Source organism: Typha latifolia, chromosome 14, assembly GCF_019914945.1.
Source record: "Typha latifolia isolate L0001 chromosome 14, TyphaL0001v2, whole genome shotgun sequence".
Taxonomy (NCBI): Eukaryota; Viridiplantae; Streptophyta; class Magnoliopsida; order Poales; family Typhaceae; genus Typha; species Typha latifolia.
In genome coordinates this window covers 266-135742 of record NC_133099.1, presented here as the reverse complement: position 1 = coordinate 135742, position 135477 = coordinate 266, and the positions used below count along the sequence as shown (strand labels likewise).

Below are 135477 nucleotides of genomic sequence, written 5' to 3'. Positions count from 1 at the left end.
TTCCAGCACGACCTGAGCCGAGGTAATTGTGTTTTTTATATTATGAGAACGGGAGTTAATTTAGTATTTTTTTTGTACCATTAATTATCTTCTTGAAGATTGGGGGTTATAGTGCAGAAAGACCAAAAAAAAGGGGTTTGTATAAAGGAATAAGTTGGGGATGGTGGATAAGTGAAAAGGAGTGGGAATTCAAATGGGTAAAAATTGAAGGTTATTAACTGGGTGTTTTATTTTCTCCCTTCTTTATCATACCCTCTAGTCTTGTGTTGGGTGTATGTATATAAGCGAAGGTTCAACCTTTGGAATGGGGTATACATGTGATATTTGTGGGAACAAATATGTGACCTTTTAAGGCTCTTCTTATGTATGAAATTTATTTCCTATGGTACTTTACTACTCTTATCTCGCTTGCCTGGTAATATTCTACGAAATGACGCCTACGGAGTTCTTTCTTTAGGCTTTCCGAATCTGCCGAAACTTATGAACGATGGCTTTATGCTCTTTTGGTTTAATTCTTTTGCTTTTGTGCAAACGTAGATATTGCAGCTATAGAAAGAATGATTTTTATATGAAATATCCATATTATTATTATTATTTTAAAAATCTTTCCTTGTATAATGTCAACCCTTTTCGTGTCTTTTTAAAAAAAAAATATTTCCTATGGTCCGACTGTTATTTGTTTAACAGTCGGACCCAAGGAGCGCTAATTACTGCCCACTAACAAGGCCTAATTAGCCTGAAAGGCCTTTGTAGTGAAACAAATAAAAAGTGACGAGGATCCATGGCCATGGGAGGGACACACTCATTTATCGACCCGCGAATAAGATCCAAAGCAAGCGTTGATGTGCCACTTGGATCCTCTACTCGGTCCACCTGTAATCCCTTCTCAGTTGCTTCAGCTCCTCGAGAAACGTGTCCATAGGCACTGTTCACAGCGGCATAAGTAATTGTAATAATAAATCCATCACGTAATACATAAGTAATTGTAATAATAAATTCGGTCGAGTTGGAGACCGCTCTCTCGATATCATTTCCCACCGCGCCACATAATTAACTCCCATCCATCCCCATTTCCCCCCTCCCTCTCTCTCTCTCTCTCTCTCTCGTTAGGTCATTCCCCAAGAACTCTACTCTACGACCATTTCCGATTAGAGAGAGTAGTAGCGCTACACCTACAGTCTTTCGTCAGATTGAGATCGTCGTATCGCACGCAGGCCGCGTAAAGGTAACGGAGGCCCAGATCTCCTCTCGAAGCCCAGTACAGTACCAGGTATCACGCACGCATCCTAGTAAGATGAACGGTTCCAAATCCTACGGTACGATTCGAGGACGTACCAAAAATGCTGAATCGACTTATCATTTCCCGCAAAAATAATAAATAAATCTAGAAAAACGAAAATAATTTTCTCTCGAATAGATTTTTATCCCTATTCGTCATTTATTTATTTATTTATTAGTATCCCGCTCAGATGTGCGGTGCGGTGCCTGCCTTTAAAGCTAAGGGATCTCATCTCATCTCATCCAAATATATATAATAGTTTTTTAAACTTTCTTCTTCTTTCTTTTTTTCTTTTGTCCCTTTCGCTTTTGACCCTCGTAAGAAAGTAAATATTCGAATTTCCGTCGACTATCCGTCCCCTAAAACCTTCTCTTCTCCTTCCTCATGAGCTGAACTTGATATTTGGTGGTGTTTCTATTTATCTTTTTGGTCCTTCTATTAACTGGATTGAGGTCTAGTGCAAGAATACTGTTACACTGGTGGGATGTCATTGTCGAGCTTGTTGTAGTAGCTATCGGAGAGGTGAGTAGAGTATTTTTTCTTTTCTATTTCTTCTCGGCGATTCTATTTTAGTGTTGTCCTCCGTGTCGTTGTTGCCCGCTTCAATGATTTGATTTCCTTGCTTGTCGTTGCTTGTAGCCGACAAATTCTTGGTAGATTTTGGTGGCCTCTCAAGCACTAGTATATTATAGCATCCGGGTTCCAGTATAGCAGGGCCGCACCAATGGCCGATCGGTTTTAGCGAATGCTGCATCTCGTCTAGGTTCCTCCAGCTCTGCATCATTCGAATTGGGTAATCTTCGAAACACCTTGGTTCAAGTTTCTTCTTGTTCTCCTGGTCGAATTTCGAATAATGGGGGAACACTTGAATATTTTGTAGAGTAAAGGAAGATATTTTTGCTTTAGTTCTGAAAAATCATCTCATCCTTGCTCGTACTTCCAAATGTAATCGCCGCAGTTCAAAAGATTGGGAAAAGATAGGAACTTGGTTATTCCGTTGTAGATTTAATAAGGCTTGCATCAGTGCGTAGTCATCAAAATGTTGTCGGTGGATCAGTTTAAAGTCAACGTATCTGAATTCTTGTAATGGATTGTCATCATCATCATTATTCATTATCTTGTTGTTTGTTTTTTCTTTTATGTTGTTCAGGCAGATGTACAGCTGAACCTTGTCATTGGATGGACAGGAGAATTCTTGTTCATCTATCCCTCATTTATTCTGTATGCTTTTCCTTTCAACTATTGGTAACATCTTCTTTCTTGGCGATATACTGGCATATGATAATACCATCTAGGTCAAAGACCAATTAAGAATTTTAAAGATTTGACTTTTAGGCATTAGTTGTGCTATGCATGTATCAGAAGGTAAACTAGTTGTCGGTGGACAGCAAGATTACAAGGAATTTAGTTCCCTTGCCTTGTTTCTTTCCTGAGACTTTGTTTCCCCATTTTAGTTATACTTATTCTGATAAACGAAAACTGGAAAACCAAGTCTAGATCTTCTTTTGTCCTAAATGGTAAGCATTTGCTTAACTTTTCTAGCTTGGTTTCTAGAATATTCTTTCTTATGAAATCAATTGAGTTATATGCTTCTGGTTGATCTTAGAGCCCTGTAATAATTTCATTTTACTTAATGGATGAAGGCAATTGCACATTAGATAAGTTCTTCTAATTCGACAAGCATATTCTGATTACTGATAGATAATTTGTGTCAAATCTGTTTATTGCTGATTGTCTGAATCTGTTGTATTTTGCTTTCAAGGGGGCTGTCATTGAACGGAAGCTAAGGTCTCTGATGTTTCTACCTTTTTGGTTCCTGGAGTAGTGCCAATGGAGCTACATTTGGAATTTATCATAACTTTCGTCTGTGTGATTCTCTGTTTGGAGTTTGTCTCCTGTGGTTAGTATTATAAATTTTAGTGAATTTTGATGATGATGCCACCTATATAATTATTCTCTCCACATGCAGAACGCTGGAGCTGTCTATGAAAAGAAAATTCAGTATCAATAGTTCTTTCCCATGTCTTTTGAGTAGATACAATGCCATTTCTGACAAGACAATGTTACCTTCATTCTTTGCAGAGGAGTCTCTGAATGGACCTGATACACTAAATTGGACGTGTACATGTGCTGCTGATTCCCTAGGAGCACAGAATTGCTCTACATCCTGTCATTGCACTCCTGGTATAGATGTGGATTGTTGTCTTCAAATCTTCAATCACATGTCTTTCTTGCTAAGATAGCACTCTCCAAGAAGTAGAAAATTTTCTTTTTTTATCTCGTTAAACACAATTCTGAGCCTTGTAAATCTCATCACCATTGTAAGATAACATGAGTTTGACTTTTGTGGCAGATGCAACAGAGGGACGGGAAGGAGCATGGAATTGCTTGTGCACATCACAACAAACACCTCAAGCACCAGGAAATATTCACGATGTTAATTGTTTTACTGCCTGCAATTGCACATCTGGTAACTTCTCAAATCCTTTCAAAGCATTTTCAGTAGCATTATAGCAGACTTAGCAGTAAATACTAAATAAGACTATAAATAAGAGCAAAACATAAGATATGTACTCGATAGTCCAATATACAGGTCAGAGTGTCTTCTCGATTATGGAAAGCTGATAGCATGCAAAAAGAAATAATTCCATTGTGCATTGAGTGGCACATAATGGATGTTCCATTATTTGGGGTTCTTTTTTTCTGTATCTGACATGATGGCATGTGATTGTTGTATATGGTAGTACTGTTTTGATTACTAGTTCTGAACTTGTCCAGGTTCTACAGGATCATCCAAGACGGCAAAGAACCATGTCTCCAAGAAAGCGGTTGTAGTCATACTCTTACTCTGTGTTGTTCTCACCACCATTGCTTTTCTTACATCCGTTGCCTGCTACTTCTATCACAAGGACAAACTCCCTTTGCAATCACAAATTTATTCTTTTGAAAAATACACAAGCTGGACAAGCAGATCTAACTTACTCAGCCATCGATCAGCTTCATGTCCAGAGCCTCAAGCAGAAGGTTTCAATGGACTCAAAGGTGAGATGCTCATTAATTGCTAAACATCTGGTTTCTATGTAAATCACCCGTGGGAAGCTACAACCTATGACAGGTTTTGATGTAGATGCTGAGTTATATACCAGAATTCCATCAATTTGTGGAGCTAGATGTAGCTAATACACTTGCATCTTTGTTATCGATCTAAATGGAGCACTGCTCCTTGCTACTACTACAGATATAAGTCTCAGATGTCTATGTGTTTTATGCACTTTACCTATGTGATGACAACAAAAACAACTATCATCCTGCAGTCCCAACTCTCAAGTATTTGGGGTTGCTGTATGGATTCCTTTTGCTTTTTTCCTGTAGGGCTACTGGATCTATGTACGTCTTCACCCTTCTGCACACTTGACATCTTGATCTCTCTGTCTTGGAACCTCCGTTGATATAGCATTTGAGAACCTGTTCCTCAACTTTAAAGAAATTGTTTCAATTGCTTTCAGTCTAGCTTGGTTGAGCTGAAGGATATATACTGATGCATTGGTAATGGCTGAAGGATAAATACTGATGCATTGATAATGTATTGACTACTGGTAATTGTTAAAATGCCATGTTAAGGAAGATATGTAAACTGTCAGAGTTCTGGCTATGTACACACAATGCACTATCCTCTGCATTTCTCTGATCGTAATATAGACATAAATATAGCAAGGCAGTTGTCAAAAGAGTATGATGCATTTCTTACTAACTATTTGAGCTGAAGGGTATATACTGATGCATTGGTAATGGCTGAAGGATATATACTGATGCATTGATAATGTATTGACTACTTGTAATTGTTAATGTCCCATGTTAAGGAAGATATGTAAGCTGTCAGAGTTCTGGCTATGTACACACAATGCACTATCCTCTGCATTTCTCTGATTGTAATATAGAATTGTAGACATAAACATAGCTAGGCAGTTGTCAAAAGAGTATGATGCATTTCTTACTAATTATTTGAATGCTTACTTTGGCATCCAAATGCTGGTTTAACTGACTAATATCTTGTTTCTGCTTCAGGATTTATATGGAGGCTTTCTCTCCTTTTCAGAAGTGAAAGAGGAACTCTACCTGGAGTAATTACACAATTTTCATATACTGAATTAGAACAAGCAGCTGACAAATTTTCAAATGCTAATCTAATAGGGGTGGGGGGAAGCAGCAATGTGTACCGTGGCCAGCTGAGTGACGGAAGAGTAGTTGCAATAAAGAAACTTAGGCCACTTGGACGGGCAGAGGCAGATTATGAATTTTTGTCTGAGGTATGCTACAGCTATATAATATAAGATATATAATACATATAAGTGTACATATTTATATTTATATACTTCCTTTTGTCTTACAGATCAAGTGACTCATCGTCTCATTTTGATTGAGTAAAATCCAATATATCTTCAGTCTAGCCTTGGGCTGAAGTACTAGCAATCTTAGCATTTTTTTATGTCCTGCAATTATAATCCACATAAATTTCTCAAATATGCATTTAGTTTTTTTATTTCCATATTAAGTAGACTTCCCATAATCCCTGGATTTCTTGCAGTCTCTGGTATGTCATTGTGGCAGTGACCACTTATCCTATTCATACATTTACTGTAGACAATATTGACAAAATTACTCTGTCGTTCTTTATCTCAGCAATTTTCCTTTCTAGTCAACTGCTTATCTTCTGAAAGAACAGTAAACCGGTGAAATTTTGAAGAAAGCGAGTTGTAAAGAAGTTGTGGAAATTTGTATTTATAATTGTCTGGGGTTTTAATTACTAATTCAAAAATAACCTCATCCTCTTCGTATATATAAATAATGCACCTCTTCTTCCACAGATCGAATTAATATCAAGACTGAACCATTGTCACGTGGTACCTTTGATTGGATATTGCTCAGAGAACCAAGGCAGGCAATCAGATAGGCTTTTGGTCTTTGAGTACATGTCCAATGGTAATTTGAGAGAATGTCTGGATTTAAAACAAGGGAAACAACCAATGGACTGGGAAACACGTGTAAATATTGCACTAGGAGTTGCAAAGGGATTGGAATATCTACATGAAGCAGCTGCTCCTAGGATTTTGCATCGAGACATTAAATCAAGTAACATTCTTTTGGATGAAAAGTACAGAGCTAAGGTGAGCATCGTGTATTTGAGGCTCCTAAAACTCAGTTTTACTTCTTCTTTTTTTCTAACTAATACCTCGCATTTCCCAGTGCACATAATTCTGCTCTTACTACAACGTGGACATAGTTGTTCTTGATAATAGTGATTTTAGTGATTCTGTGAGGGTCTGGCTCCTTGGGAGCAACTGCTTGTTGATAGGACTAGGATTAAGGCAACCACCTAACTGGCTGGAGGGCCATTATGCAGTAGCTAAAGGCATGATGGTTTGCCTCTCATGATTCAGTCGTTGAAGTCCTAACTCTTAGGAATTGTATTGACTATTGATGACCTTAGTTACCTATGTTACCTTGATCTGTCACTTAAATTTGGGTGTGAGCTGTAGTTGACAATAGCACAGAGCTCTACGAGCTTCAGTCCAACATTTGTATAGCTGTTAAAAAATATTCTCCTTATGAACTTGAAGTCAATTGAATCATAATTATACAGTGTTGTTCTCATTCTGTTTGTCCATCATGGGAAAAGATGACATGCTTGAGTAGGGCTTGAGCTTTCCCATCCACCAACTCACTACGTAACCTCTTGGACTTGAGATATGGTAAGACAGCTACATTGTCAGATAGATAGATATGGATGACCTTATTTGTTCTTAGGACATGCACAGAAAATATATGTTCATTTTTGGCTACCAAGCTGATGTTAGGCTAGTTTGGAGAAAGTTTCAGGTCCAAGATTATCTACATATTCCAAGGCAAATAGGAAACCGCATTTCTAACTAATTTTTTTATAACTACGATTTAGCAATCTTTTTGGTGGTGTAGCTTCTCTTTTTCTCCCAATGTAACTGATAAGTAGAGCATGATAGCTAAAATTTTTCAATTATGTACTGTGGCATGCAGATAACTGATCTTGGTATGGCAAAATGTCTGGCGGCCGATGATCCTGTGAGTTGCTCCAGTTCTCCAGCAAGAATGTTGGGGACTTTTGGATATTTCGCACCAGAGTATGCTATTGTGGGAAAGGCTTCACAAAAATCAGATGTTTTCAGTTTTGGAGTGGTTATTCTGGAGTTGATAACTGGCCGCCAACCCATCCAGAAATCATCAAATAGAGGAGATGAGAGCCTCGTGATATGGGTAACCTATTTCAAGCATATTTTATCTTTTGAATTTCTAGAGAAGGCAAATGCAGTTCAAGGGCAATTTTCATTACATAAGGAGATATTTCGTATAACGGTTAATAGAAGTCTACCACCACCAAGAACATGAACTATGTCGTTTGGGTTACAGTATGAATGAATTTTGGAGTTCTGAAATAAAAAATGCCTCTTCAATTTATAGTAAATTGTTCTGCTAATTCTGTCCAGGTTTTGACACAACTAATGATCTGATGAGAGTGAAAGACTTCTCACTACTATCAAACTGAGTATAATATAGGGTGTGCTTAAAATTTGTAGGCTACGGCTCGATTGCGTGACAGTAAGCTAGTTGTCTCAGAATTACCTGATCCTCTTCTAAAAGGTAAGTTCCCAGAAGAAGACATGCAAATAATTGCTCATTTGGCAAGAGAATGTTTGCAGTGGGATCCAGATTCCAGACCAACCATGAGTGAAGTCGTTCAGATTCTCTCAGTTATTGCTCCTGATAAGTCTAAGAGGCAAAATTTACCTACCAGTATTTTCACGGTAAGTGTTCATCTCATTTGTCCTTCTGAGTTCTTCTTGTGGAGTATGTTTTCTGGTTCTCCTTGCTGCTAATTTTTGCTAAAGAACTCTTTCAAAATAGAGATCGCAAACATATATAACATATTCTTAAGCGTTTGCCCTTTCTACTCCAAAGAACAGCATTTCTTCTGATGGATCTGGAATTCGACAAAAAAAATAATTCATTTATGGTCTCTTCACTAGAACTTTACTTCTAGTCGTTAAACTTCAACTATTTTAAAGGGTTTTGGTCGAGTAAAGGCACATGATAAAGAGCTTTTTGAACGTAATGGTAGTTATTACGTGCATTTCTTTGTTCTGTACAGAGCTCTTCACTCAGCAAAAGGGCCATTACTGACATCGAGAGAGCAGATGATTCAACTAGAAGAGATCTGAGGCAAGCAGCTTCAAAAGGATGGCATGCTCAGTTCTCATCACAAATAGAACTTGACCATAGCTTCTGCAAAGATGCTCTGAAGAGCACTGAAACTGTTTCGCCAGCTGAGCACATGGAGAGACTGATTCTGCTGAGTTCAAATGGCCGGAGTTTACGATCCTCAGATGACGATACAGTTGACCTGACGGAACCACGGTTCGAGTCATTCACGCAGGCAAATGTATTCAAGCCAGCCGCAGGAAGACTCTCTTAAAAGGGAAGAACTCAAATACAGTTTGCCAAAGACTGATACAAGCGGGAAAAGTAGAAAAGTGGTAGCCTAGCGGTAGCCTCTCCCATTTAATTGAGGCTGTGGAGAACTGGAGATTGTGTTTGCCTTTTGTACAGACTACAGAATGATCCGTTGGAAGATGTTGCCTTAACTTAATCTGAACTTTGGGACTCTAAAGATCTTAAAACATTTATGAATTGTAATAATAAGATCAAATGTTAGCCTTTTAGCTGAAGGCTTATAGATGAAAAAGAAGACCTCAATTTGAAGTAATTCTAGTTTCAGATTATGCAGGATAAAACATGACGAAACTGAACTTTGTAGACCATACCAAACAGTAAAATTACTAACCCATCATGAGACGCAAGGGTGTACAAGTAGTCATCGTAGACCTGAATATCCGAGGAATTCTGATCACTGACTGTGACAGTTCATCAATTCATCACAAGGTTCGGCGATATTTGGGTCGTGGAGGGAGGTTCATCAATACAAGTTTAAGTTGCCCAAGTAGAGTTTGTAGCAAAAACAAATAGAAGAGTTTTGCAAATCGAAGTAAAAAAACCTTTGATCACCGTAACAAGAACAAAATTATCACAGCAGACAACATCCATAACTTCAAGAGCAACATGACCAACTGGTCATTTATGTCTCATTATCCACTACCGAATTAGACAAGAAAGAAAGAAAAAGAAGAGAAGGGTAAAACGAGGAGAGGATATAACTAACCAACTCCCAAATATTTCAGTATGCATCCCTTGCAACCAATTTGCCCTTCTTTGGAGTTAGGGGTGCCTTCCCTGCCAAAATCCTAGATAATATGTCAGCTTGCTTTGTGTTCCCTTCAGCATTAAGGCTATTGATCAAAGCATCGCATCCCTTCTTGTCCACAACACCTCCTTTTGCTTTGATCTTACAAAGTATAGAATATGCCGGCAATGTCTTCCCTTCTGTGTAGAGGGCATCGAGCACTCTGTCGTAGCTTGAAAAGCTGATATCATAGTCCCTCTCCAATCCGAAATCCACAAGATTTTGAGCCTCCATTGCCCTACCATTCTCACAGAGAGTAGCCAGCAATTTGTCAAAATCCGGGAAGCAGTCATTGTTCGTCATCAGATTAATGCGGCCCAGCGCTTCCTCCACATGACCCCTCATGAAGAGAGCTTCTAGGATCTTGTGAACCATGTCCATGTTCTCCTTCACCCCCTTCTCTATCATGCTCTTCATTACTCGACTAGCTGTTTGGACACGACCATCATCAAACAATGCCACCATCACCGACCGGAATAGAGACGAGCTTGGTATGTGGCCTTGTTCCATCATGCTATCCAATGCAGTCCTTGCGTCAGCAGGCTCTCCTTTCTTCAGGTAGCAGGTGACAAGCAATTCATAGCAATCTGCGTCGGTTGGAACCCCCCGACGATTCATGATGTTCAGGATCTCCAATGCAGACTCCGGCAACCCTTCCTTTGCATGTCCACGGATCAGGTTGTTGAACGCGACCTTGTCGTCAACCCCTTTCTTCATTAACTGCCTGAAGAAAGTTTCAGCCTTCTTGGTATCACCACTGCTGGACAAGTACTCGATCATCGGATTATATGCTGATGCCTCTAGAGGAGGACTCTGAGGAAGCAACATTGTCCCCTTCTCAAGAAGTTCATCAAGCATCTGCACAGCACTGTCATACTTCTTTCCCCGGCACAGGCTTTCAATTAAAACACCATACTGCATCGGATCCACCACAACATGTTTGAACTGAGCCATCTTCTTGTGCACCTCGACAGCTCCATCCAAGTCATCTGACTTGCACAGCGCAGACACCAACCTCAAGAAGACGGACTTATCCTTTGGAGTGAGCCGCCGCTCAGCCATCTCACTCAAAATCTTCTTAGCCTCCAGTGTCCTCCCAACGTCATCGCAGAGCCCTGGCATCAGTGCTGCAAAAGTCTTCTCACTAAGCCGGAGTCCTTTCTGACCCATTTCGCCAAACAGCCGCAAAGCGTCTTCCACCTTCCCCTCAGAGACGTAACCTTTTATCATAATATTGTATGTTATAGAATTCGGCTCAAAACCGGACGCAGCCATTTCGTCAAACATCTTCTCGGCGTCCTCCATCTTCTTTGCTCGAGCCCAACCATTGAGCAGAGTATTGTAGGTAACAACGTCCGGTGCGATTCCTCTCTCCTTCATGTCGGCAAAGAAGCGGCTAGCTGACTCCATCTTAATAGAAAGGCAGAAGCCCCAGATGAGGGCGTTATAAGTGGACAGCTCCGGGGTGACACCCTCCCGGAGCATCGAATTGAACACCCTCTTGGCCATGGGTACCCGGCCGCCACGGAGAATAGCCTTGAAGAACGCGTCATAGGACCGCACTGTGCGTTCGACGCCGAGCTCAGGCATGCGGCGGAAAAGCTTGACGACTTCCTGCGGAATCCCAGCGCGGCCGTAGGCGTCGAGGAGGGCGACGAGCATCGCTTCGTCGCGTTCGACGAGGCGCTTGGGCATGTCGTCGAGGACGATGCATCGGGCGTGGTTGATCATGGAGTTGCGGGTGAGAACCCCGACGATCTCACCGTAGGTGGACTGGTCGTGGCGGAATCCCGTCTTCTCTACCCACCGGAAGAAGCGGAGGGCGTGGTCGGGATCCCGTGCGCCGCGGAGGACGCCGAGGACGAGGGATTGGTCGAAGTGTGGGGCCAAGGAGCGGATCGAGTTCTGGAGACGGGTCGTCCATGGGCGGCGGGACATCATGTAGCATATCGTCTCGTGGAGGGGCTCCGGGTCGGAGCTGCTGCGTTCGCGACGGTGAGGGCGTTTGGGTGGAGAAGGACCGGGATTGGATCCGGCGGGATCCGAGGGGGAGGTGGACTCGGATTCGGATTCGGGCGGAGAAGGGTCCGAGATAGGGGTCGTGGTTGTAGTGGAAAATGCATGGAAGAGGACGGAAGTGGAGCTTGGGATGAGTTTTAGGGTTTTGGAGGCGGAAGTGGCTGCAGAACGGGAGAAAGAAGAAGAGAGGTGGTGTGCCATATATTTTTTTTTTTTTTTCTTTTCTTTAGCTCCACTATACTACCTTCGTCCTTCTTTAGGGGCTTTTCAAGGGTTTTTCCTGGGGTTTTGCATTGCTTTGGGGTTTGGGGCCCCCACTAAATTTTAGGCCCAGAATGAGACCAGTAAGTAAGAACTAAGAATAGAGATTCATTGCCGGAACCGGAAGTTTAGTCCCACATCGCTTCGTGAGAGCATAGCAATATAAGGCCTGGAAGACGCAACCGTCAGATTCACGCAGCTGCGTGGTGGGAGCAAAGCGAACTATTCTTTCGCCTTTTACTAAAGAATACCGTGCGCCCGCCACCTTAAGCAGCATACGCTTATTTTTTTATAGAGGGCTGTTCCTTTTAGGAACGGCCTTTCAAGTCAATCAGAACTCTATATAATTTTCTCTCCATAGATAGGGATTCTATGCTTGAATAGAGATTTCGAAATATTAATTTTGGTTCTATTCTCTTGAGTCATATTATCTCTTCCGACTTGGATCACGAAGACGACTTGAAACGCGCGTACGCATCCTTGTTTTCTGTTACAGCTCTTCCGACGAAAGAAAATAGTACCAGTCCCTGAATCATGCCACCGATCTCTGTAATGTTCTCTTCTTTTTTCTTTTTTTTTTTGGTGCTTTTAATATAATTTCAAGTGTTCTTCCCAGATAAATGCCAGTGAATAGTTGAAAGAATAGGTTTTTATTTTTATTTTTTTATTCTTGGGTTCATCCTTGCGACAGAACGTTTCGTTTTTGCAGCATCTGTGCCATGATTTATCTTGCTGTGGTTCCGTTTGCTTGAGATTTCCTTTGCGTCAATACTCATTATTGGATATCTGATCTGTTCTAATAGTAGGTTTTGTTTGTTTAGCTGTAATTAGACTGTTTCAGTTTCATAAAGTGATTTCTCAAGTACATAAATGAATTTGCTTCTGATTGAATATTTCTTTAAAGAAGCTTTATATTGTGTTGTGTTAGCACTTTTTCCTTGTGTAACTTTCCAATCAGGTTATGTGGAGGATGACTTGAAACTGTTAATCTTGGATTCCTATTCCACTCGCATTTCTGGTAGACCTAATTATTATAGGCACTGCACTAGAAAGAACTTCTAAGATAAGAACAGAGAAGAAAGGAATTTATGTTAATCATCTGAAGCGAGAAGAAAGGACCTTATTCAGTGATGTGGTTGATTGTGTTTAAAACTGATGCACCTCTGACGGAACTAGCTTTTTGGGCATTCTTAATGAACTTAGTGAATTTGGATTTAGTGAAGCAAGGCTACAGTGTGACAGCCTGCAGAAATGCTTTGGAGTTCTGAAAAACTTGAACACCCTGACGCATGGTTTACATCTTTACACATGATAGATCACAAAAAGAAGATGCAATAATAATTTTTAAGTTGCCTATTGAGCAACTTCTACTATCTTAGGAACGTGTGGGGCTTTCAAGTTTCAAACAGGGTGGATGGATGTGCAAATTAATGGAGTTCTGAAGCTTGATCTAAGTTGTGCTGAACCGTGAATGATGATTATGAAGCTATATGTCTTTTGGATATGGTCAGAAATGCAATTGAGGAACTGATTTGTAGGTTAACAGAGATTATATATTTTGGAAAGAAACCAATCACAGAGCACAGGGTACTTTTTATGGAATATCATATCCTCGCAAGAATGCATATTATCCATTGATGTGTCGCAATCCGATCTTCCTACATACCCAAGATCGACCATCCAACAAAAAGAAGCATTTAGAAAACAAGGTCATAAAACTTGCCTTTTTTCATGAACAATTGGCCTCCCCAAAATGTTACATGTTTGCAAGGTGGAGAAAACATTTATAAGACCACTGATCTTCCCTTCACCTAAGGGAAATCCTCCTCTTCTCCAAGTAGACAACCCAATATCTTAAATGACAACACAAGTTCTTATACTTTTGGAATGGGAAGCCCAAGTAAAGCTTCTAGCATAAGAAAGACCCTATTGCACAAACTACGAACTTATAGCGAGTCAAAGACTATGAAGAAGAAAAAAATTAGTGCAATTCCCAGTATCTATATATATGTTTCCTAATCTGTTATTATGTATTGCATTTTTGCTGAATAATGGGATTGCACAGTTCCGCGAAAAAAGATTAATGGCAAGGGTTATTTTTAAATCTTACAGTTGAATCATCGGTACGCATAGAAATGAGCTCTATCCCTTTCATGTTAAAACATTCAACGGATATATTTGGGGTCAACATATTTGTAGAGATGGCAGATCTGAGTTGTAAGAAAGAGTACTCACTATGTTAAAACATTCAATGGATATATTTGGGGTCAACATATTTGTAGAGATGGCAGATCTGAGTTGTAAGAAAGAGTACTCACTAGGTAACGAAGAATCCCTGCAAATTGGATTATACTTTTGTAATGTTTCTAAGTGATGCCATAACATACAAGAAGAAGGAATATAGAGATTGAACATAACTGGTGGAAATACTGAATTTGAGGTGAATCAGAAACGCTTAAAACATGCCTTTCTTGTATTAGTTGTGCCAACCAATAGCGAAGTAGGCCTGAGAAATAAAATTTGATCTAGTACCATGCTCACCTGAGTATTACAATTTCTTTTTTAGGTGTTGGATGGCTCATGATTCTATTGCATCCAGTCGACATATCCAATTCCTACACCATTCTGATAATGAAGCAAGACAAGCAGATGGTGCATTTGATGATGATAGCCCCTAGAAAATTTATACTCTAGGAGCTTTTAATCCTACTTATTCTTTTCCAAACAAGTATCTTAATTACTCCTCTTGACAAGGAGTAAAATTGATGGAAAGCAGCTTCTGATCTTAGTACTTTTTCCATGGGAAAGAAAGCCGCCATTGGTTGGGAAGAAAGGACATGAGAGGCTTTTGCATCTTACTGCATTTTACCTCAGCAAGGGGAGGAAAGGTCACAGAGGAGTAGTAGACATATTGATCAGGAGAAAAGCTTGTATACCACAATAAAGAGAGACAAGATCAGTGTCAGATAAGACCATCAAGCAATCCAGTCTTCCACAATCTTTCAGAGGGAGCTAAGGATGCATCCAATGCCCTTGTCCTTGTAGAGGCAATAAAAAGTTGATTGAACATAGTAGTTGAGGACCAATTTGATTATGAACATTACTTTGAGAATATGTGAAAAAGCATAATAACAAGAAAGAGTTCTACTATTCTTGTCTACCTTACAGTAGAATGATTTAATTAGATTGCAAGCTGTCGTTGCATTTTATCTTCCTTCAGGGGTTAACAAGATAGTCATGATAGCATCTTTTTCCCCATTATTTCAGTGATAAAACCAAGAGCAAAAAATTCCGAAGAGTTCTGTACAAAGCACTTGATGTTCACTTTAGCACCATATGACATACTAATTTAGTAATCTTAATCCAATGCACGGTTGAATATTAGGCTAATTAATATTGGACGAAAAGCTAACATTAGATGATGTTATTTGTCACCTGAGAAGTGAGTGAGTCCACACAAGATGTCATTATTAAAAAAAAAAAAAGAGTAATATAAGAAGGCATCAGTAGAGACACAACTTAGATTGACTAAATGACTTGCCTTCATCTTTCTGCTGTGTTTGAATGGACAGTGTAATGTTTTGTAAATAAGCAAGCATATACAAATTTGAGCCTCGCATTGATTCCTTTGGTATGATGATAGCATGGCGGAAAGAAAAACATCGATCAGTGAAGCTGGCTGCAAAGGCCACAAACAAATATGATGATATTTCGGCTGGAAGTTGGGATAGTTAGTAATATCTATCTTTTGTTTCCTTGAATTCTGTAGGGACTTGACCATCTTGGAGATGGTCATCATGGGTGGAGCACTGGACGTATTCTTTCTTTCTTTCTTGCATAGCAAAGTACACTTTGAAAGTGGAAACGGGCACGGATAGTTGCTACATTGGCAAGACACAACCAACCAACCAACCAACCCATGTTGAGATGATAACATCTCTGTGGGTAATGAGTCAGCTAAGCACATGGCTCTTCTTAGACCAGCATCATCAAGCTACTTACCATTTGAAGGCCAAGCATGTCCACTCGGCTGAAAAGCATGTGGCACCCTTAGGAGGGGACACATAATTCATCACTACCAGGCACCAGGTATTACTAAATTTATTTATTTATTTATTTATTTATTTTTACCCCTTCTCTTCTCTTCTCTTCCCTTTCCTTGATGTGATGATGATGATAAGGAGCAGGACTATAAGCTTGGAGTAGAGTGGAGTGGAATCGAGTGGAGTGGAGTGGAGCATATGAAATGATGATTAGATTAACTTGATGTGGCCTCACTGGCCCGCACTCTAGAAAGCAACCAAAACTCGTCCCATTGAGGCCGAGGCCCCCACCCCACCGTGTTTTGGTGCCACCATGTGAAGAGTAACGACAATGGCTAGCAACCCAAATTATACAACATCACCCACCCACACACACACTAAACTATAACTATACTATAACTATATTATACTTTGTATTACTTCTTAGAGTAAACAGTGATACACGATCATTTGCTACACAGCAGCTATACCTATATGACTGTAGTAACTCATGTATTTTTTTATAGATCATCGAACACTGGATCACCTGTTATAATCTCTGTTTTGTGTATTTATGTCCTTTGGATGTAGGATAGGTTGGTGATAAAGAATAGAAAAGACAACAGATTTGAGATATTATGCCCTCCTACTTAAATTTTTCATATAATTTCTTTGATTTTTCTGTAAAAGGTGAGCTCTGGATTAACCTTGGCCCCTCATCACTGCACCTTCCGACCCTGACAAGAATCTCCAAACCGCTTTTGACCAAATGTCCTGACTGTAAACTCTTATAGTTTTGATTTATGTAAAATCGTTAAAAAAATTTAATCCAAATTTAACAACAAAAAAAAGGTATAAATTACTATAATACACATATAATACTGATAATCATATTCTTTGAGCAAATATGAATTTTCTATTAATATTTTTAATTCTATGAAGCATATACTTTAAAAGGATGTACACTGTGATAGTTAGACAATAATAAAATAATTTATAATCTAAGATAAGAAAACGATAAGAGATGTTGAAACTGAATTTTATTTTAAATTTGAAGAATAAAATATAAGGAACAAATTTTCTATAATAAAATTTTAATTTTAATTTTTTGTATTTTCTTTCTTAATAAGTTTAGATAAAAAAAAATTTAATATAAATCACAAGAGGATAAAGTGATACAAATGAATTTTTATGAGTAATTTAATTTTAGACAAGCCACAGGTAATATATCCTTTCTGTATTGAAGCAAGACACTGTTTGAGTAGACTAACACATTATTTGATGACCAAAAGATAGCTGACGATATTAGATTTTCAAACACGGCTATAGGTTCTTATTTTTCTTTTTCCTAGTGAGTTATACAAAGTACGCATATCTTGATTGATTTCATGTGTTTGACAACAGTAGCTCGGGTTGCCATTGGTCCTATGCAATCATGGACCATGCCAGCAGTTACAGGATACAGGATGAGAAATTTGCATCAAGAATACGATCCTAGATTGACGTATGGGTTTGACAGGTGATGCTTACGACGTTCCTAACATTTATTCAAACACTTGTGCGAGACCGAGACGCTGGTTCCATCTCTTCTTGTTGCATGCTTGCTGGTACGATCTACCAAGTTATGGGCCTATAGTATACCCTCAAGGAAAGGGAGGGCCACCACCACCAGCATTGAGGTCGGGGGTTGGCATGGCCAAATGGATCTTTCAATGGATTGATGACATTTGAAACGACAAAGGTGCTCAAAGATACAACCCTCTCATAAAAAAGAAAAGAAAAGAAAAGAAAAGAAAAAAAAAGAAATCTACTTAAGATGGAACATCCTTATTAGATAAAGAGAACCACGACCACTACTAAATATTTGTTCGAGGAATCAAGAATAAACCGAAAGAAAGGCCTGAATGCTACATTATTTGTTTCTGATTGAAGCTTGTAATAATTCTTTCTTGCACACAAATGCCCTTGTCATCATGTGGGATGATCTAATTTATGGCAGCAAAGCAATTGTTGGTTAGTGGAGATCTCTTGTTCTGTTCTGGAGTACTTGGCCTATCGACTTTATATATATATGATCTTAACACTAGCCAACAGAGCTCAACTGGAGCCACTGTATGATATAATGCTTGATGGTAAGCATATGTATTTAAACCTCTTCATAAGGCTTTAATTAAGTGGATCTGGGAAAGTTGATGGAAAGGTTAGTAGGAGGAGATAAGTGTTCTGGGGATCCCCGAACGTACAAGAGTGGATTAGAGTATACAAAAGTGGGGATCTCTATAGAGGAATATTCAATTATGGGACAAGAGGCTATGTATAATTTGTTATTATGCTCATCTGACCTGTATGGGAATTAGAGAGGGAGGAATGATGGGGGGGGAAGGAGAGGCAAGGCAATCAGTGGAAGGGATGGGGATGGCAATGGCATAGATGGAGGAGGAGAGCATGCTTGGTCTGTCTGGTGGGATCGATGCATGGGGGAATGGGGTTGGCGTGGTGAATAAAAATTTCAGTGTTCCCTCTGTGTGCAGCAAGGATGTCTAGGAAGGAAGGATGGTCAAGAATGCAACCCCAATATAAGAAGCCCTTTATTAATATATATATATATATATATTATTCAGACGTTGAGATGATCATTCATTTGTTTTCTACTTGTCATTTGTTTACTATCCTATCGGAGTATGGGAGTAGGGATTGGAGTGCATCCTATCACCTTCCTCTCCGTGTTTGTATATATGTATTATTAATTAACTCCGGTGGCCCTTCTCTCTTATCTATGACAAATACACGCATACAGAGGTACACACACACACACACACACACACACACCACCGCCCAGACAAACAAGGCATACCTTTTCTGTGATAAAAAGAGCAAATAAAAACATAGCAACTAAGCTAAAAGTAATCAAAGGTGTGCAGGTAGCTAGGAAATGGTTTACAGAGTTAATTATTGAATTTCTTGTTGTACTTAAGTCTTGGTACCGCCGTAACATCCATGAGGAGTTCTTTTTACGAGTTTCCATGCTATTAACATAATCATTATTATGGTAATAAATAATTCCTCTTTCTGCGCTAAGCCATTTTGGACGACGGCATGCAGGTTCTTTCAAGTGTGGCCTTTGGCTGTAAAGATAAAACTCTTTTTGTTGGTCTTTCAGTTGCATTTACTAGAAACTTTCAGAGTATATACGTGTCTTTTGGAGTAAACGATAGCATCCAACTTTTTTCTATTACTTTAGCTTAGTTGGACAATCCTCAAGTTCTATTTACATGCAATCTTTGGTTCCAAAGCACAAGGAGGCAGCTGAGAACACAAAAGCTGGAGCAAATATTAGTAACTTTTCTAGCATTCCCAGCTCGTGTTATAGACATCCGGTTGCAATCGAGAGCAGTGATTAACCAGTAAAGGAGGGAACAGCTGGGCCCCTCCTTTTGGAGCCCAATGCCAACCATTTAATATGCACCCATTCCAGTGATGCGTGTGTGGTCGTTAGCACGTGCGCGTTCGCTTTTTGTATATAGGGAAGGCGGAGGGCGCACTAAAAAGTGGTCAAGGCATTGTGGATGTTTGTGTTGGACCAATGTCACTTGTGTAAGTGCAAGGAGAACAGAGACAGGGAGAGTAGGAGGAAGGGGAATAGAGAGTGTTCTTCTCAGATGGAGGGGGAGCAGGAGGTGGGACAATCCAGGTTCAAAAGGATATGTGTGTTCTGCGGCAGTAGCCAAGGGAAGAAGAGAAGCTACCAAGAAGCTGCAGTGGAGCTTGGCAAGGAATTGGTATGATTTTTATTTTTATTTTTTTGCATTTTACCATCCTTTTCCTTCTTTGCTCTTCTGAAGAGTTTTTCTTATATGAGTCTTCATTAAAAATCCTACCTTTAGATGCTTAGGTAGGTCATCAGCTGTTGTGAGTTATAGTGAGTGCTTTTCTCTGATGAGGTTTCTTATCCTTGTTGTCCTTTCTCTATTTAATTTGATATAATTTGTCACACGTTCTGCTCTTTCTACTTCTTGGAATCTCTCTCTCTTTCTCTCTCTAATATCTTAGGGGGAGTAACATGTGTCTAGCTAAATGTAATTTCTAAAAACTAGTAGCTGATCATCATAAGTGAGACAATCCTGATGCCTCCGTATGGTTTTTTTATATAGTACTACTAGAATTTGGATATTCCGTCTGATCTGTGAACACCTTGAGTTACTAGTCGTTAGGTTTTTCATTTCAACCTGCTGTTATTAGTCTCCATGTTATGATAGGACAGCAGAACTGCTCTTTTATCTTTCTATCCTTTCCTCAATTTTCAGTTTCACAATTTCTACATGTTCTCCGAATTCTGAACTGACATTAATCCTGGCCCATGTCAGCTACAAAAACTATTATAACACAGTGGCCTGGTTTTAACTTTCTATCTGCAAAACCATATAAAATAATTCATGTGGCTCATTTAAGGATTCTGCTTCTCTGGTATTCTATAAGATGACCAGAAGCAATGCACCTTTGTGACTGTTCATGACTCAGAACACGTCAACTGAACCATTTCAGACTTTTTATTTTTATGATGTATTTTCATGCTGCTTCCTTAATGCTGAATGGCTCATCTTGTGTCAGGTGTCAAGCAACATTGATCTAGTGTATGGAGGGGGAAGTGTAGGTTTGATGGGTCTGGTTTCCCAAGCTGTTCATGAAGGTGGAAGGCATGTCATTGGGTATGCAATATGTAGTATGTTATTTCTTTTGTATATGGCTATCTATTGTCTTTCTGTCGAAAAGGAAAGACCAGCGGTAGCGAGTTAAATATTGTGCTGTTGTTCAGCAGCTAATTTTGTCACGTTACTGTTGCTTGATGCAGTGTTATTCCCAAAACTCTGATGCCTCGAGAGGTACGTCTGCTATAACTAAGTTTTCTTTTTCTTTTTCGTTTTCATGTTACACCCAAAAAAAAAAAAAAATCTTTTTTCAATTTTTTTTTTTCATTTTATTCTCTTTCAGTTCATTAGTTTTCGCCCAAATTCTCATGTTGAATATAACCATTTTCTTGGAACTTCAAAGTAGCTTCCTTTCCTCTCTTTTTTCTCTCTGTGCACTAAAATTATATAACAGGAGTTTCCATGGGAAATTTGCTAGCTTCTGCATCCATGATTGAGATGCTTGAGTACGTTACTTGGTTTCCTCGGAGTTTTCAGTGATCCATTTTCTTCTTGTAGCACAAGAGTCTTTGGGTTTTCAAATATAATAGGGAGAGAAGAATCTATTTATCTTTTCTATTTGACTTACTCTTTTAAAGCAATGTGTTTCCTATCCTACATATGTGTCATTTACATCTCTTATTAACCTAAAACATAGACTAGTGAATAGGTCTTTTCTTGCCCTATCGCCCGTCATTGCATCTCAGTACGTTCCCTTTTATGATTGTATGTTTGCACAGGTTGCAACCAATAGGATTCTCATGCATTATACCATACAACCAAACAGGCACCAGGGTACTTCTTGCAATGGTCTTTAATGTTTTGGGTCTCTCTTGGTTCTCATATTGCAGATAACTGGAGAGACCGTAGGAGAAGTTAAGGCAGTCGCAGATATGCACCAAAGGAAGGCAGAAATGGCCAGACGTTCAGATGCCTTTATTGCCTTGCCTGGTTAGTGTACGACCTGCAGATTTTTGTTGCCTATCACTTTCGTTCCTAGGCAAATCAGAGAAAAAAGAATGCGAATCCTCCCTAACAGAGTAGATTTCAGATATCCTTCTTTCCTTTTATCAGAATATAGTTAAGAAGACCAGTATACTCATGATTGAGCATCTCAGATTGCTGTTCTGAAATCAAAATTGGGAGGGGACCAATTATTACTATTGTTGACTCAGATTTACTGTCCCTTGGATTTCTTAACTCAGTTTTATACTATTGACCACAATTAGACATCTGACTTGCAGTCCTTGTAAAATCCAAGGAAAAAGATACACTTCTTTAGTTTTCAAAGAATGCAAATATTTCCAGTCAAAAGGAACAGAGCAACTGATGCTCTGCTAAAAATAAAATCAAGACCTCAGAGCTTATTGGAGAAACCATTTTTCTCTTCATATATATAATAGCATTTTTTTTTTCATTTCGCAACTCATGGAGATTCTTAATCAGGAGGATATGGGACACTTGAAGAGCTGCTTGAAGTGATAACATGGGCTCAACTAGGCATTCATGATAAGCCGGTAACAACCTGCTTTATCTCATTTCAGTTCATGATGCCATCATTTATTATCATTACTGTCGCATTAAAATCATTGAATTACTACTAATTTATATGTCAGAACTGCAATTGAAAAGCATAATGTATTCTTTCAAGTAGATTGTGCAATTATGGGCAGATAAATTCGATATAGTAGAGAAACTTATCTTGGTCTTAAATGCTCTTAGATTGTGTATGTGAGGTTGATTGTACTTTGTGCAAGATGAATTCCACTTCCAGAGTTCCAGGATGGAATGTTTTCCCTTTCAATTCGATAACCAGTTCCTGTCCATCAATTCGTTACTATTGCTAGGCCTAGTTGACTGATTCATATTACCTCACAACCGCATGAGACACCAAAAGAATTAAAATCGATTCTAATCTATCTGCCTTGATCTGATACTCTTTTCATTTTTCAATTTCTTTTCTTTATTTTGATGGAGCATTTTACAACTTCCTTTTTTTCAATTTACGTTACATTATATATTTAAGTAAGCAAATTTGGCTTTGTAAAAACATGATTAAATATTTGAGTCCTACTTTTCTTGTGTTATGGGCAATCAACCTTGCACGAATGCTAAACGTTCATTAACTGATATGTTTTGAGACTTGAATTTCAAATTAGGCAGCACAATGAACGAATCTCTGATATTTATGAGTTTACAGGTTGGATTGCTAAATGTTGATGGATACTACAACTCATTGCTATCTTTCATCGACAAAGCTGTAGAGGAAGGTTTCATTAGTCCTAGTTCCCGCCATATCATTGTGTCTGCTCCAACAGCAAAGGAATTGGTGAAGAAATTAGAGGTAGTTACATAACTCACAACATACTTTTATGCAGTCCAAACAAACTGAGAAACTCTCCATCTTCTTCATTGCAAAAAAATTGTAAACACCCATTCAACTGCACTGACATCTTGTTTATATATTTAGGAGTATTTTCCTCGCCATGAAAGAGTTGCTTCGAAGCTCAACTGGGAGATGGAGCAGCTAGGATACTCCTCCAAAATTGAGATCTCTAGGTAGTGGGTAAGAGTGGTATACTCAGGGTTTAGGAGGCACAGGTAGTTGAAGTACATGTTGGCAAAGTGGGAGGTCCAGTTGAAAGGCCAGAGCTCTCTTCTACGAGGAAATGCTTCGGGTTCTAAGTTTTGTAAATTATCACAAAGGGCCTAATTGTGTAAATCTCCATCTACTCTTTCTTGAGATCAATGGGTTGGTCATCTGTTTTCTGATAGCAGAGGCCTAAAACTAACTTGTGAAGGAATAGTAGACAATTCCTTTTCATAGTTCTTACATGTGTTAAAAGTGTGATCTCATACCGTTGTTTGATTGCACTTTCCATTGCCATTATAAAAGTTATTTGTTACCACATTTCTCTTCCCTCTAAATGGTCTTCCATGATGTGCTAATTAAACCCAACCAGGCTTCAAACACGGGATTGACAAAAAGAATTAACTGGGTCATCCAACACAATTCTCTTACAGCAAAACTTGCCCCGAGAACACATCTTAATCTCAAATTTAATTTTCCAATGATCAACTTTTCCTTACACATTTTCTCAAGGTCAAATGCCCAAACTACCTTCATCCTTACTGTTGTCTGAGAGTCGAAGATTTCTACTAACTTGCTTGATTTCTAAGCTCTTCCATCATAATTACGTACATAATTACTGTGGTTATAACCCCTTGATAAAGAAAGGAATAGAAAAAAAAGCTTTTTGGTGATGCAGACTAAGCACCTTTAGAGTATATATATATATATATATATATATATATATATATATTTTTTTTTTTTTTTTTTTTTTTTTTTTTTTTTTTCCTATCTATCTATATTAAGAGATACTACTCTAAATTTATAATCAATCCTCAAATTATTCATGCTCAAGACTAGAAACACTATTCAGATTTATTGTACCTCCCTAGTACAGAGTAGGGTAATTTAATGTTTAGTTATAAAATTAAGATAAAAATACAAAAGAGATCTGTAAATTAACTAGGTACATTTATTTTAATATATAAATTTAAATTAAAGTGCACTCATTTTTATGAATGACATACTTGGCTTATTTTGAGTGAATAATGAAGATAGGAGAGCCGAAAATTTATAAAAATAATTTTAACTAAATCAAAGGTATAATAATAATTAGACTTAATTTAAATAATATTTTTAATAGATAATTTACTGTTTAATTATAAATTTAAAATAGTATTTCCTTAATCTATTATAATGCAGAACTTAACGGTTAGTTCATGCGGAGGATAAACAGAGAGGAGATACGATGCTCTGCCAATGCCATTGACCATTGTTGTGAAAATTAGCAAGCTTGGGGTTCTATTTATGCTCAAACCGGAGTTTTTTCTACAAAGCTCCGAAATTTATTGACACAAGAATCTAATTTCCATTCCTCCTGACTGACACGTGTACGTTCTACACCTTTCTCTTCTTTTTCCCATCGACTAATTATTATTCTCTAAACAGGGGGAAGGAGAGAGAGAGAGAGGTCACCCCCTCGTTCGTTCCTTTAACGCCAAGCGGCCCCAGACCCTACGGATTCGTCGGCTGGGGAGCTCGTCCCCGTACCTCGGTGGTCTCTTCGATCCCTAACCCATTCCCGAATCGATCGATCCACGAGGCCAGACTGGATCTGATATCTTATTAGGTTAGTTTGATTCCTCTCCCCCAAAGATTTACCTCTCTTGTCGAGATCGGATCTGATCTAGATGCTGTATTATCTAGATCTCACTATGGATTTTTTGTGATGCTGTGATGAGGAAGATGCTACTTGCATCTCGGCGTAGTTAGATAGATGTTCGTTGTTGAGTAGCTGATATCGCATTTCGTTATCTATTATCTGGAAAAGGGATTTGGATATCTAGCTGAAGGTGTTCGATTGGTTGCCCCGATTTGAGATTTTAAGGACGTTGACCTCATTTCCCACCAAGTGATTCAAATTTTGGTTGGCTTTTCTTTGTTTATCTTCCCGAACCGAATGGATCCGAATCTTGCGAAGAATTTTAGTAATTCCTATTATTTTCTTGTTACTCTTTTTAATAAATTTTGCTAGGTCGGGATACATTTTCTATTGGATTGTTGCTGGTATTTCCGCGTTTTTTCCACTAGTGATAGTTTTAGACTGTGCAATTTTGTTGGAAACTGCTGGTTTCTTCTTGTCAGGCCGTGTTGTGGGTGACTTCGACTTCTCACATGTTAATAAGAGGTGTTCCTCGAAGACTACCAATATACACTAAATTTCAGAAGTTTTCTTTTCCGTTTTCAGTAGGTATATGGTATTCAGTTTTCTCTTTATTCTTCATTGCGTTCTCTGTATGATAGAGTTTGCTATTCTGTCATCCAGACAGGGCAGAAATGGCACTTGGAGACATGAAAGTGAAAGGATAATAGCAACTCTGAAACACTTCTTTTTTAACATTTCATCACAAAACGTAACTTATATGTCTCTCTCTCTCTCTCTCTCTCTCTCTCTCTCTCTCTCCTTCCTTGTGTTGTAATGCATGGACCTCTGTTTTCTTTAGCATCTTACTTCAAGTTTGAAGTTTTATTTATGTAGTTCATGCATTAGTTATTTTATCGTCCCACCCTTCCATATAGAATTGTAGATTACACTTTTTTGGCTTTTGTGACTACTTTATGAAGGGTAATAATTGGATATCTTTTTTTTCCTGTATTTATTTGTACTTACTATCTTTATTTAGGTTTTAACCTGGACATACTTAAATATGTTTTTGCACTCTTATTTCCTATGTGGGGAATTCAAGCATCTCAATATGCTCAGTCCTTCTCTTCAGTGTCGACCAATATTTCCTATTGATCTCTCTTCCAGAAGTGGTTGGTAATTGAGCTCTTTCTCAATGATGAAGTAATATATATTCCCCAAAAGAGAAAGTAACAGTAATTGCCTTAGTGGTTTCCCTTTGAATGTGCCTAGTGGGAGGACCTCATAAGGTTGCTCAATGGTATCTGTTGTTGTTTTTTCTCATGAATATGTATATGCGCAGGCCTGTTCCATATTTGTTAAAGAGGTAGTCCTTGAACAGGAGATTGCACGGGTTTGAGAATAATGAAGAAAGCATTTGATCAAACAGTCCGTGACCTGTATGAACTTCTCTCAGATTTATGTTTCTTCTTTCAATGGCAATTGTATATATATATATACATAATAAAATTTTGGTCACGGCATAAGGACCTACTGTAAGTTGTTTCAATGTGATGCAGAAAGAGAGAGGTCAACAAAAAAGTTCTGAAGGTTCCTGGTATAGAGCAGAAGGTATATTGTTTAGCTTTTTTTTCTTTCTTAATTTTAATTTCTGGGTTTCTTTGTTCTATTCCTAGCTGTCAATGTTGCACTCTTTATACTTCTGTGATAATTTTATTAATTGAATGAATGTGGGACAGTGAACTTTTTTTACAATCTTTTTTCTTTTGTGGGTGCTCTCTGTTAGATTCTTGATGCCACAAGCAATGAGCCCTGGGGACCACATGGAGCAATTTTGGCAGACATTGCACAAGCAACTCGGAACTAGTAAACTTACAGCTCATTTTTCTTACCATTACTCACTCTATTATTTGGTATTGATGTATTAAACAAATGTGCAGTCATGAGTACCAGATGATTATGAACGTCATTTGGAAGAGGATAAATGATACTGGCAAAAACTGGCGTCATGTTTACAAGGTGCTGCTTTGAATGCCATTTTGGAATGTTGTATCTTTCATGCAACACTCATTCAAAGTTTATTAACTGATCCTCTTAGGAAGGCCTGTTTCAGCATATTTCTAATTCCTATTGTCACTACGACTGCTATCTGATGATTCATTCTGCCTTCTCTAGGCATTGACTGTTCTGGATTACCTAGTTGCACATGGAACCGAGCGAGTCATTGATGATATCAGGGAGCATGCTTATCAGATATCGGTACCATTGGCTTTCTTTTTGCTTATAATACTCTTTACTATAATTTTATATCTGCATCAATTTGCTAGTGATGTAGGTTACTATGATTGCCATATGTACTTTATGTGACTTGAGATTATGTTGCATTTGCCAGACATTATCTGACTTCCAATACATAGATTCTAGCGGTAGGGATCAGGGGAGCAACGTCAGAAGGAAATCTCAGTCCCTTGTTGGCCTTGTTAATGATAAAGAAAGAGTGCAGGAAATTAGGCAGAAAGCCCTTGCTAATAGAGATAAGTAAGCATCTATTTGGAGTAGAAAGAAATTATTACATAATTTTAGACATAGATAACTATGTTTTTATAGTAATGTTGTGTTGTTCTATAGGTATCGCAGTACTAATTCAACTGGTGGAACAAATAGGCCTAGTTCTTATTCTGGTGCAGGAGGCTATGGTGACCGTTATGATGATGATCGCTACGAAGGTCGTTCTGGTAATAGGGATGATGATAGATATGGAAGGGAAAGAGAGTGGGGATACAAGGATGATGATAGATATGGCAGATATGGAGATTCACATAGTAGAGATGGAGATCGTTATGGTAAGGAGTCTGATGAACGTTATGGAAGAGACAACTATAGAGACGATGAAGCTCGAGGCAACGATGATTATTCATATGGATCCAGAAATAGGAGTTATGATAGAGAGAAGGACCGTTCCTATGATGATGACGACCGGTACTCGTCTCGGTATGTGAACATTCCTGCTACATCTGCAAATTTTCTTTTGTGCCAAAGAAAATCCCTTTATTTCATTACATTATATGTCTTAACTAGATGTTGAAATGCAATTGTAGATCATGAGGCATAGCATTTTATCCCATATTTGGACATTTTACATCATTGTGTTCTTCCTTTTTCTAGTTTAGTAGATACAAATTTATACAATTAAGAACACCTTACAGTATACGTCTTGAAAGAAATTTGCAACTAATCTATTTTCTGAAGTTTACCTAGAAATTTACTGCCCTCTTTGTTGCAGAAGTGGTGGTGGGAGAGTTGATGAGTCTTCTGTGGATGGAAGGTGAAATTCACGATTATTGACCTTCCTTGTTAGCATTAATTGTTTCGTTTCTGAACAAGTCAAAGTTCTTTGTGCACAATTGCAGCTACATCTCTTACTTTGGTTAACACATACAACTCTATTAGCAGGAGACCCGAGCGTAAGCTTTCAGAACAGAATGTAGGTGGCCCACCTAGCTATGAAGAAGCCATACGAGATGCTCAAATTCGCTCACCTGAAGAGAGGTAATACACTATCATCTCCTTGCAGATGCTTGGATCAAGGATTTTGCAAATTGTCTTTTTCTGACAAAATCTTCAATTTTAAGAAATGGAGTGAATGGGTCACCAGCTGCACCAAAGGCCTCTTCACCCACTGCACCTCAATCAAACTCTACTTTGGGTACCACAGTACAAGTCTCAGACAATGTTGTAACTGATATTTCTCAAGATTCTGCACCAAGTCAAAATAGGGAGGTCGATGGTTTTGATGAATTTGATCCACGTGGTTCTTTTTCAGGTATTGCGTAATCTAGTTTTTCCAGCATTTATTTGTTAAGAAATATCTCAGGTTTAGATTTATGTAATTCTGTAGTTTTTTTTTCATCTGTTTTCTTATGAATCTAGGGGATTTGTTCTAAATTGAGATATTGACGTTAAAAGGCATGCCTTAAGGGTCTGCATATCGGCTGACCTGTTGCTTATTATAGTAAGAATTAAAGAAACAATGCTAGGACTAGTCCTAAAATGAGAGTGAGATGAAAACTGTGGCTAGCATATTGCAAAACAACAGCTATAATAAAAGTTTCAGTAATGCACGAGCTGTTTTGAGAAACCTATCATCAAGTGGTCAGTGAGTTGGTGAAGGTTAATGGTGCAGAAAAAGATATTTGAAGACCTTTAGTTCTATGTTTGTAATGTTTGTTGCTACATGCACTTCCTTATTTTTATTTGATTGGGAGTGCTTGAACTATCACTTGCATGTCAGCCCAAGAAAAATCTAAGAACTATGTACAGTAAGGTTGATTGTCTACTTTAATGCAGCACTCATCTTCTGTGCAATAGAATGAAAATCCAACATTCCACTCTGTAAATGTTATAATGTTTGGTCACCACATTCTCAAAAATCTCTGTATTAGTTTTGTTGCGTTGGCTGTCGATTCTTGACTGCTGATAGGCACATGCTTATTGAAATTTGCACAAAATTTCTCTTGGTTATGATATTCATAAATTGATTATCTCCATCTTTGTTTCTTTTACATTGCTCTTGTTTGACTGGTAGTACATACTCACGATGGCTTGTTGAAAAATTCAATTGTTTGCCATCTTAAAGAACTAAACAGGTTCTATATTTTATAATGTGGGTGATACAGTAGTCTAAGTTAGTAATATAATCTGGTAGATAAGTTGACAATGGATGTATGGAACTGGGGAGGATACAAGGCCAAAATAGTATATTGTATGGACCAGAGGAATTGCACCGGTAAGTTTCAGTTACGGAAGCCTGATTTAGAAAGTACACACATGTCCAGCAAATATCATGTGACTATGAAATGCTGCTTGTTATGTATCATAAAACCGAGAGAGGAGGAGGTAATAATGAAGTTTATTTGAATGAAATCTGAAGTCTGTTATATCAAACAAAACCCTTGATGTAAATAATCAGTAAGCTCCCAGAAGGGCTATAATAAGATTGGGAGGACTGATTGATGATTAGCTGGTTAGTGGTAAAAAAGCATCTGATGCATGCATGAATTTGGTTAGTTTAGTAGCCTTGTCAGTCATGCTATTGGTAGCTCTTAAACATAGGAGTCCACTGAATTAATTATGTTTTGCCATCTGGACCAGCTGCCTCCCCTGCTACCAGTAGTTTGGAGATGGACTTATTTGGATCTCTACCATCATCTGATCCAACTAATGCATTGGCTCTGATGCCTGTGACTACTGGCACCACCATTGAGGCTGACCTTCCTGCAAATTCAGGCTTTGAGGCAAACAGTTTTGCGGCTCTGTCATCAACCCCCACCATATTTAGCCAGGTATGGTTGGCCATTCTAGAAAGACATTTATGTGTTTTAGACTTCATTAGAAGTTGTAGGAAAAACAAATTAGATGTTACCCAGGGCTTTATCATTTTTATTAATACATGCCATCCCTATCTAGCAACATTTTTTTTACTTTCCTTCTTATATATATACAAAGGAGAAATTGACTTTCCATTTATATTTCATTGAGAGAGAACCATATTTAACAACATCTTGTTTTTTGGTACTCTTCTCTTGTCAAGCAAGCTTGAATTTTTTCTTTTTGCCTTGCAGTCCAGTGAGAATCCTTTTGGGGATCCTCCTTTTAAAGCCATACCTCAGGAAAATATTCCAGCTCAATCAAATTATGCACCCGTCAGTTCCTTCCCTGGTTCAAGTGGAGGTGCTGAACCTCTTCCACCTTTGGCTCCCAAAATGGAGAATGCAACAAGCTTTGATTTTGGGGATGCCCTTGGTGATCTTACTTATACTCCAGGCATTCCAAGTGCCCAACAAGATTCTTTTGCAAGCCACAAATTTTTGGCCCCAGAGATGCTTGCAGCACAGCCTAGTACTGATATTCCCGCAACACTTCCTCAGGCAGGATCAGCAACCTTCGTTCCTTCTCAGGCAGCTCACCATGCAGTACCTCAAAATTTGCAGACGGTGCAGTCAACCTTTCTTGCTCAGCCAGGGCTACCAGCTCCACTAGCTCCACAAGCAACTCCAGCTGCTTGGCAGGCAGCTCAACCTGCAGTACCTCAAAATTTTCAGACAGTAAATTCAAGCTTTCTTCTTCAGTCAGGGCCACCGGCTCCACTAGCTCCACAAGCAGCTCCAGCTGCTTTGCAGGCAGCTCAACCGGCAGTGCCTCCAAATTTGCTGACAGTGCATTCAAGCTTTCTACCTCAGTCAGGGTTATCGGCTTCACTACCTCCACAAGCAACTCCAGCATCTCTGCAGGCAGCTCAACCTGTTGCCCCAACAAACATGCAGGCATCAAGTCTAAATCTCCTCTCGCAGATGGGGTCATCAGATCCTCCTCTCTCAGAACCAGTTGCTATTTCAGCTCTTCAAGCAGTAAAAACTCATCCAGCGAAGAAGTTTGAGACGAAGTCGACGGTCTGGGCAGATACGTTGAACCGGGGTCTAGTAAATCTAAACATTTCTGGGCGTAAGTGTTCTCTGCTTCTGCTTGCTTGCAATTCTCCTTTTCAGTGTCACTTCTATTGTTTCATTGTCAGTTCCTGGAAATTTTCGCCAAGTTAGTTGGTGAGGCTTCTGTGGCGGTATTGTTACTGACTCTTTGATATTGGCATAATCTACAGCTAAAATCAATCCACATGCTGATATTGGAATTGACTTTGATTCTATCAATCGGAAGGAGAAGAGAGAAGAGAAGAAAAGCTCCGCAACTCCTGTGACATCTACCATTACCATGGGCAAAGCCATGGGTGCTGGATCTGGCATTGGTCGTGCTGGTTCAGGTGGCCTAGCACCTCCTCCAAACCCTATAATCGGTTCTGGCATGGGTATGGGAATGGGGATGGGGATGGGAATGGGGATGGGTGGCGGTCCGGGGATGGGGATGGGGATGGGTGGGGGTGCTGGCATGGGGATGAGTGGCTATGGTGGAAACATGAATCAGCCAATGAGCATGGGTATGGGGATGAACATGGGCATGGGTCAGGGAATGCCTATGAGGCCTTCCATGGGAATGCCCCCTGCTGGACCTGCAATGCCTCCTGGTGTTGGCTACAATCCAATGATGGGCACTGGTTATGGTCCACAGCAGCAGTATGGAGGTGGTTACAGGTGACCTGACCTTCCAAAGAAGAAAAAGTTTATAATAAGAGGAGTAAACCACTATTAGGATTTTGTTTCTGTTCCGATGTGCTTCAGCACATTTCATTTTCAGAATGGTATAGTCTTTCTATCTGATTTGGGCCTGGATGTATCCATCGATATATGAGTCTATTGATCCATTGTAATCCTTCCAAAGCTACAACTTCCATTGTTGTATCAGAAGGCACGCCTGAATTATTCAGGTTTCTGATGAGGTTGTGTATTGGATGAAAGCCAGCTTTAAGCTGTTATTTTTGTGAATGATTTACTTTGTGATTTATTGCAGCATGCTTGCTGGATAGACAATAAAGAAATTTTATATTTTTGTGACGTGGGAGGAAAACCATATTCTCTTATTTTACACGATGTTTGGTTATATATTCTCTTGTTTGACAGGCTATTCGCTAACATGCATTAAGGTAATCTTTTCATCCTTAATAGTCTTTTGCTCAGATGAACGATTAGTGGGATTCCTCTGTGAAATCTGCATCTCTTATTGCTGAATGAATGTTAACAACTCTTATACTTTTTCTTGGTTATGATTCATCTCCGTCATTTCAACAAAACTGCACAGGGTTGTTGCTTCTCAACATATTGATATTGCGTAGTTCCTACTTTTTGTTGGTCTCGACTGTCATGATTGCCTGTGAAATTATGTTTAGCACCCAAAAACAATATGGCTAGTGTGAGCTGCAGGCCATCTGGTTTTAGGCTTCAACTTATCTCAGCCATAGTAAGTGGTCTCGTAGTGCCAGAAAATTTGCCTAAAATGGTGCCTAACTCCAAGGACGGAACTAGATTTGATTACAGAACAGAAGGAAAAAGTTGGGAGGGTAGTGTGTGAACACTAGAGAATTCTACATACATGCAAGTACAACCTAGCTAATAATAAGCAAGAATCGATCTAGAGGTGAGAATCCTCCACCCACATGCTTTGCTTCCTAATGAACTAACTTTAGGTACGCGAGAATCCAAGGGAGATCAACAATTTCCTTCACATTTAATTCACTTAATTGCATGCATGGCTCAGTAGTCGGACTAAAATTAATTAAGATGCAAGCATGTATATAGGCGATGCACATGCTAGTTGCTACCCATCTCTCTCTCCCTCTCTCTCTCTCTCTCTCTCTCTCTCTCTCTCTCTCTCTCATATGTATACATATTACCTTTGATGATATTTACACGTACTAATTAATGGCGAAATGGGCGATAAAGCCATACATTATTGTGTGTCCTGTCTCAAGGTCAAGGTGTTGACTTTTCGATTCGAGGTTGACGAGTATCACGAGAGAGGTAATTAGGTCCTCTCCATTTTGGCCCAACTTGATCACCCTCCGTTCTCAACTTGATCCTAAAAGGAGACCACTTCGTCGTCGGATAAGTTAAACAAGGCCTGGCCTACGTAACGTACGTCAAGAGAGTTGTCACTTACGGCCCTATATATGTATATACAGATTAATTAGGGTTAAATTAAAGCGAGTCACTTATTGACTTAGAATCAATCTGCCAGCTTCGAGATCTGTGGTTTTATCAAAATATATACTTTTACCTTAGTTCGAAATCTCTAACCCTAACTAAAATTTCTAAGGTGGAGACCGGAGCGGATGCAGCTACTGACCAAGCAACCACGAATCTTTTGGTGACTTTTTTTTTTTTAATCACCCGATTTATGTGGGACCCGTTTGTTCAGTGAAAGGTGGGTACACTTGAAGTGCTCGTTATATATTGGCAAAGTTAGGTCAACGTATCATTATATAGCGAGTATTCTACGTGTAAAAATAATGTTAGGCAAAGATCGTCCTAATGCCTCTTCTTTACGCGTTAGTCATTAAAGATTTACTAGCCATAGACTAATGGAATAAAGAAACGACAAATAGCTGTCACAGAATTGCTATTAATTGTTACTTAAACAGAAAGTAAAACGAAGTGGGTCGAAGACTACGGTGTGAAAATTAACAAATGATCAACTCAACTCCAAGTCTAGATCCTTTTTTTTTTAAAAAAAAAATATTATATAAGATTTGGACGTATAATTAAACTAGTCTGCATCCGGGATGCATGGATGCTACTAATAGTAAATCTTTAACTTGAGTTTTGAGTTATCTCCTCTACTAGGTAGCGGAATGACATATATGTGCCTATATGCATGTATCTCTAGATTTACAAATTTAAAACGTGAAGCCTTATTGAACGCTAACTAAGATCGAGCTTTATACTGAATGATATATATGTGCAAGTATAGATTTGGTATAACAATTTGTATTGCACGCTAGCTAAGCTCAAGCTCGATTAATTTAAAAATTAATAACCGATATGATCACCCACTCATGAGACCTAATGGCACGTAATAATATTGGTGCATGGCTGCAGCTACATTGCTGACCTTTTCGGTAGAATGGATTGGATGGGCCCTCCTTACCGAACTTTTGATCAAACCCATTTCATAAACCAATCACCAAGAAAACTAGGAGCCTTTAATTTCTTTTTGGATGTGGATTGCAGTCAATTTCAACACAATATGTGTTGAGTTCTGACACCACTTTGTCTGGCATTGATCCTATCCAATCTACAACTTCAATGGAAAGACACCTAAACTACTAGTTGACCGTAAAGTAGTAATAGCTCCAAGAGGCCTACTTTTCCTGTCTCTTTCCCAAAAAGAAGCCAAACCCAGTTCAAAGTAATCTCCCTCTCTCAAGCAAGCAGAGCCACCACCATTCCCAACTTGCCTACTAAGTTTGGCAAGCCGCATTTTGCCTCACAGAGATGAGAGAGAGAGAGAGAGAGAGAGATGGAGAGCACCAAGAGAGAAATTAAAAGGATTTGTTAATGTTTACTGTGTAACATTGGTTGCAAGTCAAAGATAGCATCTTAAAATTCTAACGATCGATTATTTGATGCACGCACTATTTATATGCCCCTACGAGACTCCACCTCTATTGAACCATTTTCCAGCATTGCAGCACCAAATAAGCTCTCAGATCCATCAATGGCGCTGGTCTTGCGGTTGTAGGTAGATTAGCCTCATTGCTTGCTTTCCTATTCCTACTCCTGTCATCTTTTCTGTATTTTTAAGACACAAAGATACTGCAACCTACTTCTTCTTTTCCTTCTCGTTGGCGAGGAGAGTTGACATTGCCAATTCTTCTTGGAACTTGTGATCTAAGCGTTTCTTGGGATCGGGGTCTTGTCAGGAGCAAGCATCTATAATACGAGCTTTGTGTTGCTTGTGGTAATTATTTACTCCTTTCTCCTGTTGCTGTTTGACTCTATAATCGAATTAATCCATTGTATATTTTATTTACTTAACTGACAATAATGAAAATGCATTCTCGCGTACGTTCAGCAATTATTTTTTAGTAGTTAGCTCTTCCAAAATAAACAATTTACTTATATTTGGAATTCTAGTTCCTTCCAACCTAATATTCTTCAAACGCCAGTACTTTTTTTTTTATGGGGTGGGTAACTCCGATTTCAAGATGAAAAGAGGAAGAAGAAGAAGAAGAAGAAGAAGGCATTTTTTAAAGAAACTTGTGCGAATTATTGGAGTTGAGACAGAAGAGTTGGATTAAATAGAGAGGGAGGGAGAGAGAGAGAGAGAGAGGCACATTACCCAATACGTGAGTAAGAGAGACACAGTAGGGAAGAGGAGGTGCGCGTTAGTCTCTCTCTCTCTCTCTGTGTAATATTTTCCCTATTCCTCGCCTCCAAAAGCGGCTTTTAATGGTGTCGGCCGAGGGCAAATGTATGCGAAGATGTGAAGGTAACGCCTTTGCCCCTCTTGAAAACTCGGAGTTCACCCCATGTGACCGACCCATCTCTACTCGTTTACTCTTCTTTCATGGCCGGCGTTCCCCAAATTTTGTCTACCTTTCTTTTCTTTTCGTTTTTTAAGGACAAAAAAAGAAAAAGAAAAAAGAAAAAAGAAAAGGGAATTCAAATAATATCACTAATCGTGTCCTTGTTTGTGATTTGTGCAAAGAAATTATCTAAAGTTCCCGTAGCTATATAATATGGGGCACACGATCCACTGCACCTTAAGAGCCCCTCTCATTCATATGGGTGGTCTCTTGGTCTTTGAGCTTTGAGCTTTCTTTCTCCATTCCAGCTCATCCATTGTGATCAACTCCTTGTTTACTTTTGAGCTCTTTCACCTTCTGGGTTCGTTTATGTTCTTTGGATATTCTTCCCTCAGTTGGAGGTCTACTTGGCCCCAGGAGAGTAATCTCATCTTGGGTTCTAGCCGTTTATACAGAATCCAGGGGTTTAGTTGGCAGTATTCCGAGTTGGTGAACTGCCCTTTAAATTTGGAGCCCAGATAGAGAGACGTCAACAACACCTACATTTTGTTTAACCAACTTTCCTGGGAATTCAAAAGGATTCTTTTGCCTTTTGGCTTATATATTAAGGTTGATTGCTGTTTTAATTGTTCACATTCTGTTTCACATATTTGCATCTTTCTCATTTGTTTCTCGTAATTCTTTCGTTTGCCACTTTTCCTTTTCTTTTAGTTTGCCGTTCACGTTTTTGCTGTTTCGGAAACTGTTCAATGGATTACTGACTTACATAACTAAAAAGCAGCTACTCTGTCATGTTTATTCTGCAATGCAATGCAATGGGGGGGGGAGACTCTGGCAGCATATGATTCATAGGTTTAGTGTCGATTTCGTAGTCTACCTCTTCTGAGCTATTCAGTAAATTTTCAGTTATGTTCTCTGTGTCATTTTACTGCTCATTCAATCAATAAAACGCAATGCTCTATCCTTCTTTTGATGTCTAACTCATTATGTTTGCAGAACAGATAAAAGTAGGGGTGGTTTGTGGTCAATTTTTTTTTAAATTTTATTCTAATTTTTGCACCACATCCATATTTGAGTTATGATTTTCCTTCCTCTAGTTAATTTTGTTATCTTTCATTTTAATTTCTATTACTCCATTGTTTTTGTGTTCAATTTATTCAGGTAATCTCCATCAACTCGGGGTTATTAGCCTCCAATGATGGGTTTAGTTCGCAATCCAAGCATGAGGAGTGGGGAGTTGTTGGAAGGGATGATCAATGAGTATGTTGTTGGGAAAACGAATAAGTCGATGAGGAGTCCCAAGAGCGCTCCTTCTCGGTTGGTTGCGGCCTTGACCTTCCTTCAATTTGCGTTTGCAATGTATGCAACGTTTCTTTTGTATTACATGAGCCCCACTGTTGATCTACGCACGAAACCAGACTTCTCATGGGCCACCCGGATTGCACAGCAGTGGAAACACTTCATTATACAGCAGCCCCATATGATGTCAAGCCTCCAAGAAAGCCCTCTCCTCCTTTCCCCTCTTGAGGTGTGCGAGCACGAGAAGATCGATTTCTTACAGAAGAAATCAGAGGACGCAGTGATGATCAGGTTCAAGAGGGAGCTCTATGATGAAGTGCTAGAATTTCAGAAGAAAAACTCGGGGACGGAGACGCTTGCTGAGCTCATGCGGATCAAATCCAAGTGGAGCTCACGTGGTCCTAGCGTTAGCATCCCAAAGATTACTGTGATCTTGAACCATTTCAAGAGGAGAACACTTTGTGCTCAACTTGATTCACTACTCAACCAGACGTTGCCTTTCCACCATGTTTGGGTACTTTCTTTCGGAAGCCCCAATGAGATGTCCCTCAAAAGGATCGTCGACAGCTACAACCATTCGAGGATTAGCTTCATCAGCTCGAGCTATGATTTCAAGTACTATGGAAGATTTCAGATGGCCCTACAGACAGAGTCAGACTTTGTTTATATTTTGGATGATGATATGATTCCTGGCAAGAAAATGCTGGAGATTTTGGCCCATGTGGGAGGAACCGAGAAGTACAAGAATTCCGTATTGGGTAGCATCGGAAGGATCTTGCCGTTCAGGCAGAAGGACTTCACATTCCCTAGTTACAGAAAATTCAGATCCAAGGAGGCTGGACTGTATTTGCCTGATCCTGCTTATGATATCACCATCGAAAGAATCGTGCAGGTGGATTTCTTGTCAAGCTCCTGGTTTCTATCTGCCGACCTTGTCAAGACATTGTTCATAGAAACACCCTTCACATTTATGACTGGTGAAGATCTGCATCTCAGGTAACCTTTCTTGTTGTAAAATATATATATATATATATATATATATATATATATATATATATATATATATATATATATATATATTTTGGGAAGTAAGCAGTTCAAATTCATTTGCATTGCAAATTTAATTTGTACAATATCATGTCATGGCAGCTATCAGCTTCAGAAGTACAGGAACGCAGGGTCATATGTGCTACCTGTTGATCCATATGACAAGGAAACGTGGGGAGATAGTGAGCATCGACTTGCTTATGTCTCTGAGACGACAGTGATCTTCAAGGATATTGTTCAAGTCAGAGATGATCAATGGTGGAAGGCCCTCTCTACTGGCTACATCACACAGTGGGCTGCAATGTACCCTCAGAAAATCGATGCTCTTTTCTACGCTCATTCTCTTGACGAAGTTAAGGCCCTCGCCCCTCTTCTTGACAAATTCCGCAGAACCGTAGGCAGGAAGGCCTACATTGCTGTCTCAGGTGGTAGCTTTTGCCCCTGTGAAGAAGCGGCGGCTCTTCTCAAGTGGCCCAAGACTGTTTGCAAGGAGAGGCGCTTCAAGATCTTCGATTTGGACGTCGGAGCAATCTCAGGCATCTCAAAATCGGAGGTTCCGCTCCTACAGACCGTCTACTCCAGCATGAAAGGGCTAGTCAAAATTCATAACCCCAGTTTGCTGATTACAGTTGCTGACATTGATATAAATGTGAAGAATGCTCTCAGTATGGCTGCAGAGAGCAGCGTCAACCAATCCCACCTGGTTCTTTTGCCAAGGTCTACTATTCCTAAGGTACTCTGGATGGCTGATCTACGACCAACGGCGTTACCAAGTAAATTTTTTTCTCCATTCGTTAATATTAATTCCCCTACCTTTGTTTAGTTTTGCACCTACAAGATAAAGTTAAAAAGTTTTTTTTTTTTTTTTTGGTTGTTGTTCTTGGCAGATTGGAATCGGATGCGGCTCTCTGTGAACATCATCACTCAAAACCGTGCTAACTCTCTACAGAGACTTCTCAGATCTCTACAGAATGCCTACTATCTAGGCGATGAAGTTCCTATAAGTTTCAACATGGATAGCAAAGTCGACGAGGCGACTCTTAAGCTTGTCGGATCGTTTGAATGGCCACACGGCCCCAAAACTCTGCGCCGGCGCATAATCCAAGGTGGCCTGATCCGGGCCGTAAGCGAGAGCTGGTACCCGTCAAACAACGATGACTTCGGACTACTACTAGAAGATGACATTGAGGTCTCCCCCTACTACTACCTGTGGATCAAGTATGCACTGTTAGCCTACCACTATGACCCCCAGGTCTCCCTACCAGAGCTGTCGTCCATCTCCCTCTACACGCCGCGGCTTGTTGAAGTGGTGAAGGAGAGGCCCAAATGGAACGCGACTGACTTCTTCAAGAAGATCCATCCAAACACACCATATCTGCACCAACTCCCTTGCAGCTGGGGGGCAGTGTTCTTCCCAAAGCACTGGAGGGAGTTCTATGCCTACATGAACGCGAGGTTCACTGAGGACGCCAAGCAAAACCCAGTTCAGATTCCAAAATCCAGGACCAACGGATGGCAAGCCTCATGGAAGAAGTTCCTCATCGACATGATGTACTTGAGAGGCTACGTCAGCCTGTATCCAAACTTCCCCAACCAAGCCAGCTTCTCGACCAACCACATGGAACCCGGTGCGCACATTAGCGCCAAGGACAACGTAGTGAAGCACAATAAGCAGGACTTTGAGGTGCCTTTGATGAGGGATGACTTCACCCGACACCTGCCGGTTGGGAAGCTCCCCCCTGCTTCCAAGCTACCGGTGCTTAACCTGTTCAACCAGGCAGTCTCTCTCAAGGGGTTGAAGGCCGCAGGGGCGAAGCTGAGGCAGGATGTCATCAGCTGCAAAGAAGCTGAGCTCGTTCTTGTCGATCATGCCACTGGGTTGCCCAAGAATTGCACAAACTTCTGATTCATCAATTAATATTTTAATTCTTTTCCAGTCATTTTTAATGTATCTGTTAATTAAGTACAATTTTTGGTTTATTTTACGGGCTGAGGGGACGGGGAGACCAATTTGTACTCAAATCGTTACGTCATAAAAAGTTTCACAGACAAAAGCAATCGCAATAGTAAGCAATGCTATTAAATCCTTGCTACAGATGCATTTCGTCTTACATACTAATATTATTATTTATTAAAGAAAAACTCAGACAACATTATGATCGAACTATATATATATATATATATATATAGTGTAAGACTACTAAAAGAGGAACGTTTTAAACAGGCCTGAAAGTTTTATCAGCCCGGTTCAAGTTGGAGACCTAAGGAAGCTACGGGCCGAATCATTTGGGCATAATTCCAGTCCCATCGTTTATTAATTCTTCTTCCTTGAGAGTTGAGAGGATCTTTAGTTAAGAAGAAAATGTCCGATTAGTTAGCGGGTCGGAGTTTATCATGGATCTACTGCAGACTTAATCCCGTCAACGTTACTCGAGGGGAGTGGACCCACGGTCTTTAATCTGAGGGCGAGTGATTAGAAGATCCTCCCTCACAACACATCGGAGAAGACGGAACTACGGAAGAAATGGGACGGCGAACCCTAACCATTTTTCTTCTCCTCTCCTTCTTCCTATCCCTCCTCGGATTCTCTCTCTCCTCGCCGGAGATCCGAGTTGTTACTGCCGAGAAAAGAGTAAGCTTCGATTTCATACAATCAAAGAGCAGAAAACGGATCGAGTATGTCTTCGATTTCATACAATCCGAGTTGTTGCTGTTAAATTTAATGCTCTTTGATTTCATACAACCTGAACTGGAGTTTGAAAGCTTGATATATCCCTTGTTTCTGTTCCTTTATAGCTTTCCCTAATGATTTGGTCCGCATAATCGAGTATGTCTTCTAGATCTTCTTCTGGACTATCAAGTGTTGATTCCTTCGCGTAAATAATCCGTAGAGGAAAAGAAAAGCTAATCGTTTGGTGGTTAATTGATCCAAATTCTGATGCATTAAATTTAATGGGCGGAAGATTGGGGCAAGGGCTTGCCCACATACTAAAACGTATATTTTGTTTACTGATGTGAACGTGAAGTAGTTATCTCGGGCTGCAAAGTGCGAGCGTGAATCATTGGGTGCATTACCTTCTGATCCTCTAGAAAAAAGTTTGCAGGCTCTCTTAATCTCTTCTCCGCAACAAGTTAACAGAGATTTTGGTTGCTTAGTCTTTTCTATATCTTTTATGCGAATGTACGTACGAACTGATGTTAATTCAACATTTTCTCATGATGATACAAACTGGCACCATAAAATATTTAATGTTTAGCTATGTCTTGCTGGTATTTCTTAGGGAACTGACTTTTCCTGCATATAATGGTGATGCAGATTGATCTGACCTCCTCCATTGTAAGGGTATTCCTGACATTGAAGGTACAATATCAATTTTTCTTAAAGAATTCAAACATGGATACTTTTAATCTTCCTCTTTAACGGCTATTGGAATCATTTAGTTTCAAAACAAGGCTGTTTGTCTGAACCAGTTCTTAGTTTGCTTTACAAAGAAAATTTAATAGTACTAGATGAAGTTTCACTACGCTAGTAAAGAACAACTTAAGATATACTTAATAGCTTGTTTCTGATTGATTTCCATCAGTCTAACTGTTTAATGAAATTCATCCAGGTGGAAAACACTGGGACTTCTCAAGCTCCTGAAATTCTTCTTGCTTTCCCACCTACTGAGGCCGAGCATCTAGCAATTCTAAAAGCATCCACAGCAGAAGGAAAGCGTAAAAAGAAAACATATGTACCTCTTTCTGTTAGTCCCACTGAATTACCTGATACACCAAATGGTGCTCACTTGTTCTCTATTTCTCTACATAATCCATTAAAAGCGGGGGAGACAACAGTTCTGGAAGTACTTTATGTAGTTACACATTGTCTAGAACCCTTCCCGGCAGAGATCAGTCAGTCAGAGTCTCAGCTTGTGTACTATCGCGACAGTGCAATACTCCTGTCACCTTATCATGTTGCAGATCAGATTACATATATCAAAACACCAAGCAACAAAGTTGAGTCCTTTACAAATGTTGATCCCACTAGTCGTGCAGGCACTGAGCTGAAATATGGCATGTATAATGACTATCCACCATATTCATATTCACCAATAATTGTCCATTTCGAGAACAATCATCCTTTTGCGGTTGTTGAGGAACTTGTGCGTGAGGTGGAAATTTCTCACTGGGGAAGTCTTCAAATAACAGAGCACTACAAACTAAAACATGGTGGTGCAAGGCATAAGGGAATCTTTTCAAGGTCGGCTAGCAAACTTATATCATCATTTTCTTATCTAATTTAATCACTCAGTTAAATAGTGAAACAAACGTAGAAAGCATAATAATTTGAGATTATTCTGACTTCACTATGTGGTTCCAGATTATGATTGGCCCTTACATATTATTTATGATTAATTGCATTTTATCTCCTTGTGATTTAGCTTAATTTCACAAAGTTTTTATGTATTTTCAACTTAAGCATTTAACCCTCATATAGTCTTGATTAAAGTGCAAATATTATCTTTTTTATAATATTTGACTATATTAGGTATCGAACTTGAATATATTTATTAATTTTATTATCTAAAATTATATCAATATTATTTTAGATGCGTTGAAAAATCTATTCAGTAGAAAGATAGTAGTTACACTTTAGTCAAAATCATACGGGGTTAAGAGCTTAAGTCAAAAATACATAGAGGCTTTGTGAAATTGAGCCAAACCATAAGAGGGTAAAATTCAATTTCCTCTATTATTTAAAATGGATGTTCTTAAAAGATGCATTATGTCCTCATAAATAGTTTGGCCACCTCAGGTAGGAATTATCTTTTCTTTTCTCCCATTCTGTCCTTATTACTTGTTGGCTTGTTCTTCTCAGATCAAGATTCCCATTTGTAGGTAACCCTTAAAGAATTCATTTGATTTTGTGTGTATGTTGACCATTATTCTCCTGTTGCTTTGGCATATATATTAAAAATGGTCTCCTGATATCTGTATTTCTTTTATTTGCAGTTGATTTTCAATAAGATAGTAATCCTTTCCTACATTAGTTAGAAGGCTGTTACGAGGCAATGCACAATCCAAGCTTATTTCTGTAATTATTCCATATGTAGCTACAATATCATATTCTTGTGGGACTTTCTTTTCCAGGGTGGAGTATCAATCTAGGCCATCCATTAGTGGAGTGTCTTCATTTAAGCATCTCCTTGCAAGACTTCCCCCTCGAGTTCACTCAGTTTATTATCGTGATGAAATTGGCAATATCTCATCATCCCATCTGCGTATTGGTTCACAGAAGGTACATTTGTTTCTTTTTTACTTCTACTTGATACAGATCTTTAGGTGCTTTCTTTGTTTCCTATGGCATTCATGATTTAATTCTGCAGACCTTCATTGTATCTTTTGGAATAGCAAAAATGCTGAAAATATCAAGCTACAAACATAAAGGAATATTAGTCTAGTTTCTTTTAACTATAGGTGGTAAGGAATACTTTCATGCTTGTAAATCTAAAGGAAACTTAAAGAGATTATGACGACAATTGTTTCTTAGTATTTACTATTTAGTGTTTTTTCTATACTACAGATTAATCCCGTCAGTTGTTTTTATTTTTCAGTCAGAGCTAGAGATAGAACCTAGATATCCATTATTTGGAGGCTGGCAGGCCACTTTTGTTGTCGGCTATGGGCTACCATTGCAAGATTTTCTCTTTGAATCAGATGATGGCCGGCGTTACCTGAATTTCAGTTTTGGATGTCCTCTCCTTGAAACAGTGGTTGATGACTTAACCATCAAAGTAAGTTGTGGGTTCAGTTCAGTAATCCTACTGCAGTATTACTTAAATATTTATCCAGTGTTGGCCCTGTTAGGAATTTTTTTCTTTGACTGTTTTATAGAAGAATCTCTCTCTTAAGCCGAACATATTACCTATGGTTTAGACAACTATGGATCATTATCAAGAAACATTTCTATCTAGTGTTGTTTGATGAATATGCCTTTCATTGTTATTATAAAATTTGCTAGTGCTTGAATAGTTTTGTCCAGAATTGATCAACCTGAAATAAATTCTTAATTTGTTTCCACCTCAATGTTGCCTTCTATTAACTCTGAGGCAATGAAGTTTGTGGAAGGTTGAAACCAGTAGTTATAAGAAGTGCACGGAGAGATTTTTTTCTCTTATGGATGGTAATACTTTGTTTTTCATATATTTGTTGTACTGTATCAAAATTCTTTTTGACAGAAACTATGGTTGTTGCTTCAGGTAGTGCTTCCTGAGGGATCCAAAAACCCCTTAGCTGCAGTTCTTTTCCCTGTGGAGCAACATCTTGAGGTAGTTGTCTTCTACTTGTCTCATGTTGAACTTTTCATGTGCTACATTGTTCTTATATTTGTTTCTTTTTCTTTCTTTTAATACACTGAGAAGTTGTAAGTAGTGTCATATGCATATACATTATACATATGTATATATGTATGTATATATTATATATATGTATATATGTATGTATACATTCTATATATGTATATATACATTTAGGTTGAGTCTATCATTATTCAGGAAAGCTAACTGGATACTCTTCTTTGTTATTATGTATGAATATCTCTTTATTTTCCTAAGGATGACAAGCTTATTTGCTCTTGCTTTTCCATATTTTAAGCTGTCACCACTTCTTTGATATGATGTTCTTTCATTCCTGGTGATCAGGACATAATATTTTGTCTACTATTGCAGACAAGTTATTCATACCTTGATGTTGTTGGGAGGACAACAGTGGTCCTTAAGAAGAAAAATGTAGTCCCAGATCATAATATTCCTTTTCAGGTATTTTCCCTCATAACTCCATCGGTGAGATTTATGAATATGCTGGAAATTTTTAAATCTTGTAATGAAAGGTAGTTAATCCATCACTTCATGTTCTTCCTTGAAGTAAAAAATCAAAGTTCTTCCTGAAGTATAAAATAAAAAAGGAAAGAGTATGCACAAATACTGAAGCTAACATTATCCACTTCCTAATCAGAAATGGTGTGTTGTTATGATTATGGGCAATTACCCAGTCCAATCACCTTTTCAAATTATTGATTTTTTCTCCTGGAGATTAAGGTCAATTGGCCTTTTTTATCATATAGTCTTTACATTTTTGCATCTCTACATGCTTTGTATGCATCTTATTCGCTGTACTTTTTTTTTTCCTCTCAACCACTTCTGAGCTGTTAAATTTATGATTGACAGTCTTTTTGAACCAGAGTTCACTCTTTGGTCTTTTTGTTGAAATATTACTTATGATGTCCTTTGTCCTCTGATTTTGTTTTGCTGCAGGTCTACTATGATTTCAATCCGATTTTCATGCTTGCAGAGCCCTTGATGTTGGTATCTGCAGTGTTCCTATTTTTTATTGCCTGTATTGCTTATCTTCACATTGATCTATCAATCAGAAAATTGTAGGGTCTTTATCTGAATATAGCTAGTGGCTAAGCATTTTGCTTCTACTATCTTATCAGATTCATATCCTTACTGTGAACTTTTTAAGATACTCCAGCTATCACTTGTAGTATTTCAGTTATTTTGAAGTATGAGTTAAGAGTGGCAGAGCTTTTGTAGAACTTTCTTGAGGTTGTCGTGACCAAATTTTGACGACACTTTTTACTAAGTCTCATATGAGAATCCTTGATACTTGTATTATGTTTTCTCTCAAATTTTGACGACACTTTTTACTAAGTCTCATTTGAGAATCCTTGATACTTGTATTATGTTTTCTCTCAAATATTTTGAATAGCACTATATACTGAGAATCACGGTGGTGTGGTAATCATATAAGCAGATTTGAAATGTACATTATAAGATAACTTAATTTTTTTTTTATTCTGTTAGTAGGATCTCTTGGCATAGTTGTTTGATTCAGAGAAAGCATGACTTTATTTCAGCAAATAATGGAATATGGAAAGGGAAGTGGATCGCATGTCATCTGTATCCCGTCATCGCAAATTTGCAATCTAGTCTTTTTCTCTCTTTGTTTGTTTGTTTGTTTTTTTCCTTTTATTTATTTGTTTGTTCTTTTTTTCTTTTTGTGTGTGTAAAGAAGTCATACGAGGAACACATCTATAGCAGAGAAAACGTCTGCTAATCCAACCGGTAAACATTTATCGTGATTACAACACCTTTAATTATGTGTCAATCCTGACGTGCATTGAACATTGGCAGGCTATTAAGAACCAGCTAATTTGCTTGACTGGATCTATCACACAAAAAAAGACTAATTATGCAGAGAAGAAGTTGATCATTAATCGTGACCCGGTGATTTCTTAGACATAAAAGTTGCGATAAAATAGAATATACAATTGAGTATTTACTTAAATGAATACTTGATATAGAAACTGGCTATAATAATTAAAAGAAAAGATGAGTTTTGATAGATAGGATTAACAGAGTCGAAAGAAAACTCATTAAGCATCAATACTAAATAGCAGGTCTTCAATTCTTTCGCTATTGCTAGGAGCACTCGTGTACAGCACGAGTCTAGCCGGGGAAAAGCTCGACCGATAGACTTCGTCTCTGATGACGCTTTCCGTCGAATATTTTGTCTGCACGAAAAGGTGGCAATTCTTCATACGAACAACGATGAGGTCACGCCCCCAGTTCAGATTCCCCTCGATAATACAAACCGGGAAGACGGAGGAGGCCCACCAATCACCAAACCTTTGCTTTTCTTTTTTCGTCCTTCTTCTACGAACTCTTCTTCCTCTCTTTCTAGGTCCAATTCCTTCTCACGGACAGCCGTCGTAGGAGGAGGAAATGGATAGTTCAGGCGAGGAGGAGGAGGAGACGAAGATCGAAGGGTGGTTGTATCTTATCCGATCGAATCGCCTCGGGTTGCACTACTCCAAGAAGCGCTATTTCGTTCTCGAGGACAACAATTCTCTTTGTTGCTACCGGACCACACCTACACCCGCATCAAGAAGAGAGGTTCTTAACTTCTTCTTTGTTCTCGTTGATTCTGATGGATTGCAAGTTGTGATTAATGATATTAATCCATTCTATGCTAAGCTATTTGTGTACGTCTCAAAATGAGATCGCGTCATTTGTGGTTCTTCAAATTTTCATTGAATGCTTTCTTTTTTGGAGAATTTTTTTAAAATTTTTACTTAACCTTTTCAGGATCTTAAACGAAGTGCATTTATTGATTCATGCGTACGTGTCACTGACAATGGTAGAGAAAACATCCACGGGAATGTAAGAATATACCAACTATGTATAATGCAGCGATTAGTATTGATATTTCGACATGTTTTATATTCGTCTGTTCCCAATCTTGAAATTTCTTCTCCAACCTGCAGGTTTTCTATATTTTTACTCTGTACAATACTTCCAATCCCGATGATTACCTCAAGGTGAGTCACTATGCTCATAGGCTTACTCTTTGCACTTCATCCTCAGATTATGAGTGGCTAATATACTACTTTGACCTTGCAGTTGGGTGCTATAACCTCTGAAGAAGCAGCTAAGTGGATAACAACGCTAATGGAAGCAGCATCAAAAGTTTGTTGCTTTCACTTAGCCCACTTTTTCTACTCAATACATGCATTACGTTATTCACTTGTTTGCAGGAACGCTGCGAGATTGTTGTCGCTTGTTCCAGAAAAAGATGCCTGACTCTTAGGTTATAAGATCACCAATCATCTCTACTGTAACATTTCTTTAGACCAACTACCAATATCTTCTGCATTTACTTTTTGAACATGCAAAACAATCAGTTTTCTTATAGTATATGCTATAATCTTGTGGAACTAGAGTTGTCCTGTTGTTTCAATGGATTTAAGTAGCATTTCTGTTAATCAAATATAACTATCAAAACTCTTCATCTTTAGTATGTCTGTTTCAGTGTAAACACAATGCTTATTTAATTAGCATTTCATAGCTCTATAATAATTGAATTACTAGTTATTTGCTTGTAATCTTACAGATCCAGAACTATATCTTGAAGAAACAAATTTTGCTCCATCTTAGTCATCTGCTTCTTATTTTGTCATTGTTTTTTTTTTCTGTGCTTATTTATAGGTTGAACCGGACCAAACAAAGGAGTATTATGTATTCCATAGGTAACTATTAACTACTGTTATTTTTATTTCACCAAATATTCCTTTTTGGTAAATTAGTTATATACATGGATTTTCTTAATAAACTCTATTTTTCCTTGTTTAGATTTAGTAATTGCAGTTATTAGTATTACTATTCAGAAAAATCTTTAGATTATCAGGGTGTGTGACCTTTCAGCCATATGTATGGTGGTTCTTTATTCTCTAAATAAATACGAGGGGAAAAAATGTGTTCTACTCCCTATATTATCAACCTAGTATGATTGGCACATACTTTTTTTGACTCTATCCAAATCAATCTGTCTTTTGCTTTTATTATCTAGTAAACACCCTGAGACAGAATTACCTACTTTAGGTTAGTGAGGTATTGGTTACACGGGCCAATTCCAGATCCAGTTTGGCTGCATCTAGCCTGGTTACCAAGGTTAGATGAATGGTTCATAGGCCTAGTTAGCTTCACAGTTTTCTGAGGGCAGTATGAGAAATTAACCATATAAGGCTAGTTGACTTTGTTGGTCTCTTTGTTAATGGAGTACATTGTTTGGACATTATAAACAATAAAGGACTAATCAATTTGGGGATGTCCAAAAAGTTGGGTATTTAACTATGGTCATAATAAACAATAATGTAGGTGGAAATTATATAGTGCCCTAGTCTTAGCAACTTGAAATTTTAAACATTTTGATGTTTGTAGATTAGATTCAGCTCTCATTATGAAGATGGATCCAATTACAGTGCAAATACATTACTGTAAATCTTATTATGCTAAGTTTTGTTACTTATTTGTCTTTGCAACTTTGGAATTTTCAATTTTTTCCATGTTGACATTGCTAGATTGGACTGCCCCAGCACCCTCGTGTAAGAACTCAGATCCAGTGACATATGACGTTATTGCACCATCCTCTTGGACAATATTTGGCTGCAAAAATGGTACTGTTTTCTGTTTCCTTGTTTATTTCCCTTGAGCTTCCTTATTCAATATCTACAAGCTTCTGTAGGTTTACGGCTATTTAAAGAGGTAAAAGATGGAGATTTTTGCAGCAAGGTACCGAGTAGATCTGATAAATTAGTGACTACTCAGGATAATTTTTGACCAATTTTCTGAATACATTTCTTTTATCAGCACTGGGATGATCATCCAGCTATAATGGCAGTAGGTGTAGTTGATGCAACTGCCGAGACTATTTTCCAGACAGTTATGTCTCTTGGTCCATCAAGATCAGAGTAAGACTACGGCTACCTTCTATGTCTACCTATAAAAAATGCCCTTGTATTTGTTAATTCCCGAGGGAAATAGGCAATTCTCTGGAAACAGAGAACAGGCCAACCTAGCGATTTTCAGAACATATTACCAAAGTCAGAATGTAATCCAAGAGGCATATCAGAACTAGCAGGATGGTACAGACTACTGAATCTGTCAGTATAATTGAACAGATTGTGAAAAGTGAAAAAGAGAAAATGATATAAGTTTTGCAGACATCTAAAGGACAATATCTGAAAATTAGCTAAATTAAATTGACTTTGAGATGAACTTCTACACAGATGGGACTTCTCCTTTGCTCAGGGAAGAGTAGTTCAACCCCTGGATGATCATACAGATATCATTCAAAAAAAATTGCATAGTGATTGGTTGCCTTGGTGAGATTATCAACTCATAAAACCTTCTTTTGCTTAGCTATTAGCTCTACCAAAAATCTTGCTATAACTATATATGTTTGTACTTTGTAGGGGCATGAGACAAAGAGATCTATTGCTGCACCGTTATTGGAGGGAAGATGATGGAACATACAGTTAATGTCCTTGCAATTTTTTTCCCACTGTTTGATACTATATCTTTATAATAAAATAATGCTGCTTCTTTTGATTTCTGACAGTTATTCTATATCATTCTGTGTTCCACCAAAACTGTCCACCAGAACGAGGCTATGTTCGTGCATGCCTTAAAAGTAATGGATGCTTTGCTAGTAGAACTTTTCATAGTAGCATTCTCTATTATGTTCATCTCAAAATAAAATATCTGAGATGCTCTAACTAACACTGCAAAACACTATAGCAACCCAAACATTTAATATGTTACATTGCAACTTTATGCAAACACCCTTTTCTTTCTTTTTTTCACTTTTCTTGGCCCTTCATCAGTCTTCAGTATCAGTGGAACCTGGATCTTCCGATTGCTGGCCTGTTACCATTAATTTGATCCTCCTCTGCACCTCCTCTGATGGATCTGTTCTACTACTTTGTATAGCTAGCATGCTTTGCTCACTCATCTACCAGATTTAATAGTGATCTTAAGTTTATCTTTCTAGGTGGAGGATATGTTATTTCTCCTGTAAACCAAGGAAAACAATCCCTTGTCAAGCACATGCTTGCTGTTGATTGGAGATTCTGGAAATCATATATGTTTACCTCTTCTGCAAAGTATATCACTATCCGGATGCTAGAGAGAGTTGCAGGTAGTAGTCTGCTATTGAGAATCTGAAGTGGCCTTTTTCAATGACTTACCTTTTCACTGAAATATTTTCTTTATCATATTCTTATATATGCATTTCATTCTTATTTTTCGTAGCATTAAGAGAACTTTGCCGGTTGAATCTTGAAAATTTCCCCTGCTTTAATTTCCCATCTGAAGTTACGAGAGAGGTAAGACTGCCACGGCTTGGCATAGAAGTGGAACTGAAATTGGCTGGAGAGATCAGTAAGAATGAAGACTCTAGAGAAGGGTCTGGAGTGTCTCAAGCCAAATCTGCAAATGCAGATCATTCTTTTCTTCAAACAAATGATGCAGCTGATGAATTCTTTGATTTTCCGGATGAATCAGAATATGACCAAGAAGAGGTCCTATGGTCTTCCGAAGCAAGCACGCAATCAATGGTAACCTTTACTTTACCTTATTATATGTATCTTGCATTAGAGTATTGAGATCTTTTCCATAATTGTTTCATAGGTGCAGGACCACCACCAGTCTACTCTGTCAACAACCACAATACTTGTAAAGAGATTTCATGATCTAGCAGGTGGGTCTGCAAAGGTTCCTTTTAAATTTTGGATTTATTTTGCAGGACATATTTCAATATCCATGGTACTTTTCTTGCAATACGAGACTTTTCAAGTTATCTGATTCTTTGGGTTCTTTTCAGCTCAGAAGATAGATTACATGGATCTACAAGAAGCTTCAATTGTAGATACAATAACATGCAGTTATGGGAACACACTTCAAAAGGACTCTAGTGGTACAATAGCTTGTAGTTGGGCAACTGCAGATCCCTCTACATTTTTGATTCGTGGGAAGACATACTTGCAGGACCATTATAAGGTACACTTTTAGACTTCAATGTACTTATTGGATCAATCGTTCTCTTAGACCAAGACTTGGACCATCATGTTATCAATTTGTTCGCACGAGGAGAAGTAACTTATTAGCATTATGGAGCATTAAAAATGCTCTGATACAATTTTTTTTGTACAATTCTCTAGTAAAATGATGGTCAGTTTTGTCACCATTTCTATCACTTGATAGACTAATCTTTCTAAAGATAATTTTCATATACGTAGATCAAAGCTGATGGTACCTTGATGCAAATGATAGCTGCCGATTGGCTAAAATCTAATAAGCGTGAAGATGATCTTGGTGGTCGGCCTGGGAGCATTGTTCAGGTGATGTCAGCAATAATTTATACCCTGATAAACAGGATAAAGAGGAGATCTCTCTCTATCCGTGTGTTTGCTGTGGTAATAGCAGAATTTTCATTCATTACAGAAATATGCAGCACAAGGTGGGACAGAATTCTTCTTCATTGTCCATATACAGGTGAGGAATATCTATTTTTGCAAATGAAAAGAACCATTTACTCTGATGTTTCAGATATGTAGACTCTATGGTTTCTAATTCTTGTGCTAAAGTCAGGTCCCAGGTTCAACAACGTATAGTCTTGCCTTGTATTACATGATGGATATCCAAGTGCGAGATGTTCCTCTATTAGATAGCTTTGTCAGAGGAGATGATGCTTTCAGAAATTCAAGATTTAAGCTCATTCCATATATATCTAAGGTGAATCCATGTGCTTGTGCATTAGCCGTGAGTTTCAACATGTGTTAATATTACACCTAGTATACACTTCTTGCAGATTATGTGGTTCCAATTTTTGTCCCTTGTAGGGATCTTGGTTAGTGAAGCAAAGTGTGGGAAAGAAAGCTTGTTTGGTTGGCCAAGCACTGGAAATACATTATTTCCAAGGGAGAAACTACTTGGAGGTAAAATCAGGGTATCTACATTTTCTTTTCTGTTCTTATAAAATGTCTATACTGCAAAATATAGAAAGATTAGAGTGCATTACATATTCTGCTGGGATGCGAACTCACTTTTAGACTTCTTTTTCTCCTTTCTTGGAAGAGAATAAAAGGAACAGCTAACACATGGATAAACTCCTTCCTAGATCTAATGTTCTGAATGGAAGACTATTCTTCATTACTATCTTTCCCCAACTCAGTCATATCTAAGCATATGAATCAGTTATTCTAGGTTGTAACCTTGCATTGACAATTTATTCATCTTTCAGCTTGGCATAGATATCGGCTCCTCAACAGTTGCTAGAGGTGTAGTGGGCCTTGTCCTTGGTTACTTGAATAGCCTGGTGATAGAAATGGCATTCCTGATACAGGTAAGAATGCTATATCTACGAGGAAAAATCAGAGCAGTTGTTGATTTTTAAAACATTGTTTCGAATGCTGCTTACGTTTTCTGTGTTAATGTGCTAAGTATATATTTTCACATTGGAGGATCTCCTCTGTGTTTAACATCATTGCATGACATGAATAAACTTATCCACTATCGTAGTAAATCGAGATATTTAACAGGGAAATATAGAGGAAGAGCTTCCAGAGTTTCTACTTGGAACCTGTCGGTTGAACCACCTTGATGCCTCTAAAGCGGTACCTATAAGGCAGTTTTTGTAAATGGTCACATTTTAACCTAATATTTCTCCGAACAAGTATACTGCATGTCCAGCTTTTCTCGAAATTTGTTTTCTGGGAGACATATCCAGCTAACTATTCTTTCAATTGGTGCAAAACTCCAAATGGGAGGCAGAGCAATGTACATTTATCTGAAGAGGTGCTGAACTTTTGTATACAGATTATACATCATGTTGGAACTCGATGATTCTTTATTTCAACCTTTGTTGTCGTTGTGTGATCAAATTATGTGTGACAAATAGTGGGCATACAATTTGGGAAAACCTTGGAAGATTTGCTATTACCATTCTCTTTGCGATGAGTACACGCAGCACAATTAAATGATCACGACTCCGAAAGGATGAGAAAGTAATTGTATACTCCTAACTGTACAACAATTCACACTGGTGAAAAATCCATTCTGACATGGCATATCGAATTGATTTCCTGTTCTATATTGGCCCCAATTGGGAGTTAACATTTTGGGCTACAGATAATTAGAGAATCTAGATTCAGTGCATTAAGATCAAGATATTTGAAATAATTTAACTGGTTTCGAACAGTAAAGTTTCTTTACCATGCTTTACTCGAGTTGATGCCTATTGAATTTTGGGCCTCCATAACCTTTATTATTGGGTTTGGGCTTTATAGATGTCAGTGACACACTGTGTGTGTGTGTGTGTGTGTGTGTGTGAGAGAGAGAGAGAGAGAGAGAGAGAGAGAGAGAGAGAGAGAGAGAGAGAAGAGAGAGAGAGAGAGAGAGAGAGAGAGAGAGAGAGAGAGAGAGAGAGAAGAAGAGGAAGAAGAAAGAGAAATAGATTAGATAGTAATCAATCAACTGCAAAAAGAACTCAATACACTCAAGCTACAATATCAAACTAGCAATCTTTCTACTTCTTTTTTTTTTTAATCTAATAATAGCCCCCCCTTCTATTCTTCCTTCCCCTCCTTGTTCGTCTAGCTACACTTCAAATCTAATTCTCTCCTCTGTCTCAATTCTTCTCATTCTCGACTACGTACCTAAATTCTAACCATGCTCGTCGCCTATCTCTCCTCTTTTCCTCATTCCCACACTCTCCTCCTCCTCCTCCTCCTCCTCTGTACAAAACTAGGGGGGAATCAATTGATATGAACTCCAAAGAAAAGAAAAAAAAAATAGAAGAGAGAAAACCCATAAATCAATATCGACTCTGGTAAACTAATTAAAATTTGTGTCCTCATTCCCTCCTCCGAATGTAGCCGAGTAGGTCGCAGTCGGGCTTCTGAGTAGTACCTTTGTTCCGCATCTCCACAACCTTCTTATGGGAGTTGGAGTGGATGGAGGGGACGAAAGTGGGGCTCGCTGCGGGGCGGTACTCAGGGAACAGCCTCCCGGACTTATACCGGACACCGCACGCGTTGCACAGTGTCTTGGGTCCCATGGGCCCCGCCCTCCACTGCGGCGTCTTCTGTATCTCGCAATGCATACACTTCCTCACTGGAGGAGCCTGAGCCTGAGCCTGAGCCTGAGCCGGAGCCTGCTGAAATACTGTTAAATCATCATCATCAACATCGCCTGCCTCGGAAGTAGAAGCAGCGAAGGAGGCCTTGCTCTTCTTCTTCTTTTTCTTCTTCATGGCCGGAGTAAGAGGAGGAGGAGGAGGATACGACTCGGCGATGCTCTCCGGATCGGAGGAGATATTGGAGAGCGGTTGGACGTCGGAGGAAGGGGGCAGGAAAGGGACGGTGACATGGGGACGTGGGGAGAAGGTGGTGGGGCGGGGCCGCTTGCTACGGGCACGGGCGGGCACCACCAGAATGGGCTCAGGTGGACTCGCACTTCTGCTGCTGCTGCTTATACTGCTGCTGTTTCCGGAGAAAGAGTAGGAAGACGACGAATAGGATGAAGAGGAAGACGAGGACGCTGAGCCAGAGCCAGAGCCAAAATCAGAGCCGCCTCCGGTTCCGCCGCGAAGGGTGTTTGATTCGAGGACTGAGACAGGGCTGGATGTGCAGAAGTGGAGCAAGTGATCTTCTTCTTTATTGATGGCACTGGGGATGCTAATGTTGATATCGGTGTTGGTGGTGGTGTTGGGGAAAATGGTGGAGAAGGAATCGGTGGTGGTGTCGTCAAAGAAGTTTGACAGCCATTCCAACTGCACCATGTCTATATCATCCTCGCACTGCATTTTATTTTTTTCCAAACATTTGCACACAATGTCAGCGAAGCAGAGCAAACATAACCAGATCACAGAGTACTAGACAACTAGAAGGACAACAGGAAGAACACTACCAAATCCCCCCATCCCCACTAGTCGGTTTAAAAAAGAAAAGAAAAAAAAAAAAAGGAAGGAAAAAAAGAAGTCGTCTCGGTTTGGGTCCATCTATTTTAAGGGGTACGATGTGGGCCCAAACGAATGTGAGAGGATCCAACATCCAAGACAGCATTGATCGATTTCACGTACCCTACCCGGAAACCATTACAAACGAACAAGAACTGCACTTAAATGTGGGCTCGGAACTTACAGCGCCAAATTTGTCCTCCTTTCCTCGATTCACTGCATCACCGACACTAACATTTGCTGTCTCCACCCCTCCTCCTCCTCCTGCCGCTGCTGCTAAGAAAGCATCGTCCTCAACAGGAGGAGGAAGCAGCGAGTCCAAGTCAGGAGGAGGGGGAGCGATGAGGTGGCCGTTGCCGGCGCTCGAGCCCGCCATCTCAAGCAAGGCTTCGTCTTCTTCGTTGGAGAAGTCGAGCAAGTCATCGATGTGGTCGAACAGATCACCGCAGGTCGCATCCATGCAAGTGTCCGCCATCACGTTTTCCCAAGGCCGCCTGCATTTATATTTTGCTCATCAATAACCACACGACAATAAACTAATTAAAAATTGGTATATTAGTTGCTCACAGTTACATTTCATCTGTTTGTTTGAATTAACTTGGCATTAATTTTGCTTAACATGTACATTCCCAGATTTCCCCATGGACTATTTGTCGTTGCACAATTCTACTTGCTACCGCACCGACCGCAGTGTTTTACCCCTGTTGCAGAGGAATTTGCTCATAATTTACAAGTGGGAGGAGGTCATTTTGGGACACAATTTTCTCTGCTTCATTCGTTCGCAAAAAAAAAAAAAAAAAAAAAAAAAAAAACGGCATTCATCAATTTTCCTTTATTTTTCTTCCCTAGTTGACAGTATATGAGAAAAGTCGCATTCTGCTGAAGAGGAGAACAAGTAAATTCGTCAAAAACTACGTACAATCGAAAGCCAAAAATACCATGTTAAAAAGGTCGAATGCGCAAAACTAATGAACTCGAGGCAAATCAATAATGCGACTGGTAGGAATAATGCGAAAATTAAGAAAATTTAAGGTTGATTCTCGCAAGGGACGAAGGAATGAACGGTCGAAATCCCGCAATGAACCAAACTAGCGTCAAAAGCTTTAATTGGAGTACCTGTGGCTTCACTCTCGATTAGGGGACTCTCCAGCACTTATATTTCTTCAGTTTTATCTTCAATTCCAAACAGCAACGGAAGACCGACTTCGATCAAATTCCCAAATCCAGCGGTAAGACACAATGAGGCAGATGAGAGCGGAACAGAGCCAAAAGAAGGCCAGACTTAGCGGATATGCACTCAACTCGCTTGACGAAATGCCGGAACGAGGTCACTTTCTTTTTAGCGGCTAGAGACCCTCCTATACGAGGAAGCAGAAAAGCTCAATTCCGGATCTCCATCACAATTAAACAGCGTCAACGAGCATCGGAAGGAACGGACAGGCAAGTTAAATTGAAAAGCTCCAACTCTGTTCAACTGCACTCTAATATATGTATTCCTACCCCACTCTATTCCTAGAGTGGGAAGCTTTAAATCAGTTGAGAGAAATAGAAACAGAGAGAATGAGAGGTCGTCCGGAATAGAGAGAGAGAGAGAGAGAGAGAGGAGTAAATAAACAGAGGGGGATGCAAATTGGAATAGCCTAAAAAGAGAAGAGAATGAAGTGGGTAAGAGCTGGGAGATGAATTATGGAGGAAAGAACGTGGGGGTGAGGGGGGGAGGTGAAGCCTTGGCGTTGCCTTGCGTCGCCTCGCTCTTTGGTTAATTTTTTGTGGGAAGATGGAGTTCCACTAGTCGCCAACTATTACTACTGTAGATAGATGGATGGATGCAAATGGTAGGTAAGGTTTCCTCCCTCATTGCTAGCTGTCCTCTCCAATCCTCATTGTCGTCACGTTCAAGTCTTCTCTCTCTCTCTCTCTCTCTCTCTCTCTCTCTCTCTCTCTCTCTCTCTCTCTCTCATAAAAAGGGGAGGTGGGGGAAATTGGCTTTTCAAGGTCCCCCACCGCTTGCCTTGGTTTTCATAAATTTTTTTTTTTTTATTTTCACTGGTTTTGGGAAAGAATAGAGAATTATATAAAATGAAAGTTAGGGATATTTATTAAAGCGTATATACTGTAAGTAAAAAAGGAAAAGATAAAGAAACGCTAAGCAATTATTCGTATATACTGTAAGGAAAAGATAAAGAAACGCTGGATTAAGGCTCCGCCTTGTGAATTAATTGTGAGGCAGCTTTTATATATATATATATATATATATATATATCTATATATATATATTCTTAATTTTGTACCGTGGTGGTTTTTAAATATCCTCTTTTATTATTTTATAGTTGGCACTTACTACTTAGGCAGCAAATAAGAAGCGTCGGTTAGTCCGTGGGTGAGGGCTTATCATGGAGCGGTTGAACGTGGAGGCCATCCCATTGGTAGAACAACGAGGGGTTGAATAATTATGCAGGCAACGTAGGAAGCATCCACTCCCTTGATTAGTGACAGCTGTACCTCGACCCAATTTGTTTAATTACCGCATCACTTAACTTTGCTTAAAGGATGCTTTATCATTAACTTCTGCCCCTATATCTCTTCTTTTCTTATTCTCTTCTTCTTCCACTTCCACCATATCTTCTAACATTGTATTGAACTTTTCACTCATCATCCTTCTTATTCTTAAAATTACTTGTCTGGCTTAACACTTAAGCCACTATATTTTGGTTAAGAAAATTAAATTACTCATCTCAAGGAGATGGAAAGCACTACTAGAGTTAGCTCCTCCGCCCCATCATTGAAGCAGGACAGTTATAAGCAAACATATAGTCTGGTCAAAATATTTGATATTATATATTTCAAAGAGAGCGAGATGAGGTGCATCGATTCTCTGTTTATGCCAATGCTCAATGGCAGTAGACGTGCGTGACATATTTGTTTGTCAGGAGAGTTATTCACAATTCTAGCAAATAAATTAACAAAATTGAGTCCTTACTACCACCCCATGGTCCATGCACATATGACCTACGTGATAATGTAAATGAGATTTTCATTTTTCCTAAGTTGAGGCGGTGATTGCGGGCCTGCTACGTATCTCCACCACTTACCCAAGCAAGTCAAAGCTCAGGGTCGTATAAGGTAGACGACGTGGTTTTGTGCGTTTTGCCTACCAATGCGCGTAAACTAATTTAAATTATCACCACTCCAAAAGTTACAATTCTTTTTTTTTAATTTTTTTTTAGCGATTTAATTTCCAATTACTGTGTGCTTGAGATCATTAGTAGCCACTTGCATTTTGTTGGCAGAAAATCGATCAAACTGTGTTCCATCTATGCATGTGCCCCGAGTCTAAATTTAGTCAGCTAGCTACCATATGGCCATCCAGAAACTAGTAATTATAAATCAACGGTATATACTGTCCATGGTTAGTCAACTACGTAGGCTTTGCCAATTGCCTAACCATGATTAAACTGGTGGATGTATTAAACTGCATGCGCATATTAATATACAATATATACTCGTCACGTCACGTCACTGTGGGCATATATATAATTAATTAATGGTAGCTCCCTTACTCTTCTCTAATACCAGGTCCCATGTCAGATATTTCGAATGATAACTTTGAAATGAAAAAGATCGAAATAAATTGAGGAATATTAATCGACGTGGAAAGGAAAGGGTGCAGAGAAAACTAAAGAGTAAAGTGACCGCACAACTGATGGTTGTTTGTGCTTCTGGAAACGCTGGCCCCTCTCCTATACTTTCTCATCTCCTTTTCTTTTCAACTAACTTGAGTCACACTCCTTGCATCAAATTCCTTCCATCTTACTCTCTCTCCCTCTTCCTAGATTTATTTCTCCTTCCAAGAAATTAAAATAAATAATGTTCATGCAAATGAAAAGGTTAATCATAGTCCGTGTGAGTTGGCAAGGCCTAACTTTCACGCATGTAATTTGGAAGGCTAAAGTTGAGTCTGAAGCTGTGAAGCAACAGAGACAGAGAAAACGATCACAGTACGAGTTAAAGTGCAGTTAATTACGTACGTACTAAGGTTTGAGTGAGGAAGCATTCATTAATTGAGGCTCAAAGATGGATGTGTAGATCTACGAGTTACTAGTAACGAGTAAATAGGAAATTAATATTGGATCCAAATTCCAAGTGGAGTATTTCACGTGTAGACGTAGTAAGTAGTAGTAGTAGTAGTTGATAAATTTTTAGTTAGGGGCGATGTTAACACCACCGACACACTTGATGGCTCCAAGCTCATGCCGCGCACATGCAACATTGAATTAATTAAATGGCCAGATGTCTTTGTATCGTTTCTCCGGGCAGGCGATGTTGCTGCTCCCCTTTTGCATTTGCGAAATGTGATTGCAGATTGCATCACTCTCATGAATGCAACCACTTTTCATTAATACACCCGGCTCCCTGCATGCATGCTACACCCTAGCTACTATATCCTATCCTTGTTGTTTTATATGGCTCCATCCTTCATATATATATATATAAGGGACATGAGGACTTATTTATTTATCTTCTCTACTGCTGATCGTCTCCTTCTAATATACATATGAAATATTGGTGATGACAACAAACTAATTAAGCTCTACTAGTTTACCATATATATATATTTATATAGTTAACTAACTAATAGTCAGTAATTTCATCCAACTCTATATATAATTAGCAGAAGACTCAGGAGAGGAAGCTAGAGGGGACCATTACACGTGCAACGCTTAATCCAAGGCTTCCGGGAAAGAGAGAGTAACATGGCGGATGGCGTAGTCTAATGCATGCATGGTTTCGTTTGTTTAATTTAAAGTGCAAGAGAAGAAGGGTAGATTATGACTCCCTAATCTCGGCAACGGATTATTCAAACATAAGCTTGTCTCCTTGCAGTTTTTAATTTCATAAGATCAGATCTCCTGCCTGCCGAGCTAGTTAAAGAAATTAAAGCTAAATATAACGGTGTGCGTCCGATATAATCAATTATATGATAATTAATTAGGAGAAAAAAAAAAGTATATATAAAAGGTTTGCAATTGGCTTAGGCGACAAATTTATATATATATATATATAGCTTCGATGAGCAGCATGCATGTGGTTGCAAGCTCATTTTCGCCTGTATAGAGCTCAGCTACAAGTGGTCTGTCACGTTCACTAGGTACGTTGTTTGATGATTAGGTTTACTTTTACTAGCTTCATTACGGGTGGAAGAGGGGCGTGAGCATGATATATCGGACGGTCATATAAGGTTATTTCGGTGTTTGTCGAGGAGCCATTAAATCTCAGCCGTCCGAAAGAGAGAATTGGTCGGGATTCGGGACCACATGATCAATTAAGCTGCATATATGGGTCCCTCCGGCCGGCACAATTCTCCCTGGACCCTTGTGCGTACTTCTAATCAAGGAGCCGTTGTTGGATGTTTCCCTTTTTAAAAATATTCAAAATAATTTATGGAACAAAATGAAATGAAAAAAAAAAAGGTTTATTTATCCTAGAACTATATATGGAACAAAAATATTTATTTCAATCTTTTGAGAGTCTCCTCATGCGTGCATCTTTAATTGCTCATACGTACCAGAAAGTGTGTTAAAGATAGAGAGAATATGGATGGTGTTGCTGGACATGGCAAATGAAGAGATGTAGAGAAGGTAGAACGTGGATGCATGTAGATAGATAGACCAGCCCACGGCCACGGCCACGTTACGTTCGTTTCCGGTGAGTCCTCCGGCACGCGTCGGTCGGCAGGTGATGAGGTCGAGGTCCCTATGGATCTCGATCATGTGTCCACGACATGCCAGCTCAGTTACAGTGGGGGCAAAGCCACGTGATCCACCTCCCCCCCCCACAGTGCTATTCAGCAATAATTAAACAGATGCCAACCCCACGTGTCGTTGGATCGCAAAAGTGTTGAATCTTTGACCAATCGGATCGTTCGTTGTTTAATTAAGCGCTCCCCTCCTAATATAACTTAATAAGCTAGCGTTTACGCCAACCAAACCAAACTGCGACCGTGACTGCGAGGGAGTCCAGTGCTCGTACTAAATCAGAATCGTCCATTTTCTATCAGATGGAGAGGTAATTAATTAGCAAGGTGCAACTTGATAGTTAGATTAGGTGCAGCTGGCTTCCGTTCTGCGTTATTAATTCCAGAGGATTGTGATTTAGTGATGGTGACGCACCACTGGTATACTGTCAGTATACATATAGATCTGAAAACAAAACAATTAATATACATAGATATATACCATCGGCTAACTCAAACAATTACCTGCTTGTTCCCAAGTACATATACTGTTTTATTGGGTATCTCTAAGAACCAGAGAAAGGGAAGCGCGCGGTGAAAGCAACAGCAACATATGGAATTAATTAATGTATGGGTCATTACATGTAACGCATGGCATGACGGTAATAATACTTAATAATAATAATAATCATCATAATCATCATCATCATCATAATCATAATAATAATAGTATGTAACTTTTATTCATCCTTATCTGTGCAGCTTGGAGGAGGAGTTTTATAGGTATGGCTACCTTTTAGCGTAATTAAGAGGGAATTGGTTAAGGAATCTAAATGAGATCTCATCTCTTATTATAAATTGTCGATCTAAAAATATGTATATTAACCAACAATTAACACGATGAAAGGATTATATATATATATATATATATATATATCAATGGAACGAGAATCATCTGGTGATAAATCACTACCTTGGTGGTGACGCTCCTTGATCGACAAAGGCGGCGGTTGGCAAAATGAATTTTCTCCTACCACAACAAATTGACAACATGTTGATGCCAAATGCATATCATGTTCGGCAACTTCCTTTTCGTGTTGGGTCGTACTCGGCCTAACGTCGTCCACTATCCCAAGTCAGCGCGAATACCGCCAAGGTAAACCATCTGGCACACACCTCCAATGCAAAGAAGCAGGAATGAAAGCTTAGCACTTTTAAACCAGTGACTTCTTTGGAATTCCAGCCAGAAGAAATGCCTTAAGAGGGGGTGGGAGAGTGACCAACTTATATTTTTAACTAAAATATTCTCTTACGACGGTTGCTTAATCCTCTAATCAGAAATTATTCACTCCTTTTGATCAACAGATTTAGAGTCTCTGTGTACTAATCTAAGATAGCATGCTGTATCTTAACATGCATTCAATTAGAGTGGATGTTGCAACACAGTATATCCACCTTTCCTGAAAAAAGCAAAAAAAAGTTCTACCTCATTACAGGGGAGTTATACTATTTTTCTTTTCACTATAATCTGATGAGAAATTTGAGAGCTATTTATCAGTGGTACTTTTTTAACAAAAAAAAAAGATTGTAATCATTTCCACATATACAATATCTACAAATACATCCAACCAAACGGGCATAAAATTGATATATACGAGTTTTGAGTACTAAAAAGCCTAGGTTGGTTAAGCAGAAGAATGCTCAAGCTCAAATTACTTGCCTTGGATTTTAGCATCATAACTTCAAGAAGAAAACAGAGAGAGTAAAACCAACACGACAATATTATGATCCTAGATCCAACATGCAATTAGTTATCCTGTTCCAGGCTATTCAATTATATACAGTGCCAACAACAATATAGGGCCACAACTCCATGAATATTTCATTGAGGATGCTTGATATTGGAAAAATAATCGAATGGAGAATGTTTTACAAGCAAAGCTTAGCTTAGCTAGCTATACAAGACTGCAGACTGCCAGAAACAATCAACTTATACGTAGAAAGAGTACAATAACTGAAACTAATGGGATGCTGCATTCGGCTAGTTTATAATCTGTCTTCACAAATTGAATGATGAGATTCTCTATTATCGCTGCATTTGCAAACTCCAAAGAATCAATTTCTCCGCTATCATGGGAGCAATAATTAGCAAAGCATGATAGCAATAATTAGCAAAGCCAAAACGGTGAACCTAAAAATTTAGGGAATGTCTGGAACATTCAGTATAGACGGCCTCGACAATTTGCTGCTCCACATAGGCAAGGATGTCCATCTCCGGGTAGTAGCTTGTATCGGTAGTCATAAGTCAGTTCTTCCCCCATCGCAATCTAACAATTCAATTGAGTTTCAGTAAGTCCAAAATATATAAATATCAAAACTTCGGTAGCATCACATAAGAACATAAGGAAAAGTTCATACATCCCGACTCGCATAGAAACCAATATGAGCAAGCTGGCAATCCATGCTCTCCACCAAAACTAGATAGTTCACAAGATTGGGCGAACAGCTGCCATCAAGAAATCACACTCCATGAGCAGCACGAAAGTAGTTCTGCTTCTATATGCATTCGAGCATTGTTACCTGTGGTTAATAAAACGTGACACATTCCCATATTTTGAAGCATCAAGCACGTAAGGGACAGTCCCTTCACTCAGACCTCTGGCACGATCAATATGAGCATCAATGTCATACAAATAGCTGCACTCGTTGTTGTCACGCCTGAAAATATTGAAGAAACTAAGCCTATTATCTCAAACATAAAGAAGTCATGAATAACCATGAGTTCATATGCATGGTCAGAATCAGAGACCTCTCTCTTCCTTTCCCCAACTCGTCATAATTCAAGACCTCCCCCACATACTCACACACAAAAGTGCCACGAGAGATGGCTTCTCCAGATCTAACAGCCCAATCCTGTAAAGGAAGACAAGATTACTCAAAGAACTCGATCTTTTTAAGGCTACATAGGAATTTACCTTCTTTATGGTTCTAAAGATTTCCAGCTTGACTTGAACCCCTTTCTGCAACACTCTGTTCTGGCAGGATGTATCACAATTGCATAAAGAGTTGCACTCATATACCAGATAGCCTTCCTGCATAGCCAAACAAAAAAACGAGAAAAAAAGTAGTAGGATACCAAAGCAGGTAAATAACTAAATATTAACTTAATACCTCTTCTATGAACAAATCAGAAATGTAACATACACAACATGATACATACTGGTCGACTAAATAGTATGTTTTGGTTCAGGTTATACTCAAAAGTACCATATTAGGTAAAGTTCTGGTGATGGTTTTGGAAGGCAGTCCGTGTAAACTGTGAAGGAAGCAAATATGGGCTAACAAGGTGCTAATCCTTCATTTGTTTAGTAGAACTAAATTCTAAACTAGAGTTTCAAGCTTTTTCTCTACGAGCAGCTTACCAGTGGGCACCATATGCTACACAACACAAAACAAAGATAATTTGGATATATAAAAGGTTCGTAACCTACAAAGAAGAGACCTTTGACAAAAAAAGACAAAATTACCTCCAATATAATTTGACCTCTGTCATCATATGCAAATCTTCCATGCATTGGTTTACCATAAATATCCTCAGCTTTTTCGTAGTCACTGTCAAAAAGGTATACATGATCACAGTTTTCAGGACAACACTGAGCATGCGAACAAGCACAGCCCAACTGTGAGTTCTGCAGAAACATAGTTGGAATGGTCATTTACATATTAACGTCAAACAGTGTTGTGCGATAAGCTATTGCACAGGAAAGGTAAATTATGATGGTGTCTACCATAAATGTTGCATTAACCCATAGCAACAATGCTCCATTAAATAACAAAAAGCAAAAGCCATTTCAGAGAGGTACCTTTGTATCAAGACTAAGAGAAGGCACCATCAACCGCTCAGTTACATAAGTAAAACCCTGCCAAGGCATAGAAATTGCCTGGCCTTGACTAGGGAGGACTTCATCGAAATGGATGTGAAGAGCATCCTTAACGTCATCATCAACTAAACAAGGAATTGGGATCCTTTCCCTGCCAAAGCTAATATCTTCACACAAAAGTACAGCTGCTCTCTTGGGCTTCCAATTAAAATGCTTGGAGTCAAGGACATAGTGGTATTCATCCATCTCCCACCTTGCATCATTGGGAGGATCCATTATTGGAGCAGGAAGTTCTAGAAGTCTATCAGAGAGAGGATCTAATGGAGCAACCAGTGGATTTGTCGGAGGTTTACATCCTTTGGGACAAACAAATCCCTCTTGATGCCAATCTATTTGAACATTCAGCTCACTACAAACTTTTGCTGCTTTCAAATAAAGGTTCTCAGGTAATACTCCATACTTGGCCTCCAATAAAGAATGAAGGCTTAACCTGCAGCAGGTAGCACGAGCAATAGACAGAATCTCAAGGTTACTGGGACGAGACTTTGATTTTTGGATCTTGGAAAACAAGGTCTGTGCAAGATCTGAGCAACAGGAATCCAAAAGCCAGCCAAGACCTGCCGTTTCAGATGCCAGATGTTGCGGTCTTGACCTCATAGATAACACCAAGTCAGAAGACCTAAAATGCTTCTGCATCACAAAGCTGTTCTGCTTCTTAAATCTAAATGAGGGTCGAAAACTTTTCTTAAATTTGGGGTAGCAATGTCTACTACGATTGAGCTGATAGTTCCCTCTCCTAGGTGGAAAGTGGCTCACAGAACCTGGTCTCATATGAGCAACTTGATGGTGACGGCCAAGATCTGGTAAAAGATCAAATCTCAATCCACAGAATCGACAGGTGAACTTCTGTGATCCATCATCCTTCTCAGAGATATGGTTACTATGGAAGGGCCTATTGATTGTCTCCACTATTGGTTGAAGAGCTTGATCCAGGGGATGTTGGGTACAGTCTGACAGCTTAAACTCTGCAGTATGGGACGAAAGAACATGCTGCCATAACTGCTCGGGACTCATGAAGTGGCTATTGCAAGACATACATCGGAAAATTGTCGAGTGCTGGAGGAATTGCACACCATGTCTCTCTTGCACATGACCCTCAAGAACTTTTCTGTTAGTAAATGAGTCCATGCAGACTGCACAAGCATATCCTCTGAACAGCCACCGAGCTTCCCTTTTGTGGACATCTGACCAATGTTGTCCAAGGTTCTGATAATCAGAGAATTCCTGAAAGCAGATTTTGCACTTTAATCCCCTAGCAAGGTCATTTTCCTTCTCCTTCACTACAAATGTTGACAATCCTTTGGCTTCCAAGGAGGGTGCTTGCTTAGACTTATCTGCGTCAAAGCCCCAAATCTGTATAAGTTTCTCTCTTTCGCTTGAAACCAACTTAATCAAGTATTCCCCCACGGCTGGATCTTTGGAGGCTTCTGCTAATATCCATCCCATGTTGTCAGCTTTAAGAAATGAATGCTGGCGTGAAAGGCTGCCTTTCATGAACCCATATAGGAGGTCACAAGCTTGATGCAAATTTATTTTCTCTTTCCTTGATGAACAACTTTGAAGAAGATTCAAAAATATATCTTTTGAAATAAGCCGACTCTTACCATTCCTGGCGCGTTTGAGGAATTTTGGAACATGCTTCTCACAATACAAAGTGTGACGCTTAGCATACTCTTGGCATTCATCGCCATCTTTTTGACGGTAATATCCAATGCAACGTGGCCAATCCAAGCTAATGCTTTTCACAGGAGTAGGTAATGCATTGTATAGCTCAGATTTACTCATTAGACAATTCCTTTCATCTAAAGTCTCTCCGACCACAATTTGAATCAAGTTCTCCTGCATTGGAGCCTCCATATTTCCAGCCAATCCGAAGTCTTTCCTATATATGGTGTTTAAGCTAGAAAAGTTCTCCAGGACTTTGTTCTCAGAATCTTCACTCTTGAGCAAACTCTCGGAGGTTCTACCTAAGCTATCAGTTTTAAACAAATCATGGTTTGTTTGAAGACGATGTTTCTTACAGAAAGAAGAGCCATACCTAGCTCGATGTTTACATTTTCTACCATGAGTAGTCAAACCTTCACACATTTGGGCTTCAGCAGGGAAATCTCTTTCCTCCTGAGAGAGCTTTTCAACAGAATGCATATTCAAATGCACACAACAAAAAATATCACCGTCATTTGCCCACCTTCCACATTGTCTTCCTTTAGCTTCTATGAAAGCAGCACATTGGCGGTATTTGTTACCTGACACAATTTGTGCATTATATGGAGTTGTCTTGACACTTCCTGATTCTGTATATTTCTGAATGAACCTGTTATCTTTCCCTTCATAAGTGACCTCATTCCATCGATCAGACAAACTGTGAGATTGGGGAGCCTCAGAAGGTCCAGGTAATACTTCAACTTTACAAGGTTCACATGTTGATGTAGATTCTAAATTTTCCTGGCAGTCAAAGTTACTGGAAATAGCATTTCTACTGTCATCCTGGGAGGAAGTCGTCCGGCATGACAAATCCCCTGTCTCTAAAACACAAGTTTCTGCTCTGCGGAAGTCGAGCTTTGGGCGCTTCCTACTAACATGTGGCACCACACTGGCAGCACTATCACAATTACTCTGCTCTACGCCACCGCTAGCAATTGGATGTGATGTATGGAACCACTTCATGACTTCTTGCTTCCATGTTTTCCATTCAGGACCTAACTCAGGCTGCACAGGTTCATTCCACAGCTCCTCGACCTTCTTCCAAAGGACAGATTGCATGAGTTCCTGGTTGAAACACAAGAAAAAGGATCAAGCAAGAGGAAGACTAAGGCCTACATACTCTAAGAAGAAAAAAAAATTAATATGATGGACATGGCTGCCAATTTAACAAGACCATTGAAAAAGCAAAACTAAAAACCAAGTTGAATAAGAATAAAAATAACTCTAGCTTGTGAGCCACCAAAATTGTCATCTGTCAATCAAACAATGCTTTCCAACAGCCTAGTAACTTTATTCAATATTTTGATCACCGCCCACTTTCTTAGGAGACAAAGCAGATACATTTTTGCGCTAAAGTGGGGGAAAAAACCAACAAATACTAGAATCAATCCTAAATACACTATTGAAAGATAGTAAGAAAAAAATAAGCAGTAAAGTAGACACTCAAATCATTTATCTAGAGTCTAGACTACAGATCTCTTACGCACATGATGAATGATCAAAAGTGGTTAATGCATCCCAAATCTGACTACTTATATTATCATACGTTTGGTTCCACATTTCCACTATCTTGTATTGCCATATCAGAAATACAAAAAATCTGTTCTTTTAACTGTTTAATATCTAGACAATTTCAAGAGCACTAAAATATACAAGCTTTAGAACAAAACCCTACAGCTACAATGCTACACTAGTAATTACATGTAGATCAAATGAAGATAAGTTTACACTAATAAATGTACACACTAATCTGCTCCACACACTACTATTATGATGCTAGTTCTTAGAGACAGAAGAGTGGACAAAATAGTAGAAAATAATGCCACATTATGCATAAAGAAACTTGATCAAAATTAAACCACTTTAGACTAGCTTCCAAAAGTGTCTTCTTATGATTATCAAATTTCAGAAAATAATAATAAATTTGAGCACGCATAGTTAAACATGACTGAAAGTGGTCAATCTAAAAAGGTAATCAACATTTGCTAGAAATGATCTCTCGTAAATCAACATGAACTACTATTATAAGAAGCATGGCGTGACCCAACCAAGATGATCTACCAAAATTATAGCAATCAATGGAAATAATATTCAACTTATATGAATAAAATGATGTGAATTATAGCTCTCACATAATGAAATACAAAATTACAAATGACAGAGGAAATAAGAACTTCATACCTCAGTAAGTATTTCTATGGACTCAGCATTTTGTGTATTTTCACACCTTTGTACCCATAAATTGAAAGAAGCTTGCAACCAATGACCATCTATATACCCAGGAAGTATCATCTGCATGGCAAACACATCAATGAAAATGAACGACAATCATGACTACAAGCCTTGAGCTAATAATAATAATCCAAGTGGATCAAACCAAGGATGGCCGTGCTGACCGGCACGGGGCGTGCCAGTCGGCACTTGCCGTGCCGGCGGAGTACAGGCACGTGGCACGAGGGGTGCCGCACGGCACCCCTCCTAATAGCTTCGCCACGACCTCGTCGTCGAGCTCATTGTCGCTGTCGTCGTCACCGCTCGCGGACGTCGTCGCCGCTCCCGGTCGCCGTCGCCGGATCCACAACTTAAGTTTTTAACCGATAAACCCCTCTCTCTCTCTCTCTCTCGATCTCTTTCTTCCCCTCCCTCAGCTAGGGCACCCGACGCGAACTCGGGCGAGCGGCGACGGCCAAGGTGGTACATTTTTCTCTCCTTTTCTTACGACACGACCGGCAAGTGCCGCGGCACGTGCCGTGCCATGCCGTGCCGGCCGGCGGTTGGCACGGCCATCGTTGCATCAAACGTAACCCATAAGAGCAACAAGTGAAAAATACTAAAGAAATAAATGTTTCCCTCAACCTCTGTTTCAGGTTTGCACAACCATTAATTCACTTGCCAGTTCTAATAATGTGCAGTATAGTTGTGAGCCTGCGAACATCTTGCCAATGTAATAGGTAGACTGTTCATATGTCAATTTCCAGAATCTCCTTGATGAAAGGGTACACAGAATGTCAAGAGCAGCTTTTGTTTTTTCAATACATTAATAGGTATAGCTTTTACCTTCCAAGAAACATCCAAAAATTTCAAGGTACAGCTACCACCGCATGTGAGAAATTTCAAAATTTTGATAATGCCATCTATATACTGAATTATAACAAATTCTAGAGCACTGGATTTCTGAAACTGGACAAGCAACCGAAATATTACAAATTGTAGAGCACTCGGGATTTTTGACAATGGAAAGGCAAGGCATGTCAAAACAGACTGATACTCTAGTCAGCAATAATTCTAAAAGATTGCGATGAAGCATACTATGTCACTTTAGTTGTAGATAGGGATAATTAGACTTTGACCCCTAAATTATAGGTGATTCACTTTCACTCTCTTATCTTATTTTCTCATACAATTTGACCCCTTTAACTATCTAAAAATCATTAGACCCCCAAACCAATATTAACAAAAATTGACAAATAACTAATATGCCACTAGAATGTTTACATGCAATGGGATTAGTAATGGTCGTAGAGTATTTGTTATTCTTAGTGTTTAAAAGAATATATTTGAAAGAAAAAAGAAGAGAACAACGGGTTGAAGAACAAAGAAAGGATTAGGATTTAGGGTTTATATCACAGGCGAAAAGGGCCCTAATTATAAGTGTTGACAGTGGTGGTGGTGGTAGGATTTATAGCTACGGGTGAGATGAATTAGAGGGGTTGGTGATGAGGGTGAGATTTATATTTAGGATTCGGATTTGCGAGAAAGAGGAGTAGATCTAGAGGGATTGGTGACGATGATTATGGTGGTGAGATTTATACCTAGGGTTGGAATTGAGAGAAACATGAGGAAAAAAAAGGAAAAGAGGAAAAGAAAAGGTTGAAATTGAGGGCATTCTGATCAATAATGATTGTGAGGCTATGAAGCATGAATACGGATATGGAATAAAGGGATACAGATGTGGGGATATGACAAATTCTTAAAAGTAGAATATGAATATGGTATGGATATGCTAATAAATAATATATTTTCAATCTGTTATCAACCAATATATCATATGGTAAAAAATAATTATATCTTAGAAATGATAAGATAAAAAGGAAGAAAAGCTACAGATTTAGTATCTAATACTTTAGAATAATATTGTAATAAAAATGATATGAAACTCAAAATATTAGTATAATATTGAAACTTAATTCAACTATTAATCTACAATTAATTTGGATCTTTAAATGACTTTTAAGTTATATGTTTAATTCATTATCAAATAAACAAAGTCTTAAAGTATCACAAATGATTGGATAATTGTATATACGTATAAAGTCTATAGATTATATCAATTATTAGCCAAAATAAAGGATTGGATAATGAAGAAATGTATTGGAACAAGGGATGGACGTGACTAGCCGTGCTTCACTCTTCGACCTAGTTGTCGTCGCCCGTCGTTCGCTGCTGGAGATAAAGGCATCGTCGGCGTCCCACGTGGGGATGCCCTAGCCCCAGCCCCAGTCCGAGGAGGAAGAAGACCTTGGGTGGGCAGGGGCAGGTGAATAAAGAGTTAAGTTGCGGATCCAGATCCAAATCCCCAACTTAACTTAGATTTGGATCCGCAACTTAACTCTTTATTCACCCAATCTAGATCTGCAACTTAACTCAAATCCGAATCCGCAACTTAACTCTTTATTGACCCACCCCAACCCGCCTAAGGTCTTCTTCTCCTCGGGCTGAGGCTGGGGCTAGGACATTCCTGCATGGGACGCGACGATGCCTTTATCGACGGAGCTCTTCGACACAATGGGCAACGACGACGAGCTGATCGCCGCTAGGAGGGTTGCCATGAGGTACCCCTCGTGCCATGCCCCGTGCTGGTCGGCACAACCATCATTGATTGGAACTATATACAACTGTATCAGAGCCATATTGAAGTCATATCAGCGTCGTATCATAATCGTATATGATACTTATCGGGTTGTATCAATGTCGTATCGAGGTCTGATATGTATCGGACATCGATATGGAGGGGTAAACCAAGTGTCACGTGCTTCGTAGTTGTTAGGTGCCAGACATGTGACATATTTCTATTAAAAACCTTAATGAATGACCTATTAAATAGTTGAGAGAGCAAGTTGTAGAGAAAAAAAGATATTATCTTGTAAATCACCTATAGTTGAGGGGGTCAAAATGTAATTAAGCCTTGTAAATATTACCAAAAATCACCTATACCTAAGGGGTTCAAGGTGTAACTAACCCTTGTAAATATTACCCCAAACATACCAATGCAATCATGGTGACCAACATAAGAAAGTGAAAGGCATAGCAATTGAAAGCAAAATAATATTGTTGCCAATAGCAACCATAAGAACAAAATAGTATCACACATCTTGAAAGAAAGCTTGCTAAAGTGCTACAAGATTCTCACTCTTACCTTTTGAAGTTTTATAAGCATCTTTCCAAGATCAATATAACCACTGCATCGAGAAGCTTCCAAAGCAAATTCTTTCCAAGTTGTGGCCTTCCGTGCATCCTCCATTACAGCCTGTTGCAAAAATTAATTCCACATAAGTAAAACACCTTGCAAGGATGACTATGACAATGGCAAAAATTGTATAGGTAAGTAACACCCAACCTTTGTATGCAGCAGATCACTGAAATTAAGCATTGCAATAGCAAGCTTTTGCATAACATAATGTCGAGGAACAGTCAAATCTTTAACTAGTTTTCTCCATTTACGGTGGGTCCCATTAGCTAGTGGCACTGGTAACTCCTCAATTGGACGAACAAGTAGCATATCCACCCAATAATATGTTCTATTACGAGGGAAAAAAACTATCGTGTATCTCTTTCTCTCATGTGTAGGTTTTGCTTTTAAAGTTGATGAAGGACAATCAGCTCTAGGACACTGAATTCCAGTTTGCCACTTCCCTCTCCACTACTCTCAAGGGAGAAATAAAAAGTGTCAGAATAGAATATAGCTGAAAGAAATTTTACTACTTCTCTAAAGAAATGGAAACAAAATGAATATACTCTATAATGAATAACACATATACCTCTAAAACTAACAAATGCAAGGCATAAATAAAGAGATTACAGCATCGACCACAGAATCATGTTTCAGTGCAAATGAATCTAACCCAGATAAATAATATATAGACAAAATCGTGCCAGCACTCATCACACAATTAGCCGACAACCAGTCATAATCATTTGTTCCACCGAATAAAGATAAAAATCCAACAGATGTAGTCACCATGCCCAATAGGAAAGAAAATAACAGTTAACAAGATGCTTCAATAGCACAATAATCATGGTAGCAAACAAGATATTCTAGAGATTTCAGCGTCAAAACATACCTTTACCCAGAGTGCTACAGCATGATCTTGTTCAGAATTTTCTCCTTCCAGAACACATAATTCTCTCCCTTGATTCCTACCAGGCACTGTGCTATCTATCTTTTGAAAAGCCATGTATGAGCTATTACAAGATGAAAGAATTTTATTGTCCTTCCCTTGTATATAAAATTTGTCCTGTTCAATATCATTCCTGCGCGCGAAGTCTGGTAATTCATGAAATGTGGAAGATTGGTCATGATTCTGTCCGTGAGAATCTGAAGTATCAGTCTGAGTGGAAACTTCATCATCTTGCACATCTACAATGTCTCTGCCTTCATTTGTTTCTTCCCTTGAGAATGTGTTTAGAGCCGGTAAGGCACTGTCAATCGACTTGCATGAGCCATTGACTGTTTTAACTCCTTTTTCCTGTTGATAGAAGCCACCTCTTTTGCCAGACTGTGAATCAGATGGGCAGTGTGGCTCTGTCTTAAGACACATGATTTCCTCATTGTACTTTACCTCTTCACAAAAAGTAGTTTCCTCATCCAAGGTACCATTGAATACCTTGGATCCATCAGAATCAATATCTCCCATAAGAGTGTTTCCCTCATGTTCACTCCTTACTTGTTCATCCTGTTTCACCTGTTGAAAGTACTCGTTATTTGAAGGAGGAATCTTGAAAACATGAACTCCATCTAGTATCTTGTGTATACGTTCTTGAGGGGAGCTGGAAAGCTCTCGTAAGTTGTCATCATTTCCACCATTTAATTGATAACCATTAGGTTCTTGTTGAGAAAAATCAACCTCTATTAAGGTTTGTTTTCTATCACATAAGGAATCTGACAATTTATCTGTTGCCTTTGCACATGGACAATCCACTCGTAGCAATGATGGATCTTCCAGCATGTCTTCTGTTGGCTTTGCTCCTGGACTTTCTTCCCCCACATAGAGAGCTTCTGAGATCGAGAGCAGTGACATGATCTCTTATTGACTTGAATGCCATAAAACATCAAAATAACCATATATCTGGCTTCCAATCTGTTCAAAGACAAGCACAGCAATCACTTGTTAAAATATATCTCCTACAATCACAGAGTCATGCTAGGGAAGTCAAATTAGTTCTTGCCAAGTGCATGAACGGAAAGCCCAGAGGAGGTCGTAGGTAAAAATATTTTGAATTGCCTCAATAACCAAAATATAGTCATGCTTCCTTAGTTGCGCGTCTACCTTAATTGATTTAGTATAAGAACAGCAGAGGCAATCTTGGATGGAGTATTTGAATTTCGAATTTAGGCATTATCTTTTTTCCCTTTTTCACTTGGATGTTGACAGTACACAAGAGTAAAAGAACAAGTGGCGGATCGACTCATCAAGTTCCAATTGAAATAGGATCTACGCAAGGAAAAGCACTTGTCATACAGTTCATTGTCATTGGTTACTACAGAACTCACTTGGGTGCAATATCTTCTTAAAGACCTTGGTGCCCTTCTTTCTACGCCATCCAAATGGAGCGCTCCATTAGAAGCCTCATCGAAGGTTGCAGGACATTTGCAGGTCAGTCAAGTAAGCAAGCACAACCAAGTTCTATCGGGTTAAGGGAGGCACTTCCAAGAAGCTATATCTCTATTCTGGACAGCTCGCCGTGACCTTATCTTGGGTTCTCAATACTTCCTCGCTGCATCGACCATATTACTGCTTCAGGCTAAGTCAGTATTTGGGTTACCAACCTGACTCTAACAGTAGCCAAGTTGAATTGCAAAGCGGCTAGGTAAATAAGGTAAAATGAGAAACATTATGTGCGGGAATTTGGATTCCACAGTGCTCTCTTGTGGTAAAACTTGATCATCGATACAGTTGGATGACTTTAGAGGGTGGACAACATAATTTGAAATGTGACTGAATACAAAAGATTTTCTTTGATGATTCTGTATATCGGTTAAGGATCTACAATGCGTACAAAATTACTTTTCTTAAAATATATTCATTACAAATTAGGTTAGTGAACAGAGTGAATAACTTTTGTCCCTATGCGTCACAAAATCGCAAATTGATCGTTCATCAACTTCTACTGTAGATCAGAACAAAGTCGGCAGCCTCAAATCTTAACTTGGGTTCAGATATGTTATACGATGATATAGTATCATTCGCCAATAACACTGAATACGAACAACTCCTCCCATCTGCCATGAATCCAATCATGTGTATGATTATAACATCTATCTAAACAGAAAATGGTGTTATCTACCATTATCTTAATTGAAGAAAGATTAAGCCATATACCCGTGGCGAACGAGATGAATTCGTTTATATATCTGTCCCCAAATTCCATAAAGGTCATATTATACATTGGTGAAATATGAGTAGTAAACCGAGAAAAGTATATCTCCTCTACTTCTATGCCCTAAGAACAAAGTATCATATGTTGCATCTACTTCTATGCCCTATATAATATGTTTGAGGAGGAGGAGGAGGAGGAGGAGGAGGAGCACCCACCGGAGCCAGATCTAGGGAAAAGGTCGTGATCCCTTCTCTTGCACTCTTGCAGTGATGAGATGAGGAAACCCTAGGGTCGTTCACCGTCCTCGAGAAAGTCGAATAGCCAAAAGATGGAGTGGATCAGGCTGCCGTCCGCCGTCGGCGAGGAGTTGGACGTCACGGTGAGGACGAAAGGGAAGGGAATCGATTGGGCCTCGAAGAAGGGGCGTGGAAAGGGTTTGGGTCGTGAATCGGGCTTGTTATTTTTTTATTTTTATTTCTTTTTACCTTTTACTTTTCTTTCTCGGACAGAAGAGAGCAGCAGCCTGTGCCTGTGCAGGAGTACGGGACCGCGCACCGATTAGTCGATTACCCGAGTAGCCGAGTGCGGGCTGCGATTCGACGACGGGTATCTTCAACAACCCGATGGAAAGGACATGGATTAATAAAACTCGTAAAAATAAACTAATGGGCCCTGAAGGAGGCTTTTATACTTTAATTCAATATCACTTTACTCATGTATTATAGAAAACGTACAAATAATTTTTTATATTTTTGAAAAACTATAAATAAACTTATATATTAGCTTCGGTGAGTTAAAACTCATATGTCAAATACGTTAACAGTATGTTATTTTTAAATAAACTAAATTACCCTTGTGAATGTTAAAAAAATAATTTTGCCCTTGTCTACAAAAGGTCTTCCCCTCTTCTTTCCCAAGCAATCTCCTCCTCAAGTCCCAAATTTTTTTATCCTATCTCTTTATATCTTCCTCATATGGTTTCTAGCACAAGCAGCAGTAATACTAAAGGCATCTGATCTCTTTACATCTTCCTAATGTCTTCTAGCATTTTTGTGTCTTCTTCGATACATGAGTTTAGATGAAAGTGGCAGATTTAAATAAGAAGATGGATAAGAAGAGAAAGAAGAAGGTTTAGTAGATAAGAGTAGACATATAATTTTAAATTATCAGCTAATGAAACATAATATTTTTGTTTTTTAAAAATCTATAAAAGTATTTGTACGCTTTTAAAATATAGGAAACAAAATAATATCGAATTAAAATCCAAAAGGGTAAAATATAATTAAGTATTTTAAATTAGAACGGAACTGAGCCAATCAGCTTCAAGCTAAACCCCTTTACATCTCACAATATAAGGTAAAATGCTACGCAGTCAGCAACAAGATTATGAGCTTGGGGGATTATTCTGTTTAGCGTGCATTGAGCAGGATAAAGAATCATGCCATCGAGTCCGCTCCTCCCAAAAAGACTAGTATTCATTATAATACATATCCTTTAGTACCAAGATTGTACAGGAATTCGTTTCCTCTTTCAAGTTTCAAGCAACCTTGAGAAGCTCTTAATCACTGTATCGAATAACAATACGAATCATCACAAGGAAATAACGACATGGTAGTTCAACCATTTGACCAACTATACAGCAGAAATATATGTGCACATCCCTATGAAACAAGCAGCAACTTTGTTGTGCAAGAATAAGCAGTTTGCCCTGAACACCGTCATCTTGATCAACTGGTCCCATAATCCGAAAGTAGCTTCATCATAAAGTTGAACTGAATACCAGGAGATGTCTTTGGTTGGGGCCATTTTGCTTGTTCGGGTACCCTGATGCATTTGAAGCCCCGACCCTTGTACAATCTCATAGCAGCTATATTGTTGGCATCACAATGCAGTGCAACGGAGCGGCAGCCCCAGCTACGGGCTCGCAACTCTGCTTTTGCAACGAGCATTTTAGCAATCCCCTTCCCTCTGTCTGCCTTTCGGACGGCGACATTTGATATATATGCTATACCGGTTCTGCATAAATATCAAATCCAGCCACTCTAAATGAAAATTCATGTCTGATCTAACCAAACAAATTAACAACAAAATCTCAAGAATGTCTATACAGAACAACATTTAGTGCCAGTCCGCCAACTGTTTCTGTTTCAGCTTTCAAAGCACTTTCTAACAACGAGATTTACAGATAATAAGAATCCATCAGGAATTATACACATCAAGAATCTTTTAGGATCTGTTTCTTGTATGAAAGTAAAATTATTACATTGTGCCCATACAAGTGTGTAAGTTACAGAGGCAATGAGTTAGAAGTTTGTATATGGCTTGACAAAATCAGCATAACTCATGGAACTATACATTCGGGGGAAAAAAAAAAGCAATATAGTTGGGCATTCTTCTTTTCGACAATCAACACTGCAGTTGTATTATTGCAGCTTGAGGAATCAACAAAAACCACTAGCTCTTGTAAAAGAAACTGAAGTTCTTGCCATAAATATGCTTGAATAAGAGGCTCTTGGATATAACTATAAAACATCAATAACATGCTTAAACAAGTAGAATAAAATATAGATGATACCAGCAATGGGTTGAATTTAATACAAACAGGATAAAATGAATCTTCAATGAAAAATAAAACCAGAAACCACATAACTCAGACATAAAAATCCATAATCATACAAATGATTCAGCTGTACAAAGATAGATTTTATTGTAAAAGAAGAAAGGCACTATAAAAGCAATTATTTGGGAGAGACACATGCACATACATCTAAAATCAGATAAGATTGGCATGCAAAAAGAGTAGATAGAATGGATACATGGAAGCAATTGTTATATGTGCAAGCGATATGGATGCATTCAGCTAAATGATAAGGTTTAATAATAAGACCATGATACTCTCTACTGAATATAGCAAGCAACATTCACCTTCTCTGTCGAAATGGCCCTTTTCTAGGAAGAAAATCAGCCACTGTATCCACTGTTAGAATCCCAGCCACAGATCCTCTCCCAAAACTGACTTTTCCTTCAAAACCCCCAATTCTCAGGTCTTCACAACCAATATACAAGTTATCACTGACTGAAGCACCAGTAACTGCAACAAGACAAGTCCTCGTGCAACCTGGAGGAACTGAGAAGCCAGACAGAAGAGCTACAAAACGGTCAATTCTTAGAATGAGATCTGTTGGAAAAGCATAATCTGGAAAGAAGGAGCTGCAGTGAGTGTCAGCTACTTCCCAACAGTCCTCCAGCCGTGCATCTCGAACAACCACCTCAGGGCATAAGGATGGGAATAGGTCAGCGGTCTGACTGGCCCTGCAAACTCCTACTACAAGGATGTATAGAAATAGATGTCACAGAAAGGGTGACAAGTTAGTCATAAAATGGTTTAGATGGGGATTGACTACTATATTACAAGTTTATTCTTTATTTATGAAATAAATCACTCAAAATCATTCTTCTCATGTTCAATAGACACTACTGTTTTGTTCTCAAGATCAAGAGGGACAATGCATCACAATTAATGCTGGAAAGATCTGTTATAGATTGCTTGACAAAAGAAGAAATCTAGAATCTTTTTCTAGGTCAACCAGTTTTACAACTTAGGAAAACAAGTTCTATTCCTAGTCAAGCTTTTAATCTTTTTTCCTTTCAATCTTCTCCAGATGTTCACGATTTTCTATTTATAGCTCCCAGATACACCAATTTCCATACATTCCTAGGCAACTGAAACAAACTAGAAGATTTTGGTGATAAACTAAACATGGATATAGTTCCATAGACAAGGGTATGTGTAGATTTGGGTATATTATGTAGTATGCAGCTTGAACCTTGCTTTTCCAAATAGGTAACTGGCGGTCATGTTGGTTGAGTATACATTCCCTTAACATGATTAAACTTGAATGACTCCTACAATGATAGTTCTTTTTATACATGAACAGGTTCTTCCAGATGATAGGCCAACTTCGTAAATTCTGATATATAAGTTGGAAGGTTTAAGAATAGGATTTGTGATAGTAACTAGGAAGAAAAACAAGTACTTTACATTGAATGTACAAGATTCGTCAACTATAGCAACAATTCAAGAAAGAATTCCACATATTGTTCTTCCTAGCACCTGCTTACGGGTGTGGGGTTGGGGGGATGCGGGGTGCATGACAACCTTAAATCCGACTCTTTCATATATGCAGTTGTATTCCGCGAGTGAGAAGAGATCTCCTACGTGGAAATCTAGTGTGAGCTCAGCTAATAATTTGGGGAAACATGCACAGAGATCATTCACTTCAAAATTCGATCATTATTCTCTTAAAACAAAATACAATACCGCTCCTATCTGGAAAAGGAGGCAGACTCATATGGAGACTCAAGGGCAACCGATCAAGAGTCGACAAAGCTTGCAGCTTCAGAAAATAATATAATACTGGTCCCAATTACGACAAATTTTCTTTTCCCGGAAGTACGCAGCATATAAAAGGGGGGGAAAAGAGGGAGGAGGGAAGGAATAGGAGGAATACCTGGTATCCTGGATGGGATTCCAAGAGGGGAAGAGCGAGGCCGCCCTTCTAGTTCGCTGCTGCTACGGCAAGACATAGCCCTAAGAGGAAGCGGAGGGGGAGCAGAGGAAGATATGGTAGAAGAGAGAGAGGGGAAGAGATATGGGTAGCGAAGGGAAAGATTCAACGGCACACTCATGGATATACCGATGTTCTCTCTCCCTCCCTCCCCTCCGTTTCTTCGTGTGCTGCTGTTGCTGCGTGGAGGAGAAACCTCAGCAGCTGGATTGAGCCATTGGCTGTTAATAATTAAAAGCTTCAAGCCGGTGATTATACTTGATCTGGTCGATGCCGGATGCTTTGCAAAACTTACAAGCCACTCGCGAATCTTTCATGTCCGCACACCCAACATTGAACCTGGAATCAGACCCTCCTTGGTTGTCTATTTGTCTTACAATACAAGACAGAAAGAAGACTTTTTTATTTTTAGTATTATTATTATTATTGTTGTTGTTGTTGTTGTTGTTGTTTTAATCCTACCAATTCTCAGTCAAAGTGATTACTCACTCTTTTAACACCTGAATAATAAATAAATAAATAATACCTGAATATAATTTGGGTCCGTGCTGCAAATAGGGGGGTTTTTTACGGTCAATTGCTAGGATCGGTACATGAATCGCATGCCATGGAGATTGGAGCATCCACAGAAGCTTGTCAAATAAAATAGCATGAGATAAACCACTTTGAAGCGTAAAACAGGCAAACGGGCAAACAGACAGTTCCTGGTGAAATAAAAATTCGGTTACAAGAGCCCTAAAGTACTATCTAATTATCCTCAGCAAATTCCTTTTTAATCAAAAAGCACAAGGAAAAAAAAAACCGACAATCTAAGATTGCATAACAAACTACTCCCTACAGGGCAAAATTATATTCTCATACAGTACATCAAACACCTGCTGCCAGGTATACATCTGAAACAATAACACTAATGTACATCTACACTGTTTCGAAGATATACTGAGCTAAATTACTCTTGAACGACACCCATCTCTGGTTCCACACGCCAATGGCCCTTGTTGAAGTCCATAAGTCCAGTCCCATCCTCACCTGGCTTAGGCAGTTCAGGTACCTTTAGAACTATGTTCCTCTTTGAGGCGCCCACATCTCCACCTATCCCTTCTTCCAGCGCTCGCTCTACTGCCCGCCCAACCCCCTCTATATCTACACCAACAAACTCTGCATCCTCCTCAAACAAGCAAGGATTGGTTTTTGTGGATTCACTGCATTCTGAAGTAATTCCGCTTTCGCATGTAATGGCCGAAGTCGTACTGCTTGAGGTAGTTTCAGCAGTTGGAAGATCACTAGACCCATCAAGCTGGATGTCTGATGGTTCACGCCATCCAACCCATTCAGGCAGTGGTTGGTCGTCGAACAAGTCCTCACTTTCAGTAGTATCAAACTGGAAAAGCCCCAAATCATCTCTGATGTGTTCCTGGTTTGCATCAGATGACCCACTGAGGGGCCCATTTGCTGTGTCAGTTTTCATCGGAAAAGAACTGCTTATAGAGCACCCACTTTGTGAAGTCACAGACTTGACCATCTCCTCCGCTCCAACCACCACCACATCATCACCGTTATTACCATCACTGTTAGTTCCACCAAGACAAATATCCTCCATATTACTGAGAAGGCCATCTTCTTGGAAAGCAAACCAGTTGGAATTTGTGAAAAGGCAACTGCCATCACAGAAACAAGAAAAGGAAAATTGCCAGCAGCAGAAGTTTAGACTAATTTTTTATTATTGGGCAGAGAATGGATGTGATTGATTTCCAATGGAGAACTTAGTACACTGTACCTCTGCTGATCACCTCCAAGCCTTAAAGAAGAGATGACAACTTCGGCAGAATCATCATCAAAGTACACGTCCTGCAGAGTCCATAAAATTCAGAAACAGAATGTGACAGTAAATGTTCAAGCTACTAACTTCTCTGCCAACCTAACCAAAATTATTGTAAAGGCTATTGAACTCATGAAGATGCATTTCCACTACTAGTAATTCACGACACACAAACTGAAAATACATATTTTGACTTTTATTTTGTCAACTTACACAAATAAACATTAAGAGTTCAGTGGATCATACTTCGTGATTCTACAGGTGGGGTGTCTATATGTCTTGCTGACAATATGTTTGTGAGGGATTTAAATACAATTCTTTTCTTTTTCATCTTTGACAAGATCCCGAGAAATGATATTGAACAGGGAGAATTCTACTTCAATTTGCAAATCTGACTCTCTATTGACTATGCCAAAAAGTGAGAGATGATAACATACTGAGTCAGAAGCAACTAGTGAACCTGGAGCATCAACAGCTGACTACCTCAATTCATAGTATGGAAAAATCTAAGTTCCTGATCAATATTTCTAGTTACCAGTAGGCTAAAGAAGATTGAGAAGTTGCTAATTTAACCCAGCCAAGTTCTTGTATGTGCAGTCCTAGAATGGTTAAACAGATATTAAATGAACCACAGAATTTAGAAGAAATTGTGCTTTTACCTCAACATCTCGATCTAGTGATGCATTGGCCTGAAAAAAGAATTATCATATCATTGAAAAGTACTTCTGAAATGCTACTAATAAGTTTTCATACACATTACCTCATCTGTGTCATCACTTCTATAAGCACTGTACCTAAAGGCCTGGCTCAAATTACTTGCTAAGGCAGTAATATCATAATCTGTATCATGATGTTCATCATCATCACTATCTCTTGTCCTTTCCTGCAATGCTGTTGGGCGACTGAAAGAAGCAAAGAACTTGTGATTTCAACCGATAATGAAGATTTCAGAATTGACTGATAAATTCTGAAGCAAATTTAGGCTTCGAATTAAAAGCTTCACAAAGCATCACTAGTATTCCTACATACCCACAAGTCCACCGAAAAACATTTTCAATACTGTTCCGTTCACATAGTACATTGCTTTGCCAATCAATCCACTCCCTGGATTCCTACAAAAGAACAAAATTCCAATAAAGTTTTGAGAGTTTCTCAGAAATTCAAGCATGTTTCATTTTATACTGCTAAAAGACTTTTGTGTACATATGAAGCTTTTGACTATTTTGCTTCACAAGCAATTTCTGACTATTGTATCATAGACTAATCACCCTGTGTACTACTAAGCTTCACCAATACATTAAGGACAGTCTAGCTAAAAGAAAATTAATCAAATAAACAAACACCTCTGCTGTAATATCCTGCAGGCGGGGGGCAACATTAAACACTAATTAATGACAAATAAAAAAATTTAACCTGCAAATATGCCCGAATCTGGTTGTTGCTGCTCCCAAGCTGAACAAATTTATTACATATTTGTGTGATGTGTCCAATGTAACCAGCTCGGACTGGCTTTCTTTCAGCAGTAGGAATAGTGACCTATAAAGCCACAAGGAGGTAATAAATTTTGGTTATAAAGTATCAAACTGCAATTGAAATATGATCACTATCATCATGCACTGGAAAGAGTGTGAAAGAGAAAAGGAAAGTAATAATGTTACCGCATTTGAATTAGAAAGGAATGGAGTTTTATCTGCTTGTAGAAGCTTCTCAATAATACTACAATCACCAAAGATATGATCAATGATGGCACTGTGCTTACTCTCCAGGGCCGACAATATCAATGCCTCTACATGATGGTGCAATAGATTATTGAATGGATACCTGTTCCCGTGATTAGCATTATCATTAAGGGCACTTAGCAATTTGCATAAATTCACCAAAAGTTCATAAAAATGCAGTTTACTCGAAAAATAGATCCACGATTCTCTGGATAGCACCGGATTTGATCAACTCTTTCACAGCTGCTTCATCACCAGTCTCTAACAACACCGTCACAAACTCTACTATCTGAAATCCATTGTACAAATGTTAGAATAAAGATGGAAATCTAAAATCTAACCTTTAGAAAAAACCAACAAAGCTAGAGAAGATGATTGAACAAATCTAGCATGATACAACGTAAAAGTAGTTTATGATGAATTCAGGTATGTTATCCATCTGCAGACTCAAGATTCCAAAGCAATCAATAAATTTACCAAACAGTTACTTGAAATTAATAATAAACTGTCGCACATACTTTTAGACGATGCTTTCCCAGTGGAGGATTTAGTTCACCGTAAGTAGTAGAAAGGGTGTTCCCATCAGATGACACATTCAAAAGTTTTAGCAAGTCACCTGCAAAATCACATTCTGAAAAATTGGAAGTGGGCAAAAAAACTGTGATCGTACTACAAGCTCATCATGAAATACATAGTTATGGTCATTCTTCATCGTGACAATGGGCTAGAGCAAGTACTACAATCCTACTTCAAGAGGTCACTGAACATTTTTTTCGCCAGTTCCTCTGAAAATATATCTTTCCTCAAATTCTACAGGATGTCACTGATCGTATACTAGTGATTCTTTAGGTGAATATTTGAACTGTGATATTTAATAACAAACTGATTTCAGCTCATGCTAAAAGTCAACTTACTTATCCTATGGAATTTAGACCCTTCACATACTAGTATATTTGAACTGTGATATTTAGATGCCTAAAACTAGTTCAGTTAAAGCAAAATCTAGCCCTCACTTCTCCCATTATGATATATATAGAGAAAGAGATGTAAAAAGATGGAAAGAAAGAAAACAATTTTGAGAGCCAAGCTAACTCATAACAAAGATTATCTTATAATATATATCAAAATCATGCTGAAATAGGAAAGTTTCTTTTGAAAAATTCATTCCATATAGTATTTAGCACTCACAGCAAGAAAAAACTTTGATACTTAAAATATCAGCTTAGTAATAATCATAAATGCTTTAACCATGAAGGCCTTCGGCAGTTATCCATTAATGAAGTAATCCAGCTCACTAGGTTGTGAAGAGGATAAAGATGAATTAACAGCATACCCAATTTTGGAAGCATAGCATCTATGGTCTCTGAATCAACATGGACAATCGATTCATATAATTGCTGGCTTCTAATGGAATGGAAGGAAGCAGGTGAAGCAGATCTTTTAGGATCTAACAAGGCAATGCAAACAGAAAGTGAATGAACAAGAGCAGATTTAGACAGTGATTGCTCCAGTGCATGACCAAATATCCTGGAAACAAAGCTGCGTAGAAATATGATGTTAAACACTTCGCTGAAATAGAATGATATTACAAGAAACAGAACTATGATGAGAACAGATGGTATCAGTACCTTTGGCTGGAAAGTTTAGCAGCTAGAGCAGATGGTGCATTTCGGATGATGACCCAAAGCACTTCAGCCACATTAGTATGCACTTCAGGTTTACTCTGATAAATTTGAGAAGAAAACATAAGAAATGAGATCCCAATAAAGATATTCCAGGTATTTATACAAAATAAATAAAAAGGCCAGATGGATGCAATGATACAAGTATCTAAGGCATCAGTGGACAATGAAACAGCCTATCCAAAAGATACTAATGCAGATATTTTCACAGTTTCAAAATTTCTCCAGTACCGTGTGCCATTGTCTACTCAAAAGAAACAGAACTTACATCACATGTTCTAATATGTACAAAGTGACCAAACAGAAATGTAAAACTAATTCCAGAGTAAATAACTAATCCTTCTCTAACTGTGTAACATGCTCTGATAAGTCATGCATCTAAGGAAACCTTGCCTAGAAGGTTGAGGTTCTTATTGAACTATTGAACTTGGCAAAAAGATTTAAGTGCTTGGATTGGGGAAAAATGTAGAATGTGATAATGCTAAACTGGTTATGGTGACAGTAACCATATATTCAATAGTTGCATGCTTGATAAGCAACAAGAAGAGCAACCAGGTGAAATTGGATAACAGAGTGATATAACATAATTTATGCAAGGTAAATAATAGCCCATGTCTCAACATAAGAACAAGGTACTTAATTAATTCACCAATGGGCTTAATTTATCCACAATCATCTCAAGGAGATTGGTATTAGCCAACCACTGCATGACATCGATGAAGTTTGGATACATATGATCATCAGCACCAACAAGCCGAGTCAAAATCTGTTAGACAAGAGGAAAACATAAATTATGCACTGAAGAATAATAAGGAGGAAAACATATAAGATTAAAGTGAAACAAGAGAAAGCAGCACGGCTATTGGAGGGAGATAGGAAAGCTTCCAATGACAGTAGACAGGCTTAAATGAAATCTTCTCCCCCCTTAAAGGTGAATAATTTCACTCTTATCCATTCCAAAGGAAAATAAAACACATACTGCTTAATAGAAATATATAAATCTTATGACGTGCTTCAAGAAATGCGATACTGCATGGCCTTTCAGAAAGCCTGAAGACTAAAAAAAAGTTATGGAATGGAACACAAACCTCCATAATTGAAGTTATCCCAATCAGATCAACCAGCTTGCAGAAAATACCCTCATGGGTCTAGCATGAGAAACCACATAATACATTAATCACAAACAGAATCGAGAGAAATGAATATTACATCAAGTTACAAACTTGATCATGTAAGAAAAATAACATAAAGAAACATTCCTACTGTTAAAATTAAGATAAGGGAAAATATTCACTTTAATTATTGAAATCCCTTTTCTCTCTCCAATAATGGAGCTTAATAAAACATGTGATGCATTTCAAATAGGTTATCCCTGATAGAGTTTGGCCACTAGAATTTTAAAAATAATTTGTAGAGAAATAGAGATAAATCAAAATATCTATTGCAACTGTTACCTTTTCATACCCAGATAAAAAAAGAGGTGCCACAATATTGCCACTATTGCTTAAACAAGTTCAAGAAGAAGATGCATGTTTGGTGTATACTAGATGCCTTGACTGAGAAATCTAATTAGTAATCATTTACCAACTAGAGTTGTACCTCTGGTTTACTTGTCTATTTAACATTGCTTTGGCAAGCTTAAGAGTAACACTGTAGATTATTTGTGAAACGAGATTGTTTGTGAATCAAGTGTCAATAATAAGACAAGAAAAGAAAGTTAAACATAGCTGATTACATATCAGACATCAATTTATTCCCATGCTGGCAAAAGAACTAATAGATCTCCTATATAACGCTTTGGTTTACAGATACATGCAAATCTTTATCCTAGTAAAGAGGGTAACAAAACTTACCTGGACATATTTCATTAGTGATGTTGTCTTCCGTAACATTAGGCATATAACAACCTAGCAATGACGAAGATTTACTCATCAGTCTGTTGAATATACCAAATCCAAAAGTTTTTAAGCAGTAAATAACTAGACAAGCAGAAAATCTATGGAGAAAATTAGAAAAATCTTATTAACCTTGCTAAAGTAGCCAGCCGATATTGAACTATGTGTACGATTAAGTTCAAGATAGGAGAAAAGCATGTCCATCAGCTTCAACAGAAAACAACAGTACAGACTCTTCAGTAAAGGACCAATAAGTTGTATAACCAATAAGGATACATGAATCTGACAGTCTACGAAATTCTTACCTCCTCATCCTCTACCAAGGTCTTAAGAATGACATCTATCTCGCAAGTAAATATCTCACAAGCAATGAAAGGAAACCTAGATAATAGGATATTGAATAGTGAAGTCAATTCATTTGGTTCAGACCAGAAGACAGAATAAAGTGAATGCTAAGGCAGATGCAAAAGTTACAATTTATACCATTTGAACTTACTTGAAGGTTCGCCTGCTGTCAGCATCTTCAGGAGCATCTTCAATAATATACTGCAGCAACTGTTCTACCTGAGCTCTATCTCTAAGACTGAAAGCAATGAAACACGTTACAGTGATGAGACTAGGAAATCAAAAGAAGTGTTTCTAACTCTTAAATGATGGAGATTTGACATGTTTAGAAGAAGAAAACTAATTAACTCAACAAATTCACCAAGAATCATCAGAACAATTTTCAAAAGCCAGAAGTTTCATTCTTCTAGAAAGTAATTCTAATTAAAAACAAGAAATGGAGACATTAGATTTCCATCACAACGTGCGCAGGACAATACTTTTTGCACCTATAAAAGGTTCTCATATAAGGTAGTTTTCAACAAATAAATCTTTCTCCTGAAGTTAGATAGGTCAATTCATCTGATAAGTTATGAGCGCCAAAGTCCAGACTGCCATTGGACTCGAGGTATGCTATTCAGCTGCATACAAATGGGGAAACAATTCTGGGCTCAATAACCACAAGAAGTGACTTAAGAAATTACCCAAGGTTTTCGAGGGAAAATAATATTTAACCAATTTCCGTTCATGAGTTCAATATGTTATAATGCATGCGTGCAGTAAATGGCAAGAAATGCAAGTGGAGAACTGACCAAGATCACATAATTAGAAATGATATGGGATACCATTCAGATCCATGTGAACGACAAAAGAATTTAGAAATAACCATGAATAAGGTGACTAAAAAATTAAATAACACTTTGTTTATTTTTCAGGTGGAAGAAGTAAATCTTGTTTTTCATGTTCATTACCTGGCTTCTAAAAGGCCCAAACTACAGAATTAGAATTAGCAGTAAAACAAAAGGAATTACAAATTTATCAGCCGTGTGTTTAAACCCTTGCACTCTTGGATGATTTCCTCCTCATCAAGAAGCTCTTCCAAGGTGAAGTTCTCTTTGTCCAAAATAAATTCCACCTACAAAAGTAATTATAACCAAATTAAAAAAGATACACAAATTGAATCAGGGAATATGAAGTGCTTAGGTGTAACTAACAACATAGGAGTTCACAAAGATGCAAAGGAACTTCTATGTCTAATGCAAGCGATGATTTGAATGTCAGTAATAAAATAGATATCAGAGCTTCTGGTAGCCAAGTCATGTTGACAATTCCCACAAGCACTTTAATAGTTCTATGCAGCTCAGAACAACTACAGAACTTCCCATTTTTCTCTTTCCTTCTTCGTGAGAGTTATAGTGGTTTCTAGCAGCCCTTAAATTTGTGGCAGGGATCGGGAGGTTCTAAGTAGTCCATAATAGAGTATATGGAGCTCTTACCAAACAAATACTTGCCAAATTAGACCAAATATAGTACTAATATGATAATTGACAAACTAGTTGGTGAGAGAGGAAGGTGCTTCTCATCGGCAGAGAAGGGGAACGCCGACGTCTACGGCAAAAATAGACCACACTAAAATCCACCAATTTACTCCTAAGGACGTGGTAGCAAATTAAGCATCTGACGTAAAGGGGAGTAAAGAAATTGGCATGTAATCTGGAGAGAGTGTCCTACTCACCGGGGAGGAAGCAGAGAGATTGGGGATACGCCAAAACATCTTGCTTCAAACGGATCTGGTGGCCAGCCCCAAGGCAAAAGAAGAATCCGCCGAGAAGAAGGAGAAGCAAACCCTAGAAGTAGCAGAACAGGGTTATTTATCTCTGGACGAGGACTTCGGAGGCGAGGGAGATTGAGACGCTCCCAAACCCAAGAACGGACAGGGCTTCGGGATTTACTAAAACGAGGGAGGAGGGATTACCTTTATCTTAATTTGTTTAGATATATAGCTAAGGAGATACATGTAACAACATGAGATTCGACGGAACCGAAAATAAAAATAAAAAATAAAAATTTGTTAACGCCGCTCTCGTCGCGCAGGCGCACGCAGCTCCTTTTTCTTTTCTAATTTTTTTTAAAAAAAAAATCTTTCTTGTGCCCGTGAAATAATAAAACTAAATAAGTCCACTCTTTTCCACCTGCTACCGCAGGTTAAAGTTCCACCCTGCGCCTGATAGTGGAGGTAAATTTTCTTTCTTCGATTACGACCACTCGCACGTCGTAACCGGTAATATTTCGATAAAATACGGGCCGGCCCATGAGAGGGAGCTCCAGTCCACCTCGGAGCACTAAATTTTATGAATTATTACTTATTTCATGATCCTTTTTTATGTTTCTGTCTCGGATATGCTTCTTTCCCTTGGACATTCTACATTAAAGTCATAAGTTATTCCTCTTACACATTTTTATTACCTAAACACACCGTAGAGCTTTCATACACAAAGAGGTTGCAAGTCAACTGCCCGCTGATATATAATTTCTATTTATTTGTCCAAATTACTTTCCAGTGTGACGCTAATATTTTTTTGGTGTTTGACGCACCATCCTACTTTCAAAGCAGCCTGATTTATAAATTCTAGAATGAATGTTCATTTTCTCACGCACCTCGCACCTAGGACTAGGGCCACCCTCACTATCACACTATGTCGTCAAATCCTTATACTTAGTAGTAAACGTATCTAACAAGAACGATATTTGCGTATATATGGTAGCCCAATTCATTAATAAACATGTGAAAAGTACCTATGTTATTCTGCAGCAGCTTAAATTGATTGCCAAATATCAAAGAACAAATCATATAATTATATGTCTAGAAATTACTTGGAATCTTATTTCATAGCAAAAACAGGAAGAGGATGGAAGACATAATTGATAGTTCAACTATGCAAAGCAGTAACATGAGGGGTTTTTTTTTTCTCTGTTGGTTTAAATTTATTTATTTTCAAGTAAATAATTATAAATTTCCTACACAAAATAAATAGATAAAGATAACTTAAAACAAATTTTACTTATTTGACAATCATCAATGATTGAACAACACACACAAAATATATAATAAAAATTTATAATATTTTAATAGAGACACAAAAGACTTTTAATGGTTCCGTGAAAATTTCTAAGGATCTAAACCATATCTCAAGCACACCATCACAAGATTTATACTGAACAAATATTTTACCTATTAAATTTTAAGAAATAGAGATATTTTAATTATATATATGTTATAGGAATAATTTTTAAAAACTAATTTTTTTTAATAATAACTATGATATATATATATATATATATATACCCTACTTAAATGGACCGACTCTGGCTTGAATTGGTATTAAAGTGGAAACCCGAATAAGAATTACTAGGTACTATAGTCCATAAACTATAGGTAGTAGTGGCTCCCCCCATAACGGAGCGCACCAGACGACGACCACTCGCCTGGGAGGGAACAGATGCTATCGCGTGCCTCTTCTCACTTTTTCCCTTTTTCTTTTCATTTTATTTATTTATTTCTTTAACTAAAACCTGCCTTTCCTTGCCGCTCTTTGGAGTTGTCTCTTCCGCCGTCTCCGTATAAGAATATTCTCTCCTCCTTTGCTCATCTCCCCCCTCCCCCCTCCCCCCCCTTCTATTTCATCCGCCTCCGATCTCTCGGAATTTCTCATTGTTTGAGCTAGAATTAGGAATGAAATCGTCGTGAGCTTTCGCTACGGTTTTCTCCTGTCCCTCGAGGTTAGGGCTTCCTACGAAGCAGAGCGCCGGATCGTTCCTCTTCTCTAGCCGGTAGATCCGAGACCGGATCGGAGGAGCGCTTGGACATCCATCGTACTGGGGCGGTGGTGGTAGTGAGTGGGGCTACGGTATGATCTGAAGAATTGAACTGTATAGAGATGTTTGTGAGTCGGCCGGCGGTGCATCCGGTGGAAGCTCCGCCTCTGACGGATGCCGCTGAGAACCCGCCGAGGGTGAGAATGAAGGATTTCCAGGGCATGCCGGGAACTCCTGGAGGTCTTGCCCTTCGCCTCTTCCAATTCTTCTTCGCAATAGCGGCACTCTCCGTTATGGCCTCCACCAGCGATTTCACCTCCGTAACTGCCTTCTGGTAACTCGTTTTCTTTCTTTCCTTCTAATCTAAAACTCATAGCATTCTTTCGCGTCTTCTTCTGCTTCCTCTTGTTGATACTTATTATGCTATCTATAAGCTCAGGTTGTTTTCTCTATGGTTTTTGCCCACGGAAGGATATTTCCATGATACATAAATTGTCTACCAATTCTCTAACAGTTGTGCTCTATGTATAGAGAAAGTATCCAATTTAGGATTAGCAGACCATGAATGTAGTTATTTTTAGGGCTAGGCATCAATTTGTTGGCAGTGGCAATTCAAATAGCTTTCGAGCAACTCATTCTTAATCCAGATTAGATCCCTCTGGGTCCTGTCTTGGTTACTTGTAACCCAGCAAATCACTTTCCTGCATTTTTTGTTTTCGATCATGCCTTTATTACAAAGTTTTGGCACATCCCTCGGGAGAATAACCACTTCATGTCATGCATCTACAGAGTAACATTATTCATATGTAAAAAATTGTTCACTGAAACCAGAAAATAAAACTATGTTGGCTTTACTATAGTCTGGTGAACAACCATCAAAACTAACCCCTTTCCTAGAAAACCATTGAGAGTTTTAGGGTAGTGAAAGAGTCTCAAGTTAGTATGATGACATCAGTTGGTCTTCAATTTTTGCCGGCGATGGCTATTTCGCTTAGTAAGTCCGGCCCGCCTAGCCTATTCATTCACAGGCCAATGAGCAGTAATAGGCTCGACTATTCTAGCTCAGCCTGATCCATCTGTAAGTGGGCTAGCGAATAGATTGCCTAGCTTAGTTGGCCAGTGGGCTAGGCCCTTGATGATCACCTCTACTATTGATTTAGAACTTACTTTTTTTTATATATAATAAAATAATTTTATAAAAAACCCTCTTTTAAAATTAGGGATATTAATCGTTAATGTCTTTATAAATGCTGCAAATGCATTGGATATCCTATGTACCAAGTACAATAGTGAGAAGCATATAATGAGTGTCATTGAGCTGAACTCACTGTTTTGTTGATGTCTATGGCACTTGGCCCCTATGAAAGTTTATAATTGCATCCACATGACATAATGTGCAGAGTACAGACATATCTGAAATTTGGAAACTATCCAACTGGAATATGTTTGAACTCTCTTTTGTGCTTCTGTGCAATGCTTCATTTAAGATTAGTACTTTGGATATCATAATCCTGATCTGTGCAAAGTTATTAGCAGCTAAAGCTTTTCGAGTTACTGTACTGACCCTCACTTTTTCTTTTGCAGTTATCTTGTTGCAGCTGCTATCTTACAAAGCTTGTGGAGCCTTTCTCTAGCTTTTGTGGATATTTATGCGCTTCTTGTCAAACGCTGTTTGCAGAATCCCCGAGCAGTCTGTTTGTTTACCATTGGTGATGGGGTAAGGGAATAATCGAGCACATGGTGGTGAAAATTAATTTGCATTGTTTTTTCTCCTTGAAACAGTTTTATGTAGTATGTTTGCTCAGGAGAATATGAACTTCATACGTACAAACAAACATTCAGACTTCTTGAATGCATTCTTTATGTAGGTAATTTGTATGTTAGGAATCTATTAAGTCACAAATGAGACTTTCGTCTGTATGCAGCTTAGACTGCACGCACCCACATCAGATATAGATTCTGATAAATCCAACCATCTTTAGTCAAAGTTGATATCTGTCTGATGTGGTTGTTCCTGATTCCATTATTGATGTTTACCATGCAGATTACGTCCACACTCACCTTTGCAGCAGCTTGTGCTTCTGCAGGCATCACAGTGCTGATTGGTAATGATCTAAACATCTGTGCTGAAAACCACTGTGCAAGCTTTGAGACTGCTACAGCCATGGCTTTCATTAGCTGGTTTGCAGTATTGCCGTCATTTCTCATGAACTTCTGGTCACTGGCTTCAAGGTGAAACAGAGTATCTATTCCTAACAGTTTGTACCATGATTTGATGTTTTGGTCGAATATTGCATTTTGATTTGTTATCCGGTCTTTACAAACTAGAGGATATCGTGATCCCTAGGATTGAGTTTCTTGCAACGAATGAACGTTGAAATGTGAAACTTGCTACTACCTAGTTCTTGCACCCCTTTTTTGCCTGTTCCAGCAAAGCAAGTGTTGGGACTCTGTTGTATATAATTTGAGGATGCATTGATATGAATGGACCCTTCTTGAGATTTCTACAATTTTCAGAGAAATAAGACATACCAAGTGATTTATAATTGTGCAGTTCTACCACTTAAAAGTCGTAGCCGTACGGTGAACCTCTGCTGCACGTCCATGCCCCCTAGTTGTCACTGATGAAGCCCAGGTCCTTCACATTGCTAATTCTATGTGACAACTAAGGCATCCAACGCTGTAAACTCTGGCGATCTCTAAATGCAAAATATCCTTACATAGCCATGTGCTATATTATGTTTCTAAAATCATGGCAGATGCCTAGACATAAAGACCGCTAGATAAAACCAGCATGCTGATCCTTTTTAAATTGGTTTTACAAGCATTTCTCTTCTGACAGTAAAGAGCTATACAATTTATATAGGAATGCTTTAACTATCTCTGGACACGAAGTTTTGTGCCCTTTGTATTAATTGCCAAATTTATCGCACAAAAGAAAAAAAGAAAAGAAAAAGAAAACCTAAAAGTTCAAGTTGCACCCAGAGGCAAGCATGAGCAGCTCCCAACGTGAAACCCTTTGAACCTTTACTACTACATTACATATATTTACATAAGAATCCAGCAAACAAAGACTGAGATTTGCACCATTACTTTGACTTGTGGCCCCAAACATCTGTTAGTAGGAGGCCTCTTATATTTGTTGCCTTTTGAATTCCTCACAAGCACATCGTTATTCTGCTACATCACAATTCTGCCTGCAGGAATTTAATAGCAATGACTATATACACCAGTTTAGATGTGCTAAATTATTTTGGCACCATATCCTAATTATAACCACTTTTAATCGGATGTTTCACTGCAGAGGAACTTGATTCTGTTGATATTAGCAACACCAGAAGTCAAGGTGAACTTTGAATGACTATGGCAATCCACCCAAAAGCAGAAAAGAAATTCTCGTGGTACAATAACAGATGATTCTCTTTAAGGAGTAATTTGTATAGCTTATCGGAGCTGTGTTGATGACGATTGATTACAGTTGCAATGCTGCTCCTTTTCTTTAATTTGTTCTTTGAGGGATTCCACCTGCTTCTGCAAATCGCGGTTATCCTGCAAAGAGGAATCATCTTCAACAAAAAGGAACCAACAATGAAATATTCAAAAGAGTGTAGTTCCAATGACCACCTTTTGCAGCATGGTGAATCTCCTAGTTGCACTTGCCAGAGAAGCCTTGGCCTGTAAACAAGAATCCCATCATCAACAACAAAAGTAAGGAAAAGTTGCCTCAGATTGACATATCATGATATATGACCTTCTTGCATGTGAAATAAAGCATGAGAAGTATGTCGATAGAAAGCTAGTTAGTACCTTTAAGAGCTCATCTTGTACTTGCCTACTTCTTTCCACTTCCCCGTCATATTTCATCCTCCATTCGGCAGATTCATCCATCGCTTCCATATTGGCACGCTCAAATTGTCCCCTGCACAGAACATAAACACCACATGATGGAAAGGCTACAAATCAGGCAAGATGCCTGTCAACTCTATATTTGATCAATGAACTAGAAAGAAGTTTCCAACCCAAAATTGAACTAAGATACTATTCTCTAGATAGTCATGCACTCTATCATCGACATAACTTAATTACAACTTCTTCCGTGCTCCAGGGAAATGAGGAAAAGGATCATCTGCAACACTATTCACAATAATGTAGAAACAAGGGTATCTTATGAACTGCAGTATAGCTACTCATTAATTTTACTGAACCAATTCACTCCCATGATAATCGAATAGCTCAAGAGAAAAACATAGAAACAAAATATCAGAGAAAAGAGATCATAAATTTGATGCAAGTTCAGCTAACTGCAAAAGAAAAGGGTAAAAAACATTGAAAGAAAGAGTCATAACATCTAGTAAACTTTAAACAGACACGGTAGATCACTTGTAGATTCAACCAAGCAGTGTGAAAGCAAATGAAAACAAGATACTTAAAATACCGTCAGCAAGCCTTCTCTCTATATAATTATGTCCTTAGTAAATACATTGTCCATCATCAATACAATATACAAGATTAAAATAATTATGTTGTTAACTTTCTGACAATGGAAGAAACAATATGTAGACAACACACAGGAGGTCTCTCTGACAAAGGGAGAGCACTATTCATATTCATGTCGACAAAGGGTTAGTAATGGTCTACACGTCTTCATGAAAAAATAATTAGTGATGTTATCTTCAATCTTCTCCACCGGACTCAGATCTAAACGAAATGAATGATTAATAACTTGTTCACATCTTCTTTCTCACAAAGGTACTTTTCAGTATAAATATTCCAAGATGGTTCATATCTTTCACTGATGGATCGGCCAGATAATAAAAGGATAGTAGCAGAAGCAGTACGCCTATCTTGATCTTGATTTGCGTCGAATTAGTATGACGACGATGCAGAGGAAACAGATAAAGTTCAGAATCTCAGGTTTCCTTATCTAAGTTAAGACATAATCGCAACTAAATTTTAACCTGAGAAGGTGAACGAACCATAGACAATAGGAAAAGACAAAAGGGAAATCTTTTCAATCGGAAGTCAATCGAAAGAAATAGAACAGATGGACGAGACGAGATGAAACTGTGATCGCTGGGACAAAGAGCGGAAGACAAACCTCATGATCTCTCTATCGTCGGCAGTGAAGGAGGAGTCGATCGCCCAGATCCGGAGATAGACGGCGATTCCGAAGAATAACGCCAAGAGGAAACCCACGAGGAGGGTTCGTCTCCTCGGAGCCATCCACGCCCTATGGGATCTCTACAGTCCACTTTAATCACTCATCGAAACACCCAAATCAAATGAGAAATTGAAGCAGAGGAAATTTTGGAAGAGAATAGCTAGATGCGATCTTCTCCAGTGAGGAGTGAGGATGTGTATCCGTGTCCTCCCCCCCAGAGTTCCTCCTCCTCCCATACTCAGCACTCAGCAGCTACCGATATTGGCTTGATGGCCCAGAAACAAACTTACCGGCCCCAATCTAGAGAGGGTGTGTATTCAGCGAGGCCATAGGCTGGCCTAACACGGGCCGGGCTATTTATTAGGCTCTTTCTTCTCATCATGGGCCAAAATATTGGTCCAAGAATTCAGACTGAATCCCGGGAAGAGCGACCTCGTCACAGGTCTCCCCGTCCCGTGGCTCGTGGGAGAATTAGCATTTGGGCTGCCGCGCTGCTAACCATATTTCTAATTCAATTTTTTATTTCTAATTTTATTTTATTTTATAATATCTACCTTTCCCCATCATTCCATGTACGGATCAATTTAATTGCTTTATTTTAAGTCACATGTAATGCATTCAAAAAGAAATATGATAAACAGTAGTATAACTGGTGAATGAGGTCATGGTGACTGGTCGGTTGCCGACTGCTGAAACGGGTTGTCGTTCCCTGCAACTCCATCCTCCATCCTCCACATGATATATATATATATATATACAAAAAAGTTGACTGCTGCGTCCACCTCCGCCACAACCTTTCTCGGTGGCCCTATTAACCGGAATTCCGGTGGTGGGGGCCCAGGATGCCACGTCTTCATTTTTTTTTCTTCACTAGCCAATTAATAAAGTCATTCTTTCTTTATTCCGCCATGCGACTATCTTCTTCATGTAACAGCGGCAAGTCCTGCCCCACTTGCGGCTGGCCCCACTTGCATTTAGACTCTCTGCTCAGTTGCTCAGCCCTTGACCCAATCCAACTCAACCAAAATATTTCTTTCCGACTAGTGGAGGGCGTGGCGTGCGACTTCATGTGCTCCATCTTCCGCAAGAGAGTACTTTTGTCCTTTTCTCTATGGCAATCTAGCAGAGATCATGCGTTCCACGATAAGATTCTCGATACCAATACCTCGAACCATTCGAGTAGCTTAGCCAATGGCTGCTCCATCTGCATGCATTCTCTAGAAAGGCAAGGTCCCTATATATCTTCTTCAACCGCTAGCAATTTTGGGGTTATGTCGTCTTAAGACATATCCTCAACAAGTGATTTAGCTGTCTCGATAGTTGCATTTCCTAGTCATGCTGCCCCATATGTTTTGATTACGCCCTTTCCTCCTATCATACGCTTGCTAGTAAAAGTGCTCGTGCCATCTGAATAGGCGAAACTATAGATTCCTAACAACTCCGTTAATTAGCTCCATCCAAGTGACGTTGGCGCATAGGAAAAGAAACAGGGTGAGGTGAAAAAGGGGCAGTTGTTAGGTGATGAATACCGAAGGTTGACGGGTAGCGTCGAGTGGGACCAGGTATACTGAAAATGAGAAATGATTGGGGATTAGTCGGTTCGGGGCGGCAAATTAAAATCCAAAATACACCTCATCATTTATTTTTCTTTCTTTCATACAGCAACAGCCTCAAACTCCCTTGCACCATAATAAATACCTCACCTTTCTTTCTTACTTTCCCACACAGCACGAGACACACGCTGCCTTTGTAAAACGTATATTTGCCCCCTCCCTCTTGTAGTGCCTGATCTATTCTAGACTATCTATTTTTAGTTTCAGAAATGGAGTCGGTGAAAGACTACACGGATCCACCACCGGCTCCACTCATCGACGTGGAGGAGCTGGGCAAGTGGGCCTTCTACCGGGCAGTGATCGCGGAATTCATCGCAACCCTCCTCTTTCTTTACATCACGGTAGCCACAGTCATTGGCTACAAACACCAGTCAGACCCAGCCGCTGGAGATGCAGACGCGGCATGCAGCGGTGTCGGCATTCTCGGCATCGCCTGGGCCTTCGGCGGCATGATCTTCATCCTCGTCTACTGCACCGCCGGGATCTCAGGTACGTACTTGGGTTGTCCTTGTAGTTAATATTGAAAAGGGATGTATAAATGAATATGTGCACGCGCAGGGGGTCACATAAACCCAGCGGTGACGTTCGGGTTATTCCTGGCGCGGAAAGTGTCGCTGGTGCGGGCTCTGCTGTATATGATCGCACAGTGCCTGGGCGCCATCTGCGGGGTGGGCCTCGTCAAGAGTTTCCAGAAGGCCTACTACGTCCGATACGGTGGTGGCGCCAACGAGCTAAGCCCTGGCTATTCCAAAGGGACGGGACTCGGCGCCGAGATCATCGGCACCTTCGTCCTCGTCTACACCGTCTTCTCTGCCACCGACCCCAAGCGCAGCGCCCGTGATTCTCACGTCCCGGTAAGTACTAATAACAGATTAACCCCTATATATAGATCTGCTCGATCGATCCCAACATCGATTCATCAGTTGTATTACCACGATCAGTACAGAGGCTATAGCTCGTCATCACTTCAAAATTAATTACTGCTATTCTTTTACAGGTATTGGCACCACTTCCTATAGGATTTGCAGTATTCATGGTCCATCTGGCTACAATTCCCATCACAGGCACCGGTATCAACCCTGCTAGGAGCTTCGGCGCTGCTGTCATCTACAACCAGGACAAGGCGTGGGATGATCAGGTATCACCAACCAACCATAATTTTAAATTTATAATCAATTTAAGCTAGACTATCCCTATATATATATATATATATGTGTGTGTGTGTGTGTGTATGTATGTATAGTGAGCATAGTGAGAAATTCGGTATCTTCTCCATCAGTAAGCTCTATTGGGCATTTCAAACTCTCCCGAGGCTATTGCGTACTTACTTCTTTACAAAAAGATTGACAGAGAGATACTCTAATTGATAAACTGAGGGAGACAACGAGTTATCAACTTAAATCTTTTTTATGGCTGGCAATTTTTGTTGTGGCGTATAGTGTTAATTAGAAATCTAAAAAGCATTTGCCATATAATCGACTCTCGAGATAATAATGAATCTAGAAATATGCGTCAGTCATTTAAAGATTTTATTCTTCTTGATTAATCTGACATCATTGTGATCCAAATAATGTAAACAGTTCATCTGAACTGTTCATTTTCATTAAAAATAAAAGAAACCCTCGAGATAATGATTTTGGTCTTTTGGATATTGCGCACTTGGTCGAAGATCGCATCAACTTTGATTCATTCTGAGTACGGAAAGCAGGCAAAAAGTTGAGATCCTTTTGCTCCCCTCACTCTGTCTCCACTGATCCCCAGGCCGATGCTTTCGGTGATTAGTGCTTACTGCATCTGCACTGCATGTGAGAGAGATAGGTCCTCTACCCAACCAGCATCTTGATATCTGGATGCGTCACGTGGCGCTTTCGTGCCACCGAATCTGTAAAGATTCTTCTCCCCCATACATGAAAGAAATCAGACCAGGCTTGGCTAGTATAAATATAATAGTAAATTTTGAAGGATTAAGCTTCATTGCCTCTCTGTTTTTAGCTTATTATATATCTGTATAGAGTTGGAACTTGATGTTCGATTCTGCTGGCCGCAGTGGATCTTCTGGGTTGGACCCTTCATCGGCGCCGCAATTGCTGCAGCTTATCATCAGTATGTCCTGAGAGCAGGGGCCATCAAAGCGCTGGGTTCCTTCCGCAGCAACGCTCACATGTGATGCTTCTTGCTTTCTTTCTCTATGGCGTGCGCTGCGCTTGACATACCATCATCGAAGCAATAAAGAGAAGCTAACGCTTTGAGCTCCCACGAAAAAAGCGACGGCGGGGGTGTACCGGCAAGGAACCAGCTGGAACTAGATTTAGTTTTATGATAGTAAAAAATTACTAGTAGAGTAATTAGTCGAGTGTTACCTCTGTGTTCCCTGTCGTTCTCTCTCAGTAACGTTTCGCTATCTGGGACTTAGTCTTTAAATCTTAATTTCTCTCCTTCTCCTTTTCCTTTTTCATCCCCCGCATGTTTCATCTGTGTGTTCCTAATGAAGCTGCCAATCAAAAACTGAGTTTTTTTTTATCTCACGAAGCTTACTTAATTGGCATAAGCGTCCTAACCTCCCATATGTGAACAGATTATTAATTGAACTCACTCCAATAGGAGACTGCTTTTCTTGAACACAAACCCAGATGCCATTGCCACCGAATGCTAGATCCTATATATCGGCAGGAAAGATCGAAAATAATCGTAGGAAGGCTTAAGTTGTCAGTCGGCAACAATTTTTCATTGGGCCTGGGTCGGTCCAGCCCAATAGGCTGAGTTTGAGGAACGACGATCTCGAGGAGAGAAGAGGAACGGGGCAATCAGATCAAGAGAACGTAGGGCCAGACCTTAGGGGTATATCAGCCCAAGGACTTCTAAATGACAGCGGAGCTCCTGTCAAAATTGTGTGCCTTTCATTATAGAACTCATCTCAGAAAGTTGGTAGAAATTCATGCATCATTCCTATTCCATTTAATTTTAATAAAAATTCAAGAGAGATTATAGACCTACTATATATATATATATATTCAGGATTTTGTGTTACAGCTTACAACTCATCTACCTTGGTCCTTGGTTTGGTATATCAAAGAGGCCAAAACCGTCTCCGATGGTTCAAACTAAGTGATCCTCGCCTCGTCCTATCGAACCAAACAAAGAGAGGAACGATCGCTTCAATGACCGAAATTGAGGTTCCTCCGAGCCCAGCATTGGAAGTAACCCCCTCCTCCCCTCCATATATCGCACCACCTTATTTGGATACACCCAAGGTGACTACCGAAAGACGGGGCTGCGTACGCTTAATAATGGCTAAAAACTACAGGGCCACCGCACGAAGTGAGACGGTGATCGCCGTAGGAAAGCCCCAAAGCTTTACGGGAGGGCTGGAGTTCTCTGGGCTGACGTACACAGTGACCAAGGAGCAGAAGGTGGATGGGGAGTGGACGAAGCAGGAGGTGGACCTGCTGCACCAAATCACGGGGTACGCCCCAAAAGGCTGCGTCACCGCGGTGATGGGCCCCAGCGGCGCAGGCAAGTCCACCTTCCTGGACGGGCTCGCCGGTCGGATCGCGAGCGGCAGCCTCAAGGGGAGGGTATCCCTCGACGGCACCGAGATGAGCCCTACCCTAATCAAGCGCACTTCCGCCTACATCATGCAGGACGATCGCCTCTTCCCCATGCTCACCGTCTACGAGACTCTCATGTTCGCAGCGGACTTCCGCCTCGGCTCCATCCCCCATGCTGACAAGAAGGAGAGGGTCGAAAAGCTAATCGACCAGCTCGGCTTGACGGTTCGTACTGACCCAACGATCAAAGTTTGTCAAGAGAGGAAACTTTCCCCTTCAATTACTTCATGTACACTAATTAGTAACCGAGGCCGAGAATAATTACTAGATAGCTCTAACTGCGGACATTTATCAATTACTACGCGCGCAGTCATCGAGGAACACTTACATCGGCGACGAGGGCACGCGTGGCGTCTCAGGCGGTGAGCGGCGGAGGGTGTCGATTGGGGTTGACATCATCCATGGGCCGGCTCTTCTCTTTCTGGACGAGCCCACCTCGGGTCTGGACTCGACCAGTGCCCATAGCGTGATCGAGAAGGTGCACCACATCGCGCGCTCCGGTAGCACCGTGATCCTGACCATTCACCAACCCTCCTACCGCATCCAGATGCTGCTCGATCACCTTATCATCCTCGCCCGCGGCCAGCTCATGTTCGCCGGCTCCCCCAAGGACGTGGGCGCCCATCTCGGACGCATGGGCCGCAAAGTCCCCAAAGGCGAGAACTCCATCGAGCACCTCCTTGACGTCATCCAGGAGTACGACCAATCCGAGGTCGGTGTCGAGGCGCTAGCCGACTTCTGCGTCACGGGGATGAAGCCGCCACGCATCTCCAACGATGACCACTCCCTTGTCTCGACCGTCCCGCCAACGCCGGTGTCAGAAGGCAGGAGGCATGATCATCGTCATGGCGGGGCAGATGAGTTCGACCACAGCCTGAGGAGTACGTCCAAGTCCCCATGGAGCAGCAGCCAGAGCGGCATCATAGAATCGCTCAGGTTGACACCCTCGCGGCAGAAGAGGAACAATAGGAAATCACAGAATCCTCCAAGGTAAGTCTAATATATATATATATATATATATATATATATATATATATATATATATATATATATATATATATATATATATATATATAACAAATAATAAGAGCTTAATTATGATGCCCGCAATTTATAACTGCACCTGCATGCAGCCTGTCCCCCGGCTACTACACATACTCGCAGGAGATATTTTCGAGCACGCCGACTCCCCACAGTAGCGACTACACCGTGAACGAGGACGACTACCTGACACCGAACGTGCGGAGAGGCGGGGGCACTGGGCGCTGCGTGAGTAGGATTGATATGGGGCCCAAGTTCGCTAACTCATACGTTGGGGAGGTGATGATGCTGATGCGTCGCAACTTCACCAACATCTGGCGCACCCCGGAGCTGTTCCTTTCCCGGCAGATGGTGCTCACCATCATGGGCCTCATGATGGCCACCATGTTCTTAAAGCCCAAGGATAACCTCCAGGGCGTCACCAACCGCCTCAGTTTTTTCATCTTCACCGTCTGCCTCTTCTTCTTCTCCTCCAACGACGCCGTCCCTGCCTTCATCCAAGAGCGCTTCATCTTCGTCCGCGAGACCTCCCACAACGCCTATCGCGCATCCTCCTATGCCATTTCAGGCCTCATTACCTATCTTCCCTTCCTCCTCCTCCAGGCTCTCACCTACGCGGTCATCGTCTGGTTTGCCCTCGGTCTCCGTGGTAGCTTCCTGTACTTTGTCGTCATGCTCTATGTATCGCTAATCTCCACCAACTCCTTCGTCGTCTTCGTCAGCTCTGTCGTGCCCAACTTTATCCTCGGCTACGCAGCCGTCATCGCCTTCACCGCCCTCTTCTTCTTGTTCTGCGGTTACTTCCTCAGCAGTCATAGCATCCCGCTTGGTTGGAAATGGATGAATACCATCTCCACCATGAAGTACCCGTACGAGGGCCTGCTCATGAATGAGTTCCAGACCAACCACCACTTCGCCCACGATCCGAAACCTATCACCGGAGAGAACATCCTACAGCAGATGTCCATTAGTCTCAAGGAGGCTGATAAGTGGAAGATGGTGCTCTACCTGATGGGTTGGGCCGTATTCTATCGTATACTTTTCTATTTGGTCCTCCGATTCGCCTCTAAGAACCAGAGGAAGTGAACAAACGACTGATCAATTATCAGAGTTTCTCGTGACGCGCCGACACAGCTATAACGTGGTCTTTCATGCCAAGCCAGGGAACCATCACCTTGTTATACCTTCCCAGTTAACTAGTACATATTAATTGTTCTATTCTATTACTGAAGTCCCTGGCAATTCAATGCCACTCAGAAAGGGAATACAAAACTAATTCAATAGTTTTGCACTATATATTAGAGAAACTCACTTGAGGAATGCCGTCGGTCGATAGCTGCGATCCCATTTACAACCATGTATTGACTATTGAAACGCGGGATTGTGGAGGGTAATAAAGAAGGTAGGTTGGAAGTAGGTAGATCGGGTGGGTGAATGGTCCCACCGGCGCCTTGGGTCTCTGCGGCATTTATAGCCCAATTAATGAGTGAGTTGACACGTAAGCAAGCCAACATATCCAACTCTCTCTATAGGAGCCGTATCTATTGCACGAATCTCATCCAATCAGGTAAACCCATCGCTTTCGACTTATTTACTCCCCCGCCTCCTCCCCCAACAACTCGATCGCTACCCATCCCCTAGCCTCTTCCTGTTCCCCTGGAATCAAAATCCCTAGAGCAGATTCTCTATTACAGGATCTCGTTTTCGCGACAAAAAGAAACAGACGGAAATAATGGTGCACCCGGTGGCGGAGGCAGACGAGCATGGCCCCTTCGGGCGGCTGAGCGCATCGGAGTTCTACGCGCGTCACTCCATCTCCCACTCCTCCTCCTCCTTCGTCAACCCGGACGGCCTCCGCATCTTCACCCAGCGATGGGTCCCCTTACCCCCAGCGGAGATCGTTGGCACCATCGGCGTCATCCATGGCTTCACGGGGGAGTCCAGCTGGACAGTCCAGCTGACGGCCGTCCACTTCGCCAAGGCGGGGTTCGCGGTTGGCGCCCTCGACCACCGGGGCCACGGCTTCTCCGAGGGTCTCAACACCCACATCCCCGACATTGAGCCCGTCGTCGATGACTGCGTTGCCTTCTTCGACGCCTTCCGCTCCGATTACCCGGCGTCGCTGCCATGTTTCCTCTACGCCGAGTCGCTGGGCGGCGCCATCGCGCTGCTCACCCACCTGCGCGGGAGGGATCCCGAGTACGCCAGGCTCCACCGGGGTTGGGACGGGGCGGTGCTCAACGGAGCCATGTGCGGCATCAGCCCCAAATTCAAGCCGCCGTGGCCCCTCGAGCACCTGCTCTGGCTTGCCGCCGCGGTGGCGCCCACGTGGCGTGTGGCCTTCACTCGGGGGTCCATCCCGGACCTCTCCTTCAAGGTGGAGTGGAAGCGGAAGCTAGCCCTGTCCAGTCCCCGCCGTACGGTGGCCAGGCCGCGCGCCGCCACTGCACTGGAGCTGCTGCGGGTGTGCCGCGACGTCCAGGCCAAGTTCGAGCAGGTGACGCTGCCGCTGCTGATCGTGCACGGCGGGGACGACGTTGTCTGCGATCCCACCTGCGTGGAGGAGCTCTACCAGCGCGCGTCCAGCAAGGACAAAACCATCCGGATATACCCGGGCATGTGGCACCAGCTGGTGGGGGAGCCTGACAACAATGTTGAGCTCGTCTTCAGCGAGATCCTTGACTGGCTCAGGCTTCAGGCCTCTCAGCCTCAGGCAGCCGTAGTGGCCCAAGGAGAAGGAGGCAGCAACCTTCAATAGCGAATAGCATCCCCATCTCCCTGTGACCTCCAGCAGGCCCAGTAACTAACTAGCAGTGTTTCAATAAAAGGTTTTGTAGTAGTTTGGTTTCCTGAAATCGTGCTTTATTTTTATTCCCAGTGTGTGATTGATTTGCTGGAGTACATTCCTAAAACATCTCAAGTATTTCTCTAAACAAACTTCCTCCTTCAAACTCCAGAGCCTCAAATGGATCTGCGTCCCTTCTTCAACTACAGCGCTAGCTATAAAACTACAAGCAGATCAATTAAATAAAAGTTCCCTAAATCCGCTGTTGCTCTATGAAATCATTCTTTTCTCAAGCTAAACAAGATGATCTAATAACCTTATGTCATCATTCCACCGCTTCATGTCACATAGTGAGTGATCGACTTTTATCTTCTCAACATCCAGAAAGGAAAAATAACGACTATTCTGGTTTGAGGAAACTGACGCTCACCATCCAGGCAAAGAGTACAATAATTCTTCCTTAATGAACTTCCCTCTTGGAATATCATGTCATTATAATCTTACAATTTAGTCTCCATGACATACGGATGGGGACATCCAAAATAATGTTTTTACAAGAAGTATATCCAAAATAATGTTTTTACAAGGAGTACATTATATAAGCTTTCCATTTACCTAATCTACTCTTCAGCAGGCGGGTCTACCCAACGGCCATGGTCCTTTATAAGCTGAATTAAAGCATCAGTAGCATGCTCCATTGCAATACCCCGCTTCACCACATTCTGTTGCATGGAAATTATTTCTCAAGTCTTGCTAAAAGTTACTAGTACCACAACTACCACACTGAACTCCGGAAAGTTCAGTCAATGGAAAATGTAACTTCGGAAGGGTTAAGAATCCTATAAGATTCATGTTAATATATCCTAAAGATACACTGCTACTGCGGTTGAATAATTATCCATAAGATGGTGCGGTGTTAATGACATTTAATAACTTGAGAACCTATTAATAGGAATCATTTTGCCCAAAGGAAATTTTAATTGAACTCGAGAATTAAGGATTCCACTTAATCAGTTGATATCATACTAATCATACTAGGTATTATCTTTTCTAACCTCAGTTTGCAATTTGACAACGATAAACATGGAAATAAGTTAGAAACTCTTGAAAACATCATTTTTTAAGTGGCAGTATCTTGAAAAGTCCCGTCATTCAGCATAGATGCATATATCAAATTGAGCTGGTCAGAAAAAAATTATAAAGAATTATCATTTCTGTAGAAGTTACCTTTCCCACATAAAGGTCAATCTTTCCCGGAGCACCGCCAACATATCCAAAATCTGCATCAGCCATTTCTCCTGGCCCATTCACAATGCAACCCATAATTGCAATCTGCCATAAAAAAAGGAGATTGTTATCATGCACAAAGAGAACCAGACCAGTCTTAAACAAAGTACTTCTGATGAGGGTTTGAGAATTACTGAAACACCAGGCAAATGGGATGTCTTTTCTCTGATTTGAGCACTAATTTCCTGAAGATCAAAGAGTGTACGGCCACAAGATGGGCATGAGACGTACTCCTGTAGAAATTTTTACATGACGGATGGTTCGGTTCCAATTAGAGATGAAGTTCGGCATTAAGATCAATTACAAATTTACAACTCAGTCAAACATCAAAAGCTTACGGTTTTTGTGTTGCGCATTCTGCAACCTTGGAGTAAATTAAAAGATGTGTTCCTCAAGAAATCAAAATCATGATCAGAAGCCTCGAGCAGTACACCATCCCCAAGGCCGTCGACTAGAAGAGCACCAGCATGGCTCCCAGCACCGATTACAAGATCATCTCTGTGAATTGTCAGGACTAATATAAGCAAGCAACCAGTATCGTCAGGTATGCCCTTATTGCAAGTACACATCAGAGTACTGGAGTTACCTATGGGTTCCCTCAGGAAATTGTACATGATGGATTACCGGAAACTTAAGAGCACTGTCTTCTAAAAATTCAAATAGCCTGCATCACCATGCAACGAATGAGAAAAATATCATCTATTCATTTCAAGTCTATACTTAGCAAGAGAAATTAAAAATTTTGAAAACAGAACTTTAGTCAAAGGCCAAGAACAGTTGGAATCAGCAGTGGAGCATTACATTTGATGACAATGCGATAACTACTCTAAATAGCGACTCTAAAGTCAGCTATATACCTCCTTGCAGCGTGCACCCTGCTAATCTTTTCTTCACCATATGGAAGACTATGTAGCAACATTGTAACATCATCAACATTTTTCAGGATTTCTAGCTCTTCGTAGGGTTCATCTCCACGCACGGTCACAGCTAGCCTAGAGCCTAAAAAGTAAAAGTAAAAGCTATTCAAGAATAACTTTTTCTGATGCCATATAATCGAATCGATACCTTCTGGCAAAACAATTAACTACTCAAAATGATGAAAACAAATCTAACACTAAAACAATACCTTCTGGCAGAAGTTTGTATGCACCAGTTTGAAGTTCCTTGAGATTGACAAGGATGATTGCATAAGGTAGTGGCTTGGTCAATTGCTCTGATAAGGGAGTCAATATACCCACACTTATGTCGACCAATCTTTTGATAGCCAACCTCTGGATAAGTGAAGAATTGTATATTAGAGTCAAGAATTACAATCGCACTAATATTATATGCAGAAAAGATGTGCTTATGAAGCACAGATATCAATATTCATGGGAAGTAATGAAATCAGAACATGAATTTTCCCTTCTGTCAGTTAGAGAAAAGAGATAGAGTTCTCACAGCATCAACATCTTCGACTGGTGGAAGTTCTCGTAGGAGAATAGAGTCTACAGTTGCTAGATCCTGAATTCCACATCAAAATTGTAAAGCATTATATATTTCAACATGGACCAAAATATGTAGTCACATATTTGGAGCAAGGGTGAAGCACAAACCTTGAAAGGCATGCCAACTACAAGTTTTGCTGCCAGGGACTTGTATAAAAGTTCCGGTATCTAAAAAAGAAAAGAAGCATTGGTACATTAAGAAGGGACAACCAAATAAGTCTATACTTTACAACAATAGAGAAGTCAATATCTAGAGCTGGCGATAAGATATGATTATTCGGTTCCAGAAAGGCAAAAAGCATCAGAAAAAGCTAGAGACAAACATATGCACCCAGAATCCTTAAGGGTAACAGTATCTGTAATTTGAACTTGACAAGAAGGGAGTATAGTTGAACTAGCCATGATTCATTCCATTTCATTGGCATAAGTAGACATTGTTATAACTAGTGTCACATTTATATGTAACAACAGTAAAGGAAAAAAAAATGCAGCCATATATAGACACTAAGCCATATCACACCATAATCTACCTTTAATTTATCCAAGGAAACTGACATCAGAACAGACCCATCACGATGCAGGACACCTCGGTAGTCCACCTCTTCACCCTGTCAAAAAAGGGGAGGAAATTGAAATTTTTTACATTATGTTATTCAAATGAACATCATGATGACTAACCTCCTTTTGAACTGGCAATTGACCACTTCGCCGCTGGAAATCAAAATAACGCCTATTTTTCTCTTCAAAAGGAACCTACCAAAGATAGATAGAAGACAGATATAAGAATCGGGACTAACTGAAAAGGAGCTAATTTAGCAATAATATGGACCATATTCTCATAACAGTAATTTGCAGCTTATGGAATAGCACAAAAACCTGACAGAAAAGAACCTTACCACCCCCTTTTGAAGATGTGCAGCTTGCATGCCAAGGTTAGCCAGTCTTCTGCAGGGATCAATCTCTTCTTCTGGCGGTTCTGTGAGGGACACCCGGATTGTATCACCCAAGCCATCCTGTATGGAATAGGTGTTTTAAGTTTGTTCTATAAGGGACTTTGTTCTTAGAGAATACAGACAGTTAGCCTCTTCCTTTGAAATACTGAGTCAAATTATCTACTTTGTGAAATTTCACAGTAGATAAACATATCCTTTTATTTTTCTCCTCCTCTTTTCTTAAATAAGCCTCTTGTTGGCCAGGATAGGTGGAAAGATCTACCTACACAATGTGTTTACCTATCTCTCCTTGCTAGCAAGTTTGCATTCGACCTACATTTTGTTATCGTTGTCTTGCACTAACATGTTGGGGTTGAAGCAGAAAAAGTACTGGACAACTTTGAAGAAACAATATGTATTTAGTTTTCTCCATAATAAGCGTCTCATTTCCAATTCTTGGTAAACATAGTGGAGACACTCTGGTTACTCTTATGGGCTTGGACATGCTGGATGTTGTGTTATTTTGTAACTTCAAGGATAAATGGGTAAGTTTGCAAATCTATAAATGGGAAAGTGCTTAGGAATATCCAAAGAAATATTAAAAAGTTTCACAGCTGCAGTGACACCCAGGAATCTAGATCCCAGAGCACATAGCATGACCAGGACCATAGATTTCATGGATTCCAGCTAGAGAATCAAAACAATATAACAAGCATATAAGCAACTTATAGATCCTTAAATTACAACTGGTTTATCAAGTTTGACTTATCAGTTCATCAAAATTTTGCTGCTTGATAACAGTTTCTTTCTCTTCAAAAATAAGGAATAGAGAAACATGCAGAGACTCTAGAAAAGCTGGTCAGGAAAAAGGCATGTACCTGAAGTAGAGTTCCGATGCCTATTGCAGACTTCATCCGCCCATCTTCACCTTCTCCAGCTTCAGTAACTCCCAAGTGCAGAGGATAATCCCATCCCTGAACATACATTTCTGCAACAAGCAATCTATATGCTTGTACCATGATTACTGGGTTGCTTGCTTTCATTGAGAAGACAAAATTATGGTAGTCCAACTTTCTACAAATCCTAGCAAACTCAAATGCAGACTCAACCTGCTCAAAGATCAGAGCACCTGAAATTCGTAAGTTCATTTCTATGGACAAAAAGAATATTGGGGAAGGGAAAATTATTACCATTCCCCTTGGAGAATCCCCATAATAACTCATTATACGATCAGAAAGACTTCCATGATTTGTACCAATGCGCATTGCTCGCTCATATTTCTTGCATTTCTCAACCAATGGAGAGAAAACCTGGCATGATGAGAAGGAACATTGATGGATTAAATGTTTTGATTACATAGACTTGGACAAATGCAGAAAAACGAAGATCCTAATAATGGACAGTTATCAGGCACCTCGGCTTGCCGTGGCCTGTTGCAAGTATAAAATAAGCATATGTGCATTATTGTTGCAATATAGGCAAAAGCACAAAACTAGAGTGGTCTGTACAGGATAATGGTAGAGGTTAACTTGGATTCTCAAAGGAGTAAGCCACATTTATAAATACAAATTTCAACTCTACATATAAAAATACAGGATTACATAAGCAGGACAGGTGTAGTTTGCAGATAATAAAGAGGCTTACACGCGTACACCGACGAAGTAACGCCTATTAGTTGGCTAGCCTAATTTGAAATGACAACCGAGTTGAAGTTAAGATTTCTGACCTGTTCAATATGCTCAAGCTCTTTCTGATAATCTTCTTCAGTGTAATCTAACTTCTCAAATTGTGCCCTCCTATCAGCTACAAGCAAAAGTGATCACTGGAAGTTAAAACTAACTCCCAAATTTGTAGTCAGTCTTAAAGCATCTGCAGGCTTTACTGAAGAAAAGTATTAATGCACACAAACCAAAATTTCCTGGGTTAACTCGAATCTTGTCGAAGCATTCAGCCACTCTCAATGCAACTGAGGGAGCAAAATGGATGTCGGCCACAAGAGGAATATTATAGCTGGATTAAAAGAAGTAAAAGAGTGTTGGACAAAATATAAATGTCTCCGAACTTTCCCCAAAGAACAAGAAATGAAAGACTTACTTCTTCTGCACAAGACTGTTCTTAATATCAAAACAAGCATCTGCTTCTCTCTTTCCCTGGACTGTTATTCGAACCAAATCAGCACCCTTGTCAGCTATTCGCATTACCTGCCAACAAAATAATATGTACACAAACTGCTATTATCGATCAATAAACCGAAGTGATGCAATTTCATTAGTGACTGACTGCAGATGCAGGATGAATATAACATAGATATAACTTTCATTACTTATTTCACATGAAGATAAAGAAAAGCATGATTAAGGAAGTGATAAGACCTCTTCAACAGTTTTAACAACATCCTTGGTATCAGAAGTGGTCATCGTCTGGATTCGAATAGGATGCTCGCTACCAAGGGCCACATTTCCTACCATCACAGTCCGAGTTTTTCTCCTTACCGTCCTGTGTATTGATTCACAGTACTTCTGTCTAGGGACTACATACAAATAATTATAGCTCAAGTCAAATGCTGAAATTTATTGTTGAAATGCAAATAGAGATTCTAGTCCAAATTTCTATTAAATGATTTAAGTCATCTATATTGCATGACTTTAAAATTAATGGGCAGTCAAAAATAAAAATACATGGGTTATGATTCGAAAAGGACAACACCCATGCACCTAGTAATGTAAGGTAAAAATGCACAAGCAGGGCTTGACAGCCCTAAGTCGGGATTATACCTAAGAGAGGGCTTCCATCGGAAGCCGGCTGCAGTTCAACGGTATCGGAACCAGGATTAGAATTTCTAATCGCAGAAACCTTGGTACTTGGCGACTTGATCCTCCGTGGACCAGGAGCACAAGAAACTTTTGTGAAATCCACGCTCTTTGCGAAGCTCAAGCTGCAATCCCGAGTCTTTAGACCAGGAAAAGAAGCTGGAACCATTCCAGCGGCCATCTCAACACCTCTCCCGGTTCTACAACACAAAGACGATCAACAACCAAAGTTATATTAGAGCTTGGTCCTCTTCCTCTCTCTCCCTCCCTCTCTGGTCTTTAGTTATGGAAGACACAAGGACCAATTTAAAGCTGTCGGAGTTACCACAGCCACAAATCGGAGGAACATAGCACAGTAGATAAACTGATAAAGTGACTCATAAATTCGTTTTTGAAACAGGGTTTTTTTAAAAAGGGTTAGGTATATATATATATATATATATATTCTTAGAAAGCCGGCGGATCAACAAGTTTCGGAGGAGAACATTTCTTAATAGTTCAGAATCCAATAAAAGACTTGACTAGAATTTCAAGAGCCGCCCTCTCATCAAATTTACGAACTACTCCACTGCCGACGGATATTCAAAATAGCCAGCAGGAAAATAAACCACAAAATTTTCTGGAGATTTTTGCACGAAAACGAATGTGTCACAGAGAGAAACGTCGGAAACAGGAAAAGAGGAAGAGTGAGTTGAATTGAGCTGAGATGAGAAACCCAAGAGATGTCGCGAGATCCTTACCACGAAGGAATCGGAGGAGAAGGGCGAACTCTTCGGAAGTGGACGGGAGAAGAAGCCTCGCGCTTGGGAAGACGGATAGGGAAGAGTGAGAGATGAAGTTTATGGTTTGCGAATCGGCACCCCAATTATAGTACCTGTTCCTCTGCACCGATAACTGTTTAATTTATTTATTTTCGCTCTTTTCGATTTCTTGTGCAGTGTCGACCAGGATAAATTCGACTTTTCATTTTGTGGGTAAATTCGAGTGTGAACAAGATAGGAAAATCCAGATTGCTGCGATCGATCTACTGACTGCTTATAGAGTACACTAAAGATACGCCCCTCATTTTTCATTTTCAACCAGCTAATAGTTATAACCATCCATTACCAATTCCTTAACATCCGGGAGCAGAATATTCCCTGGTATTTTGCTTGAAAGTATTCTTTTTTATTTGGTTTCTTTGTCTCAGCATATATCATCTTAGAATTAGTTTTGCTAGGCTTTGTATCCTAAAATAACCTTTTAGCCCCCTCAGAAATTATTTGGATTGTAATAGACGGTGAAGGTTTTTCTTTTTTAGTGTTGTTTCACGTGATAAGATTCGATTAGACTTAAATCAACCGATTAGAAAGAAAAATACTCACGTTTGCCTCGAGATTTTACTCGGAACGATTTATAGATTATAGTAGTCAGAAATAAAGGTGCTAGTTGTGTTGGTTGCTGGAACACCATCAGTTGAATATGGAATTAAGGCCTGCGTCGAATCGAACTACAATTCAGTTGAGCGCATGGGTGTCCAATATAGCACCTTCTGGAGACTGAAGTGCTCGATGCCTCTTTATTTTCTTTGTCGTGTTAGAGTTGGAAACGGATGGATTTGGTTGAATCTTCCTTCATAGTTAGCTACAATTTGTTAAAGAAAATTAATGATCTTGTGAAGTGGATTGGTGGAGAGTCCCAGTCCAAGTCTTAAAACTTAACAAAGTTAACGCACTGTGATCCATGTGCCAGTGGTGGTTCAGTGAAGGAAGACGACTAATGTAAATGTGATTGCTTCCAAGTACTTAATTTCCTACCTTCGTTATAAATGAGAAGAACGTGAAAATCTTTCTCATCAGCATCTGTCAGCGTTCAACTACACATTCCATTAAACAGCTGCAGCTGGATCGATGGAGAATATATAATGTACGCCCAACTTGTCATATATCCTAGCTAGCTTCCGAGAAGAAATTTTCAGCGGCACGACTATGAGACGAACCTAACCACAATAAATGGATTACAAAGTGGGACTCGGTTAACCTAACTTATAAAGTTTATAGTCATACCCAACACCTCTCAACCAGAGAACGGTATCTCTTATTATCTCTAATCATCTTCTTTGTTACAGAATGAATGAAACGTTGTAAATAGGGGATATATAAAAGAGGGATGATAGGAGGAGGTGAGATTTCCTCATTCGAGGTATGGAAGGATGAATGTGGAATTAACGTAGGAAGAGATTGGATTTTTAAATTTTTAAATTTTTTTTTACAGATTGTTGGGATCACCAAACTCTTTAACTTTGTATAACCACTTTGTTATGTAGTTATCGAAAAGTGTACGCCTACTTAGCGTGTGTGATGTAATAGGTAAACAAAAATTACAACAGATTAACTGTACTTATAAGATTCTACATGCAGGCCGAAACCAAGTTGGGCTTTCGTTCTTGGTTGGGCTACACCCGGCAAATTCATGGGAGTTTTGTTATCCACTAAACGGTCACTACTGCTTTCACTGGGTTATGCGCTGCTGTCGCTTAGACAACCATCCATCCCTCCATCCATTCGTTGGCTGTATTTTTTTCCGTTTTCTTCTGCTGCGCCTAGAGAGCATTACTGGGGCAGGGCTATTCGTAGTTTCAGTAGGCGTCATGACGGTTGCCTTAGGTCCGCCTGTCCTCCCCGCCATTCGCTCGAGTTCGGTGGGGAAGACCACGAGCACGAAGAAGAAAGGAATGGAGGAGGTGAAGAAGAAGCATCTCGGGGCAATGGGGCAGGTCCTCCAAGTGGTTCGTCACGACCGGGACTTCCTCCGTGCCGCCACAGCTCCGCTCTCGAGGGCACTGGGGGATCTATTTTGGCTCCGACACCTCGAAGATCCTCGCGCTCGGCACCACCCTTGCCGTCCCGCCCGCTGGCCTAGCATCTCATATCCCCCAGGCATCTATCACTCTTACTTCACTAATAATCCCTTTTCGCATCTAATTTATCGAAACTGACGGATCGGAAAAGATGTTCGAGATCAAATAACTTATCTCGGTACCTTACCTTTTGTATCTTTCTTTGAGATGAAAGAACATGCTTTCTCTCCCTATGTCTTCTGCCATTCCCAAAAAGCGTACAAAATACCAAGAAGTGGAAGGATGAAGTAGGAAGGGATTAGAGAGAGTATGCATATGCTTTGGAGACTTACTTATTTACTCCAAGTTCTTTAGATTTTGTGCACCACAAAAATAACCAACTACTACGTCACTATGGCACCATGTCATTATCAATATCGTGATTTTAAGTAATTTACCATCATTGGAGCTCGATACTAATTGTATGGATTGCTGGACGATAACTCAACATTAGAAGGTCCCATTGGATGACTATGAGCAAAGTTTATGTATTGATATAGAGAACGAGCAGTAATTGGTCGTAATTTCCTGGCAAACATAAGAAATAGATGTATTTGCCATACAAAACAGTAAGGCCAGTTGGTTTGTAGGATTATCCCCATTAGTTGCTATTATGCTTGTGTAACATAATAAATTTTCCGAGGCAGGGGCAGAGACAGACAATTCCAAGTGAAAGATAATACCTTCAATGGAAGTTGTCTTCATATCTGAGGCACAAATGAGCCAATCAGCTGACAAACTCCTAACGCGATCAGGCAACATGCTAAGTTGAATTGTTTCCTCATTAGGCATACCTCTTATGTAGAGAGTTCTATCTTATCTATTATCTACTTAGTTAGAACTAATTTTGCTTGTTTGGTCTACCTGCATAAGTTTGACATAAAACACACAAAAATGAATTACCAAAGCAAATGTTTTTTTTTTCTCTTTTTCTATTTAATTGGATTTATTCTTCTTACGGGAAAATAATTTGTCAGGTTTATCATGCATGGATTTGATGATCGCTGATCTAGAAGCTTTGAAGTTGTATTTTGGTTATTTTCTGCAATCTTATAAGAACTGGTTTACTCCTCTACCTGAGCAATATGATCCACAAAAAGTTGCTGACTATTTCAGTTATCGCCCTCATGTCTTGGCATTACGCATTATCGAGGTATGTGAAGTTTTGAACTGATGTTTTCTTTTACCAGGTGATGCGTCTTCATTGGGTTAGTTAGCCGCTTTAGTTTTGACCCAATGTTTAGAGGTCTTTAGTTCCATTTGTGTAGTTTTGTTGTGATTCATAGATGGTGATGCTTATTGATTGTATTTATCTGTTCTTAACTTTTACATGGATCCTTCTAGTTTTCCTTTCCTTCAGTGGGAAAACTCATGTGGGCATCCAATTACAATTCGAGGGGAAAACTTTTGGTTCTATATATTAATTCTAATCCTATCACATGGTGCAGGAATTAGATACCATTAATGTATCATATACACAAGATTATTTGGGTCACATAATTTATATTATTGTGTATTTTTAATTTTTTATGCTATTTGTATGAGCATCACTGCAGCAGAAGGATGCGCAGTCATTTGATACTAATTAATTTCTCTATAGCAGTAAAAGCTGCATTTGTTAACATTGTGCATCTGCAGGTGTCATTACAATTTGTCTCTGCAGCCATAAAATTGCAAGCATCTAGAAGTCTTAAGTTGAGGAGGCATGGCGCAAACAGGAATGGAAGCTCTGACAGTTCAAGATACTATGTTGGACGACTTCTTAAAGAAACATTGCTGAATCTAGGCCCAACATTTATCAAAGGTTAGTAAACTAATGGATGTTGATGTGGCAATTTAAATTTGAATGCTAGTTTCTACATGCAAAATCAACACTTATTGTTTGATTTTCTTTTTTGAAAGAAAAGGTTGCTGCCCTGTTTCAACTTATCAGTCATTTGCTACCAAACCTTGCTTTTCCTTGTTGTCACCAATTACTCAAATTATCAGTGATATGTGATGTGTGGTTCTGTGTGCAGTTGGTCAGTCCCTCTCTACACGGCCTGATATAATAGGTTCAGAGATTTGTGAGGTAAGATGACAAAAAACCTAGGATTTTGCAACTGTTGCTCTCACTTTTAATGTTTTTTTTTTATCATTTTCTGTTGCATCATTTTGCAACTATTCCACCTCGTAGAATTTTTTTTCTGGATGATGTTAATGTAGAAAGCTAACTGGGGCTCATTTTTACTTACGCTTTGTTTCCATTCTTCTACTTCAGGCACTATCTGAATTGCACGACAAAGTTCCTCCTTTTCCAAGGGCCATTGCGATGAAGATTATTGAGGAAGAACTAGAATGTCCTTTAGATAACATTTTTAGCTACATATCTGATGAGCCTGTGGCTGCTGCTTCATTTGGCCAGGTGGTTAAAATGTTTATGCTTTATACTTTGCTAGTAGACATGTTGAACATTGAATGCTTGCTAAAGTTGCTTAAAAAATTTTCTTTTGATATACCAGTGATTGTAGATATTGTGGTATTGACGTCTAAATGCTTTGAGTAATCGTGAGGCTTGAAGTAACAAAGAAGTTTTTTGGCTTTTCAGGTTGTTTAGCATAAGTTGCAAGACCTCTTGTACATGTATGTAACTAATCTGCTTTTCTTGTTTCTTGCCATGATTTAATCAAATATAGGTATCTTCTTAGTTGCTGCTTCCATCACTTAAATATCTAATACTTTCATATGGCCCCTTCTTGGTGATTGAACTTCCGACTGAATGCTACATCAGCTGCAAATCTTTTTTGGGGGACCTTTACCCGTAGAACTTTTTCTTGGGCTAGGTTATGTTAACTCTATCAGGCAACTTTCAGCAGGTGCCATTAACGACAATCTGGCTCACTTTTGATAATTGTTGTAATCTCTTGAGTGCTACATGTCTATAAGGTACTACTTTTCTTATAATTTTCATGTTTACTGAAGTAGGGCTCATCTCTCAAGTTTTATTTTCCTCCATTGCTGCTTGGTAGTGGCCTAAGGCTCAATGTTTGATCTTCAGCATAAGAAAGCAGATTGTTGTATAATTGTTTATAAATGTATAGCAGTTAACAGGATACTAAGATGACATAAAGAATGTGTGGGGTTCTTTGTTAGTATTACCTTTTCTTTTAAAGCTACTTTGTACTTGATGCTTAGGTTTATCGAGGATGTACTTTGGATGGCACTGTCGTGGCAATTAAAGTCCAGCGTCCAAACTTGCTTCATTCTGTTGTGCGGGATATCTATATTCTACGTCTTGGGGTATGTATTAAGAAAACAGTTTAAGTTTCCACTAATTTTATATTGTTGATTTGTCAGGATGAGCTTTTTATGAATGGTAATTTGTCACTTTATGCTTCTCTTGAGCAGATTTCTTGTCCTGAATCACACTTTACCATTTTGTCCTGTGTTTAACTCATGTCATCAAAATGACTAAGTGAATTGTTGGCATTTTACTATTTCAGTATATCTAGCTTCAGGTTATTAATTGACAACTTAAGCCAGTAATTATATACTTTTTTTATGAACTTGAGGGTTTAAAATCACGAGTTAATTCAATAAGTAAAGATTCTCTTTTGATGTTGTGACTTTGTGAGCTTTTACTTGCTTTATGAAGGAATCATATGGTGTGGCACAACCAAAGCTGGCCAATTGCTGGCATGGCATGTGCCATGCTGCTAGGCATGAAAGCCTGCTGACTTATGTCAAACTTAAGAAATACCTTGAATCTGATTTATCAAATGATTGGTATGTTAAACTCTCTCAACAATTTTTTTTTAAGTATTCTCATTTAGGAAGTTCCCTAGTTTACTGATTAGTATACTTCTGATTTCAACATTGTCATGCTGATGAATCTCCTCCTTTGAGTTATATCTTCGTACATGACTAAATTTCTGCATGAGCTTACTCTTTTTAATCACTGCAGTGAGAGACATATCTCCCTGGAGTATCTGGAATGTATCTTCTGGTTCAAGTTTCTGTTAAGAAATGCCAGAGGACTGCTATTTGCATTAGAAACTACTATTGTTGTCCCATTTCTTTTTGCAGCTCACATTTTTGAGGAAGGTAGCAAAGAGAAAAAGTGATCTCGCCCTCTATGCTGATGAGCTAGGTAAAGGTTTTGTCGGTGAGTTGGACTATACAATAGAAGCTGCAAATGCCTCTGAATTTTTGGTACTTAAAAGGCCCAAAGTTACTTTCCTTTCGTCCACATATGTTATCTGTAATTTAACAATTCTTCTACTATTGGTATCTTCTTTCTCATGATTCTATGGTCAACAGGAAGCTCATTCCCGGTACTCATTTATATTGGTTCCGAAGGTGTTTAGACAATTTACTAGAAAGAGAATATTGACTATGGAGTGGGTGGTAGGTGAAAACCCAAATGACTTGCTTTTGTTATCCAAAGGTTCTGGTCATGAGAATTATCAGTATTCTGACAGGAAAATGTTGGAGGCAAAAGCGTCCCTTCTTGATCTGGTATAGAATAAAGTAATTTTTTTTAGTTCTCATTATATCTTCTTTGTCGAAGAACTTATGTTCATAAAACTGTTTCTGCAATCATCAATCCTTTAATTTTGTTGGTTGATTTGTTGCCCAAATATGAGTCTGTTCGGTGTTAATATATGTTTTCTTCTGTGCATGCCATGTCATGTTGAGTTCACTCTCTTTGCATTGGAATTGGACATAATGTTTACTTTCTATTCTGACTGCACAGTTGATTATATAGGTAAAATGAATGTCAAGTTTTGTTCGATATTCATCTTCAACAAAGCCAGTCTAGGGCTTCAAGACAGTTGTCCTTATTCTTGCTTTTCTTGTTGTTATTCTATGATTCAAGGTCAATAAAGGGGTGGAAGCATCGTTAATTCAACTTCTCGAGACAGGGTTGTTGCATGCGGATCCACATTCTGGGAACTTGCGATACATATCTGAAGGGCGTATTGGGTATGGCACAGTGACATTATAGTTCCAACTAAGCAAACAAAACAATGATATTCTTTTGTAGCTCCTTCACTAGTGACCTAGTATTTATTTAATTTGTTCTTCTCTTCAATTGGAAATACTCATTGTCATTATTTTCACTAACATTTTAGGTTTCTCGACTTTGGTTTGCTTTGCCGGATGGAGAAGAAACATCAGCTTGCTATGCTTGCAAGCATAGTGCATATAGTAAATGGAGATTGGGGGGCACTTGTTTATGATTTGACTCAGATGGATGTTGTACGGCCAGGGACTAATCTCCGTCGTGTGACTATGGTAATATGCTATATGTAAATATATCTTTTCTCTTACTTTGTATTTTCCAATATGAGTTTCTTGAAAGACTTCCATTTTGCATTTTCTGGAAGTATGTTCTTGCAAGTGTAATAAAGATGTAAGGTTTAAAGTTTGAGAGAAGAGGAAAGTAACATAAATGGCAGACTTTACAATGTCGAAATTTTGATGAAAGAGGGAAGAGAGTAGGCCCCATAAAGAAAGTAATGAAGCATGACTGCCCTATTGTAATGGATGCCTACCATATCTGCTCCTATCAGCACCGATTTGTGGTAGTATCTTGAAGCCTCTTTTACAGGAAGTCCATCTTTGCTAATCCATCTTACCAACGCTATACTATTATGATCCGAGCCATTCCATTTGGGTCGATAGTTTCTCATTTTGTGTGGGGCCATGCTTGAATCTTTGGCAATTCATTTCTTGTTTAGAAATGCCAACCTTGAAGAAGCAAATGAATCTTGCTTCCTAACTTCACACTATGAGGCATAATGCAAATACATTTTCTATTATATTTTAGGATATTTCATTTAGACTTACTGGACTATCACAATTTTTTATATACAACCCGAATTTTTTTTTATTCACATAGACTCTTTGAGTTAAGAAAAAAGAAGTATCTAAGTGGAATTAAATACTTTACATTTCTTCTTTTTGACTAAATACTTTACAGTTCTAAAATTCTAGTTTCACATTTAATTACAACAGTTTTTGTAAGCTCTGGAGCTGAATGCCATTATTTTTTCTTTGTTCCTAATTCTTAGTTTAGGGAATCTATGTTGATTAACAAAATATTTAGCAGCTGTATGTGAAAAACTGTGATAATTCAGAGGGTCTAAGTAGAATGAAATATTTTATATTTCTTCTTTTTAACTAAATACTTTGCAATTCTAAACTAGTTTCACATTTAATTACAACAGTTTTTTTAAGCTCTGCAGCTGAATGCCATTATGCTTTCTTTGCTTCTGAAACATCTTAGGATTTGGAAGGCGCTTTGGGTGAGGTAACCTTCAAGGACGGAGTTCCAGACATTAAGTTTAGTAAGGTTAGACATCTTGGTGCTCAAAGTAAGGGACTTTGTCGCCTTGCTATTTTCTTGGGGTATTTTATTGTGCAGGTTCTTTTGTGTGTTGCCCTTGTCTATTACTTTTGTGCAACTTTTTTCATATCATTCCAGTTTCTGACTTTCTTGAAAAGGAAGCATGTTTGTGTAGTGATAAAGTAGTCAAGATTATGTGATGACAGAGGGATTGTTGTGCTAGCTAGGTGCCAGCATGGTTCCTATGCCATGAGGCTCCTTTTCACCATATTATGCTCTCACTTTAGTGAGAGTCTGCTATTGTATTGCCTCTAGGTGTCTATGGCACAACCCCTACCCCCCCTCCTCTTCTCCTCATGTCCTAATGTGCCTTTCTATTAAGACTTGGTTGTAAATATTGTTTTCAGTTCCTTGGTATTCTTTGGCATGGCTTCAGATGGACATGTATTTTAGATTCTAAGGTTATCTCCTTCCAGTTCAAACTGAATATATTAACATAATTTGGTACAATTGAGCCTTAAATTTTAATATAATGTTTTCTTATTCTTAAAATCTTTATTGAAAAATTTATATTTGTTCTTATTCAGTTGGTTTACATATGCGTATACTTTAGCGTAAATTTTAATATAATTGTTTTCTTATTCTTAAAATCTCTATTGAAAAATTTATATTTGTTCTTATTCAGATGGTTTACATATGCTTACAATTTCCTTCAGATTTACTCCTTTTCTTTCTGCTCACATGTTGTCGTGATTTCTGTCCTCAGCTGCAACTGGCAATCTTTTCTATTTCTTCAGAATTAGGTTACATAAGCATTAAGCTATTAGCCTATTACTATTTGGTCGTTAACAAATAGGAGATACTATAACTTTGTAAATCTGTATCATTCTGCTTTGATTGCTTGTAGTGTAGCGATCTTTACTTTTCTGGTTATATAAAATAGAATAAAGAAATTTTCTTTTGCTCTTCTGGTTGACTGCGACAAACTTTTTGCAGGTTCTTGCCACTATCTGGTCCATAGCACTTAATTACCAATTCCGTATGCCACCATATTACACATTGCTCCTGCGATCTCTAGCTTCCTTGGAAGGTCAGCTCACATAGTTGAAGTTCCTCTTTTCAGTATGTAAAATTTATGGTAGAATAATTGAAACAGCATATATCATGCATATTACAAATTCTGCCATTTACTTTTCTTTCAGGATGTTATTTAATTTGACTGCACTTTTAATTATGGTCATTACCAGGCTTGGCAGTGGCAGTAGATCAAAATTTTAAGACATTTCAAGCTGCATATCCTTATGTTGTTCAGAAACTGCTTTATGATAATTCAACTGCTACGAGGAAAATCCTTTACTCGGTATTTCTTTATTTCTCTTATCATTCATTAACTTTACTGAGCAACATTCAAATGATTTATAGATAACCAATGCTCTATATTATCTTTTAAACTTTCACATATTCTTGTCTCTTTGTGATGAATTAAATATCACACCTCACAGGGATTCTCTATCGATTATTATATATTCACAATGGCCTAACTGTTTTGGCATATCGTCTAGAAATTGTCTTCTATGAATCTCTATACAGCAGAGAAATATTTGTACATCTTAACTTTTGCAGTGTATAGATTTGACATGTGCTCCTTATAGAAATAGCATTTTCCTATTTAATATATTATGAGTTGAATATTCATCAACAAATCTAGCAAGTTTGTGGAGTTGTTCTGTGGTTGCATGTGCTTAACCTGCCTACTATTTTATTATGTCTTCCTACCTGCCGATTAGGCTTACTGTCCTTCCTGCTTTCCCTGACTCATATTTTGGAACACTTATTCAGAACCATTGATGGCAGGTAGTATTATCGTATGATTTGGTCTAATTATATAGTCAAACCTTTTCAACTTTGAACTTTATACAAAATTGATGGGAGTACACTTCATGACAATGACAATGAGTATTGTATATTTAAATGAAGAACCACTGGCTATACTCATGTTGCAAGCTTTTTATCAAATGGCAAACTAGCTATAAAATACGATTCCAGGAAAGAATGCCTTGTGGAAGAAATTGACATTGACCGAGGTTCAGTTATATAAAGTTTTCTCAGTTCTCGTGAATATCTTTGGAGAGAGAATTAATTTTCGGGAAAGATTGTAATAGTAATTTTCTTGTCACAAATTAGTGGGTTAGCATTCTTCTACTTTTATTACTCATGCAGGTTATCTTCAACAAAAGGAAGGAACTTCAGTGGCAGAAGATTATGCTCTTTCTTAAAGTAGGTTCAATGAGGTGAGCAGTGGCATTTTTGTTCTACTGTAGATTTTTTTTCTTGGTGAGTACATGCTGTCTTTTTGTTGTATCAACTAATTGGAAATAATAAACCTAGATAAACATCAACCTTATCTTTCATGATTACTACATTCTTCTACTGTATGCTAGCTATCTAAATTAGAAGCCACGCAACATTATTAGTATCTCTTACAATATCTCATCAAATCTCTCGTCAAAAGTAGTTGAAGAATTAATTAGGAATTGTTAGCATTCTTGATAATATCAGTTACAGGGTGTTCTATGAGTTTGAAGTCCTCCATATTTAGCAGGTCTAATTCCATGATTCTCAGTTCAGGTCAAATTCCATTTATATGTGAACCGAGAATCATGAGTGATCTACTAAATTCTTTTTTCAAGATATGACTATGCATCCATCTCAGTCTGACGTCAGCCTTTTCTCTAGAGTAGTTTGTGAGTTTTAAATGGGAGGGGACCTGTTGTTAGATCTGAATAAACAAAAAGAAAATTTCCCTTTTTGGTGAAGCAATATTCTTGTGGAACTCTTGAACAACACCCTCCAGATATGAGGGTTCTAATAAAATGGAACGGAAAACTCTGATTAATGGGCTTGCTATTTCATCTTTGAGCTGTGCTAACACATCACTTGTAGGTAAAACATCTTACAGGCAACTGGAGCAAACAAACCTTAACTTAAATTTTCTATAAGCTGGTGATCTGTGTTTCACGACACAGTCAGGTTTTGCTTAGCCTACAAAGCGCACACATGTATAGCTGGCACTTCTCTGCTCTTCTAGAAAGCACGTCAACAAGCTAAAATAATACACTTATGATTATTTTTCCTTAACTTCTTAGATGACTATTATTTCCTTGTTCTTGTAATTTGGAAAATAATTTTCTGCTTGAAATATTCAGGATCAATTAATTACTGCCATAAATCTTGTATGCACTTCTTAGGATAAATCTACAAGACTCTTTTTTCTAGCTAATATTTATCTCTCCTTACATGTATTTTTTTTTTTGTTTAGCTCTCCTCCCTGAGTAATCAAGTCTGACATTGTATTACTCATTCATTGAAAAACAGAAAAGGAGTGAATGTGGTCAATGAGCTAGAATCAAACCCCATTGGGAATGTCCAAGATGGAAAGGCAGGGGTATATGAAATTGCAAACCTAATATTGAAGCTTTTACTAGCAAAAAACGGTGTGGTGCTAAGAAGACTTCTAATGACTGCGGTATTCTCTAACCTGTGCATGAAATCATATTCTGTAGTCATTACAGTGAGATGTCTGCAAGCTGTTAAGATCTGCTGTATCTATTCTGATTGCAGCCATTATGATTAGTTTTCTCGACATGTTGTGGTGAGGTGGTAGATATACTTCATGTTATTTAATACTTGGTCAGTCTAAGATTCTTAGGCCTCCATGTCTCTATGCCAGAACAATTGTGTGTCAACATTCTGAAAAACATGAGCTTCTTTTTAACAAAAACCTAAAATGCATGGAGGAACTATGAGGGATAAGGCTTTGAAAATAGGTGAGTAATGAAAGACAACCACCCAAAGTCCAAACCGTGTTTGATGCCTGCTCTTTTGAATATAAACTGACTTCTTAGTATTTTTCTGAAATCATGAAAGATATCACTTTTAAAAAACTCTTCCCAAATATTGTGCTTAGTGACTTCTACCATTTCCTACAAATATAAAACTTCTTGATGAAATATTTCGTAGTCCTATAGTACTAGGAGAATCCTTTTGTTTGCTTAAATGCACTGAGCTCATCTGACGAGCATCATGAGGTTATATACTTATATTTGACTGCAGGACTTCAACATGCTAAAACCAAACACTTGAGACATTATATTCACCCTCTGACATTAATGGTAGATATCCGCTTCTCATACTGTAATTGAACAACTCAAGTTAAGAAGACCATCTGGTAATTAAGTAAAAACTGCACCAATTCTGAAATAGCGGTTGAATTATATGAAAACAAAAGAAACAGGGGGAGTTAGTTGATTTAAAGTTTGCTTATGGAAGTTCCTGATATATAATCATAAAATGTTGAATTTGCTGTGTATGACATTCAAATGCTGTCCAAGTTAGCTGGTGCTTATTCATGGATATGCACGTTTGAACCTTACGATGAATATGTATGCTAATTATTTCAATGAAGAGTGCTTTAGCTAACCTGGTGCTCAATGCATTGAGCAGGATGGGATGTCCTTAGCTCGAGCCTTGGTGTCCAAAGATGCTGTTATTGTCCACCAACTTGTGAGTGGGGCTATTGCTGATTTTATCTACCAGTGGATGGCTAAAGCTGTTGCAGGAAACAAAGCAGTCAACCAATATGAACATCACTTTGTTGTGGCCAAAGGAAAGCAAGTGAGAGAACTGGAGACGCCATCTCTGCCTGTGTTGCAGGCTGTCATGACAGACCGTCGGCTGAAAATTATATTCTACAAGGTGCTGAAGGATCTAAGGAGGGATCCAATATTGACGCTCAAAGTGTCCTGGAGTTCATTTATAATTTTTGCAACTGGTGCAACAATTGGGTTGCACCGTTTCGTCGTTTATTTGTCAGAGGAGTATTTACGATCGTTATCATTTATTCCAAAGGGAATTATGGCAACTGGATAGAAGAAATTTCTAGTGTAGAACAGATGGAATTTGGTAATATATATTTTTTGGTTGAGAAAGGTAAACCTGTAGTAATAATATAAATTTGGTAATATAAATTTCTTTCCTAGAAGCGCTGCTGCAACCTGTAGTATTGTTGTAGTTCCTTTTTAGTGCAAACGAAAAAGGATGGCTAGTTTTATGAAGCAGATTTCGAAAAGTTACTTGAGAATGAGATAGAGGATGACTGAATTTAAGGGTCTGATGCTGTCTCGGAAAATAGCAAATCGACAGACGATACTAATGGGAGGCTCTACTCGCAGTTCTAGTTTCACAGGCTACGTCTCTGAAAGGTTGTTGAGCAAAAGAAATTTTATTTTTGTTGGTAGCTATAGCCTACAAGGGCAGATACATCGCAAGTGATCATAGGGGAATTGAAGCTACAATGAAGGTAATAGAGCTGATCAAATGGCTCAGGCCCCGTGACCGGCCCAAACCCGTTTTGAGCTCGGCCCGATTTAAGTCCGAACTATCAATGGAACCCGACCTGATCCAGACATTCGCTCATCGGCCTGTCCTGAAAGCCTGGTTCGAAAGCCCTTGTAAACTCGCCTATTGGCCCGCTCGTCAGCCCGCATGCAAGCATGAGTATATGGAGGAGACGGCGACGGAGGAGAGTAGTCGCGGGAGGGTGTTGAGGAGTACTGGGTGATGAGGAGGGCAGCAAGGAAGTAGAAGACAAGGGACGACACAAGAAAGTACCACGTGGAGCCGAACGGTTGGGATAGCTATATTGGAAGTTTATGATCGCAGGTGCTCCGCAAACCAGTAGGTGATCCCTTGGATCTTTCTATCTCTAATCAAAGCATTAACTTGGTAACAGTATGTGCTAATTCTTGTGAAGTTCCATTTTTTTTTATGATGGCTGATGCCGAGCCATGATAAAATATTCATATATCCTAAAACAACGAGAAGTTCATTGTTCTTTAAACATTTATTATAATCTTCCAATTTTATAACTTTTTTCCTTTAAATTGATTCTGAGAAATCAGAGCTGAAAATTTTGAAATGGACAAAATATTTTCTCAGGATACAGTGATCCTTGCAGTAAGACAATGAACTTATTTGGAACTACTTTTCACACTGAATTGACTTTTGACACTCGATGGTAAGAACTAGATATGTAATTCTAGTGTTACCTTTGTAACAAACTTGTAGGTATAATGTAGAATGACTTAGTTTTACAAACATAATTTCTTCTTTAAAATGGTGAAAGAGACAGATGAAAAACCCCTGCACTGCCCAAAGGCCTATAAAATATTTTCATCAGAAGAAGCCTTATGATATTTCTATTTTCGAATAGTGATTCAAGATGATATTATGAGTTATTCTTTTTATCTAATTAATTTTCTGTGGAAATAGATGAGTTCTTGACCAAAATAGCCTCATTTTTTAAATTTTTTAATCAAAATGGACTATTCTTAAATTTATTTACCAAACGGGGGTCTAATTCACTGTAGTCCTGATAAAAACGTTGAATTGATTAGCGTTGTAACAGTGTTTTTATCATTAGATAATTTTTTTCTTAAATGACTGAAAGAATAAGTTAAAGAGATTTATATACATAAAACGCTGAATTGATCAGTGTTTTTATCTAAGAAAAAAAATACTGATCAGCTCAGTGTTTTTATTAGGGTTACAGTAAATTAGACCCGGTAAAAAGTTTGAAAGAGAGCTAGTTTGATCAAAAACCTCAATAGATGGCCTTTAAGCTCATATATTTTACAGATTATATATCTTGGGAAAAATATCATATTGAAGGGAGAATCTGCGACTTGAAGCATGCTTTCCCATTTACTTAAAGCCAAGGCCCAAAAAGAAAATGAGCGAGGCGGATTCAGATCCACGCTTTCCGGGGCTGCCACGTGACATGTGCGGCCTCCTCACGTATTCCGCTTTTCTTTCTCAATCAGCGAGCCCTTCCCTTAATCTATACTCTCAAATTCTAAATTCTCGAGAAGTTAACTCCAGAATGCCAAAGCCGTTTCGTAATGTGTACATATTATTTATACTTTTCTTCACAGTTTGCGAAGCTATGGATTAAAATATCAAGCGGAATAACAGAGCTCCTTTTCTTTTTTCCTGAGAGAGAGAGAGAGAGAGAGAGAGAGAGAGAGAGAGAGAGAGAGAGAGAGAGAGAGAGAGAGAGAGAGAGAGAGAGGTAGTACCAACAAAATGGAGATATTCAGATGCAGAAAAGAGATTATTTCTTATGATGTCAGTCAAGGGTTCTCTGAAGTTACCATAAATTATGTATCTCAAAGATAGCATACCTTTTATTTTATAGTTCAATTAGTGAGTCTACATGTATAACTTCGTTAATTTATTGAACAATGCAGTCTGCGAAATTAGTAACTGATAGAAAATGGTAGGTTTAGAAATTAGTCACTAATGAAATTGGTCTGCAGAATAAGTTCTTTTGATCTCTAAAGGTACTTCAATATTGGCCATCGGGAGTAGAACCAATTTTTTTAGTATTACGACTTAAAATGTACAATTAATTCACAGTCACAGGATACTTGCGTACAAGAAAGAAGAGAACTTAATAAGTTTGGAAATGTACGTACCACTCTAATTAACAGTTACAAAATCAGAATAAGGTTTGGGTTCAAAAGTCCTGTTAAATGTACAAAACGTCTTAGAATGCAGGCAAAGGAGTTAGAAAGGGCATCTGGTTATCCCTCTACGAAAAGAGAAATTAAGTCTGTTCGAGCTGTCTATACGTAGACCTGAATGGACCTCAACAGAAGTACCAGCGGGTTCTGTGCAAGCAAATGGGAGCAGAGCACGAGGTCAGGGATCCCGCAGTTGACTTTGAGTCGCTGAGCTGTATTCTTGCTCCAGATTTATCCTAACATATAAATAGATCGAAGAGGGAGAGCATATATACCAAGCTTGCATATTTACTTTAGCACGCTGGTAGCTGGGAAAGAGAGGAGGAGGATTAAGATTAATAGATAGCATGGAGGGTACAGGGAGGAGAGTGTCCTCCGTTTGGCTCTCTAGCCTGGTGTTGCTGTTGGCGGTTTCGACGATGGGAAGCGTATCAGCGGCATCAAAGAAGAAGGGGTGGCTGGACCCGGCATCAACGAATTACCTGGTGCTGGACCCGAATCCTAGGACCCAACAGGAACGCTTCTTCTGTCTGGCCCGAGGACGCTGCAGATACAAGATTATACAGTGTCCCAGGCAGTGTACCCAGCGGAAACCCGAGATTGGCAGCTCCGTCAAGGCCTGCTTCGCTGACTGCAGCAGCCAGTGCGAGACAACATGCAAGAGTAAGATTTCCTCTGCCTCATAAAACATATATCTTTCGACTTTTCGTTAAATTCCTTCCCTTTATATATATCTATTAGTTTGTAACAAGTCAATTTGGCTAGATTTTAGTCATAGTCACGTATATACTATATATGCACTTTTTAGTTGAGAAAGAAAAGAACTTGTTCAATTGATCCGATCCATATTAACTATAACCAAATATACAGAAGAGATAGATAGATAGATAGATAGATAGAGAGAGAGAGAGAGAGAGAGAGAGAGAGAGAGAGAGAGAGAGAGAGAGAGAGAGAGAGAGAGAGAGAGAGAGAGAGAGAGAGAGAATTCCTCGCTCATAATTTCGTTCTTCATTGGCAGATCGCATTCCCAACTGCAACGGTTACGGATCAGTCTGTTACGATCCGCGGTTTGTCGGGGGCGACGGCGTGATGTTCTACTTCCATGGGGCCAAGGGAGGTGATTTCGCACTGGTCTCCGACGATCAGTTCCAGATCAACGTTCACTTCATCGGAATCAAGCCAGAGGGCAGGACTCGAGACTTCACTTGGGTGCAAGCACTGGCCCTTATGTTCGAGTCCCACACCTTGGTCATCGCTGCCAAGAGGGTGGCCAATTGGGATGATAGCTTCGACGCCCTCGTAATCCGTTGGGACGGTAAGGAGGTTATCATCCCCACAGATGGCGAGGCAGAATGGCGAACCTCGAGCGAGGGAGAGGAGGACCAACTTGTACTGCCAAGGGAGGTGGTGGTGGAGAGGACTGGCCTGACCAATAGCGCGAGAGTGACCGTGTCAGGGCTAGTGGAGATGAACTTGAAGGTGGTTCCCATCACGGAAGAGGATGACCGCGCACATGGCTACCACATCCCAGCAGGAGATGCCTTCGCTCACCTAGAGACTCAGTTCAAGTTTGCCAATCTGACGAGTCACGTGGAAGGAATCCTAGGTCAGACATACCGCCCAGGCTACGTGAGCCCTGTCAAGAAAGGCGTGGCCATGCCCATGATCGGGGGGGAGGATCGTTATCGCACGCCCTCCTTCCTCTCACCTACTTGCGCCTCATGCTGCTTCCACCACCCTGCCTATGTAGTTCACGAGGACGTGGCCCAATACTAGCGAACCACACGTACTGTATGTGAAGCAGCTGCTCAGAAAAATCTTCCGTCTTTCTTACTCTATTGTCTCTTGATTTCCCAAATTAAATATAGATGTACTTTATACGTGCTATGGAATAATAATGAAAATATTATAACGCTTTGTACTATGTGTTATAAACCTAACGAAGAGAAGAAAAGAGAGAAAAAAGGAAGGCCAAATAGCCCATAAGAAATGGTTGATTTAGGCAATATTTATCTTCATTTCTCCATTGGCTGACAGATGTATAAAAATAATAGCTAAGCCACAAAAGAAAAGTAGGGAATCGACAAATATAATGTACCCAGTCATTTCCTCTTCTTTTACAAATCTTTGCACATTTATAAAAGAGTAAATATGGAAAAAAGAAACGTAAAAGAGAAAATATTTTCTTTTGGAGCTGTTTTTCATACTGAATTGACTTCTGACAATTCAGTGTTAGCTTTGTAACAAACTTATAGGTATAATGTAGAATGACTTGTTTTAACATGTGAAAGAGACGGATGAAAAAATTCTTGCAGTGCTTGAGAGGCCCATAGAATATTTTCATCAGAAAGGTCTTGTGATGTTCCTATTTTTGAATAGTGATTCGAGATGATATAATGAATTATTTTATCTAATTTTCTGTGGAAATAGATGGCCTAAATATTTTAAGCTCATCTATTTTACAGATTATATATCTTTGGATATTATATTAAAGGGAGAATCTGCGACTTGAAGCATGCTTTCTCATTCAGTCATTTGCTAAAGGCCAAGGCCCAAAAAGAAATGAGCGAGGCGGATTCCGATCCACGCTTTCCGGGGCCGCCACGTGACATGTGCGGCCTCCTCACGTATTCAGCTTTTCTTTCTCAATCGGCGAACCCTTCCCTTAATCTATACTCTCAACTCTCAAGTTGGTCCCAGTCAAGATGCAACTCAGATTATATCTTGCTCTCACCTTACATTGATCCACCAAATATTGAACGACAAATTCTAAATTCATCGAGAAGCTAACTCCAGGGATGCCAAAGCCGTTTCGTAATGTGTACATATTTATTTTTATTTTTCTTCACGGTTTGCGAAGAATGAATTAAAATATCAAGTTGAATGACAGAGCTCCTTTTTTTTTTTTCTCTGGAAAGAGAGAGAATAAGGGCAGTAGTACGAACAAAATGGAGATATTCAAACGCAGAAAAGAGATTATTTCTTATGATGTTAGTCAAGGGGTCTCTAAAGTACCAGAAATTATGGAACTCAAAGATAGCATAGCTTTTATTTCATAGCTCAATTAGTGAGTCTACATTCATAACTTCTAATTCGCTGGACAATGCAGTCTGCAAAATTAGTAACTGACAGAAAATGGTAGGTTTAGAAATTAGTCCCAAATGCAATTGGTCAGCAGAATAAGTTCTCTTGATCTCTAAAGGTACATCAATTTCGGCCATTGGGAGTAGAAACATTCTTTTTTAGTCTTACGACTAAAAATGTAATATTAACTGAAATGTACGTACCACTCTAATTAATAATTCTAAAATCAGAATAAGGTTTTAGTTCAAAGGTCCTATTAAATGTACAAAATGCCTTACAAGGCAAACCAAGGAGTTAGAAAGGTTATCTAATTATCCCTCTACAAAAAGAGAGTCTGTTTGAGCAATCTGTACGTAGAATTGAATACACTTATAACTAAAGTACTAGTGACTTCTATGTAAGCAATAGGGAGCATATCACGAGGTCAGGGATCTCATAGTTGACTTTGAGCCGCTAAGTGATATATTACAACTCTAGATTTAGAGTTTAGGGTTCAAGGTTTAGTGTCTTGGGGTTTGGGGTTTAGGGTATAGGGTATAGGGATTCAGGGCATAGGGTATAGAGTTTTAGGGTACAAAGTTTATGGTTTATGGTTTAGGGGTTTAGGGGTTTAGGGTAGAGGGGTTTAGAGCGATTATAACAATCAGATTAAAATTTTAATAAATGACCCAACTTGGCAAGTTCTGCTTGCAAATAATGAAAAGTTCAATATCAAATAGCTAATTCTTATAACCCAAATTATTCCATAATATAACTCTTTATTCTGAAATAATAGCTAAATATCTTAATAATCACATTCTAGAATATAAATATTATTCATCAAAATAATATCTTATATCATACACTAACTCAATTACTAATTTACCTTTAATATATATCTCATAAATTTACTTTATATCAAATCAAATGATATTCGTGATAATTTTATAAAAAATAAAACAAATTATTTCTATTTTTTTACTTTATATCATATCAAAAATAATAATTATATTCTTATTCTAAAATATAGGTGTAATAACCCAAGCCAAAAAAAAAAAAACTTCACTGCATGGCACGACAGCACGTGCCATGCAGTGGCAGTAGGGATGGGCGCCACACGCCCCAATCGCCGGCCCGGCCAACTTGGCCGAGCCGGCCGGGCGCGGGCGCGGGCCCTCGCCGCCGCCGCCGCCGCCCGCCGCAGCCCCTCCCCACCGCTCTCTCTCTCTCTCTCTCTCTCTCTCTTTCTTCTCTCTCTCTCGATTCATTTTCATCCCCCTCTCTTTCTCTCTCTTTCTCTCTCAAACACCCCTTCTCTCTCACTCTACCCGCTGCCACCTCTACGAACGCCGGTGAGCTTTCCTCCTTCTCATTCTCTCTCTCATTCTCTCTCTCTCTCTCTCTCTCTCTCTCTCTCTCTCTCTCTCTCTCTCTCTCTCTCTCTCTCTCCCTACCTCTCTTTGTCGGCTTTCTCTCGGACCACCGGGGGTTGAGCCGTCGGCGAGAGGCCGGCCGCTGAGTGGCCACCAGCGGCCGCACCCCTCCCCCATGGCCCAACCTTCTCTCGCTGGAGGGCGCGCGCCCTATAGTTTTGAAGTTGCAAACTCCAGCTTCGAAGCTAGAGTGCTTTATGAACAAAGTAGGTTAGCAACGGTGAATGGCCGCTAAGGCCAGCACTTAAGTAATCCACATAAGAACTTAGAAAGGCTTTCATCACATATGATCGTTCCAAATCCCGAAGGGTGATCTCGAACATCACAATATTATAAATCGAAAGTAAGGAAAATGGACATGTAAAATATCTCGATTTTGAGAATAGGGCAAGCAGAAGACCTTCCTCGGCTCAAGGAAGGGATTCGTCAATTCCGGTTATGCCGAAAGAAAATGCTAATGCCAACATAACTTTGACGCTGTTGAAAGCTAGATCCACATGAGGCGTCCGTAGAGGCTCTAAGCGAAACAATAGATTATGCTAACCAAGCAGGGACACCCAATTAGTATAATCCGCTGATATGCGATATCTCGTGGCCCATGTCCGAGGTCAGTTGAGTTTGTGCGCATAGACAATCAGACACATGCCGTTCGCCAGGGCATATGTGGCGAGTTATCCTCACGAGGTTTCTATCAACTATGTGGGGTGCCCGGTCTAGATGGAGGTCGATACCCTTAGCGGATGGCAGAGTATGGTTATATTTGAGATACTCCTTGCCGATGGCAGAGTATGCTCGGATCCTTCGGGCATGATGTTGAGACCGGGTACCGGGTGTTGACTGTGCACAGTGGTCTAGTATGATAATATTATACCGAGATGTCGGTGATGATTGTGATGTTAAGAAATGCATATGATTTCATTATTATCTGACATACCTGATTATTGAGTGGTCAATATACATCATATATAATTATATTTGATATCATAGCATTGTCATGGTCGGCATGCATCATGTGTCATATTTGAGAGAGAGAGTTATGATGATCATATGACGTGGTGATCTATTTATTCATTGTCGAGGATTATGTATTTTTATCATTTATGACATGACATGTTATCTATATTTTATTTATGTAGTATTAAGGACACATTCATTTACTTATTCATGATATGATACACTTTCTGATCCATATTATCCAGTACGTGATTTACTCTCTGCCGAAGGTAGCCTTTGCTGCCTTTATGCTCAAAGGTGAGGCAGAACAATGGTGGAAAGCTACAGAAAGACTAATAAAATCAAGGATAGGGGACGCTGTCATCACTTGGGAGTTATTTCTGGATGCCTTTGATCAAAAGCATTTTTCGTCTTGGAGGAAAGAAAAGATGGAAGAAGAATTTCTGCATTTACGTTAGAGTCCTATGACGGTGGCAAAGTACGAGGTCAAATTTAATGCTTTAGCCCATTTTGTACTTGTATAATTATGTATAATTTCACAACTACATATACACAACAGAGGTATATACATAATTATACAAGTACAAAGTCACCTAAACCCTAAAGCTCTTGATGATGTGTTGTGGCCTGTGTAGGGCTCAAGTAGGGTTATCTGTATGTGTTGACAGTTAGACTTGAGTTATTCTTAGTTTAGATATTGTGGATAAAATTATGATGTTGCTACAGGTTTATTTGATTGTCAGTAACAAACTGAATGGTCAGGTGTTATGCACGTGCCGTGTGGGCTCATGCTATGCACGTGTTTAGAATGTGGGTGTCACAATAGGGCTGTCAAAAAAGCTCCCTAGCTTGCGAGGCTCGTGAGCTGACTCGAGCTCTAAATGAGCTAAGTCGAGCTGAATTTTTGAGCCCGAATAGGCTCGAAATATAATATGTGAGATAATATTATATATATATATATATAAACCAAAATAAAAGTATAAATGACATATAGCATAGTTGGTTAAAGCAATTCTTATTAACCAAAATGCAAATCCTCCTTTATACCATTTATTCTCTATTTTTTTTTCATAGAGACTCTTAGATGTTTAGTCCCAAATCGAAAATTGGGTAATATAAATAAGTCTTTATAAGTATCATTGTATGGATTAGTTAAATATAATACTAAGATTTTAGATCGAGCCGAGCTCAAGCATCATTGAGCTGGAGTCGAGCTGAGCTTCCAGCTCGATTGAGCTTGAGCCG

The 135477-nt window shown here is 39.3% G+C and overlaps 20 protein-coding genes, 1 long non-coding RNA gene and 1 other non-coding gene across 38 annotated transcripts in view; 15 read left to right on the top strand and 7 right to left on the bottom strand.

Annotated features, from left to right (window-relative positions):
* The window catches only part of LOC140801013 (E3 ubiquitin-protein ligase WAV3-like), a 4248-nt gene extending 3846 nt beyond the window's left edge, over positions 1 to 402 (top strand). The window contains exon 2 of the mRNA XM_073155992.1: positions 1 to 402. This exon is cut by the window's left edge and continues 1885 nt beyond it. Coding sequence (XP_073012093.1) covers positions 1 to 26 — 26 coding nt within the window. The 3' untranslated portion in view covers positions 27 to 402.
* A 1260-nt stretch (positions 403 to 1662) lies between these two features.
* LOC140800803 (receptor-like serine/threonine-protein kinase NCRK) lies at positions 1663 to 9074 on the top strand. 4 transcript variants are annotated; one of them, XM_073155673.1, is made up of 11 exons: positions 1663 to 1801; positions 1919 to 2072; positions 3042 to 3179; positions 3362 to 3463; positions 3633 to 3749; positions 4067 to 4321; positions 5345 to 5586; positions 6145 to 6444; positions 7331 to 7567; positions 7888 to 8115; positions 8460 to 9074. In XM_073155673.1, the coding sequence occupies exons 3-11, from the start codon at positions 3110 to 3112 to the stop codon at positions 8781 to 8783; spliced, it is 1875 nt and encodes a 624-aa protein (XP_073011774.1). In that variant the 5' UTR covers positions 1663 to 1801; positions 1919 to 2072; positions 3042 to 3109; the 3' UTR covers positions 8784 to 9074. The 4 variants fall into 4 exon arrangements, with proteins under 4 accessions (XP_073011774.1, XP_073011773.1, XP_073011771.1 ...); XM_073155672.1 differs by lacking the exon at positions 1663 to 1801 and having other exon boundaries at positions 4058 to 4321; XM_073155670.1 differs by lacking the exon at positions 1663 to 1801 and having other exon boundaries at positions 1968 to 2072; positions 3249 to 3463; positions 4058 to 4321.
* A 265-nt stretch (positions 9075 to 9339) lies between these two features.
* Positions 9340 to 11926, bottom strand: LOC140800802 (large ribosomal subunit protein mL102 (rPPR5)). The gene has a single exon (XM_073155669.1). The coding sequence runs from the start codon at positions 11826 to 11828 to the stop codon at positions 9543 to 9545; it is 2286 nt and encodes a 761-aa protein (XP_073011770.1). The 5' UTR covers positions 11829 to 11926; the 3' UTR covers positions 9340 to 9542.
* A 155-nt stretch (positions 11927 to 12081) lies between these two features.
* On the top strand, positions 12082 to 16466 carry LOC140800804 (uncharacterized). Its single transcript, XR_012111310.1, has 3 exons — positions 12082 to 12437; positions 15658 to 15977; positions 16076 to 16466. It is a non-coding gene; the product is annotated as an uncharacterized lncRNA (long non-coding RNA).
* LOC140801516 (U5 spliceosomal RNA) lies at positions 12086 to 12198 on the top strand. Its single transcript, XR_012111465.1, has one exon. It is a non-coding gene; the product is annotated as a U5 spliceosomal RNA (small nuclear RNA).
* Positions 16467 to 19393: 2927 nt separating the features above from the next.
* Positions 19394 to 23506, top strand: LOC140800775 (cytokinin riboside 5'-monophosphate phosphoribohydrolase LOG1-like). Its single transcript, XM_073155614.1, has 7 exons — positions 19394 to 19689; positions 20519 to 20616; positions 20760 to 20790; positions 21447 to 21546; positions 22042 to 22112; positions 22796 to 22939; positions 23066 to 23506. The coding sequence occupies exons 1-7, from the start codon at positions 19477 to 19479 to the stop codon at positions 23156 to 23158; spliced, it is 750 nt and encodes a 249-aa protein (XP_073011715.1). The 5' UTR covers positions 19394 to 19476; the 3' UTR covers positions 23159 to 23506.
* Positions 23507 to 24607: 1101 nt separating this feature from the next.
* LOC140800773 (clathrin interactor EPSIN 2-like) lies at positions 24608 to 32311 on the top strand. Of its 2 annotated transcripts, none has more exons than XM_073155611.1 (14): positions 24608 to 24794; positions 26152 to 26248; positions 26369 to 26420; positions 26596 to 26675; positions 26750 to 26828; positions 26985 to 27068; positions 27202 to 27347; positions 27438 to 27800; positions 28093 to 28134; positions 28263 to 28358; positions 28442 to 28632; positions 29961 to 30151; positions 30431 to 31310; positions 31465 to 32311. In XM_073155611.1, the coding sequence occupies exons 2-14, from the start codon at positions 26214 to 26216 to the stop codon at positions 31953 to 31955; spliced, it is 2730 nt and encodes a 909-aa protein (XP_073011712.1). In that variant the 5' UTR covers positions 24608 to 24794; positions 26152 to 26213; the 3' UTR covers positions 31956 to 32311. The 2 variants fall into 2 exon arrangements, with proteins under 2 accessions (XP_073011712.1, XP_073011713.1); XM_073155612.1 differs by having other exon boundaries at positions 28220 to 28358.
* A 2448-nt stretch (positions 32312 to 34759) lies between these two features.
* LOC140800660 (uncharacterized) lies at positions 34760 to 40213 on the top strand. 3 transcript variants are annotated; one of them, XM_073155426.1, is made up of 5 exons: positions 34761 to 34994; positions 35149 to 35213; positions 36943 to 38076; positions 38230 to 38900; positions 39015 to 40213. In XM_073155426.1, exons 3-5 carry the CDS (start codon positions 36977 to 36979, stop codon positions 40031 to 40033), a joined length of 2790 nt encoding a protein of 929 aa, XP_073011527.1. In that variant the 5' UTR covers positions 34761 to 34994; positions 35149 to 35213; positions 36943 to 36976; the 3' UTR covers positions 40034 to 40213. The 3 variants fall into 3 exon arrangements, with proteins under 3 accessions (XP_073011529.1, XP_073011527.1, XP_073011528.1); XM_073155428.1 differs by lacking the exon at positions 35149 to 35213 and having other exon boundaries at positions 34760 to 34994; XM_073155427.1 differs by lacking the exons at positions 34761 to 34994; positions 35149 to 35213 and adding an exon at positions 35894 to 36390.
* A 341-nt stretch (positions 40214 to 40554) lies between these two features.
* On the top strand, positions 40555 to 45821 carry LOC140800965 (dolichyl-diphosphooligosaccharide--protein glycosyltransferase subunit 1B). The gene is made up of 8 exons (XM_073155916.1): positions 40555 to 40759; positions 41444 to 41488; positions 41739 to 42370; positions 43261 to 43408; positions 43725 to 43904; positions 44370 to 44438; positions 44838 to 44927; positions 45423 to 45821. Exons 1-8 carry the CDS (start codon positions 40652 to 40654, stop codon positions 45546 to 45548), a joined length of 1398 nt encoding a protein of 465 aa, XP_073012017.1. The 5' UTR covers positions 40555 to 40651; the 3' UTR covers positions 45549 to 45821.
* Positions 45822 to 46588: 767 nt separating this feature from the next.
* Positions 46589 to 53367, top strand: LOC140800961 (protein ENHANCED DISEASE RESISTANCE 2-like). 6 transcript variants are annotated; one of them, XR_012111332.1, is made up of 22 exons: positions 46589 to 47066; positions 47259 to 47333; positions 47438 to 47491; positions 47574 to 47639; positions 47708 to 47760; positions 48159 to 48199; positions 49031 to 49126; positions 49195 to 49241; positions 49320 to 49420; positions 49739 to 49834; positions 49925 to 49986; positions 50071 to 50142; positions 50503 to 50649; positions 50763 to 51067; positions 51141 to 51210; positions 51334 to 51509; positions 51749 to 51850; positions 51954 to 52004; positions 52101 to 52244; positions 52321 to 52447; positions 52753 to 52854; positions 53051 to 53367. XR_012111332.1 is itself a non-coding variant. In XM_073155907.1 (22 exons), exons 1-22 carry the CDS (start codon positions 46896 to 46898, stop codon positions 53147 to 53149), a joined length of 2220 nt encoding a protein of 739 aa, XP_073012008.1. In that variant the 5' UTR covers positions 46589 to 46895; the 3' UTR covers positions 53150 to 53367. The 6 variants fall into 6 exon arrangements, 3 of the variants coding, with proteins under 3 accessions (XP_073012008.1, XP_073012007.1, XP_073012010.1); XM_073155907.1 differs by having other exon boundaries at positions 51147 to 51210; positions 52352 to 52447; XM_073155906.1 differs by having other exon boundaries at positions 52352 to 52447.
* Positions 53368 to 53944: 577 nt separating this feature from the next.
* LOC140800962 (uncharacterized) lies at positions 53945 to 57279 on the bottom strand. 2 transcript variants are annotated; one of them, XM_073155910.1, is made up of 4 exons: positions 56584 to 57241; positions 56041 to 56168; positions 55652 to 55961; positions 53945 to 55308 (listed from the first exon to the last, which is right to left on the bottom strand). In XM_073155910.1, coding segments are annotated over exons 2-4 (1257 nt in total). In that variant the 5' UTR covers positions 56043 to 56168; positions 56584 to 57241; the 3' UTR covers positions 53945 to 54363. The 2 variants fall into 2 exon arrangements, with proteins under 2 accessions (XP_073012011.1, XP_073012012.1); XM_073155911.1 differs by lacking the exon at positions 56041 to 56168 and having other exon boundaries at positions 56584 to 57279.
* Positions 57280 to 63059: 5780 nt separating this feature from the next.
* Positions 63060 to 75979, bottom strand: LOC140800944 (histone-lysine N-methyltransferase SUVR5). Of its 4 annotated transcripts, XM_073155883.1 has the most exons (13): positions 75660 to 75979; positions 73188 to 74204; positions 72464 to 72766; positions 72263 to 72373; positions 69028 to 69138; positions 65065 to 67911; positions 64729 to 64890; positions 64177 to 64293; positions 64011 to 64114; positions 63782 to 63919; positions 63620 to 63707; positions 63393 to 63528; positions 63060 to 63293 (listed from the first exon to the last, which is right to left on the bottom strand). In XM_073155883.1, exons 2-12 carry the CDS (start codon positions 74142 to 74144, stop codon positions 63421 to 63423), a joined length of 5046 nt encoding a protein of 1681 aa, XP_073011984.1. In that variant the 5' UTR covers positions 74145 to 74204; positions 75660 to 75979; the 3' UTR covers positions 63060 to 63293; positions 63393 to 63420. The 4 variants fall into 4 exon arrangements, with proteins under 4 accessions (XP_073011984.1, XP_073011983.1, XP_073011982.1 ...); XM_073155882.1 differs by having other exon boundaries at positions 63060 to 63528; positions 74618 to 75979; XM_073155881.1 differs by having other exon boundaries at positions 63060 to 63528.
* Positions 75980 to 76901: 922 nt separating this feature from the next.
* LOC140800767 (GCN5-related N-acetyltransferase 4, chloroplastic) lies at positions 76902 to 80410 on the bottom strand. 2 transcript variants are annotated; one of them, XM_073155603.1, is made up of 3 exons: positions 79956 to 80410; positions 78370 to 78769; positions 76902 to 77460 (listed from the first exon to the last, which is right to left on the bottom strand). In XM_073155603.1, exons 1-3 carry the CDS (start codon positions 80131 to 80133, stop codon positions 77172 to 77174), a joined length of 867 nt encoding a protein of 288 aa, XP_073011704.1. In that variant the 5' UTR covers positions 80134 to 80410; the 3' UTR covers positions 76902 to 77171. The 2 variants fall into 2 exon arrangements, with proteins under 2 accessions (XP_073011704.1, XP_073011703.1); XM_073155602.1 differs by having other exon boundaries at positions 78370 to 78766; positions 79956 to 80353.
* Positions 80411 to 80827: 417 nt separating this feature from the next.
* Positions 80828 to 89590, bottom strand: LOC140800765 (uncharacterized). Its single transcript, XM_073155601.1, has 20 exons — positions 89426 to 89590; positions 89186 to 89297; positions 88482 to 88585; positions 87623 to 87709; positions 87432 to 87507; positions 87259 to 87333; positions 87085 to 87138; positions 86320 to 86379; positions 85881 to 85997; positions 85178 to 85272; positions 84883 to 85088; positions 84068 to 84165; positions 83735 to 83838; positions 83490 to 83652; positions 83245 to 83367; positions 82861 to 82943; positions 82592 to 82733; positions 82491 to 82520; positions 81790 to 81860; positions 80828 to 81670 (listed from the first exon to the last, which is right to left on the bottom strand). The coding sequence occupies exons 2-20, from the start codon at positions 89222 to 89224 to the stop codon at positions 80962 to 80964; spliced, it is 2436 nt and encodes an 811-aa protein (XP_073011702.1). The 5' UTR covers positions 89225 to 89297; positions 89426 to 89590; the 3' UTR covers positions 80828 to 80961.
* A 1330-nt stretch (positions 89591 to 90920) lies between these two features.
* LOC140801356 (CASP-like protein 5A1) lies at positions 90921 to 93812 on the top strand. Its single transcript, XM_073156432.1, has 3 exons — positions 90921 to 91600; positions 92851 to 92983; positions 93311 to 93812. The coding sequence occupies exons 1-3, from the start codon at positions 91389 to 91391 to the stop codon at positions 93500 to 93502; spliced, it is 537 nt and encodes a 178-aa protein (XP_073012533.1). The 5' UTR covers positions 90921 to 91388; the 3' UTR covers positions 93503 to 93812.
* Positions 93813 to 94135: 323 nt separating this feature from the next.
* LOC140801357 (uncharacterized) lies at positions 94136 to 96923 on the bottom strand. The gene is made up of 4 exons (XM_073156433.1): positions 96365 to 96923; positions 95074 to 95185; positions 94891 to 94941; positions 94136 to 94815 (listed from the first exon to the last, which is right to left on the bottom strand). Exons 1-4 carry the CDS (start codon positions 96487 to 96489, stop codon positions 94711 to 94713), a joined length of 393 nt encoding a protein of 130 aa, XP_073012534.1. The 5' UTR covers positions 96490 to 96923; the 3' UTR covers positions 94136 to 94710.
* A 1160-nt stretch (positions 96924 to 98083) lies between these two features.
* LOC140800732 (aquaporin PIP2-3) lies at positions 98084 to 100560 on the top strand. Its single transcript, XM_073155544.1, has 4 exons — positions 98084 to 98529; positions 98599 to 98894; positions 99038 to 99178; positions 100088 to 100560. The coding sequence occupies exons 1-4, from the start codon at positions 98250 to 98252 to the stop codon at positions 100205 to 100207; spliced, it is 837 nt and encodes a 278-aa protein (XP_073011645.1). The 5' UTR covers positions 98084 to 98249; the 3' UTR covers positions 100208 to 100560.
* A 610-nt stretch (positions 100561 to 101170) lies between these two features.
* On the top strand, positions 101171 to 104071 carry LOC140800728 (ABC transporter G family member STR2-like). Its single transcript, XM_073155541.1, has 3 exons — positions 101171 to 101813; positions 101959 to 102638; positions 102782 to 104071. Exons 1-3 carry the CDS (start codon positions 101199 to 101201, stop codon positions 103773 to 103775), a joined length of 2289 nt encoding a protein of 762 aa, XP_073011642.1. The 5' UTR covers positions 101171 to 101198; the 3' UTR covers positions 103776 to 104071.
* Positions 102966 to 105560, top strand: LOC140800730 (caffeoylshikimate esterase-like). The gene has a single exon (XM_073155543.1). The coding sequence runs from the start codon at positions 104422 to 104424 to the stop codon at positions 105445 to 105447; it is 1026 nt and encodes a 341-aa protein (XP_073011644.1). The 5' UTR covers positions 102966 to 104421; the 3' UTR covers positions 105448 to 105560.
* Positions 105561 to 105927: 367 nt separating this feature from the next.
* On the bottom strand, positions 105928 to 112872 carry LOC140800729 (4-hydroxy-3-methylbut-2-en-1-yl diphosphate synthase (ferredoxin), chloroplastic). The gene is made up of 20 exons (XM_073155542.1): positions 112731 to 112872; positions 111955 to 112190; positions 111553 to 111710; positions 111275 to 111381; positions 111090 to 111190; positions 110907 to 110983; positions 110371 to 110490; positions 110059 to 110289; positions 109145 to 109261; positions 108927 to 109001; positions 108779 to 108856; positions 108357 to 108416; positions 108202 to 108264; positions 107888 to 108032; positions 107619 to 107760; positions 107348 to 107425; positions 107100 to 107259; positions 106896 to 106994; positions 106702 to 106806; positions 105928 to 106196 (listed from the first exon to the last, which is right to left on the bottom strand). The coding sequence occupies exons 2-20, from the start codon at positions 112169 to 112171 to the stop codon at positions 106095 to 106097; spliced, it is 2235 nt and encodes a 744-aa protein (XP_073011643.1). The 5' UTR covers positions 112172 to 112190; positions 112731 to 112872; the 3' UTR covers positions 105928 to 106094.
* Positions 112873 to 114534: 1662 nt separating this feature from the next.
* Positions 114535 to 126193, top strand: LOC140800976 (uncharacterized). Its single transcript, XM_073155931.1, has 16 exons — positions 114535 to 114908; positions 115846 to 116021; positions 116507 to 116672; positions 116887 to 116939; positions 117129 to 117272; positions 118043 to 118147; positions 118934 to 119059; positions 119168 to 119365; positions 119727 to 119833; positions 119983 to 120145; positions 121140 to 121205; positions 122196 to 122289; positions 122447 to 122559; positions 123420 to 123490; positions 124575 to 124725; positions 125703 to 126193. The coding sequence occupies exons 1-16, from the start codon at positions 114620 to 114622 to the stop codon at positions 126126 to 126128; spliced, it is 2448 nt and encodes an 815-aa protein (XP_073012032.1). The 5' UTR covers positions 114535 to 114619; the 3' UTR covers positions 126129 to 126193.
* Positions 126194 to 129045: 2852 nt separating this feature from the next.
* Positions 129046 to 130699, top strand: LOC140801082 (uncharacterized). The gene is made up of 2 exons (XM_073156084.1): positions 129046 to 129445; positions 129801 to 130699. Exons 1-2 carry the CDS (start codon positions 129130 to 129132, stop codon positions 130556 to 130558), a joined length of 1074 nt encoding a protein of 357 aa, XP_073012185.1. The 5' UTR covers positions 129046 to 129129; the 3' UTR covers positions 130559 to 130699.
* Positions 130700 to 135477: the final 4778 nt, after the last annotated feature.

Excerpts from the sequence above, each read along its gene's own strand:
- LOC140800732 (XM_073155544.1), top strand. The coding sequence starts at position 98,250 with ATGGAGTCGGTGAAAGACTACACGGATCCACCACCGGCTCCACTCATC. Across the intron at positions 98,530-98,598 it reads CTGCACCGCCGGGATCTCAG|GGGGTCACATAAACCCAGCG; the intron begins GTACGTACTTGG and ends GTGCACGCGCAG. Across the intron at positions 99,179-100,087 it reads ACAAGGCGTGGGATGATCAG|TGGATCTTCTGGGTTGGACC; the intron begins GTATCACCAACC and ends TGCTGGCCGCAG.
- LOC140800728 (XM_073155541.1), top strand. The coding sequence starts at position 101,199 with ATGACCGAAATTGAGGTTCCTCCGAGCCCAGCATTGGAAGTAACCCCC. Across the intron at positions 101,814-101,958 it reads TCGACCAGCTCGGCTTGACG|TCATCGAGGAACACTTACAT; the intron begins GTTCGTACTGAC and ends CTACGCGCGCAG. Across the intron at positions 102,639-102,781 it reads AAATCACAGAATCCTCCAAG|CCTGTCCCCCGGCTACTACA; the intron begins GTAAGTCTAATA and ends ACCTGCATGCAG.
- LOC140800730 (XM_073155543.1), top strand. The coding sequence starts at position 104,422 with ATGGTGCACCCGGTGGCGGAGGCAGACGAGCATGGCCCCTTCGGGCGG.
- LOC140800773 (XM_073155611.1), top strand. The coding sequence starts at position 26,214 with ATGAAGAAAGCATTTGATCAAACAGTCCGTGACCT. Across the intron at positions 26,249-26,368 it reads GATCAAACAGTCCGTGACCT|AAAGAGAGAGGTCAACAAAA; the intron begins GTATGAACTTCT and ends AATGTGATGCAG. Across the intron at positions 31,311-31,464 it reads AAATCTAAACATTTCTGGGC|CTAAAATCAATCCACATGCT; the intron begins GTAAGTGTTCTC and ends CATAATCTACAG.
- LOC140801357 (XM_073156433.1), bottom strand. The coding sequence starts at position 96,489 with ATGGCTCCGAGGAGACGAACCCTCCTCGTGGGTTTCCTCTTGGCGTTA. Across the intron at positions 95,186-96,364 it reads GACGATAGAGAGATCATGAG|GGGACAATTTGAGCGTGCCA; the intron begins GTTTGTCTTCCG and ends TGTTCTGTGCAG. Across the intron at positions 94,942-95,073 it reads TACAAGATGAGCTCTTAAAG|GCCAAGGCTTCTCTGGCAAG; the intron begins GTACTAACTAGC and ends TCTTGTTTACAG.
- LOC140800803 (XM_073155670.1), top strand. The coding sequence starts at position 3,265 with ATGAAAAGAAAATTCAGTATCAATAGTTCTTTCCCATGTCTTTTGAGT. Across the intron at positions 7,568-7,887 it reads ATGAGAGCCTCGTGATATGG|GCTACGGCTCGATTGCGTGA; the intron begins GTAACCTATTTC and ends TAAAATTTGTAG. Across the intron at positions 8,116-8,459 it reads TACCTACCAGTATTTTCACG|AGCTCTTCACTCAGCAAAAG; the intron begins GTAAGTGTTCAT and ends TGTTCTGTACAG.
- LOC140800962 (XM_073155910.1), bottom strand. Across the intron at positions 55,309-55,651 it reads AGGAGGACAAATTTGGCGCT|TGCGAGGATGATATAGACAT; the intron begins GTAAGTTCCGAG and ends AATAAAATGCAG.
- LOC140800729 (XM_073155542.1), bottom strand. The coding sequence starts at position 112,171 with ATGGCCGCTGGAATGGTTCCAGCTTCTTTTCCTGGTCTAAAGACTCGG. Across the intron at positions 111,191-111,274 it reads AACAGTCTTGTGCAGAAGAA|CTATAATATTCCTCTTGTGG; the intron begins GTAAGTCTTTCA and ends CTTTTAATCCAG. Across the intron at positions 106,807-106,895 it reads CCCATTTGCCTGGTGTTTCA|ATTGCAATTATGGGTTGCAT; the intron begins GTAATTCTCAAA and ends TTTTTATGGCAG.
- LOC140800765 (XM_073155601.1), bottom strand. The coding sequence starts at position 89,224 with ATGTTTTGGCGTATCCCCAATCTCTCTGCTTCCTCCCCG. Across the intron at positions 87,508-87,622 it reads GACAGCAGGCGAACCTTCAA|GTTTCCTTTCATTGCTTGTG; the intron begins GTAAGTTCAAAT and ends CCTATTATCTAG. Across the intron at positions 81,861-82,490 it reads CACTAGATCGAGATGTTGAG|GACGTGTACTTTGATGATGA; the intron begins GTAAAAGCACAA and ends TGGACTCTGCAG.
- LOC140800976 (XM_073155931.1), top strand. The coding sequence starts at position 114,620 with ATGACGGTTGCCTTAGGTCCGCCTGTCCTCCCCGCCATTCGCTCGAGT. Across the intron at positions 117,273-118,042 it reads CTGCTGCTTCATTTGGCCAG|GTTTATCGAGGATGTACTTT; the intron begins GTGGTTAAAATG and ends CTTGATGCTTAG. Across the intron at positions 122,560-123,419 it reads CGAGGAAAATCCTTTACTCG|GTTATCTTCAACAAAAGGAA; the intron begins GTATTTCTTTAT and ends TTACTCATGCAG.
- LOC140800802 (XM_073155669.1), bottom strand. The coding sequence starts at position 11,828 with ATGGCACACCACCTCTCTTCTTCTTTCTCCCGTTCTGCAGCCACTTCC.
- LOC140800965 (XM_073155916.1), top strand. The coding sequence starts at position 40,652 with ATGGGACGGCGAACCCTAACCATTTTTCTTCTCCTCTCCTTCTTCCTA. Across the intron at positions 41,489-41,738 it reads GGGTATTCCTGACATTGAAG|GTGGAAAACACTGGGACTTC; the intron begins GTACAATATCAA and ends AAATTCATCCAG. Across the intron at positions 44,928-45,422 it reads ATCATAATATTCCTTTTCAG|GTCTACTATGATTTCAATCC; the intron begins GTATTTTCCCTC and ends GTTTTGCTGCAG.
- LOC140800767 (XM_073155603.1), bottom strand. The coding sequence starts at position 80,133 with ATGAGTGTGCCGTTGAATCTTTCCCTTCGCTACCCATATCTCTTCCCC. Across the intron at positions 78,770-79,955 it reads AATCCCATCCAGGATACCAG|TAGGAGTTTGCAGGGCCAGT; the intron begins GTATTCCTCCTA and ends ACATCCTTGTAG. Across the intron at positions 77,461-78,369 it reads GGGCCATTTCGACAGAGAAG|AACCGGTATAGCATATATAT; the intron begins GTGAATGTTGCT and ends ATATTTATGCAG.
- LOC140801082 (XM_073156084.1), top strand. The coding sequence starts at position 129,130 with ATGGAGGGTACAGGGAGGAGAGTGTCCTCCGTTTGGCTCTCTAGCCTG. Across the intron at positions 129,446-129,800 it reads GTGCGAGACAACATGCAAGA|ATCGCATTCCCAACTGCAAC; the intron begins GTAAGATTTCCT and ends CTTCATTGGCAG.
- LOC140801356 (XM_073156432.1), top strand. The coding sequence starts at position 91,389 with ATGTTTGTGAGTCGGCCGGCGGTGCATCCGGTGGAAGCTCCGCCTCTG. Across the intron at positions 91,601-92,850 it reads ACCTCCGTAACTGCCTTCTG|TTATCTTGTTGCAGCTGCTA; the intron begins GTAACTCGTTTT and ends TTTCTTTTGCAG. Across the intron at positions 92,984-93,310 it reads TGTTTACCATTGGTGATGGG|ATTACGTCCACACTCACCTT; the intron begins GTAAGGGAATAA and ends TTTACCATGCAG.
- LOC140800961 (XM_073155906.1), top strand. The coding sequence starts at position 46,896 with ATGGATAGTTCAGGCGAGGAGGAGGAGGAGACGAAGATCGAAGGGTGG. Across the intron at positions 49,242-49,319 it reads ATGGAGATTTTTGCAGCAAG|CACTGGGATGATCATCCAGC; the intron begins GTACCGAGTAGA and ends TTCTTTTATCAG. Across the intron at positions 49,421-49,738 it reads CTTGGTCCATCAAGATCAGA|ATGGGACTTCTCCTTTGCTC; the intron begins GTAAGACTACGG and ends ACTTCTACACAG.
- LOC140800775 (XM_073155614.1), top strand. The coding sequence starts at position 19,477 with ATGTTTGTGTTGGACCAATGTCACTTGTGTAAGTGCAAGGAGAACAGA. Across the intron at positions 20,617-20,759 it reads GGTGGAAGGCATGTCATTGG|TGTTATTCCCAAAACTCTGA; the intron begins GTATGCAATATG and ends TGCTTGATGCAG. Across the intron at positions 20,791-21,446 it reads AAACTCTGATGCCTCGAGAG|ATAACTGGAGAGACCGTAGG; the intron begins GTACGTCTGCTA and ends CTCATATTGCAG.
- LOC140800944 (XM_073155882.1), bottom strand. The coding sequence starts at position 74,144 with ATGTCACTGCTCTCGATCTCAGAAGCTCTCTATGTGGGGGAAGAAAGT. Across the intron at positions 69,139-72,262 it reads TGCTTATAAAACTTCAAAAG|ATGATACTTCCTGGGTATAT; the intron begins GTAAGAGTGAGA and ends TTTGCCATGCAG. Across the intron at positions 63,529-63,619 it reads GTTTCTATGCGAGTCGGGAT|ATTGCGATGGGGGAAGAACT; the intron begins GTATGAACTTTT and ends TTGAATTGTTAG.
- LOC140800660 (XM_073155428.1), top strand. The coding sequence starts at position 36,977 with ATGATGGGTTTAGTTCGCAATCCAAGCATGAGGAGTGGGGAGTTGTTG. Across the intron at positions 38,077-38,229 it reads GGTGAAGATCTGCATCTCAG|CTATCAGCTTCAGAAGTACA; the intron begins GTAACCTTTCTT and ends ATGTCATGGCAG. Across the intron at positions 38,901-39,014 it reads ACGACCAACGGCGTTACCAA|ATTGGAATCGGATGCGGCTC; the intron begins GTAAATTTTTTT and ends TGTTCTTGGCAG.